This window comes from Coregonus clupeaformis, chromosome 7 (assembly GCF_020615455.1).
Source record: "Coregonus clupeaformis isolate EN_2021a chromosome 7, ASM2061545v1, whole genome shotgun sequence".
Classification (NCBI taxonomy): domain Eukaryota; kingdom Metazoa; phylum Chordata; class Actinopteri; order Salmoniformes; family Salmonidae; genus Coregonus; species Coregonus clupeaformis.
This window is the reverse complement of record NC_059198.1, coordinates 27,551,856-27,696,034: the sequence shown is the minus strand read 5'-3', so window position 1 is coordinate 27,696,034 and position 144,179 is coordinate 27,551,856. Positions and strand designations below refer to the sequence as shown.

Below are 144,179 nucleotides of genomic sequence, written 5' to 3'. Positions count from 1 at the left end.
GAACATTGTAGGCTAACCTATACAATAACAAGATAGCTATTGTTTATGTCAGGGCCATTGTTTGGACAGACTGTCGCAGTATGCAATCTCAGATAAGACATGTTTGTGGACAACTTGTGAGAAGCTGACGTGATTGCTGAAATAAAAACCTACTCGAGAGTAAGTATGGAGTGAACCCTCAAAAGCAGGAAGTGGGTGAAAGGTCATGGGGACAATGTGGGCACAGCAGCACATAATAGAAGACAGGGAGAGGGAGGTAGGGATTACAGCAAAGAAGAGGAAGAAAATAGCAATGTTTATCATGCGTACGCCCCTCTGCTACTATGGCATTAACATGTCGCATTTAGCATACTGCCTAAAGGGAATGATCATATTGACGCATACACACACACACACCATGAGCATCTATCGTATCTGCTGTCGGAATGCTGATTACATCTCACATTTGCTCATGCAAATGGGAGGAATAGGACTGTTAAACTCTCAAAGGATGGGGAGGAGACACTATTCTTTCCACCATGACTCCCACCTTCCTTCCTTCCTTCCTTCCTTCCTTCCTTCCTTCCTTCCTTCCTTCCTTCCTCCCTTCCTTCCTTCCCTCTCTTTCTCTCTTGCTCTCCCTCCCTCCCTCTCTCTCAATTCAATTTCAATTCAATTTAAGGGATTTATTGGCATGGGAAACATATGTTAACAAGTGAAGTACATAATAAACAAAAGTAAAAAATTAACAATAAAAATTAACAGTAAACATTACACTCACAAAAGTTCCAAAATAATAAAGACATTTCAAATGTCATATCATGTGCAAATACTTAAAGTACAAAAGGGAAAATGAATAAACATAAATATGGGTTGTATTTACAATGGTGTTTGTTCTTCACTGGTTGCCCTTTTCTTGTGGCAACAGGTCACAAATCTTGCTGCTGTGATGGCACACTGTGGTATTTCAACCAATAGATATGGGAGTTGATCAAAATTGGGTTTGTTTTCGAATTCTTTGTGGATCTGTGTAATCTGAGGGAAATATGTGTCTCTAATATGGTCATACATTTGGCAGGAGGTTAGGAATTGCAGCTCAGTTTCCACCTCATTTTGTGGGCAGTGCCTGTCTTCTCTTGAGAGCCAGGTCTGCCTACGGCGGCCTTTCTCAATAGCAAGGCTATGCTCACTGAGTCTGTACATAGTCAAAGCTTTCCTTAAGTTTGGGTCAGTCACAGTGGTCAGGTATTCTGCCATCTGCCATCTGCAGACCCCAGACCTCACAACCATAAAGGGCAATGGGTTCTATAACTGAGTCAAGTATTTTTAGCCAGATCCTAATTGGTATGTCGAATTTTATATTCCGTTTGATGGCATAGAAGGCCCTTCTTGCCTTGTCTCTCAGATCGTTCACAGCTTTGTGGAAGTTACCTGTGGCGCTGATGTTTAGGCCGAGGTATGTATAGTTTTTTGTGTGCTCTAGGGCAACGGTGTCTAGATGGAATTTGTATTTGTGGTCCTGGCAACTGGACCTTTTTTGGAACACCATTATTTTTGTCTTACTGAGATTTACTGTCAGGGCCCAGGTCTGACAGAATCTGTGCAGAATATCTAAGTGCTTCTGTAGGCCCTGCTTGGTTGGGGACAGAAGCACCAGATCATCAGCAAACAGTAGACATTTTACTTCAAATTCTAGAAGGGTGAGGCCGAGTGCTGCAGACTGTTCTAGTGCCCTCGCCAATTCGTTGAGATATACAGTGGGGAGAACAAGTATTTGATACAATGCCAATTTTGCAGGTTTTCCTACTTACAAAGCATGTCGAGGTCTGTAATTTTTTATCATAGGTACACTTCAACTGTGAGAGACGGAATCTAAAACAAAAATCCAGAAAATCAAATTGTATGATTTTTAAGTAATTAATTTGCATTTTATTGCATGACATATGTATTTGATCGCCTAACAACCAGTAAGAATTCCGGCTCTCACAGACCTGTTAGTTTTTCTTTAAGAAGCCCTCCTGTTCTCCACTCATTACCTGTATTAACTGCACCTGTTTGAACTCGTTACCTGTATAAAAGACACCTGTCCACACACTCAATCAAACAGACTCCAACCTCTCCACAATGGCCAAGACCAGAGAGCTGTGTAAGGACATCAGGGATAAAATTGTAGACCTGCACAAGGCTGGGATGGGCTACAGGACAATAGGCAAGCAGCTTGGTGAGAAGGCAACAACTGTTTGGCGCAATTATTAGAAAATGGAAGAAGTTCAAGATGACGGTCAATCACCCTCGGTTTTGGGCTCCATGCAAGATCTCACCTCGTGGGGCATCAATGATCATGAGGAAGGTGAGGGATCAGCCCAGAACTACACGGCAGGACCTGGTCAATGACCTGAAGAGAGCTGGGACCACAGTCTCAAAGAAAACCATTAGTAACACACTACGCCGTCATGGATTAAAATCCTGCAGCGCACGCAAGGTCCCCCTGCTCAAGCCAGCGCATGTCCAGGCCCGTCTGAAGTTTGCCAATGACCATCTGGATGATCCAGAGGAGGAATGGGAGAAGGTCATGTGGTCTGATGAGACAAAAATTGAGCTTTTTGGTCTAAACTCCACTTGCCGTGTTTGGAGGAAGAAGAAGGATGAGTACAACCCGAAGAACACCATCCCAACCGTGAAGCATGGAGGTGGAAACATCATTCTTTGGGGATGCTTTTCTGCAAAGGGGACAGGATGACTGCACCGTATTGAGGGGAGGATGGATGGGGCCATGTATCGCGAGATCTTGGCCAACAACCTCCTTCCCTCAGTAAGAGCATTGAAGATGGGTCGTGGCTGGGTCTTCCAGCATGACAACGACCCAAAACACACAGCCAGGGCAACTAAGGAGTGGCTCCGTAAGAAGCATCTCAAGGTCCTGGAGTGGCCTAGCCAGTCTCCAGACCTGAACCCAATATAAAATCTTTGGAGGGTGCTGAAAGTCCGTATTGCCCAGCGACAGCCCCGAAACCTGAAGGATCTGGAGAAGGTCTGTATGGAGGAGTGGGCCAAAATCCCTGCTGCAGTGTGTGCAAACCTGGTCAAGACCTACAGGAAATGTATGATCTCTGTAATTGCAAACAAAGGTTTCTGTACCAAATATTAAGTTCTGCTTTTCTGATGTATCAAATATTTATGTCATGCAATAAAATGCAAATTAATTACTTAAAAGTCATACAATGTGATTTTCTGGATTTTTGTTTTAGATTCCGTCTCTTACAGTTGAAGTGTACCTATGATAAAAATTACAGACCTCTACATGCTTTGTAAGTAGGAAAACCTGCAAAATCTGCAGTGTATCAAATACTTGTTCTCCCCACTGTATGTTGAAGAGGGTGGGGCTTAAGCTGCATCCCTGTCTCACTCCACAGCCCTGTGGAAAGAAATGTGTGTGTTTTTTTTGCCAATTTCTACCGCACACTTGTTGTTTGTGTACATGGATTTTATAATGTTGTATGTTTTTCCCCCAACACCACTTTCCATCAATTTCTATAGCAGGCCCTCATGCCAAATTGAATCAAAAGCTTTTTTGAAATCAACAAAGCATGAGAAGACTTTGCCTTTGTTTTGGTCTGTCGTACGGTAATTTGGTAGAAAGCCAATTTGACATTTGCTTAGTACATTGTTTTCACTGAGGACATGTATGAGTCTGCTGTTAATGATAATGCAGAGGATTTTCCCAAGGTTGCTGTTGACACATGTCCCACGGTAGTTATTGGGGTCAAATTTGTCTCCACTTTTGTGGATTGGGGTGATCAGTCCTTGGTTCCAAATATTGGGGAAGATGCCAGAGCTAAGGATGATGTTAAAGAGTTTAAGTATAGCCAATTGAAATTTGTGGTCTGTATATTTTATAATTTCATAGAGGATACCATCAACACCACAGGCCTTTTTGGGTTGGAGGGTTTGTATTTTGTCCTGTAGTTCATTCAATGTAATTGGAGAATCCAGTGGGTTCTGGTAGTCTTTAGTAGTTGATTCTAAGGTTTGTTTTTGATCATGTATATGTTTTTGCTGTTTGTTCTTTGTTATAGGGCCACATTTTTAAAAAATGTAAATGTAAAAATATTGGAGAAGTGGTGTACCCATGCATCTCCGTTTTGGATGTATAACTATTTGTGTTGTTGTTTGTTTAGTGTTTTCCAATTTTCCCAGAAGATGTTAGCCTATGGATTCTTTAATTACATTGAGCTGATTTCTGACGTGCTGTTCCTTCTTTTTCAGTAGTGTATTTCTGTATTGTTTGAGTGATTCACCATAGTGAAGGTTTTCTGGGTCTCTATGTTTTTGTTTGGATAGATTTCTTAGGTTTTTGCATTCTTCATCAAACCATTTGTCATTGTTGTTAATTTTCTTCGGTTTTCTGTTTGACATTTGTAGATTTGCTATGGAAGCCTAGGTCAAATATACTGTTTAGGTTTTCTACTGCCAAGTTTACACCATCACTATTACAGTGAAACGTTTTGTCCAGGAAGTTGTCTAAATTGGATTTGTTGTTGCCTAATTGTTTTTTGGTAGGTTTCCACACTACTTTCCTTCCATCTATAACATATCTTAATATTATTCAGTTCCTTTGGCTTTGATGCCTCATGATTTAGTATTGCTCTGTTCAAGTAGACTGTGATTTTGCTGTGGTCTGATAGTGGTGTCAGTGGGCTGACTGTGAACGCTCTGAGAGACTCTGGGTTGAGGTCAGTGATAAAGTAGTCTACAGTACTACTTCCAAGAGATGAGCTATAGGTGTACCTACCATAGGAGTCCCTTCGAAGCCTACCATTGACTATGTACTTACCCAGCGTGCGACAGAGCTGCATGAGTTGTGACCCGTTTTTGTTGGTTATGTTGTCGTAGTTGTGCCTAGGGGGGCATATGGGGGAGGGAATGCTGTCACCTCCAGGTATGTGTTTGTCCCCCTGTGTGCTGAGGGTGTCCGGTTCTTGTCCAGTTCTGGCATTTAGGTTGCCACAGACTAAATGAAATTATTGATTTCCCCCTCCAGGATGGATAAGCTGTCTTCATTAAAGTATGGGGATTCTAGTGGGGGGATATAGGTAGCACACAGGAGGACATTTTTCTCTGTTGAGATCATTTCCATTTGGATTTCTAGTCAAATGTCAAATGTTCCTGTTTTGATTAATTTAATAGAGTGAATTAGGTCTGCTCTATACCAAATTAGCATACCCCCTGAGTCCATTCCCTGTTTTCTGATTTCTTTGGTGATGTCCAGGTTCCTGCTCTTTAGGCCAAATGCAGATGACCTCAAGCCTTGGATATTCCAGGATGAGATAGTGAAGGCTTTGTGTTCAAGAAAGTGTCCTATGTTGTTAGTCGTGTGGTTTGGCCTCAGACCAGTAAGTGTGAGCAGAGCCTGCTGAGCATCTCTCCTTCTCTCTCTCATCCCCCCTCATTGTTACATAAGAGCAGCTCTGCTGCATCACTGCAGTGTGCGCCGTCTCTCATCACACAGACTGATCTGAGAACAGGCTCCGCAGAAATGTAGTGTTCCAGTGAAACAAAACAGACACAGGAACACAGGTAGAGAGAAATGTGCTTTCATAACGCCCTGGTTGGACAGACAACACTCCCTTTCATTCATTCCATTCATGCATGTGACTGACCCCTCACCCCCCTTGTCTGCTGAAACAATCTCACTCTGAACACCAGTCATGCTTCAGTATAGTAGCTGTAGTAGTTGTAGCAGCGGCATGTGGGTTTGGGAGAGTCAGGACAAGGACGGTACTTTACAGCTGGTTTTGCTGGTTCAGCATGTTACAGCATCCTCTTCTTATTAGCACTAAAACATTCATTAGTAGCCTACTGTAGTCTATATAACAAGTTATTTCTGGGTAGTGTGTCAATGTGTATCCTACTGCAAAGCCAGACATAGTAACAACCTTCCTAATATAGCAACATCAAATCTATCTGCCAATAAACACATGGAAACTGTGATCAAGTTCACCAATAATAATAATATGCCATTTAGCAGACGCTTTTATCCAAAGCGACTTACAGTCATGCGTGCATACATTTTTGTGTATGGGTGGTCCCGGGGATCAACCCACTACCTTGGCGTTACAAGCGCCGTGCTCTACCAGTTGAGCTACAGAGGACCACACCCAATCACAGGGAGTGTGATGGAAAAGGAGAGATTGGGTTGGTTGGCCTCTAAACTTGGCTCAGACTATGGGATGTAAAACTTGCCAGAGAACAAGGGAGGGTCTACTCTGCCAACAGTAGTGCTTTGTTGTTATAACTTGTGTGCCTGGAACTTCACTATTGTTTTAGTTTGAATGCATGGGAAAACTTACAGTAGGCCTACTGAGTAAAATGCAACATGTGAAACAAAATCATACAGAATGCTCTAAAAACAAATATCTCATTAGAGGTAAAACAGCATCAAATGTTCCATATTATCTGTACCTAAGATGCGGGGGAAATAGTTGCATTTGAGTGCAGAGTGGTGAGGAGGAGACTTCTGGCTATCGTTGTACATTGTGGACAGTGCTCTCTAGTGGACATTTCAGGCGTGGAGCCATTGCTTAGCAACATTATACAAATTTGGGCTATATAAATAATGGCAAACCTCCAGTGAGATACCTATTTCAACCCCTTTCTTTCTTTTGTTTATGTCTGTGTATTGTAGTGTACTGTATATGTTTTTGTTGTTTTTCCCCCTAGCAGGATGTATATCATTACTGTATCTTCAACATGGGCGGAATGAAGTCAAGTTTACTCTCCCTCAGGAAACAGCGGGAGTCTGGGAAATCCTGAGGCCAACGGCAACAATAGCGTAATCCTCTCTTTACATAGCGGGTTACTGTTTTTCTGTTATTTGTTCCTTTTACATGCACAAGTCTCCAGTGAATGTTTAACAAACATAGATCAAAAGAACATGGCACTGTTCTGGTACAGGGTTGTGGGCTCTGCTGCTCTCAAGTGTCTACTGAGTATTCTAACAGTAGCTGTACTCTTAACAGTAGCTGCCTGAGAAAGACTGTAAGAGGCCATCTGGGGGTAATGAGTCTGAGAGTGCTCTGAGCCAGAGAGAAGACTCAGTGGATAGTCTGCTTCAGAGTTGTACTGTATCAGGAGGTTTTCTTTGGCTTGCACCCACCCACTACTTCCTCTCATGCTGTGCAAGGAAAGGGAGCTGGAGGTTCATAACTGCCTGTTTATTAGGACTGAAAATATGCCTACATCTCCCAAAGAACAGGAAGGACATCTCTGACTCAGCACGCTTATTATTGAAGCAAATGGAACATTCTAAGAAAGATATGAGGCTACATATCACTTTTTCAGTTCTGTACAAACAGAAATGATCATGTTACTTTCAATGACAGTGAAGGTCTCGGGATAATCAATAATGAAGAAAGATCAAGATGGCTTCCAGAGTATTAGATGTTTTATTGACAAAGACAAGCAGAGACATAACATGCGTCGAAGCAAGCAGACATGACAGGGTGCCTGGGAGAAAACTCTAGTACAGATCTCAAGTAAATTTTCTCAAAGCCTTACTTCCTTGTTAATCTGTGTTTATACCTGGTTTTGCATCATAATGTGCCTTGCAATAATTGGTTACAGTAATCAAATTCAAAATACCACAACAGCTTGAGTGTAGAGTTTCAATAAACCGGTAGGTAGACCACATTTGACTAAGCTTCCAGGTGATGAGCTTAACCATTACATCAATGTTGTTGACATGAGATCACAGATACAAGTAGCTTGTTAGCGGCTGGCGTGTACAACATTTTAGTCATTTAGCAGACGCTCTTATCCAGAGCGACTTACAGTTAATGAGTGCATACATTTTCATACTGGCCCCCCGTGGGAAACGAACCCACAACCCTGGCGTTGCAAGCACCATGCTCTACCAACTGAGCTACAGGGCAGGGCCTTCTCGCTTGACCTTGGGAGGAAACCTTCCCTAACTTAGACTCAATGGATTCTTACAAATATTTAATTAGTTTCAGAAACCACCTGCAGGATGACCCCATATTCTATGATAACAGACAGAAAAAGTATTTTGTTTTTCGAAGGCCCTTTGGACATCACTGTCCACTTGAGCTTACAAACAAAACACACAGAGGCACATTTATATATGTTAAGAATGACAAATAATTGTGGTCTATTGCTATATGTCCATAGAGTACCACAGTATGAGTCATAATACCCATAAAACCTAGCGGTCAAACAGGGAAATGGTTCCAATCGTTTTTCCACCATTCATTTTTCCCATGGGGGATTTTAAAACACTTAAAATAAGGGCTGTGTTTCGTATAGGCTTACCCTGGCATGACGTTTTGATAACCGTGTAAATCTCTCTAGGACAAGGTGACTTTTATCAATATATTTGCCTGTATTTACCCCCCCAAAATGAAATGCTAAATAGCTGCTAATGTGGTTATCATAAAGAACTACAAATGTCATGATGATCAAATCAAATCAAATTTTATTGGCCACATGCGGCGAATACAACAGGTGCAGACATTACAGTGAAATGCTTACTTACAGCCCTTAACCAACAGTGCATTTATTTTTTATAAAAAAAGTAAAATAAAACAACAACAAAAAAGTGTTGAGAAAAAAAGAGCAGAAGTAAAATAAAATAACAGTAGGGAGGCTATATATACAGGGGGGTACCGGTGCAGAGTCAATGTGCGGGGGCACCGGCTAGTTGAGGTAGTTGAAGTAATATGTACATGTGGGTAGAGTTAAAGTGACTAGCAGCAGCGTAAAAAGATGGGGTGGGGGTGGGGGGCAGTGCAAATAGTCCGGCTAGCCATGATTAGCTGTTCAGGAGTCTTATGGCTTGGGGGTAGAAGCTGTTGAGAAGTATTTTGGACCTAGACTTGGCACTCCGGTACCTCTTGCCGTGCGGTAGCAGAGAGAACAGTCTTTGACTAGGGTGGCTGGAGTCTGACAATTTTGAGGGCCTTCCTCTGACACCGCCTGGTATAGAGGTCCTGGATGGCAGGACGCTTGGTCCCAGTGATGTACTGGGCCGTACGCACTACCCTCTGTAGTGCCTTGCGGTCAGAGGCCAAGCAGTTGCCATACCAGGCGGTGATGCAACCAGTCAGGATGCTCTCGATGGTGCAGCTGTAGAATCTTTTGAGGATCTGAGGACCCATGCCAAATCTTTTCAGTCTCCTGAGGGGGAATAGGCTTTGTCGTGCCCTCTTCACGACTGTCTTGGTGTGTTTGGACCATGATAGTTCGTTGGTGATGTGGACACCAAGGAACTTGAAGCTCTCAACCTGTTCCACTACAGCCCGTCGATGAGAATGGGGGCGTGCTCAGTCCTCTTTTTTTTCCTGTAGTCCACAATCATCTCATTTGTCTTGGTCACGTTGAGGGAGAGGTTGTTATCCTGGCACCACACGGCCAGGTCTCTGACCTCCTCCCTATAGGCTGTCTCATCGTTGTCGGTGATCAGGCCTACAACTGTGTCGTCGGCAAACTTAATGATGGTGTTGGAGTCGTGCCTGGCCATGCAGTCATGGTTGAACAGGGAGTACAGGAGGGGATTGAGCACGCACCCCTGAGGGGCCCCTGTGTTGGGGATCAGTGTGGCAGATGTGTTGTTACCTACCCTTACCACCTGGGAGCGGCCCGTCAGGAAGTCCAGGATCCAGTTGCAGAGGGAGGTGTTTAGTCCCAGGATCCTTAGCTTAGTGATGAGCTTTGAGGGCACTATGGTGTTGAATGCTGAGCTGTAGTCAATGAATAGCATTCTCACGTAGGTGTTCCTCTTGTCCAGGTGGGAAAGGGCAGTGTGGAGTGCAATAGAGATTGCATCATCTGTGGATCTGTTGGGGCGGTATGCAAATTGGAGTAGGTCTAGGGTTTCTGGGATAATGGTGTTTATGTGAGCCATGACCAGCCTTTCAAAGCACTTCATGGCTACAGACGTCAGTGCTACTGGTCGGTAGTCATTTAGGCAGGTTATCTTAGTGTCCTTGGGCACGGGGACTATGGTGGTCTGCTTGAAACATGTTGGTATTACAGACTCAGTCAGGGACATGTTGAAAATGTCAGTGAAGATACTTGCCAGTTGGTCAGCACATGCTCGGAGTACACGTCCTGGTAATCCGTCTGGCCCTGCGGCCTTGTGAATGTTGACCTGCTTAAAAGTCTTACTCACGTCGGCTACGGAGAGCGTGATCACATAGTCATCCGGAACAGCTGGTGCTCTCATGCATGCTTCAGTGTTGCTTGCCTCGAAGCGAGCATAGAAGTGGTTTAGCTCGTCTGGAAGTCTTGTGTCACTGGGCAGCTCGAGGCTGTGCTTCCCTTTGTAGTCTGTAATACTTTTCAAGCCCCGCCACATCTGATGAGCATCAGAGCCGGTGTAGTACGGTGATCCGGTGTAGCCGGTGATCTGGACGAGACTGACGAATCGAGGCAAAGGTAAGAATCTCTGAATTAACCATCTAATGTTAGCTAAATGTGGTAATGAAAAAATTATTTAAATTATATAAAATGTCTTTAAATGTACCTGTTCTCAAAGGTGCCAGCTAGAGATGACATGCAGGAGCTTGAAGCGATTTGTAGGCTTGCATGATGTTTACTTTGATGCTAATTGCTAATTAGCATTTTCACATCTGAGAGTAAATAGAGCAGAATATATTGATAAAAGTCACCTTATCCGAGAGAGATTTACAAACGTCAAAATGTCACGCCAGTGTAAGCCTATACAAAGCACAGCCCTTATAACCACCATTGTTCCTGTACTCAATAAAGCGAAGGTAACTGAACTAAATGATTATCGCCCCGTAGCACTCACTTCTGTCATCATGAAGTGCTTTGAGAGGCTAGTTAAGGAGCATATCACCTCCACCTTATCCAACACCCTAGAACCACTGCAATTTGCATACCACCCCAATAGATCCACGGATGATGCAATCGCCAACGCACTGCACACTGCCCTATCCCATCTGGACCAGAGGAATACCTATGTAAGAATGCTGTTCATTGACTACAGCTCAGCCTTCAACATCATAGTACCCTCCAATCTCATCATTAAGCTCGGCGCCCTGGGTCTGAACCCCACCCTGTGCAGCTGGGTCCTGGACTTCCTGACGGACTTCCCCAGGTGGTGAAGGTAGGCAACAACTGTTAGATTAATTTGGATTTTAAGAATAATGACTAAAGAATTTCACCCCAAACACAGTATAAATGTTAGAATTATCATGTAGTGTCAACCCACTAACAGAGGGGGCGTTACTAACCATTCAAGGGGGAAGGCGGGAACTGTTTAAGAAAGGTGGGAGGAGCATAGTGTCTTTGTTTGTCAAGGAGTATAAAAACAGGATATTTGTGTTTTTGAGCAGAGCTCTCCATGAATAAATTTACTGATAATTACTTGTGGATTGTGGACCTTGAATCATTGATGATTAAAACCAGAGCTTTACAACCTCTGGTAATGATTCAAGCTTAGGTCGAATTAGAGATAGAAATTCACATGACAACAACACCTCCACTACTCTGATCCTCAACACAGGGGCCCCACAAGGTGCGTGCTCAGACCCCTCCTGTACTCCCTGTTTACCCATGACTGCATGGCCACGCACACCTCCAACTCAATCATCATGTTTGCAGATGACACAACAGTGGTAGGCCTGATTACCAACATCGAAGAGACAACCTACAGGGAGAAGGTGAGGGCCCTGGCGGATTGGTGCTAGGAAAATAACCTCTCCCTCAACGTCAACAAAACGAAAGAGCTGATCATGGACTTCAGGAGACAGGGGCGACGGGGCCGCAGTGGAGAAGGTTAAAAGCTTCAAGTTCCTCTGCGTACACATCACTGACAATCTGAAATGGTCCACCCACACAGACAGTGTGGTGAAGAAGGCGCAACAGCGCCTCTTCAACCTCAGGAGGCTGAAGAAAATCGGCTTGGCCCCTAAGACCCTCACAAACTTTTACAGATGCACCATTGAGAGCATCCTGTCAGGCTGTATCATCACCTGGTACGGTAACTCCACCGTCCGCAACAGCAGGGCTCTCCAGAGGGTGGTGCGGTCAGCCAAACGCATCACCGGGAGCACACTGCCTGCCCTTCAGGACATCTACAGCACCTGGTGTCACAGGAAGGTCAGGAAAATCATCAAGGACCTCAGCCCACCCGAGTCATGGCCTGTTCACCCCGCTATCATCCAGAAGGCGAGGTCAGTACAGCTGCATCAAAGCTGGGACCGAGAGACTGAAAAACAGCTTCTATCTCAAGGCCATTTGACTGTTAAATAGCCATCTTTAGCCGGCCTCCACCCAGTACCCTGCCCTGAACTTAGTCACTGTCTCTAGCCGGTTACTCATCCCTGCACCTTAGAGGCTGCTGCCCTATGTACATGGAACACTGGTCACTTTAATAATGTTTACATACTGTTTTAACCATTTCATATGTACAGTGGGGAGAACAAGTATTTGATACACTGCCGATTTTGCAGGTTTTCCTACTTACAAAGCATGTAGAGGTCTGTAATTTTTATCATAGGTACACTTCAACTGTGAGAGACAAAAATCCAGAAAATCACATTGTATGATTTTTAAGTAATTAATTTGCATTTTATTGCATGACATAAGTATTTGATCACCTACCAACCAGTAAGAATTCCGGCTCTCACAGACCTGTTAGTTTTTCTTTAAGAAGCCCTCCTGTTCTCCACTCATTACCTGTATTAATTGCACCTGTTTGAACTCGTTACCTGTATAAAAGACACCTGTCCACACACTCAATCAAACAGACTCCAACCTCTCCACAATGGCCAAGACCAGAGAGCTGTGTAAGGACATCAGGGATAAAATTGTAGACCTGCACAAAGCTGGGATGGGCTACAGGACAATAGGCAAGCAGCTTGGTGAGAAGGCAACAACTGTTTGGCGCAATTATTAGAAAATGGAATAAGTTCAAGATGACGGTCAATCACCCTCGGTTTGGGGCTCCATGCAAGATCTCACCTCGTGGGGCATCAATGATCATGAGGAAGGTGATGGATCAGCCCAGAACTACACGGCAGGACCTGGTCAATGACCTGAAGAGAGCTGGGACCACAGTCTCAAAGAAAACCATTAGTAACACACAACGCCGTCATGGATTAAAATCCTGCAGCGCACGCAAGGTCCCCCTGCTCAAGCCAGCGCATGTCCAGGCCCGTCTGAAGTTTGCCAATGACCATCTGGATGATCCAGAGGAGGAATGGGAGAAGGTCATGTGGTCTGATGAGACCAAAATCGAGCTCCTTGGCATCAACTCAACTCGCCGTGTTTGGAGGAGGAGGAATGCTGCCTAAGTCCCCAAGAACACCATCCCCACCGTCAAAAATGGAGGTGGAAACATTATGCTTTGGGGGTGTTTTTCTGCTAAGGGGACAGGACAACTTCACCGCATCAAAGGGACGATGGACGGGGCCATGTACCGTAAATTCTTGGGTGAGAACCTCCTTCCCTCAGCCAGGGCATTGAAAATGGGTCGTGGATGGATATTCCAGCATGACAATGACCCAAAACACACGGCCAAGGCAACAAAGGAGTGGCTCAAGAAGAAGCACATTAAGGTCCTGGAGTGGCCTAGCCAATCTCCAGACCTTAATCCCATAGAAAATCTGTGGAGGGAGCTGAAGGTTCGAGTTGCCAAACGTCAGGCTCGAAACCTTAATGACTTGGAGAAGATCTGCAAAGAGGAGTGGGACAAAATCCCTCCTGAGATGTGTGCAAACTTGGTGGCCAACTACTAGAAACATCTGACCTCTGTGATTGCCAACAAGGGTTTTGCCACCAAGTACTAAGTCATGTTTTGCAGAGGGATCAAATACTTATTTCCCTCATTAAAATGCAAATCAATTTATAAAATTTTTGACATGCATTTTTCTGGATTTTGTTGTTGTTATTCTGTCTCTCACTGTTCAAATAAACCTACCATTAAAATGATAGACTGATCATGTCTTTGTCAGTGGGCAAACGTACAAAATCAGCAGGGGATCAAATACTCTTTTCCCTCACTGTACCCTTTAATAAAACATATAAGCCTTTCCTTACAGGAGCAATTTGTAAGTTCAGTTACTGGCCAGCAATGTGTGGAGGACCGAGGGAGAGTGTCTATGTGAGTGCAAAACCAAACATGAAATGTAATAGGCGAGTCAATCCACCAATAGAGTGCCTTTTGGGTTGTGCAATTTGGTTAAAGAAGATTTTTTATTTCACATGTTCAACTTCATAAAAAACATGTTTTCCCATCTCAAGAGGTTAAATTAAGAAACATGACTATAGTAAGTGCCAATTAAGTGCCAATTTAAGTAACAGGGTTGATCATAACAGGTTTAACAATTTCATCTTTAATCTGCCATAACTCCCCTTGTGACATACAGAGTAAATGGAAGCTTGTTGTGTAAACATTTCTAGCCTATATATCTATGGATAACAGGGTTGACAAGTTATACTCGAGTCGACACGCTCAGTTTTCCAACACATAACACCAGGAAAGTGCACCAAAAAAATAGTACAACCAGCTCACCTGCTTCTTACACTAAGATTAGATGCTCAATGTTTCTTTTACATAAAAAAAAAAAGGAATGGTTTAACCACATTAAAACAAGTGTTCAGTTCACGTAACAGGGTTGATCTTAAAATGAGGGACAAACATAAATTAATCATTAATCACATTAAATAAATAATAACCTTCAGAAATATCTGTCAAAGCAACAAAATAACTAGGGCTTTACAATGATGGTAGAAAATGTGGGTGTTAAGTGCATTAAAATCGTCCTAGAACTCAGTAAAGCATGACATAGGAAATGTCAAAATGCAGATTTGTGGTACTTTAGCCAGTCTTTATACATATAGAAATCAGATTTATTGAATTTTCCACATGGTTTATATTAAAGGGCACTTCATTTAATATAACAGGCTTTTAGAATTCCTTATTGGTGCAACATTTCTACTTAAAATATCAAAGTGACGCAAAAAGGCACTCCATTCATGGAACGACCGAGGCAGTCATTGGTATAACTCAAATACTTTTTCTCTTGTGTGTATTTAGATTCAGCCTGATTCTGTTTGTACTTTGTATCATTGCCACAGGGCAAGGGCCTATGTCAAGTTTCAGTGTGTTTGTATGGGAGAAAAGCCCAGGGATAAACTAATTCAAAAAGAAGCAATGATAAAGATCATCAGAAATATGCATGGAACACACATACAATGATTAGCCTCAGAAGATCAAGTTCTACATACTGATTTTCATATCAGAGAACAGACTGTGTTCCGAGTGCACACAGGGAGAAGGGTGAGAAACGGAATTGGGCAAGGGCCTAGGTCCCCAAGTGGTTTTCGAATGCCAGCCAGCAGGAGGCATCCCTACATGCTCTGGGTAGTGGGTAGTGGGTAGGCCTGTATCACAAGAGTATCAACATCTTAAACGCTGTCTTCTCTGTTTGATACTTCAAACTCCCCAGAACATAAGGTCAATATAAGGTCTGAAGAGGCCTATATGTCAACCTTGGTGAATGAATGTGAGACATTTAAGTGCAAACTATCACTAATTGATGCAATGTGATAATGGAGTGAGAGTGGAGTGGAAAAGAAGGCGGAAAAAACAGGGAAATGATGCATACATTCTTTATGAAACACCATTTTCCACCACCATTCAGCCACGGGTGTCCAACATCCTAAATTGTCAGAAAATACTAAACTTGTGGTGGAAGATGGTGTCAAAGTTATAGCAACTGTAGGCCTGTTTCAACTGTTTGTGATCAAATCAAACTCATCCAGACATAATAAAGTGCATGACTGAAGCTTCTCTGGATGCCTTCTTCTTCGATGAGGTTTACCGGCGGTTGGCATCCAATAAATGTTGCATTACCGCCTCCTACTAGACTTGAATATAACTCCCTTATACTTTGCTTACATTTTTTTTACAAAAAATTAAAACATACCCTACCATCTAACACTACACTCACAAAATTGTTTAAATACCATACCCCATTATTTCAATCTATTTAGTCCTACTTCAGGCCAACAGCCTGAAAGGATGGCACAACACCACTTAAAACAACGTGTAACTCAAGTCTCGCACACCCAAATACCTCTCTGTAGCTGCCACCACAACCTCAATTCTCTGCGACTTACATTCCATCCCTGCAGTACAGTTGATAACCATTGCTATAAATGCCAAAAATCCAATTTTACTGAAACATACACTACCGTTCAAATGTTTGGGGTCACTTAGAAATGTCCTTGTTTTCGAAAGAAAATAAATGTATTTGTCCATTAAAATAACATCAAATTGATCAGAAATACAGTGTAGACATTGTTAATGTTGTAAATGGCTATTGTAGCTGGAAACGTCTGATTTTTAATGGAATATCTACATAGGCGTACAGAGGCCATTATCAGCAACCATCAGTCCTGTGTTCCAATGGCACGTTGTGTTTGCTAATTCAAGTTGCAAAGAAAAAGCAATATCTCAGACTGGCCAATAAAAAGAAAAGATTAAGATGGGCAGTCTGAAATATGGCTTTTTCTTTGCAACTCTGCCTAGAAGGTCAGCATCCCGCAGTCGCCTCTTCACTGTTGACGTTGAGACTGGTGTTTTGCGGGTACTATTTAATGAAGTTGCCAGTTGAGGACCTGTGAGGCGGTTGTTTCTCAAACTAGACACTAATGTATTTGTCCTCTTGCTCAGTTGTGCACCGGGGCCTCCCACTCCTCTTTCTATTCTGGTTAGAGACAGTTTGCGCTGTTCTGTGAAGGGAGTAGTACACAGCATGGTACGAGATCTTCAGTTTCTTGGCAATTTCTCGCATGGAATAGCCTTCATTTCTCAGAACAAGAGTAGGCTGACAAGTTTCAGAAGAAAGTTATTTGTTTCTGGCCATTCTGAGCCTGTAATCGAACCCACAATCGCTGATGCTCCAGATACTCAACTAGTCTCAAGAAGGCCAGTTTTATTGCTTCTTTAATCAGCAAAACAGTTTTCAGCTGTGCTAACATAATTGCAAAAGGGTTGTCTAATGATCAATTAGCCTTTTAAAATGATTAACTGTCACACCCTGGCTCTGGGACTCTATATGTTGAGCCAGGGTGTGTTCCTTCTATGTGTTGTATTTCTATGTTGGGAGTTCTAGTTTGTTTATTTCTATGTTGGCCTGAGTGACTCCCAATCAGAGGCAACGAGTGTCAGCTGTGGCTGGTTGTCTCTGATTGGGAGCCATATTTAAACTGTCTGTTTTCCCTTTGTGTTTGTGGGATCTTGTTTCCGTTTGGTTTGTTCCGTTTGGGTTGTGTTTACCGTAGGACGTCACGTATCGTTTCTTGTTTTGTTCGTGCTTTAATTAAATAAAGTAAAGTATGTTTGCAAATAACGCTGCGCATTGGTCTACTCCATACGACGATCGTGACAGAAGATCCCACCAACACAGGACCAAGCAGCGTGTCCAGGAGCAGGCGGCCTGGACATGGGAGGAAGCACCGGGAAAGGAGATGGAGAGGTTGGCGATGGCCCAGGTGGGCAAAGTGTGGTCCTGGGAGGACATGCTCGGGGGAAAAGGGCCATGGGCTAGGATTAAGGCCCTGGCGAGAGAGGAGCAACGGCGTCAACAGTGTCATCGTCGGACGGACGAAAGGCAACCCCAAAAATTTTTTTAGGGGGGGGCACACGGCATGGGCGGCTGGGCAGCAGGAGGCTGCCACAGGGCGATTTGGGAGTTTTGGAGAGGAGGCCACCGGGTTTGGGGGGCCAGAAGGCAGGTTGGCGGAGCCTGGATGGAGAGCGGAACCAACTTCCCGTGCTCAGGCATGGCAGCATGGGACTGGGCAGGTTCCGCGGTATGCGGAGCGGCGTTCTGTGCCACGAGTGGTCCGGCATAGTCCGGTACGTCCTGTGCGAGCACCCCGCACGTGTCGTGCGAAGGTGGGTATGCAGCCAGGACGGAGTGTGCCGGCTCAGCGCTCGTGGTCTCCAATGCCTCTCCTCGGTCCCGGATATCCTGCGCCAGTGTCACGTGCTGTTATGCCAGTACGGGTACACAGCCCTGTGCGTCCTGTGCGGATGCCTCACACAGAGTGTGTGAAGATAGGCATTCAGCCAGGACGGGTTGTGGCCGCTCTTCACTCCAGGTCTCCTATCCGTCTCCACAGCCCGGCCCGGCCTGTTCCTGCCCCTCGCACCAAGCCTACGGTGTGCGTCGCCAGCCCGGCCCGGCCTGTTCCTGCCCCTCGCACCAAGCCTACGGTGCGCGTCGCCAGCCCGGCCCGGCCTGTTCCTGCCCCTCGCACCAAGCCTACGGTGCGCGTCGCCAGCCCGGCCCGGCCTGTTCCTGCCACTCGCACCAAGCCTACGGTGCGCGTCGCCAGCCCGGCCTGTTCCTGCCACTCGCACCAAGCCTACGGTGCGCGTCGCCAGCCCGGCCCTGCCTGTTCCTGCCACTCGCACCAAGCCTACGGTGCGCGTCGCCAGCCCGGCCCGGCCTGTTCCTGCCACTCGCACCAAGCCTACGGTGCGCGTCGCCAGCCCGGCCCGGCCTGTTCCTGCCACTCGCACCAAGCCTACGGTGCGCGTCGCCAGCCCGGCCCGGCCTGTTCCTGCCACTCGCACCAAGCCTACGGTGCGCGTCGCCAGCCCGGCCCGGCCTGTTCCTGCTACTCGCACCAAGCCAGGGGTGCGAGTCGTCAGCCTGGTAAAGCCCGTTGCTGCTCCACGCACCAAGCCAGGGGTGCGCATCGTCAGCCCGGTCCGGCCCGTTGCTGCTCCACGCACCAAGCCAGGGGTGCGCATCGTCAGCCCGGTCCGGCCCGTTGCTGCTCCACGCACCAAGCCAGGGGTGCGAGTCGTCAGCCTGGTAAGGCCCGTTCCTGCTCTACGCACCAAGCCAGGGATGCGTATCGTCAGCCCGGTCCGGTCCGTTCCTGCTCCACGCACCAAGCCAGGGGTGCGTATCGTCAGCCCGGTCCGGCCCGTTGCTGCTCCACGCACCAAGCCAGGGGTGCGCATCGTCAGCCCGGTCCGGTCCGTTCCTGCCTCACGCACCAAGCCAGGGGTGCGCGTCGTCAGTCCGGCACAACCCGTGCCTGGGTCACCGGTGCCTAATCAGGTACCGGTCAACTGCTCCACGACGGAGCTGAAGCTATCCGCTCCTACTACGTCCAGTTCAGCTCCAGCCAGCGGGGCCAGACCGGACCAGGGGCGCTATGGGGGGCTTATTGGAGGGTGGTGGGCAAGCCCGGAGCCAGAACCGCCGCCGAGGAGGAATGCCCACCCAGCCCTCCCCTGTTTTGTTCAAGTTGAGGCGCGGTCGCAGTCCGCGCCTTTAGGGGGGGGTACTGTCACACCCTGGCTCTGGGACTCTATATGTTGAGCCAGGGTGTGTTCATTCTATGTGTTGTATTTCTATGTTGGGAGTTCTAGTTTGTTTATTTCTATGTTGGCCTGAGTGACTCCCAATCAGAGGCAAAGAGTGTCAGCTGTGGCTGGTTGTCTCTGATTGGGAGCCATATTTAAACTGTCTGTTTTCCCTTTGTGTTTGTGGGATCTTGTTTCCGTTTGGTTTGTTCCGTTTGGGTTGTGTTTACCGTAGGACGTCACGTATCGTTTCTTGTTTTGTTCGTGCTTTAATTAAATAAAGTAAAGTATGTTTGCAAATAACGCTGCGCATTGGTCTACTCCATACGACGATCGTGACATTAACTTGGATTAGCAAACACAACGTGCCATTGGAACACAGGACTGATGGTTGCTGATAATGGGCCTCTGTACGCCTATGTAGATATACCATTAAAAATCAGCCGTTTCCAGCTACAATAGCCATTTAAAACATTAACAATGTCTACACTGTATTTCTGATAAATGTTATGTTATTTTAATGGAAAAATAAATTGCTTTTCTTTCGAAAACAAGGACATGTCTAAGTGACCCCAAACTTTTGAACAGTAGTGTATATCACTTGTTGGTTTATCCCTATGTACTGATAAAGATCTACTACTCACACCACTCCTCTCAGGATCCCTCCCCCTTGACCCATCTTCCTCTACTTTCTTCACCGCCTCAGCATATGACAACTTCTGCACTACTCTGACTCTGGCCACCTCAACCTGCCACTCTCGCATGGGACATTTCTGATCCCCAGCCCCATGGGCACCCCTTCAATTAACACATACCACTAGTTTCCCCAATGCTACACATTCCTTTGTCTCATGCCCTTCTGCACACTTCTCACACCTAGGAACCTCCCTCCTACACACTGCTGCCACATGCCCATAAGCTTGACACCTGTAACAACGTAATATATTCGGCACAAAAGCTTGTACAGGATAACTTATATATCCTAACATCACCTTGTCGGGCAAAGACTCAACATCAAAACTCAAAAGAACAGACAATGACTCTTCTGTTTCTCCACCCTGTCTGCGTTGCACCAAACGACAAGCATCACAAACACCGGGAATCTTCCCCTTCAGTTGGTCAGCTTTCACATTTACCGCTACCCCAGTAATCATTCCTTTCAATGGCTCCCTTTTCTTGAGAGCGAAACAATTCACATTTCTTGCCCCCATTTGTTTAACACAGACCGCCTACTCCCTCTGACCAGCAGAAACACATACAATTATCACTAGACCACTTCTGGTTACCCTCACCGATTCCACAGCAACCAACTCTGTTTTCACCCACCCTGAAAACACAAATGGATCAGCCAAAAGGCAAGGGTCCACGTTTTCCCAAAACTTCACTCCTACTGTCACAGACTCATCTTTATCCTGACCCTCGGTGCAAGCCTAGGGCTCCGAGAACTTCACCACACCTACCACCTCCAATACTTCGCCCTCATTCACTTCCATTTCTCCTGCTGTCTTCAACTCACTCTGCTTACACTTTCTACCATTCGTTAACAAACCATCTCCCTTTTCCCCACCATTTTTAATCGACTCAAGCTCACCCTTTTCCTCCCTCTCTCTCTTAGACCTCCTCTGCCTCTCTTTTTTCCTCCATTCCTCCTCTGTATTCCAAGTATACGTCTCCATATGATAATACTGCACTTCTCCTGACATACATCTTGTTCTTGCCTTGTCAAGGGATGCCATTTAACCTGCTGTCACAATCTCCATACAATCAGCACGAACCCCTCGGGATGTGGCGCTCAACAGTGCATCCCACTTGTAAACTCTTCTCCACTTTCTTGCGCCCTTGTTGAAAAACAACCTTCTCTGGATGTCCATCAAGCCTAAGTGTTTTGTTCTCTGATTCTGATGCTGTTCTAGTGTACGAGGTCTAAATGCTTGTTCTGTTTGATTAAACTGTAAAGTAAGTGCAAACTCATTGCCTCATCTAGGTTGCCTTGGGCAAAATACAGGTATTAACTTAGCCTAGCTCTTATAGAATTGTGGCCTACATTCAGATGCCATGCATTTCTATCATACCCTAATTCCAGTTTAATCAGTGTTCAAATCACACACACTAACTGATTGGATTTTCGGACAATTCAGCCACGGGTGTCAGAAAATACGAAAATGGTGGTGAAAAATTGTGTTTATGCATATTTCCCCCGTTTATTTCGCCTTCTCGCCAATATAGCGTCTAGGCTTGATGTGCATTCCCGGTAATGCACTCGTGTCCCCCGTGGACCGGCTCGTACATAAAGCATCCTTCATTCAGGCTGCAAAGGCATAATTTTCCTTTGCAGCCTGAATGAAGGATGCTTTATGTACAAGCCGGTCCACGGGGGACACGAGTGCATTACCGGGAATGCACATCAAGCCTAGACGATAGTGCAGAGGCTACCTTTATAGATTACTTAACATCTGGACAATATAGGCTATCAGGAGCCCCCATCTATATGGAGGACTAAAAGTGCCACAATTAAATAAATAAATACACCATTAAATAATTACTTAAATGTGTCATTAATTAATTAAAATTAGAATTAAATACATAAATGTGTTATTAAATGTGTCATTAATTAATTCAAATACCGATTCATTTTATGTAAAATACATATATAATTATTTCACTATTTACATTTACATTTCATGATCCTGCATTGCAGTGATTCATGAATTACTTAAAACTGTCAAACTGACCCATCAAAGTCAGTGGGCGGGGCTAACGCGAATCTAGTCTGATCCATTGCTTTGGTCTGAAGTAGAGTAGGCCAACCTGGATAGAGACAATGGAGGATCTCCGTGAACTTTCCAGGGAGTTGGTTAGAGACATTTTAAACTTAGCAGAGGATGTAGAAGCAGGACCTGCTGACCCAGAGCATGTAGCTAGTAAAGCAGAGGAACTTATTGAAGTTGTTGGAGTCATTTCCGCACTTTCCGACGAAGATATCGACCACAGAGTGATTGCAAATCTAGAAGAAGTTGTCCACCGCTTCTCTGGTACCAGGGCACTTCAGGCCCAACACACACAGGGACCGGGGCGTTTGGCGTTTGACATACCGAGCGTTTGACATACTGGAGTTCCCGCAGTTCAAATTGCAGCGATGTTCGGTGTGTCAAAGAGGACCATCAGGAGGCGCATGCAACAATACAGTTTAAGGTATTTACACTAAATTCATGAGTTTTCTGTTTATGAATTGCTGCTCTCATACACTCGGAAAGAATATGACGTTTAAGGTAACATTACTTGATGTTGTGTTTTTCTTGTTTGTACAGAAAGACAGATCTCTATTCAGCTGTGAATGATGAGGAGTTAGACCGTATTGTAAGTGAAATTCACAGAAGTCATCCAAACACCGGCTACAAGCTAATGCGTGGTCACCTGAATGCAAGAGGTGTGCATGTTCCAAGTGAGTAGATAATAATATGGGCATTATTTAAATGTATTTTTAATTTGGAGCTCTGCCCCTTTGAAAGGTGAAGGAAGCCCGCTTATGGAAAGACATCGCCTCTGAGATGTAGAATGTGTAGAAGAAATGTGAAGAGAAACACACATTTCAGGACGGCTGACTTGTATCATCAGGATAGACATGTCCTGTGATTTTTAGCCTCCTGTTTAATAGAGGTGGAACAATATCTGACAGTAATATTCTCAGCTGTCCGGATGTGCCCCTGCTGTAAAGGGTATAATATAATCATAGAAAAGCAAAATATCATAGGAGGCAAAAAATCTCAGGTCATCTCTGTTCGAGCATGTGGTATCTATCTATCTATCTATCTATCTATCTATCTATCTATCTATCTATCTATCTAATGTGTGTATATATATGTATATGTGTATATATATGTATATGTGTATATATACAGTGGGGAAAAAAAGTATTTAGTCAGAAACCAATTGTGCAAGTTCTCCCACTTAAAAAGATGAGAGAGGCCTGTAATTTTCATCATAGGTACACGTCAACTATGACAGACAAATTGAGAAAAAAAAATCCAGAAAATCACATTGTAGGATTTTTAATGAATTTATTTGCAAATTATGGTGGAAAATAAGTATTTGGTCACCTACAAACAAGCAAGATTTCTGGCTCTCACAGACCTGTAACTTCTTCTTTAAGAGGCTCCTCTGTCCTCCACTCGTTACCTGTATTAATGGCACTTGTTTGAACTTGTTATCAGTATAAAAGACACCTGTCCACAACCTCAAACAGTCACACTCCAAACTCCACTATGGCCAAGACCAAAGAGCTGTCAAAGGACACCAGAAACAAAATTGTAGACCTGCACCAGGCTGGGAAGACTGAATCTGCAATAGGTAAGCAGCTTGGTTTGAAGAAATCAACTGTGGGAGCAATTATTAGGAAATGGAAGACATACAAGACCACTGATAATCTCCCTCGATCTGGGGCTCCACGCAAGATCTCACCCCGTGGGGTCAAATTGATCACAAGAACGGTGAGCAAAAATCCCAGAACCACACGGGGGACCTAGTGAATGACCTGCAGAGAGCTGGGACCAAAGTAACAAAGCCTACCATCAGTAACACACTACGCCGCCAGGGACTCAAATCCTGCAGTGCAAGACGTGTCCCCCTGCTTAAGCCAGTACATGTCCAGGCCCGTCTGGAGTTTGCTAGAGTGCATTTGGATGATCCAGAAGAGGATTGGGAGAATGTCATATGGTCAGATGAAACCAAAATATAACTTTTTGGTAAAAACTCAACTCGTCGTGTTTGGAGGACAAAGAATGCTGAGTTGCATCCAAAGAACACCATACCTACTGTGAAGCATGGGGGTGGAAACATCATGCTTTGGGGCTGTTTTTTCTGCAAAGGGACCAGGACGACTGATCCGTGTAAAGGAAAGAATGAATGGGGCCATGTATCGTGAGATTTTGAGTGAAAACCTCCTTCCATCAGCAAGGGCATTGAAGATGAAACGTGGCTGGGTCTTTCAGCATGACAATGATCCCAAACACACCGCCCGGGCAACGAAGGAGTGGCTTCGTAAGAAGCATTTCAAGGTCCTGGAGTGGCCTAGCCAGTCTCCAGATCTCAACCCCATAGAAAATCTTTGGAGGGAGTTGAAAGTCCGTGTTGCCCAGCGACAGCCCCAAAACATCACTGCTCTAGAGGAGATCTGCATGGAGGAATGGGCCAAAATACCAGCAACAGTGTGTGAAAACCTTGTGAAGACTTACAGAAAACGTTTGACCTGTGTCATTGCCAACAAAGGGTATATAACAAAGTATTGACAAAACTTTTGTTATTGACCAAATACTTATTTTCCACCATAATTTGCAAATAAATTCATTAAAAATCCTATAATGTGATTTTCTGGATTTTTTTTCTCATTTTTTCTTTCATAGTTGACGTGTACCTATGATGAAAATTACAGGCCTCTCTCATATTTTTAAGTGGGAGAACTTGCACAATTGGTGGCTGACTAAATACTTTTTTGCCCCACTGTATGTATATATATGTGTGTATGTATATATATATATATAAATATATATATATATAAATATATGTATGTATGTATATATATGTATGTATATGTATGTATATATATATAAATATATATATGTATGTATGTATGTATATATGTATGTATATGTATGTATGTATGTGTGTATATGTACAATATCTGACAGTAAAGTACATTTTTGAAGCTGTGGTGGTTCTGTAATAGTTGACTGTTTTACACACATTATTTATTTTATTATGACACCACTATATCCTCAAAATAAGTAGCCAGTGAGTGTGTGGTTATTCATTTTAAATTCCTCCCCTCAGTCTCAAGACTGCAAGAGTCTTTACGCAGAGTCAATGCAGAGGGAGTCTACATGAGACGTCTGAGGCTGCGTGTATTAAGGCGACGGCAGTATTTTGTTCCTGGCCCAAACTCTTTGTGGCATATAGATGGCCACCATAAGCTTATCAGGTCAGTGATATTAGCAGATAAACAATGCATCTTTCTATATGTTTCATTACAATTGTTATACAATAAAGTTATATTTTTTCATGTGTTTGCAACAGGTGGAGATTTGTTGTCCACGGTGGGGTGGATGGATTCAGTCGTTTAGTGGTCTACCTGACTGTGGCCGGCAATAATAGAGCTCATACGGTCTTACAGAGCTTTATCGCCGCTGTTGAGCAGTATGGGCTGCCATCAAGGGTACGGTCTGACAAAGGGGGGAGAATGCAGATGTAGCAGAATTCATGATCAGAAGCAGAGGTACCGACAGGAATTCACACATCACAGGCAGAAGTGTCCACAATCAGCGGTAAAGAAATATGTTTGGCAACTAGGCTCACACAACTAACATACTAGTTGAATGTACTTTAGCATATGTCATAAATTAACAATTTCTCAATTTTATCCTAAACACAGAATAGAGAGGATGTGGAGAGATGTTTATGAACATGCCCTGGACCTCTTCTATCAGATCTTTACTTCATTGGAAGATCAGGAGACACTGAATCCAGACAATGAAGTCCATCTTTTCGCTCTGCACCGGATTTTCCTTCCACTGGTTCAGCAAAGCCTCGACTCTTTTCGAGATGCTTGGAACTTCCACGGTCTTAGAACTGAAAGGAATCAGTCACCACAGCAACTCTGGAGAAGTTACAGAGAGCAAGGCCCTGAGGAGGATCCTACTGAGGTTAACAATGAACTTTAAACACTTTCTTAAAATTGTTTCCCCAAAGGAATTATGGGAGAAAAAAATGGTGCTAAATGTGATACTTTAAATGAAACATTTACTATAGATTATTGTCTCTTTAAAATCTCCCGAGCTTTTAAAGATCAACCTGTGAGCTGTAGTTTCTACAGTGCATACTATGCAAAGCTGTATTATTTTAAAAAACTGAATAAGTAACATTTCATTTCTCACTGCCTTGGTGACCAAAAATAACAATCTTGTGTAAGGACATGTCAAACTAGTTTTAAGTACAAGACTGATTATGCTTGTCATCCATTCAGGTTCCTGAAGAATATGGGATCGATTGGAACGGACCTCACTGCCTTCATCGAGGCACTGTGTCAGTCCCCGAGGTTCAGCTGGCCCGTGAGCTCTCAGATGAAGAGGTTGCAATTTTGCCAGCTCCAGGAGTTTCTGTTACTGATGCACTTAGACTATATGTAGAGACTGTGGAAGTGTTATCAAGAATCTTAGACTGATGTCCAACCCATGTTTTTATTTGTTGTGTTAGAACAAGCAAGGAAAAACTGAAAGTTTACTTTCCTTTTAAAAAAAAAAAAAAAAAGCTGTTTCTTTGAAGCTTCCTGTCTCATTATGGTCCACAGAATGACTAACATGAATGCTGTACTGTTAGCACTGAAGGTGCAGAACAGTTTGATTTTAGTAAATGGAAGAAAAAAAAGTCAACTACTGCACAGTGTGTTAATGTTTTCAAAGACACTGAACTTGTGTCAATTCATCTGAACTGTGTATGCATTGACATTAGGGCTGGGCAATATGGAGAAAATCAAATATCAAATTTTTGACCTAACACCTTGATGTCGATATTGCAACGATATTGTAAGGTTGACAATTGGTGCATTCACAAAATATCTTCCACATTTAGATTTCGGATAAATAACTATCATATTGTGGATATAATGACTAAGTGGTAAAAGGCAAATAATAGAACAGCTAGAACAGTCTGGTAAGTTCAGAAAATGACATCACTTTACTGTAATGCAGCCTTTGAAACCAGGAAAAGACTAAACTTACCATGTAACGATATTACACTTCTTCAAAATCTAATGGTGCTTTTCCATTACATGGTACCTACTCGCCTCGCCTCGCCTTTTTGGTTTTCCATTACGAAAAAAAGTACCTGGTACCTGCTAACATATACTTTTTTAGCACCTGCTCAGTCGAGGTTCCAAGCGAGCTGAGGCGAGCCGAGAAGGTAACTTTTAGACATTTTGTCCTGCACCTCACACAGCGTCTCAACATTGGGGCTAGCAGGACCGAGTCTTCTCTTGATTTTTAGCCGTTGCAATGAAAGTTCTGTTTAACCGTGTAACTAAACCAACGTAGAGGTGAATAGCGCCACCCAGTGTATTGGAATGTGTTCAGTAGCTCTGCATCAATCCATTATCCGGAATTGATTTGTCTTGGCTTGATGCAGAGGGTAACCAATCAGGCGTTAGGTTCCGCCTACCAACTTTTGATGGGTCAGTTTGACAGTTTTAAGTAATTCAGGAAGCACTCCAACGCAGGACCATGAAATGTAAATGTAAATAGTGAAATTATTATATATGTATTTTACATAAAATGAATCGGTATTTGAATTAATTAATGACACATTTAATAACACATTTATGTATTTAATTCTAATTTTAATTAATTAATGACACATTTAAGTAATTATTTAATGGTGTATTTATTTATTTAATTGTGGCACTTTTAGTCCTCCATACATCTAACCCACTCTCAGTCTCATTAAATGTCCTATGTTCAAAATGCTATTACATAAAATACAATAACTTCAACATTATGTTACTACTGGGCAATACATGATGATCATTCCACATAATGTCCTAGTAATGGCAATGTTGACATATGCATAATACATTTAATTTTAGGCCATTAGTCTGCATAAGAAAAGCTTTATTTCTCATCTTTGTTACATTATTATTGAGTATTGAGTGTCATAGGTGTCTACAAAAGTGTGACACTTCCAAAAAGTGCAACAATGTGCCTAAAACAGAAAAAATAGATGTCATCATCATCATACCCAGAGCAGTAGCTGGCTGGACAAATGGTGCTTTAAAGACGACTAGAAAAAAACGATGTCAAATCATGACGTCGGTGAATTTCAAGTCGGAAAGTCGAAGCTCTAGAAAGATGCCCGAGTTTCCGACTTGGAATTCCGAGTTGGATGACCGTTCAAAACGATTTTTCCCAGTCGGAGTTCACAGCTGTCTTGACCAAAATGAAGTCGGATGTCGGAGATTTCTAAGTTTCCAGTTCCCAGTTACAATACCTCTCGCTAAGCACTGTTAAGTCAAATACCTCTAATGCTGCGTTCAAAACAACTGGGAACTCGGAAATGTCTGACTTCTGACTTCAGTGCGTTCAAGACAACTGGGAACTCAGAAAAAACGAGCTCCGACTGGGAAAGATCTTTTGAATGGTTATCCAACTCAGAATTCCATGTCGAGAACTTGGGCCTCTTGGTGCTTTCAAGACAACTGGGAACAAAAAAATAATGAGGTCAAATAATGACGTCAGTGATCTTCAGGTCGGAAAGTCAGAGCTGTAGAAAGAGTTTCCGATTTCGAATTCCGAGTTGGATGACCGTTCAAAAAGATTTTTCCCAGTCGGAGCTCGTTTTTTCAGAGTTCCCAGTTGTCTTGAACGCACTGAAGTCAGAAGTTGGAGATTTGGTGAGGGCACTAGAAAAGTCTGCAGCACCCAGCCTCACCCTACTGGACTCGGAAATCAAATGTCTACTGTTTGCAGATAATCTGCTACTTCTTTCCCTAACTAAGGAGGGCCGACAGCAGCACCTATATATTCTGCACAGATTCTGTCAGACTTGGGCCCTGACAGTGAATCTCAGTAAGACAGAAATAATGGTGTTCCAAAAAAGGTCCAGTAGCCAGGACAACAAATACAAATTCTATCCACAATTGCCCTAGAGCAGTGGTTCCCAACCAGGGGTACTAGGACCCCTGGGGGTAACTGACCTATCCACAGGGGGTACTTGAGAATACTCATGAGACCATAGGCCTACTGGTAAAATGCAATTCCCCTCTATGGTTATGAGGTCTGGGTTCCACTCACCAACCAATAATTCACAAAATGAGACAAACACCCAATTGAGACTTTGCATGCAGCATTCTGAAAAAAGATACTTTGTGTACAACGCAAAATCACAAACAATGCATGCAGAGCCGAATTAGAACTATACCCGCTAGTTATCAAAATCCAGAAAAGAGCTGTTAAGTTCTACGAAGCAATGCCCACACATTTCACCACAAAGCCCTCATCTACAAAGAGATGAACCTACAGAAGAGTCCCCTCAGCCAGCTGGTTCTGGGGCTCTGTTCACAAACACAAATAGACCCCACAGAACCCCAGGACAGCAACACAATTAGACCCAAACAAATTGTGAGAAAGCAAAAAGATAACTATTTGACACACTGGAAAGAACAACCAAAAAATGGAGCAAATTGGAACTCTATCTGGCCCTAAACAGAGAGTACACAGTGGTAGAATCCCTGACCACTGTGACTGACCCAAAATTAAGAAAATCCTTGAATATGTACAGACACAGTGAGCATAGCCTTGCTATTGAGAGAGCCCGCCATAGGCAGACTTGGCTCGAGAGAGAAGAAGGGCTGTGTGCCCACTGCCCACAATTTTTTGGGGTGAAAACTGAGCTGCACTTCCTAACCTCCTGCCAAATGTATGACCACATTAGATACATATTTGCCACAGATCACACAGACCCACAAAGAGTTCGAAAACAAATCAAGCATTGATAAACTCCCATATCTGTTAGGCGAAATACAGCAGTGTGCAATCAAAGCAGCAAGATTCCATCCTTGTCGGCTGGCTAAGGAGTATCAGTGTCTCTGAGGGGTCTTTGGCCTGGTTTGCTAACTAACTCTCTCAAAGAGTGCAGTGTATAAAGTCAGAACATCTGCAATCCCAGCCACTGCCTGTCACCAAGGGAGTACCCCAAGGCTCGATCCTAGGCCCTACACTCTTCTCAATTTACATCAACAATATAGCTCAGGCAGTAGGAAGCTCACTCATCCATTTATATGCAGATGATACAGTCTTATACTCATCTGGCCCCTTCCCAGATTTTGTGCTAAACGCTCTACAACAAAGCTTTCTTAGTGTCCAACAAGCTTTCTCTGCCCTTAACCTTGTTCTGAACACCTCCAAAACAAAGGTCATGTGGTTTGGTAAGAATGCCCCTCTCCCAACCGGTGTGATTACTACCTCTGAGGGTTTAGAGCTTGAAGTAGTCACCTCATACAAGTATTTGGGAGTATGGCTAGACAGTACACTGCCCTTCTCTCAGCACATATTAAAGCTGCAGGCGTAAGGTTAAATCTAGACTTGGTTTCCTCTATCGTAATCGCTTCTCTTTCACCACAGCTGCCAAACTAACCCTGATTCAGATGACCATCCTACCCATGCTAGATTACGGAGACGTAAATGTATAGATCGGCAGGTAAGGGTGCTCTCGAGCGGCTAGATGTTCTTTACCATTCGGCCATCAGATTTGCCACCAATGCTCCTTATAGGACACATCACTGCACTCTATACTCCTCTGTAAACTGGTCATCTCTGTATACCCGTCGCAAGACCCACTGGTTGATGGTTATTTACAAAACCGTCTTAGGCCTCACTCCCCCCTATCTGAGATACCTGCTGCAGCCCTCTTCCTCCACGTTCTCCCGAGTGGCGCAGTGGTAGCTGTGCCACTAGAGATCCTGGTTCGAATCCAGGCTCTGTCGTAGCCGGCCGCGACCGGGAGACCCATGGGGCGGCGCACAATTGGCCCAGCGTCGTCCAGGGTAGGGGAGGGAATGGCCGGCAGGGATGTAGCTCAGTTGGTAGAGCATGGCGTTTGCAACGCCAGGGTTGTGGGTTCGATTCCCACGGGGGCCAGTATGAAAAATAAAAAATAATGTATGCACTCACTTAACTGTAAGTCGCTCTGGATAAGAGCGTCTGCTAAATGACTAAAATGTAATGTAAATGTAACATACAACACCCGTTCTGCCAGTCACATTCTGTTAAAGGTCCCCGAAGCACACACATCCCTGGGTCGCTCCTCTTTCCAGTTCGCTGAAGCTAGCGACTGGAACGAGCTGCAAAAAACACTCAAATTGGGCAGTTTTATCTCCATCTCTTCATTCAAAGACTAAATCATGGACACTCTTACTGGCTGCTTCGCGTGATGTATTGTTGTCTCTACCTTTGTGCTGTTGTCTGTGCCCAATAATGTTTGTACCATGTCTTGTGCTGCTGCCATGTTGTGTTGCTACCATGTTGTTTTCATGTTGGGTTGCTACCTTGCTGTGTTGTCGTGTGTTGCTGCCATGCTATGTATGTGTTGTCTCTCTTGTTGTGATATGTATTTGGTCCTATATTTATATTTATATATAAGTCCCCGCAGGAAGCCTTTTGCCTTTTGGTAGGCGGTCAATGTAAATAAGAATTTGTTCTTATTTAGATTGTAGGTAGGTATTGTAGTTAGGTCTTATAGGTAGTTTACTCAGGTAGTTATTGTAGGTTATTGTAGGTAATTATTGTAGGTAAGTATTGTATTCGGCGGACCCCGGCGAAGCACGAGGCTAGCTTACCCATTACTTGGACCAACAAAGCTAGCTAGCTAGCTAGCGGGTAGCTACTGGTAACTTTTAGCAACTGTGGTTAGTTGTTTCCAATGTTATTTCACGCTTAAGAGTACCTGTGATTGAGCCAGCTAGCTGCCACCATTCAGCTGTTTTTCTAACCTCATTATCCGAGGCATTAACGTTGGGTGGTTGGTAGCTGCTGTACTTAATTACAGCTACTGATTGCAGTCTGCCAGTTTGGCTTTATACATAGCTTGGGCTTTGTCGAGTAAGGCTTAAACTATGTATTTAGATTGTAGTTAGGTATTATAGGTAGGCATCGTGGGCTGTATATTATTAAGTAGTATAGGTAGGCATCGTGGGCTGTTGTGGGTAGTTGTTGTGTAGTTATTGTAGGTTACTTTTGTATTCGGGCGGTGCTGGTGTAGCACGGTTAGCTAGCTAACTCACCTCCTGGATTAGCTGGCGAGTAGCTATTAGCAACGGTAGCAACTATAAACAATATCCTTTTAGCCAGCTACATTCGTTCGCAGCGATGCCGTTTTTCAAACAAAGTCAACACAGCAGCCATTGCTAGCTAGCCAACACTACCAGCTGGCTGTACTGTAGTAGCTAAATACAATATCTTTGTGCTAGCTACCCAACGTTTAATCATTGCTGCGTTATGAAAGGTAAGCTTGGCTTCTTATATGGTGTTGAGTAAAGCTTAAACCATGTATTTAGATTGTAGGTAGGTATTGTAGTTAGGTATTATAGGTAGTTTACTCAGGTAGTTATTGTAGGTTATTGTAGGTAAGTATTGTATTCGGCGGACCCCGGCGAAGCACGAGGCTAGCTTACCCACTACTTGGACCAACAAAGCTAGCTAGCTAGCTAGCGGGTAGCTACTGGTAACTTTTAGCAACTGTGGTTAGTTGTTTCCAATGTTATTTCATGCTTAAGAGTACCTGTGATTGAGCCAGCTAGCTGCCACCATTCAGCTGTTTTTCTAACCTCATTATCCGAGGCATTAACGTTAGGTGGTTGGTAGCTGCTGTACTTAATTACAGCTACTGATAACAGTCTGCTGTAGTTTACAACAATTCTAATTTCTAAAGTGGAAGTTGGGAGAGTTTTATTCGGGTGGTTCAGTGAAACAATTATAGTTTCTGAGGTGGAAGTTGGGAGAGTTATATTTTTTTTTGGTGAGGGAGGCCTGCTCTCTCCTTTCCCAGATGTTTAGTTCATTTCATTCCGATCTTCTCTGCATTATTGTAGCCATCTGCTGCAGCCTGTCAACTATGCCTCTGCCTATCCCTGTTCTCTCCTCTTCGCACAGGCTACACAAACGCCTCACACCGCGTGGCTGCTGCCTCTCTAACCTGGTGGTCCCTGCACGCACCACACACCTGGAGTTCCAGGTCTCAGGCAGCCTCTGGAACTGCCGTTCTGCCGCCAACAAGGCTGACTTCATCCCAGCCTATGCTACCCTCCAGTCCCTCGACTTCCTGGCGCTGACGGAAACATGGATTACCACTGAAAACACTGCTACTCCTACTGCTCTCTCCTCGTCTGACCATGTGTTCTCGCATACCCCGAGAGCATCTGGTCAGAGGGGTGGTGGCACAGGAATCCTCATCTCTCCCAAGTGGTCATTCTCAATTTTTCCCCTAACCCATCTGTCTATCTCCTCATTTGAATTCCACGCTGTCACAGTCACTAGCCCATTTAAGCTTAATATCCTTGTCATCTATCGCCCTCCAGGTTCCCTTGGAGAGTTCATCAATGAGCTTGACGCCTTGATAAGTTCCTTTCCTGAGGATGGCTCACCCTTCACAGTTTTGGGGGATTTCAACCTCCCTACGTCTACATTTGACTCATTTCTCTCTGCCTCCTTCTTTCCACTCCTCTCCTCTTTTGACCTCACCCTCTCACCGTCCCCCCTACTCACAAGGCAGGCAATACGCTTGACTTCATCTTTACTAGATGTTGCTCTTCTACTAATCTCACTGCAACTCCCCTCCATGTCTCCGACCACTACTTTGTATCCTTTTCTCTCTCGCTCTCCTCCAACACTACTCACTCTGCCCCTACACAGATGGTAACGCGCTGCCACAACCTTCGCTCTCTCTCTCCCACTACTCTCTCCTCTTCCATCCTATCATCTCTTCCCTCTGCTCAATCCTTCTCCCTTCAATCTCCTGATTCTGCCTCCTCAACCCTCCTCTCCTCCCTTTATGCATCCTTTGACTCCCTGTGTCCCCTATCCTCCCGGCCGGCTCGGTCCTCCCCTCCAGCTCCGTGGCTTGATGACTCATTGCGAGCTCACAGAACAGAGCTCCGGGCAGCGGAGCGGAAATGGAAGAAAACTAAACTCCCTGCCGACCTGGCATCTTTTCACTCCCTCCTCTCTACATTTTCTTCATCTGTTTCTGCTGCTAAGGCCACTTTCTACCACTCTAAATTCCAAGCATCTGCCTCTAACCCTAGGAAGCTCTTTGCCACATTCTCCTCACTGCTGAATCCTCCCCCCTCCTCCCTCTCTGTGGATGACTTCGTCAACCACTTTGAAAAGAAGGTTGACGACATCCGATCCTCGTTTGTTAAGTCTAATGACACTGCTGGTCCTGCTCACACTGCCCTACCCTATGCTTTGACTTCTTTCTCCCCTCTCTCTCCAGATAAAATCTTGCGACTAGTGACTGCAGGCCGCCCAACAACCTGCCCGCTTGACCCCATCCCCTCCTCTCTTCTCCAGACCATCTCCGGTGACCTTCTCCCCTACCTCACCTCGCTGATCAACTCATCCTTGACCGCTGGCCATGTCCCTTCCGTCTTCAAGAGAGCGAGAGTTGCACCCCTTCTCAAAAAACCAACACTCGATCCAACTGATGTCAACAACTACAGACCAGTATCCCTTCTTTCTTTTCTTTCCAAAACTATTGAGCGTGCCGTCTTTAGCCAACTCTCTTGCTATCTCTCTCAGAATGACCTTCTTGATCCAAACCAGTCAGGTTTCAGGACTGGTCATTCAACTGAGACTGCTCTTCTCTGTGTCACGGAGGCTCTCCGCACTGCTAAAGCTAACTCTCTCTCCTCTGCTCTTGTCCTTCTAGACCTGTCTGCTGCTTTTGATACTGTGAACCATCAGATCCTCCTCTCCACCCTCTCCGAGCTGGGCATCTCCGTCCTACCTGACCGGTCGCTCCTACCAAGTGGCGTGGCGAGAAGCTGTCTCCGCACCACGTGCTCTCACCACTGGTGTCCCCCAGGGCTCAGTTCTAGGCCCTCTCCTTTTCTCCCTATACACCAAGTCACTTGGCTCTGTCATATCCTCACATGGCCTCTCCTATCATTGCTACGCTGACGATACACAACTAATTTTCTCCTTTCCCCCTTCTGATAACCAGGTGGCGAATCGCATCTCTGCATGTCTGGCCGACATATCAGTATGGATGACGGATCACCACCTCAAGCTGAACCCTGGCAAGACGGAGCTGCTCTTCCTCCCAGGGAAGGACTGCCCGTTCCATGATCTCGCCATCACGGTTGACAACTCCGTTGTGTCCTCCTCCCAGAGTGCGAAGAGCCTTGGCGTGACCCTGGACAACACCCTGTCGTTCTCCGCTAACATCAAGGCGGTGACCCGATCCTGCAGGTTCATGCTCTACAACATTCGGAGAGTACGACCCTGCCTTACACAGGAAGCGGCACAGGTCCTAATCCAGGCACTTGTCATCTCCCGTCTGGATTACTGCAACTCGCTGTTGGCTGGGCTCCCTGCCTGTGCCATTAAACCCCTACAACTCATCCAGAATGCCGCAGCCCGTCTGGTGTTCAACCTTCCCAAGTTCTCTCACGTCACCCCCTCCTCCGCACACTCCACTGGCTTCCAGTTGAAGCTCGCATCCGTTACAAGACCATGGTGCTTGCCTATGGAGCAGTGAGGGGAACGGCACCTCCGTACCTTCAGGCTCTGATCAGTCCCTACACCCAAACGAGGGCATTGCGTTCATCCACCTCTGGCCTGCTGGCTCCCCTTCCTCTGCGGAAGCATAGTTCCCGCTCAGCCCAGTCAAAACTGTTCGCTGCTCTGGCACCCCAATGGTGGAACAAGCTTCCTCACGACGCCAGGACAGCGGAGTCACTCACCACCTTCCGGAGACATTTGAAACCCCACCTCTTTAAGGAATACCTGGGATAGGATGAAGTAATCCTTCTAGCATTTTGTAAAGTGGTGAATGCACCAATTTGTAAGTCGCTCTGGATAAGAGCGTCTGCTAAATGACTTAAATGTAAATGTAAATGTTCTTAACTGACTTGCCTAGTTAAATAAAGGTTAAATAATGTAAAATTTAAAAGGCTTGTGGCCCATTGCCATGGGAAAAGGGCAACCAGTGGAGCACAAACAACATTGTAAATAGCATTTCACTTGCTTTAGCAATGCAAACACATGTTTCCCATGCCAATAAAGCCCATTTCAATTGAATTGTTTTCTGAGAATTGATTTCCTAGTTTTGAACGCTGCATCTTTGTAAAGCTTTCGTCTTCTGACCTGAAGATCACTGACGTCATGAATTGACTTCGTTTTTTCCCGAGTTCCCAGTTGTCTTGAAAGCACCACAAGAGGCGGGTGTTGAGTAGATTTCATGATAAACAGAGTAGCTAACGTTTGCTATCTAACTTGGCGGCCATCAATTGATTTCCCTACGGCCAAGCTTGGGGTATAGCTATCATCATTATTACCTAATTCTTGTGTGGAAGAGACAACAACGCATCAGGTAAATCTGTAGAGATAGTAGGAAACAATACTTGAGAGACATTATCAGCTAGCTAACGTAACGTTGGCGTAGTTAGCTATTCTCCCTTTAGTTTTAAACTGATGTTACTCAATGTGAGATAGCTAGCTACATGTTACTTCACTGTTTTTTTTTATGTGTTCCATTTTCACTGATGGAAATAATATATCTAGCTAGATAGCTAACTAGGTAGTTGAACTAGCTAGCAACTACTGACTAGCTAGGCAGACAGTTGTATAACGATAGCTAGCTGATGTAAACATCCTGTCAATCGAGGCTTCGCTCACGTCAACAAGTCCTAAATGCAGTAACGACGAGCTAGCTTAGTAAGCTAGCCATTTATTTTTGATAGAAGCTGTGTGGATGCCAAGATAGCTAGCTACATTACGTAAAGACAATGTTTGTCAGGTGGGTTGAGCGGATCATCTATGTAAATATAGCAGATCGGTAGCGAGAGGATTCAGCAAGGATGGATGAAGCTTTCTAGAAAGTTGCCTCTAACTAGAGATAACTATGCTGGTGTTGTATAAGTCATCCCCCCTGATTCAGTTCCACATTAACACAATAGTGTAGCTTTTCTTTTTTCTTTTAAGTTAAGTTATTGAAAAGTATGATGGCTCATTCATATCCTACTTCAACATAAATTGGCAATGGCACTATTTTTGTAACATCACCATCATTAATCCTCAATTACTTTGTTGCTCACTAATTGGACATCAGGGTAATGTTATAACAAATGTAGGCCTGTTTCAACTGTTTGTGATCAAATCCAACTCATCCAGACATTAAGTGCATGACTGAAGCTTCTCTGGATGCCTTCTTCTTCGATGAGGTTTACCGGCGGTTGGCATCCAATAAATGTTGCATTACCGCCTCCTACTAGACTTGAATATAACTCCCTTATACCTCAAGCCTAAGTGTTCTGTAGTCTGATTCTGAATTTCTGATGCTGTTCAAATGTACGAGGCCTAATGCTTGTTCTGTTTGATTAAACTGTAAAGTAAGCACAAACTCCTGGCCTCATCTAGGTTGCCTTGGGCAAAATATGGGTATTAACTTAGCCTAGCTCTTATAGAATTGTGGCCTACATTCAGATGCCATGCATTTGTACATTGTTATTTCTATCATACCCTGGACATTCCTGTAATTTCCCCAGTTTAATCAGTCATCACATCACACTCACTAACTAGTTGGATAGCTCTCCTCTGCCTTAGATTACCCAGTCATTTGACAGGCTTATTTTTATTGCACTGTCTGGCCAGTTGGTTTTGGAGCAGGTGGGCCAGCCTCCTAATCATCTTATGTTCAAATTAGAGACACCTGACATGCATGGTGATCTCACACAGGCCTGGTCAGCTGACCTGGGAAAGTGAAGCCTAGTAGGCCGAAGTATGGATGGCAGGTCTGGACAGCTGGTGGCATAGCAGTCCTGCTCCCTAGGCTTGTTTGTTTTCAGACTCAGTTCCAGAGGCACGTGTAGTAGTCAGGTGAGGTTTATGTTGTTGTAGAGTCTGTTAGGGAAAGTGTTAGGCTAATCTGTAGCCAAGTTAATTGCGCTGCATTGCTGACATATCTAGTTTTACAGGCCTTTTAACTGTGCCAATAATATCAGCTCCTCTTGTGTCATTTGGCCAGTCAATCTCCTTTATGCTGAAGTGAATTGTAGTAAGGAGGACTATAGAGTTACATTTCTCATTGACATAGACTAAGTTGGCAATGTGCTTGTTTTATTTATAGGCTAGTGAGATTAGCTTGGGTTAGTGCTTGTGTTGTCAGGTGAATGAATTGAAGCCATAGAAATGTCATGATGCAATCGACTGTGATTAATGTGCATGCATGTGTTTGTATTTTATAATTATGATGTTGGAGGCTAAATGTTAATGCATCAATGTTTGAGTGAAGCAGGCTGTCTATAATTAACCTAGCACTTGTTAATGGCTACACACTGTCACACTGTTAGTGTTTTTCATTCGCCTGAGAAAGTAGCAATTTCCAAGTAGGACCACATGCAAGATATGCTTGTCATCTTTTCTCTTCCCTTTTTCTTGTAGACCGTTGGACCTGACAGAAGAGCTCTCTGTAGGTGGAACCTCCCCACTGTCATCAGCAGGTAATCATTAATAATGTCCCTACTCTTCGCCCTGCTGCCATAGGTTCTGTTTTTCTGTAAATATTGGTGGCTTTTAGAGGTCATTTCTGTTTGTCAGACCGCCAACTCATTCCTAAACTCCCTAATGTTTACTGTTGTGAGTGTGTTAGGATAATAAACATTATAAATGTTTATCATCTAACACACATTTAGGTGAAGGGTGGTTTGAAAGCAAATGCCATTGTTTTTGTCTTAAATCCCTGTAAATGTAATATTATTGTAGCCTCAGAGGCAGTAGCCTTAGCTTAAACTCAGCGTTATCCAGCTATGCTGTTGAATGCTGTCTGCATCCGTCATATTTAGCATACAAATTCACTTCATTGAAAAGATCTAGGGTCTACCATGACGAGTGAATACTGAGATTTTTTTTTTAGGATAAATTAATTTACTTGAATGCATCAGCAGCTGAAGTGCGAGGCAGCTGCTGTATCATGTTGCAGTGTGTGGGTATTGAACTGACTGTCAGTGAACTGATAGGCCTGTGTGTGTTCTTCCCACAGAGTGGCTGAGTGAGTCCAAGGCCCGTGGTGAGTGGAGCTCCTACCCCAGGCCCCCCATCCAAAGGTCCAGCCAGCATGTCCAGCGACCCCCCTCCTCCCTACCCTGGAGGTCCCAGCGCCCCTCTTATCGAGGAGAAGAATGGACAGCCAGTCGTTCCGGGTACAATTATTCTCTGTCTCTTAATGTGTATGCTGTGGGGGAAAAAACGTTAGTTTGGGACAAGACTACAAAAACACATTTTAAGAGACTATTTTAAGAATGGACAGAAGTCCAGGGTAGGAACCATTCACAGGCATGCCTGTGAACTTCAAAATACCATCTGGTGTCTTTGACTGGTCTGCTGCTTTGTATTTGCACTGTAGCTGACTAGCTGTAGGGTAACTGGTGTGAATTTGCATAATTGCCTCTAAATGCTTCCCATATCAGCTCTTGTGTGGCTGGTTAGAGAAAGGCAAAGAGAAACATCACCAGGGAAACTTTGAAAGTAGGCCCTGTCTGTAAACAAATCTTTCTTTGTCTGGGCTCCCCCTTCACCCCAGGTTTCCTGACAACAAAATACTTTTTTGACCAGCCAAAGGAATGCGATCAACAAAGTGTATTTGTTACAAACTGAGTAACAAATCCTTGAGAATTGGAGAGCTATGAAAAAGCACTAGTGTGGCTATTCTGGCATCAGTAACAGATGATGATGCATGTCCTCAATAATGGGCGAATGCCTTACTTGATTTAAGCCCAACATAAGTAATGTTGCTTCAATCAATCATTGGTGTGAAAGCTCACAAATAAATCCTTCTTGTTTGTCTGTGTTTTCTCTCCCAGGCTCGGCGGACCCTGTAACGACGGGTCCTCCTCAGGGGCACCCCCTGCCTCCAGACTATGGCCCTCCACCCTATGAGGCCACGCTACAGCCAGGCTTCCTGCCACCACATGTCCCAGGAGATATGCCCATGCCACATGGTAGGCAGACACTGGTCTACAGAGGAGAATGAAATAAGATGGGCGAATCTAAATGCATACTCATGATGTTTGGCATAGCACCTGCATACAGAACATAAACAGTACATACCTCCTTGCGTTTTTTACCCTACAGGTGGCTTCTACCCTCCGCCGGGTCACTTCGGCCATGCCATGCCGGGGCAGTTTGGCCCTGGGCCCATTCAATTTGGGCCTGTGGCAGGTCAGACGGCTCACACGGTGCTGGCACCCCCGGGGACAGCTACCACAGTGACCGTGCTACAGGGGGAGATGTTCCAGTCAGCACCCGTACAGACTGTGTGTCACCACTGCCAGCTGCCCATCGTCACCCGCATCAACCACAGCGTGGGCCTCATGAACGCGGTCTTCTGTCTCTTCTGCTTCTTTGTTGGGTAAGAGGAGGAATCGGTGGACTACATTGGATAGAGGTTATGTAAGGGATAATCAACGAGTGGCTATACGTTCTATGGAAAAGAACGAACGATGTGGAAGGTGTTCCATGACGCACTAGCGGAGTGGAACTGACCTTCCACGGAGTTACATTATTTTCCAGAGAACACATAGAGCCACGAGTTGATTATCCCCTTTATACCATGGCTATAATTTAACACATTTGCCGCTAGAAATGTGTTCAACATCCACTGAAGTAGCTAGCAAGTTTACTAGATACAGTGCCTTCAGAAAGTATTCTTACCCCTTGACTTATTCAACATTTTGTTGTTACAGCCTGAATTCAAAATGGATTAAATGTGTTATTTTTTTCACATCTACACATAATGCCCCATAATAACAAAGTGAAAACATGTTTTTAGAAATGTTAGCAGATTTATTGAAAATGAAATACAGAAATATTTCATATACATAAGTAATCACACCCCTGAGTCAATACTTTGTAGAAGCACCTTTGGCAGCGATTACAGCTGTGAGTCTTTCTGGGTAAGTCTCTAAGAGCTTTCCACACCTGGATTGCACGACATTTGCCCATTTTATTATTTTCAAAATTCTTCAAGCTCTGTCAAATTGGTTGTTCTTCAAGTACATTTAAGTCAAAACTGTAACTCAGCCACTCAAAAAAATTCACTGTCTTCTTGGTTAGCAACTCCAGTGTAGATTTGCCTTTTGTTTTAGGTTATTGTCCTGCTGAAAGGTGAATTCATCTCCCACTGTCTGGTGGAAAGCAGACTGAATCAGGTTTTCCTCTGGGATTTTGCCAGTGCTTAGCTCCATTCTGTTTATTTTTTATCCTGAAACTCCCCAGACCTTAACGATTACAAGAATACTCATAACATGATGCAGCCACCACTATGCTTGAAAATATGGAGAGTGGTACTCAGTAATGTGTTCTATTGGATTTGCCCCAAACAAAACACTTTGTATTCAAGAAAAAAAGTTTACTTGTTTTGCCACATTTTTTGCAGAATTACTTTAATGCCTTGTTGCAAACAGGATGCATGCTTTGGAATATTTATATTCTGTACAGGCTTCCTCCTTTTCACTCTGTCAATTAGGTTAGTATTGTGGAGTAACTGCAATGTTGTTGATCCATCCTTAGTTTTCTCCTATCACAGCCATTCAACTCTGTAACTGTTTTAATGTCACCATTGGCTTCATGGTGAAATCCCTGAGCGGTTTCCTTCCTCTCCAGCAACTGAGTTAGGAAGGACACCTGTATCTTTGTAGTGACTGGGTGTATTGATACACCATCCAAAGTGTAATTAATAAATTCACCATGCTCAAAGGGATATTCAATGGCTTCTTTTTTTTTTTTTACCCATATACCAATAGGTGCCCTTCTTTGAGAGGCATTGGAAAACCTCCCTGGTCTTTGGTTGAACCTGTGTTTTGAAATTCACGGCTCGACTGAGGGGACCTTACAATTATCTGTAGCTCAGCTGATAGAGCACGGCGCTTGTAACGCCAAGGTAGTGGTTTCGATCCCCGGGACCACCCATACACAAAAAAATAAAAATGTATGCACGCATGACTGTAAGTCGCTTTGGATAAAAGCGTCTGCTAAATGGCTTATTATTATTTATCTGAATGTGTGGGGTATAAAGATGAGGTAGTCATTCAAAAATCATGTTAAACACTATATTATTTCACACAGTGAGTCCATGCAACTTTTTATGTGACGTGTTAAGAAATATTTTACTCTTGAACTTTATTTAGTCTAGCCAAGACAAAGGGGTTGAATATTTATTGACTCAGCTTTAAATTGTTTATTAATTAGTAAAAATTTCAAAAAAACATAATTCCACTTCGACATTATGGGGTATTGTGTGTTTGTGTAGGCCAGTGACACAAAAATCTCAATTGAATCCATTTTAAATTCAGGCTGTAACACAACCAAATGTGGAAAAAGTAAAGGGGTGTAAATACTTTCTGAAGACATTGTAGCTACAGTAGTTGCTTTGGTAACCAAACAGACTTGCTAGTTTAGCTAACCAAACCATCAGTCCTGCTTGCTATTATGAAAATCGAATGCACCAATGCCAATAATGTTTTCAATTAAACTTTTGCTTTCAAAAGCAGCTCGAACATAGAATTCTACTGTGCGCCATAGGGAAATAATGTAAGCTCTAGAATGCCCTTCAAGCCAATCAGAAACGAGTATTCAACAATGCCTTAGTATAAACACAGAGTAATATACTACGGCAGGAAATATTTGATTTCAGGCCAAACACCACAGAATGAAATGAAGTGTAGCAGCGGGTTGTTAGCTATAATAAGACTATTGATTTTGGTCTGTTTTCTCTGGTGGTTTATGTTTCATCATTCTTTCTCTCTCCTATACCACAGGTGTGATCTGGGCTGCTGCTTGATTCCCTGTCTGATCGATGATCTCAAGGATGTGATACACACCTGCCCCTACTGCAAGGGCTACATCTACACATACAAGCGTATCTGCTAACCACCAACAGACAGACACGTGTATATATATATATTATGCACACATTAACTCACAGCTCCTCATGGTGGTAGTTGCAGCCTCTGTTCTTTCTCCAACATTTGCTCAGTGTGTCGTGCTTCATTTAGCCCTCCTAACTGTACCTTCACTTTCTAATGTACTTACTCTATATCAGAGTAGGCTGGTGGGAGGAGCGGTAAGAGGACAGGCTCATTGTAATGGCTGGAATGGAATCCATGGAACGTCCAACACGTTGTGTCCATGTGTTCGATTTGTTTGGTACTATTCCATTGATTCCATTCCAGCCATTACAATGAGCCTGTCCTCCTATAGCTCCTCCCACCAGCCTCCTCTACTATATATATATATATATATATTTTTTTTTCCAGACTCGCTTACATAGCTATGTACAGGCATTTAGATAAGTGCTAGATAGACACATCACACAGGACTGAACCTGATCTAAAAACAGAAACCTAGAACAGTTGAGAAAAGATGAGTTGCAGACATGGTACATCTTGCATACTTTAGAAAAATGTATTTGGTTACAGGAAGGCTTGGAATTGGATATTTTTAGGAGCGAAATGGAGGAGTAGAGAGGAAGCTCACACTTTGGGCAAGCTGTAAAAATTTGTCACTTTAATTTAATCAAAATCCTCAGCAATTGCAGGGTCAGTATTTTTTGTTTTTGTAATTATTTAATCTATTTTAATATGTTAATATTGAAGACAACGAAGGTTATGTCCACGTCTGAGACCTACTTTATGTTTATGTTCTAATCACCCTGTTTGTCCTACAACCTAAATAATGTATATCCCTTTTAAATGTTACAAGTAAATAACCATGTATCAGATTTGTCCTGACAAACTCGAGTCGGTAAAACTGAGTTTGTTAATTTATTTAGTTTGTTTGTTTTGCTCACCTGGGAGTGGTTAAGTGAGAGAAGTATCTGTTACTATCTTTTTTAATCCTCTCTGTGATTTAGATAGTCACTCGATGTCCAGGGATTTTTTGCTAGAGCTGTTACACAATAATACCATTCATGTCCATATTAATGTATTCAATTTTGATAATGAAGCAAATGTTTGCTTGCATAATGGTATTGCGAATACGCACGTTACCAGGTGAAATGTCATACATTCATAAAACCATAATTGCCATGACTTTACTGTAGTTTTTATTTATTTAAGCGGTTTGGGCTGTCATTCAGTTAACTACTTTATAGCCTTGCTTATCATTAAGACACAACTGGAAATGAGACTAGCTAGTTTTTGTAAGACTTTTGTCAGTAACTTGGACTATATGTCATATTAAGGATAATTTATATTTGGCTTTGTGTCAAATGAAGTGTCGGCGTGAACCTGATCTTTACTCATAATCCTGTACTTTCTTTCCACAATCACATCTGTCACTCTGATGTAGGGCTACATTGAGCTTCAACATTCATGCAGTCACTGAGCATGACCGTGCACATGTCAGAGGCTGAGATTTTCTAGTTGATCTATCAGTCCACAGTGATAAACAGGTTTCCTTGTATTTTTCAGCGAAGCCGACCTGGCTGGCAGAGTCCAATCTGCTCTGCTGGAGGGGCTCATTAGAATGATGAAGCGCTCTGCATATTATCACCGTAATCTTGTGCACTCGTCCTCTCTCAGGCCATATGTCCAGTCTGTGTCAAGCTGTACTGCTTGCCCACATACCGCTCTGTCCTGTCCAATCCTAAACAGATGATCCTTTCCCCGATCATGGCTGTCGGCTGATGTTCAGAGGGAATAATTAAAGTAGAGCGCATACAGTTTTTTTTCCCTCATCAGTGTTTTACTACTTTTTTTGATGGGTTACATAACTTATTTAATGATAAACAATGTCCTTCACATTCAACCTCATCTCAAATACTTTCGTTCATATTTAGCATTTCTGTGCATAAACCTGCTACATCATCTGTTCAAGCAAAGTGAAGGTCTCAAAGCTACATTCTGCTCTTTCTCTTTAGTGTTCCTTGTCTAGGTTTGATCACTATTGCTCTGATGCATGTTAGTCTGATATGCCATAGATACAGGTGTACAAAAGCAAGTTTGTCACCAAGTCTTGGCTGAAATACTGTAATCTCGAATGCAGATTCAAGTGATGTTTTCACCTGCTTCATATTATCGTGTTAGATCCAGTCCAAGTACACCAATGTATGTCTGCTTCATTTGAGTCTCATCTGTAGGATCTCTCGTCTACTCTCAATACTGACAATAACCAGCATGATTATATACAGTAAACACTGACGACAAGTGGAGTATGTCTGCATGTACATGCATTCTTATGGATACGTTTCACAGGCTGGTCTCGAACTTTGTACGCTCTTGAATCTTCTACTTGCAGTGTGAAGTGGCTTGAAGCTGTGTAAGAACATGTAGTAAAACCAGAGTTTAAGAATTGCATTTGACTTTGAACACAATGAATGCCTTTGTTGTTGGTAGCTAGTTTGGTCTGTGTTGCCCCCTCAAAAAATAAAGAATTGTATAATGTACATCTAAATGATGAGTTGGGTCATTGCTGTTGCATACAGTGCAGTTATTTTAACAAAACAAACCAGTATTTGTGATTTTTAAAATTGTATTAGTCATTTGTCAGATAGTTATACTCTTTCAATTCAAAAACAGTCCTTTTTATTTTTTATAGTATGTGAAACAAATCTAGGAGAAATAAAATAATGACCAATAATGGATTCTGGCCATTTGGCAACTCCTCAAACACATGATGTATCTAAAGCTATAATTTGGAAGTGCAATTGACTTCAGAATGTATTCATAGGAAACAACCCAGAGAAGTTAAAAACTAATCACAATGCTAATCAAAGCAAGGACATACTCTTGTGTATAAAGCACATTTGGTAGAAGTGTATATTACATCAACTCTTGCTACTTTTTCCCCAACACGCTCGGCGCCAGAGGTGTGGTCAACTAGTAGCCATGTGGTCCAGTCTGTTTGTGCTATTAGCAAACTCCTCTCTGTTTATTCAATGTTATGCCAAAGCTGTCTGGCATGACAACAGAAGAGTTGGCTACAGCACATACACTATAAAACCAGGCTAGCTGACTCAACTAGTGTTCTCAGGTAGAGATCCAATTGAACACCAGTTTAGTCTCTCCAGCGATGTCCACACTCATAATTGCAGCATTTGTAGAAGGTTGTCATCGGTTCATCTGCAGATCTTGTCTGAATCTGCATGAAGAATGCTCGGGGGTGCTCACACTTGGGACATTTTTCTAAAGAACACAAACACGAGGGTTACAGTAAATACATACTTGGCTATAAGTAAGAGTGAATATTGCCCATTAGGACCACCTGTCCTCTATAGGTCTGGTGGTGGACACAGGACAGAAGAGGTGGGGCAAATCCAATCCAGCTATGCCATCTGCCGGCCTTTGTGCTACAATCCAGCCAGCCAGTGTTCTATCATCTTAGGCAAGGGTGACCACAGAATGATTTAAATGTTAGCTAAATTATGCAGGTGATTTGGTAACTTACCTGGCGTGGAATCCACATTTTCCCAGGCTGCAGCTCCACCAAGCACATCATCAACCTCTTTCAGTTTGGGATACTTCCTGTTGTTTACCTATGGGAAAGATGGACATATTGATGTATCAATACGTTTTAAAATGATACATTGTAAGAGATAACACATGACAGATATCAATTACTTGGCTATAAGTCTAGGAATTAAGTAAAAGTCAATTTTACCTTCCTAGTTATGTTATGCACGTACGGACATGTGTTGCAGGCGAATCGATAGCATTTCTGTCCTTCCTCTACAATCAACACATTCCCACATGTTGGACAAAACAGAAGCATATTCTCTTCACTAAATTCGTCAGCACAATCACTCTTACAATGTAGCTAAGTTGATACATCTATTTCAATCATTTAGCTAAATGACGAAATTCCTGACAACGTTGTGCGAAACGTTGGTTACATCTAAAAAGGTTCGGGTAAGAAACAACATTTGATTTTGAGAAATATGCTCTTTCTTTATGGTTCTTTGTTAAAATAATTCTAATTTATATTTAAAGTAAACCATATTGTATTATATTAGCAAAAAAGCCCTAGAAATGGAGCAATGATGTTAGAAATAGCAGTATTCCTAGTCGGAACCTCCACTTGGGCTAGTTTGACTCCGGTATGTTGTAGCTGACGTACATGCCAGTAGCTAAATGTTTTAGCATGGATTACAGAGCTTCAGACTTAACCAAGTAGCCTTTTTTATTTTTAAGCTACAGTTTATGTATGTTTTAGTAATCATGTAATATATATTTTACTGTACACTTTGAGTATAAGGTGTGACAATCTTGCATGAAATAGCTAGTTAGCTAACATAAACTGGTCAGCAACTTTAGCTACGAACTCCTATTCACAGTGTAAATGATGGGGGAGGAGACCCAGTCCCTTCACCTGGATAAGGGACTGTCTGTAAAGGAAGAGGAGTTAGGACAGGCAGAGGGAAAAATGAGCCAAGTGGAGGATGAACAACCAGAGGTTGAAGAGGAAGATGAGGAGGAGGATGAAGAAGCATTGCCACACTCTGAATTCCTGGACATCTTTGAAGAAGGACTGGCTCGGCTTGTACAGGACCCTCTACTTTGTGACCTTCCCATTCAGGTTGGTGACCTAATCCATACTGGTGAAATGTATTTATTTGATGATGTAAAGTCCTCCAGCCTAACCAATTTCTCACTACTTTCTGTCGCTTTCCTGCAGGTGACTCTGGAGGAGGTGAATTCCCAGGTTGCCCTGGAGTATGGCCAGGCCATGACTGTCCGTGTATGCAAAGCAGATGGCGAAGTAATGCGTGAGTTTCTGGCTGATCTTTCTAAGTAGAATACCTTTTTTTCCCCTCTTTGAGCAGGTCAAATGATTTATACTAATGTGTGTGTAAGTGAAATTCCAATGTGTGTTGTTCAGCCATAGTGGTGGTGCAGAATGCTATGGTGCTGGATTTGAAGAAAGCCATCCAGAGGTTTATGGAGCTTAAACAGCAACGGGAGGGAGGGGTGAAGCATGTCAGCTGGTAACACACACACACACACACACACACACACACACACACACACACACACACACACACACACACACACACAGTCTTGTACAACTAACCTTGTGGGGACACACAATTCAGTCCCATTCAAAATCCTATTTTCACATACCCTCACCCTAACCTTAACCCGAAAACCTAACCCTAAAACTAACCCTAGCTCCTAACCCTAACACTAATTATAACCTTAACCCTAACCCCCCTAGAAATAGTATTTCACCTTGTGGGGACTAACAAAATGTCCCCAGTTGGTCAAATGTTTTGTTTGTTTACTATTCTTGTGGGGACTTCTGGTCCCCACAAGTATAGTTACACACACACACACACACACAGAGAGTTTTTCTTTTCTTGTGCAGGAGATACGTATGGAGAACCTTTCATCTCGTATTTCAAGGAGAGAAGCTTGATGATGACAAAATGAAACTAAAGGAGTAAGTTTCAATCAAACACCATTGTGATTATATTACATAATGTGCTGCTTTTGTTAACTGAAAACAACATTTCTTGTGTTGTTTTCTTGTCAGTTATGGGATCAGAAACAGAGATGAGGTGACATTCATGAAGAGACTGAGGAAGAAGTGAAACGGAGGTACAGTAGACTTCTGAATTATGATCTCATTCTGAAAGATGTTCACAGGCTGATAGTATGCAAAGTGTTACCATATAATCATGACTGTAACTAATAAAGTGTTATGGCCGTGTGAATGAGAGAAACGTTATTGGAAAGGACCACTGTCTTATGTTCCTGTGGCATTTTCCATTATAATAAGATAATGCACATTTTGAAAGGACTCAACATTTGTATTTCTTGCACTCCCAATGGGAGTATAACACTTGCAACCCTTTTAAATAAATATTGTATGTTTCTAATATTATTGATAATACATTGAGTTGAACAATGAATGACACTGCTCTATGCACTTCTTACTTAGATCTCACTACCGTGGGGAGTCCTGCCTACTGTCAGTTGCCTGCACTGTCCCCGTTGCTTCAGACCTCTATGTTTCAACCTGGAGATGTACAGCAACTATATTCATACACTGACATGATTCAGTTGATGTCTAAAAGGTTTTTCAATTGACATCTCAAAAGTTTTTACATGTTGTAGATATGATTGTGTGGAATGTTTTGTACGTCTCAATTTTGTATTGTTTGGACATATTCTCTGTCATTTTGTACAGTAAAATTGTGCCACTTCAAATATGAATAAAGGCTTCAGTGCTACCAAAACGCCCCTGAAATATCACCTAAATATAGTGAATATGTTTTAGAATTTTATCTCGCTTGAAATCATTTAACCGAAGCTGGCTGTGCAGCCTGGTCTCACAGCGTGAGAGTAGAACCACAATATTTAAATATCTCCTGTAGTCCTTGTTTAAACCAAAACAAAATATTACACTATTTCCTGGAGTACATAGAGGAGCATCACATTTTCCACAGCACAAGCTGGGAGCAACCATTGAAACCCGGTAAAAATATGTATTGTCTCTTTACAGTAATCATTTAATTTGCAGCAGCTAAGATCGATAAGAGAAAATGTGAAATCTATTTCTTATCTTTGCAATCTTGGGTTTTAGCAATGTTGGTCACAATCTATCTGACTTGTACAAACATATTAGAACATGATCTCCTCACATTAGTTTGTCTTGGTATGAAATATGTTTAGATGTGCACGGTTGATGCTTACATTGATACATAAAGTTAGTGCTATTGGCTTGTCATCCAAGTGTTGGATAACAGGAATAGAGATACATTCATATCAATTATATAACTTCATTACCCAATCATCTGAACTTGCTTGGAAAAATGTAATTGTTGGCCCAACACTATATAGTTCAAGCTTCAGCAAGGTTCTGGGCGACTGGCATGTGTTTCAGACTGGACTTCTTGATTGGTGGCATTGACTGGTGGCATATTATTATTATTATTATTATTATTATTATTATGTGGCAGGTGGTAAGTCAAAGAATTATGAAATGTTCCACCTTTGTGATGTCTGATCTGATGCTGGTGGGTTTTTTTCAGCTCCCAGGATGTCTGGCTCTTCTGAGCACAGGGAGCTGGAAAGGATCTCCATGGAGATGAACCAACTGTCATTCAGGAGGCAGCAGCTTAACGACCGCAGGAACATGCTGACCATCCTGCAGGAGTTCAGGAACCGCTCCAACCCCAATAGCACAGGTAAAGAGGAAATTCACTGTCTAGAACTGCTATTATTGAGTAAATGCACATGGCAGGCATGGATGTACTGTGTGATGTGGCCTCTAGCTATGATCCAGCAGGGCTGATGTGTTCTATCACCTACTCCCTCTGAGACTTGTATTACCTCTCTGTGTCCAGCAGAGGGCTCCAAGCAGCAGATTGAGATTCAATGCATCGACCAGGAACTGCAGGAGCTGTCTGAGAAGAAGAGAGAGCTGCAGGAAAGCCAAGATAACATTCTCCATTCCAAGGACCAAAGAAAAGGTGTGTCTACTCTACCTACGTTATGGTGATACAGTCCTCACACAGCACTCTCTTAATACTCAGACTCTGATCATGATTGTCTCCCTTTGCAGAGTGCATCATCAGTCAGGGGGGCTTGTCTGTTCTCCCTGTCACCTCTGTTGTCTTTGTTGAAGCTCCACCCTGTATACCAGGTGAGTCACTTGGACTGAGAGTCAAATGAGGTCTGAACTTTGTGGGTTATTTCAAGCGGTACCCCCATTTTGCTACAATTATTTTCCTGGCCTGCTTAGATCAGAGGCTAGTCCTATAGATGAGTGATGTCATATGGTCACACCTACACTCCCTCCATAGCTCCGGAGGTGATCCTGGACATCCAGAAACTTCCTCCCTTCTCATCTCAGACCCAGTGCCCAGAGTGTCGACAGTTCATCACCACAGAGATTGTCACTTCAGTTGGCAATGTGGCCTGTCTAGTCTGTGTCACAATGTCTATACTTGGGTGAGTTGACCTATATTGTCTTACTGCTGTGTTACTAACAATCGTCTGCCATCTTTGAATGCAGGATGTCGACAATGCTGTGTTTTCAACTCTATGCTTCATCTAGAGTTGGTAGGATATTTCGGTTAACAAAGAATAGGAGGACTGCTTAGGTCTCACCTAAGTAGAGGTGCCAACAAGTGCTCTTCAGAGACTACATTCCAGTTATTTGTTTCCTGCAGTACTATGCAAATTTCAGTTTGGACAAAAGCCAGTGCCTTTAGGCTAGTGTCATGTCTGATAATCACATCACCTGATGGAATCCAAAGTTTGAAACTGTCGTTTCTGGTCTCTTCTCATTCAGCTGTGTGGCTGGTTGCTGCCTTATCCCTTTCTGCATTGATAACTTCAAAGATGTCACGCATAGATGTCCTAAGTGTCGAAGTTCAATAATCACCATCACAAAGCTCTGAGGTAAGGGCCCACATGTACACAGAGACTGATAAACAGGTCTCAGACTGGGATTGGAGATCTCCCCATGTGATAATGAGGCATCTACCATGGATCTGAGGTGACCCATTTAGGGTTCAGGAGACACCCTTTCCCATCATGCAGATATAGGACAGCAGTGGATGGGGGGGAAATGGACAATGGATGTTGAATTGAGCCAAGCCATAGTGAAACATGTTCTGCTGAGTGAGAAGTGATCATAAATTCCCAACAACTGTACTGTTTGTTGGTCAGTGTCACTCCCATCACTCCTGTGATGATGATGCATCCATACTGTGACAACTGTGGCTGGATCCTGTACATTTTAAGTTAGTATGTATTGCATTGTTCTTAGAATAAAATGTCTTCATCAATGCAATTTATTAGAGAACAACTGCATTAAAATGTTTTTGTTGTTGTATTTTTATTGTGCTGCAAAAAGCCTGTGTGAATTGTAAAACATCAGAGGAAAATAGTGTTTCAAGGTATGTGAACTCTAAAGCTGTATGTGCCTAGTGGTGGCTGTGTTAGGAACTCCTTGATAAACGAAATGTCACATGATTTTATTTACTAAACACAACTGAATGATTTTCACACACAATGTACATTACCATTTTTATTGACACAAAGGCTATATATACATAATGGGTATACAGTAGTACGCACACTGTATACACCAAACAGTCTTAATACAAAAGAGCTCAGATGTGCTACATTTGTATAAAATAAAATGCATGACATAAAATATATACACAATGTGCAAAATGTATGGCATACTAACTATGTATCACTATTGCGGGGGGGGCTATACTAGTATAGTACAAATTAAATTACTTCTGGTTCCAGCACATTCTCCCTTTCTTTAGTTTGGACACATGATCAATGGGTGACAGACGTTGAATAGTAAAATGAGGCACCGATGCTCAGACAAAAACAAAGTTGTGCACAAAAACAATGTTTTTTTGATTAGCTACCCATTTTTTATCCACTCAGTGTAAACTGCTTTGCAATTTAAGTGCTTTTGTCAGTTTTTCTAACAGAAATGTGTGAAATTGAGGCTCTTAAAGGCCCAGTGCATTCAAAAACATTTTGATTTTCCTGTGTTATATACACTGAGTGTACAAAACATTAGGAACAGCTTCCTAATATTGAGTTGCACCCCCTTTTTCCCTCAGAACAGCCTAAATTTGTCGGCGCATGGACTACAAGGTGTCGAAGTGTTCCACAGGGATGCTGGCCCATGTTGACTCCAATGCTTGCTTCTCACAGTTGTGTCAAGTTGGCTGGATGTCCTTTGTAGACATTCTTGATACACACAGGAAACTGTTGAGCATGAAAAACCCAGCAGCGTTGGAGTTAACACACTCAAACCAGTGCGCCTGGCACCTACTAGCATACCTCGTTCAAAGGCACTTAAATCTTTTGTCGTGCCCATTCACCTTCTGAATGGCACACATACACAATCCATGTCTCAATTGACTCAAGGATTACAAATCCTTCTTTAACCTGTCTCCTCCCCTTCATCTACACTGATTGAAGTGGATTTAACAGGTGACATCAATAAGGGATCATAGTTTTCACCTGGAAAGAGCAGGTGTTTTGTACACTCAGTGTATGTGTCAACACTGAGGTTGGAATAATACTGTGAAAATGATAATAATGCCATTGTAGTCTAAGAGCTGTTTAAAAAGACCGCCTGAAATTTCAGCCTGTTTACGTGGGATGGAGTTTTGGTTTGCCTGGTGACATCACCTGGTGGTAAATTAGTTAATAGACCAATAAGAAAGAGTTCCAAACCTCTCTGCCAATAACAGCTAGTTTTCAGTTTCCCCCTCCCTACTCAGACCACTCCCAGACAGTCCTAGCAAAATTATTGCTAGAGAAATTGCTCTTTGCTAAGAAGCTTTTTTGGGATAATTTTAAGTGAAAACAATCATAGTAAGGTACTTAATTGTTACTCCGAAATGATTTGATATTGAGGTAAAAACGGCTGCATTGGACCTTTAAGTAATTTTCTTTGGTAGGGGACAGACAGGTAGGCTGTAATTTATTAAAACCATTGAAATTACATACTTCTTTAGCACCGTCTGCAATGTATTTCCAAGGAATTCTTATGCTGTCGTTGGTGCTTCAAACTTATCATGCTGAATAGTGTTTTAAAGCTTCTTCCATGTTTTGGGGCTCTACTAAATTGCTGAAATGTTTCTGTGTTTCTAAAGGCAGTTATCCTTTGTGTAGCTCAGACTGCTTGATTAAGAGGACTGCCACCTTTTGCAAAGTCAACCCGTCTGTAAACTCCTCTGGCTTAACCCATTTCAACCATTGGTTTCAACACTCTTCAAATGCTTTCACATTTTATCTTTGGCCAGTATATATCACTGTAATGTAATTTTTAACTACAGGTGTACGATTGCAATAATAATGTATGATTTTGACCTAAAAAAGACTTCAACTGGGAGTGAGGAGTGAAACCAAAGGCTATTCCAACAGTGTGGAGATCATTTTAATACTCATCTATTGGTAATAATGGTACCTATGGATCACGCACTGCTTTGTTTTGAAATGTGTTTTGAAAAGTTGCCTCTATTTATGTGATGATGTGAGTGACTGAAATCCCGACCCTACATAACCTGCTGGACTAAGGCTTCATGAATAGAGGCACATCAGGCCTACTACAACACAATTATACAATAATTATGCTTACATGAACATTTGAGTGTCAAAGACACCTGAACCTGCAGGACTATGGCCACAAATATTGCTAAGCTGATCACAAAAGCACAAGACAGCCTTGAACCACCTCTGCTGATTCACTGTGACGCACTGGCTTGTCAAACTGAATGATGTCAATTTGTCTGTGCTCAGTATATCAGCCAACTAAGACAGTATATTGAAGAGAGCAATGGAAATGCTGAGGGGAATTTACTGGCTATATTTCTGGCAGTTCCTAGAGTCAAAACAAGCAAAAGCGATATGCAACACAGATGTGCAGTGCACAGACACACACCAGCTCTCACTCATGTGCACTGCACACCACACATAAACAAGCAAAATTCAGCTGATCTGTACATTGGGATAGATCCACTCCAGACTTGACAATAGGGTTGAGAGAGAAAACATTTTCAAAGGCTCTTTTGTCAATCCTATAAAGGACATACGCCTAGACCTGGCTAGGTACAGCAGTGCTGTGGGATGCTGTGCCACCTATTGTGACCCCATGGACACTAAGGCAAAGCACGTTGCAGCTTGGTAAACAAACTCACATTGGCCCTACGCTCCCCACACAAGAATAGAGTAAGAACAACAGCTGCCAGAAATGTGACGCCTCTCAACTTCTAATTCAGATGAATTCAAGAGTTCTCAGGCCGACAGTTCTCTTATTGTCAACCAATGACACTAAATGTGGGTTTTGTGCTCTCACTGTTTTCTCTTACATGATATAAGGCTGCTTACTGTTAACACTTCACTTTAAGTAGTCATCACTCTGTGTACTCTGTGGAAATTCTTTGGTTGAATTAAGTGAAAGCAATGCCTTGATAATAGCAAGATATTTGCCAAAAGGTCTTATAAATAAGGCACAATGCAATATGTGCAGTCTTTTAGCATCTGTGTCCCATTTCCTCCTATGATGGGAATCGCATGGGGGCACTGAGTAAAGCAAAGGCAGTTATTTCAAAGCCATAATGCTAAGCTAATACCACATTCCAATAGGTCATACATACACAGGACTGTAATACAGCTGCCTTAGTGATGTATGCAGCAGAGCAGACAGACTCCTGCTACTGTAGACATAGGCTTATAATATCTACAATCTCTCTGCGCTGTCTGTCAAATTTATCAAATTTAAAGTCAGTCAGTAACCATGCCACTGTGGTGCAGTCAGAACCAGGCGTGAAATTCTCTGTAACACCTGGGTCAACATCTGTTTCCACTAGCAAGTTCTCATCCTGAGCCAGGATCACATTTCCTGGTCCCACTCCTTATCTACTGTAACGCCATTTCAGTAGAGACCACCCTTCCTCAGACCAGGTCCTCTTCTGAAAGAGACCACAGGGGGAGATCAACCTAATCATACCACTGATCTATACCACGGTCAGCCCAGCGGGTGCTTTGCCTTCCTTAGAATGAGTGGCTGTTATGAGGGCCGATACCTCAGAGGGAAACAGCTATATTGTATATCCAATGAGGAAGGCGGGTCCATGCCTCTAGCACTCTGAGCTGCTCAGAGCAGTGAGATCCACCACCACTGCTGCTGTAGCCCTGCACAGAACTGCCCACAGAGACTCAAGGCCAGCAGCACTGCACTCTCCTCCCCCACCTCCACTGGAGGAGGACTGGGCTCTCCGTCTCACTTATCAGTATGTGTGTGTCTCTCCCTGACAGCCCTCTGTCTGAACAGGCCTGTTTGGGGGCAGGGGGTCACATTGACGCCCCTTAGTCCCAGTGTAGCTGCAGGTCATGGGAGTCCAGGAAGTCAGAGGAGAAGACCCCAGACGGGGGAAGGCCCAGTGGGTTGAGCCCCCCCGTCGGCCCGGGCATGGTCAGGTCCAGCCACTCCATGTTGTCCAAGTTGGTGTGGTCCAGGTGGTAGCTGGAGGGGGGTGCACTGATGTTGTTGAACCCGGTGGTGTCTGTGTCCATGTCCATGGGGGAGTGGGGGGAGTGCTCCAGCAGCTGGCTGTGCAGCTCCTCCATCAGCCTCAGTGTCCGGGGCTCAGTCTCCCTAGCCAGCGTGCCATCCAGGAAGGCCTCCAACTGGTTGTCTGTGGCCAGGGCTGTCAGGCTGGGTGGGGCCGGGGGGTTCAGGGTGGGGACGGGCCGGGCCACCTGGATCTGGGGCGGGGGGCGGGATAGCACCGTGTTGAAGGGCAGGGTGGTTACACTGGCGGTCACAGGAAGCAGCTTGTCTGGAAAGGAAGGGTCCTGTCTGATGAAGGGGGAGATCTCTGTAGAAGAAGGAACATGGGCGATAATGGATTAATGGACAGGGAGGGACTGATTCAGCTGTCTCAATGGAGAAGAGGAGACCCCAACTATAGTCAAGTATTTTTCTCACCTCCACTCTCGATCAACACGTCAAACAGGTCGTCCATGTGCTGGCTGGTTGCAGTGGGAACCTGCATAGACAATAAAGACCAGTCAATACCTGCCTTAACGCCTAACAGACCTAGCAGGTCAGTCCAGTGTGTTTTAGTAGTGTTATACAAGCTGTATTACCTGTGCAGCAGTCTGCATTCTGCGTGTCTGTTTAACGGCCTCTTCGTAGCGTGGCGGGTCCTTACTCTTTGGGACGTGGTTTGAGAAGTTGGGCTGGCAGGGAGAGGGGGACTGATAAACAGAAAAAACAATGAGCTCTAACCCCTATAAGCTGTAAACAATGCGGTTCACATATTCAACACAACTAAATGAATACATGTAGATAAGATGTGTATACGTAATACAGTATTTAAACAATACCTTCTTTGTTGGACCATTGGGGACTGCTTGGTTGGACGAGGCCCTGGAAGGGGACCTGCTCCCTGGGGAGGTGTTTAGGAAACACTGGGAGATCTCTGTCTGACCAGGGCCTGCTCTGAACTGGAACCCAGAGCCTGAGGTGGTGGTGCACAGTGGGACTGTCGTCTGTAGAGGAATGATGAACAGTGGTTAACCCTGTGGTACACGCTCCCTCTGGGACAGATACATACTGGTCAGCTGTAGTAGTAAACACTCCCCTTAGAAGGCACACAGTGGTTAGACAGGGTAGACACTTTCTCTGGGAGGAATAAAAAGTGTTTATGTATTATTATGTGGTAGTACACATTCTTTAGGAACACAATAAAAGGCATGGGCAGTGCAGTGCTAAAAGAGTTGTGTTTCTGGGTGTGAGAGCACTCTTCAATGAGTGTTGTGCTGCAGTTGCTGTTGCTAATTCTGTCTGGCTGTTGGTTCGGCCCAGTGCAGCTCTGCAGACCTGGGTTCAAATAGTATTTGACATCTTTCAATTAAGTACTGTTTGCTTAAGCTTGCATTTGAGTGACCGATGGATGGGGTGTGCACTTTTGGGACTATCCAATTGGTTTAATTATGCCGGACAAGCCCAGTCAAACACAGCTTAAGTATTTGAAGGAAAACAAATGCTATTTGAACCCAGGTCTGGTCCTATAGACTAGAGCAGACAACATAGTCTACTGTGCTGTCTGCCTGGCCGTCAGTCAGCACCTGCTCCAGTAACCGGAGCATAGACGGCCTCCGGCCCTCCTTCTGATGTGACTAGGAGAGGAATTCATCACCCTGGCCAGGCCTGCTATTACCTTGGCAACACACTAGATAAATCACCCAGAGAAGAGCATATTAAAGAAGTTGGAGAGAGAGACTCTCTGCTTTCAAAACACGGCTAATGCCCTAAGAAATGTGATTAGGCCGGCCCATCACAATAGAATGTAATTTATAAAGTGCTCTGGAAATGGTGTTATCCCAGAAAAAGGGCACAAAAACAGGATGTGCAATTAATTCAGCGGAACAATTCATCCACAGACAGCTATTTATTTAGTTTATTTAGTTTGGTGCAGCACACAGCCCATGGAGAGTACTATAACCCAATACACAGAGACACTACAATACAGGTGGGTAAAATGGTGGCTGCTGACAGTAGCTTGGGGAATATCCCACTCTAAATATGGGATTGGAGTAAAGTAAACCATATATTCTCACCTGTGCCATGGGTTGGGTCTGGGTGGTGTGTTGTTGTTGCTGGGGTGCTGAGGCCTCTGTTTTCTGGATGAGGCCTGGATCTGCAGTGTTAACTGTGGTCTGCAGGACCGGCTCTCTGACCTGCAGCTTAATGCTGTTGTTCGGTAGCTGGATGGTGGCAGTGCTGGTGGGCAGGGAGACAGGCAGCAGGATCTGTGTTCCAGGCTGGCCAGACAGCGGGGTCTGAGGCTGGGGCTGTCTGATGACCTGAGGCACCTGCTGGTGGCTGATGAAGAACTGAGGCAGGAGGGACGTCTGCACCTGGCCTGAGCTGGGCTCCTCCTGTTTCACCACTGCGAGTGGGCTATGCGCAGAGGCGGAGCAGTTTGAGGCGGCCCTGCCCTCTTCTTTGACCTGGGCCAGGGCCATGGGGGCTGGAGGGCTGGGCTGACCCCTCTTCTCCACCTCTAGCTGCATCTTCAGCTCCTCCACCAGCCTCTGCTCCTGCTCCAGCTTCCACATCAGCTCCTCGATCTGACGCTCCTTCTCGTGCAATCGCTGGTCCTTCTCTGAGGTTCTGGTCTCCATGGGGCTGTCCTCCAGGGGGCCTTGGTGGGGAGACGACCCAGAGGGAGTGGGCCGAGCTGGGGAAAGAGCTCCTGGCATCCCAGCCTCCTCCATGCCCAGGCTGGAGACCTCTGAGGGCGCGGGGGACACAGGGGGTGTGGAGCTCATGCTCTCCGGCTGTGGGGCCCCTGTGTGGCCTGTCAGCTCCATGGCAGTGGCAGCCTGGCTGCTGGGGCTCTCTTGATAAGGCTTTAATCTCTCTATCAGGTCAGTCTTGGTGCCAGACACCGGAAGACCTCGCAGTTTCAGCTCCATCTTCAGCTCAGCTACCTACGGACCAGGGATAATGAACAGTCATGAGTCATCATCATAAAAGACAAGCCCTCTCAATAAATCTCCATACAACATGTCACTGCCTAGGTGATGTGCTGTGCTCTGCCCTGTAATGTATCTATGTTTGAGTAAAATAAGCTACTGTATGTTTTTACGGAGCAGGAGTGAGCTTCACCTTCATTTCATCCAGGTTGGCAGGTAGGACACCAGGCTTGCGGTTTGTAAGAGTCTGGTTAGACCGTGCAGGGGCAGCGCTGGGTAGAGAGACCATGATGGGACTGGACAGACTGCTGCCACTCAGAGACACATTGGAGCAGCTGTTCTGACCCTCCATCGACCTGTAGGAACACAGACAAAAGGAGGAGGGTTTAGTGTTTAGTGTTCGGATGGGAGAAAGAGTTTCCTGTATGTCCCATCATTCACATTTAACAGTCTCCATCCGGGACAATGAAGACAGGAATACTATATCTAAGCCAAACAGAAGCTGTGCAGGAAACGGATGTGGCAGATTACATCACTATTACCCAGGTGTGGACTTATTCTGTTAGGATTGTTTGGTAAATAAAATGACATTGTTCAAAGGAAACAATGTTTGTCTTCCAGGTGTAGCTATGATGTACTGACTGCCCTCAACACAAAGCTATCAGTCAATAAAACTACAACTAGAATGTGAGGGCTAGCCACATTACTTGGCCTACGGTATGCAAGCTGTGGTAACACATTACATTCCAATGTCCTTTTTACAGTGGGCCATACTTGAGTGGGGCAGGCAGGATGGCCTGGTAATTATAGTGCTGCTGCTGCTGGCTCAGTATCTGCAGCTGGAGGAACTGCTGCTGCTGATGCAGTAGCCTAGTGTAGGCTGAGTCCATGGGGGCCTCGTTGGGCTCCTGTTTCTGGTCCGGGGGGATGTACTGGTGGTACTTGAGCTTCTTCACCCGCGGCTTGGGGTCCTTATTCTTTTTACTGCGGCTCTTGTCATTGGGTGTCTTTGGCTGGCTTTGCTGCACAGGGAAAAGAGGAACGGTTACAACCTACTGAATACTATCTGGGAGGAGCATTGAAACGTTTTCACTGAAAACCTCAATGGTCCATCTCACAGAGTGGTTTGTGGACATTTTTGGTGATCTAAAGCCTGTTCTGACTGTTATGGATAACGTCTAAACATCTTGCCAGTATTGTGAGGCTTGTACATGAAATTGTGCCCATTTCATACTGTAGTATCAAATTAATAGGTGGGACATTGTGATAACGCCCAGTGAGAAAGACAGGATGGGGAAATGGAATGTGGAAAGGGATGTGAGGTGACCCTTATTGTTCAGTAACTAAATTACAGGATACACATTAAATGGCTTGGTATTTGGGAGGTAGATTCAAGCCATAGAAATATCATTCAAGTTGGTTTATGTAAACACACAGCCTCAAATGTATTCCTCCCTGTTCTTCAACACGGGAGGGGCAGAGCTCAGAAAATATGAATTTGCTTTGAGTGTAAAGGATTATGACAAATGCCCAAGTTATTGCTTTACTCCCGTCTTTTGCTTCCATCCTTTATGCCCTGAAGGCTAAGAGTAAGCCTGTCACTTAACCTTAATTGAAGACTGAGAGCGGCTGGCTGTTTAAGTTAATGGATTTGTGAAAAACTCCTCCAGGCCTTGTTGTGCTTTGAACCGCATTTGACTTGGTTGAACCATCACTTTCGACTCGTCTCTGCCTGCACTGACAGGCTCTTTCACTGTGACCGAACACAGCCCCAGTGTTTGTCCTCCTCTGACATCTTATCTCTGATTACAGTTCCAAAGGAAGCAGCATGAAAACCACAACAGATCAGAGAGAGAGAGAGTCAAATATCAGAGGTGACATTCACGTTTACAGGGTATATTTAGTGTTTGTAGGAAAAGCTTGCTCAGCTAGCTGGGATCCAAAAGGAACCAACATATCTTAATTGCTGAAATAAATAGCTTTCTGTGCCAAGAGAAAGAAAAGTTTGGTTATAGCTTGTAATGTGCTCAGCTAAATGCTATAAATAAATGTATATTTAATCGTTGCATTGAATGTACAGTGAGGGAAAAAAGTATTTGATCCCCTGCTGATTTTGTACGTTTTCCCACTGACAAAGAAATGATCAGTCTATAATTTTAATGGTAGGTTTATTTGAACAGCGAGAGACAGAATAACAACAAAATAATCTAGAAAATGTCAAAAATGTTATAAATTGATTTGCATTTTAATGAGGGAAATAAGTATTTGACCCCCTCTCAATCAGAAATATTTCTGGCTCCCAGGTGTCTTTTATACAGGTAACGAGCTGAGATTAGGAGCACACTCTTAAAGGGAATGCTCCTAATCTCAGTTTGTTACCTGTATAAAAGACACCTGTCCACAGAAGCAATCAATCAATCAGATTCCAAACTCTCCACCATGGCCAATACCAAAGAGCTCTCCAAGGATGTCAGGGACAAGATTGTAGACCTACACAAGGCTGGAATGGGCTACAAGACCATCGCCAAGCAGCTTGGTGAGAAGGTGACAACAGTTGGTGCGATTATTCGCAAATGGAAGAAACACAAAATAACTGTCAATCTCCCTCGGCCTGGGGCTCCATGCAAGATCTCATCTCGTGGAGTTACAATGATCATGAGAACGGTGAGGAATCAGCCCAGAACTACACAGGAGGATCTTGTCAATGATCTCAAGGCAGCTGGGACCATAGTCACCAAGAAAACAATTGGTAACACACTACGCCGTGAAGGACTGAAATCCTGCAGCACCCGCAAGGTCCCCCTGCTCAAGAAAGCACAAATACAGGCCTGTCTGAAGTTTGCCAATGAACATCTGAATGATTCAGAGGAGAACTGGGTGAAAGTGTTGTGGTCAGATGAGACCAAAATCGAGGTCTTTGGCATTAACTCAACTCGCCGTGTTTGGAGGAGGAGGAATGCTGCCTATGACCCCAAGGACACCATCCCCACCGTCAAACATGGAGGTGGAAACATTATGCTTTGGGGGTGTTTTTCTGCTAAGGGGACAGGACAACTTCACTGCATCAAAGGGACGATGAACGGGGCCATATATCGTCAAATCTTGGGTGAGAACCTCCTTCCCTCAGCCAGGGCATTGAAAATGGGTCGTGGATGGGTATTCCAGCATGACAATGACCCAAAACACATGGCCAAGGCAACAAAGGAGTGGCTCAAGAATAAGCACATTAAGGTCCTGGAGTGGCCTAGCCAGTCTCCAGACCTTAATCCCATAGAAAATCTGTGGAGGGAGCTGAAGGTTCGAGTTGCCAAACGTCAGCCTCGAAACCTTAATGACTTGGAGAAGATCTGCAAAGAGGAGTGGGACAAAATCCCTCCTGAGATGTGTGCAAACCTGGTGGCCAACTACAAGAAACGTCTGACCTCTGTGATTGCCAACAAGGGTTTTGCCACCAAGTACTAAGTCATGTTTTGCAGAGGGGTCAAAAACTCATTTCAATTAATACAATTTTTGACATGCGTTTTTCTGGATTTTTTTGTTGTTATTCTGTCTCTCTTACTGTTCAAATAAACCTACCATTAAAATTATAGACTGATCATGTCTTTGTCAGTGGGCAAACTTACAAAATCAGCAGGGGATCAAATACTTTTTTCCCTCACTGTACATCTTTGCACATTTCCATGATTTACCATACCTTTGCCACAAGGTTCAAGTACTCTCCATCATTATGTGATATGACATCACTTTCTTTAAAGTTTGTGGCTCACCTTTACTAACATAGGCCCCGGCTTTGGAGGGGCAACAGTGGTGATTGGCTGAGGCGTGGTCACCAGATGATTGTTCTGATGCTCATTGGTGGAGACTTGAGAGAAGTTGAGGAAGTCTGTTGTGGACTGGGAGGTAGGTGGGCAGTGCTGAGATAAAGAGACAGATAGAAACCACATGGCCCGTTCAGTAAGGAGGGGAACAGAGGCCTGTAAATCCCCCTCCCACAGTAAGCCACAAGCGCAGAGCAACTGGAAAAAGACTAACAAAATATGAATGCCTTCTAATACAGAAAAAAACAGAGGCAAATAATATTTTCTAGCAAATTAAATTTGATATACAACAGGCAGGTGCACTGGGAGACTATTATTCAGGCCCAAAATGTAGAAACATACAATATTTACGCTGTTAGTAATACCATAACACAATTTAAGATGGGTATTTATAGGTGGTGAGGTATAGCGATGGGACCTACCTGCATGGTGATGGAGCTGGTCGGTTGGGAGGTTGAGGGAGCAGCAGGGGCCTCTGTCTCCCTAGGGGTCCTGGGGGAGGGTGAGGGGGCAGAGGAGCTCTGGGACTCCTGGCTGGCCGGCTGCTCTGGGGACAGGGCGTCGCTGCTGTCCTCGTCAAAGTTGTACACATCCAGTGTTGACGTCTTGGGGAAGTCATTCTCCACCTCACCATCTGCGCGATCTGCAACGTAACATGTGTACAAAAATGTATGCACGCATGACTGTAAGTCGCTTTGGATAAAAGCGTCTGCTAAATGGCATATTATTATTATTATTATTATTATGTGCAAAAGCACAGCTTATTAATTACAAGTAGACCAATGGAGAGAGGTTTGTACTAAGTTGTTTCTTATGGTAGTCACTGGAAATGTCTCAATGCTGTGTTAGTCGTAATAGGCACTTTCAGAAATCTAGACTATACAAAATATCCAGGGAGTGGGAGTTGAATGAGTTACTTCGCCCTTAGCCTAATAATGTATAAACTCAAGAGTGTTCTCTACCGGTGACAGCGTCCTTGACGAGGCTGGGTTCCACAGGCAGAATGTTCTTGACCACCAGCTCCATGGGGCCGGGTCGCTGGGCCAGCTTCTCATTGAGGTCATCAGCCAGCCTGGCTCTCTTCAGCATCATCTGAGTGGCCTGCAGTGAGGCCTCCGCATGGGTCTCTGTGGGACAGACAGCAACTCATCAGTAACTGCTAGTCTACCTAGAACTCACAACAGTACTGTTCTACTACTGTGTGTCTCACAATGGAGACTGTTTAAGGTGGTATGTCCTCATACGTCAAAGACAATCAATCAGACAACTGATTGTAGCATCTAAAGTTGTGAATATTTAACATCCTATGGATTGTATCCAATAGGGAGGGATACAATTTCACAGGATCCTCCTCTTCCATCATCATCTCTCTTCTGAGAGCTAACTTGGCCAGCTAAACGTACATTGACGTTATGTTGGTAGCTGAGTATGCTCTGTATTATCTGTCTTCTCTACAGCCTATCATAAAGCATACAGTACGTGGTAGTGTAGTTACCTTGCAGGATGTGCATGCGGACCAGCTCTGAACGTTCAGGTCTACTGCGGATTTTGTGCTTCAAGAAGTTCTCAGTCTGTAAAAAACAACACAAAAATACATTTAATCGAGATGATATAGAACGGCATATGCATGTTATAGTGTGTGTTTATCTCAATGAAGTACAATGAACACTAGTGTTAGTGAGATGAGTTTGTGAGGTCTTACCCTGGACCTCTGCAGGCTGCGGATCTGCTCATGGAAGGCAGCAGGGCATTTCAGTGCTATGGGAGGGAAGATGAACATCATATACAGTGAGCTCCAAAAGTATTGGGACAGTGACAATGTTTTGTTTTGGCTCTGTATGAAATGATACAATGACTATGAGGTTAAAGTGCAGACTGTCAGCTTTCATTTGAGGGTATTTTCATCCATATCGGGTGAACCGTTTAGACATTACAGCAGTTTTTGTACATAGTCCCCCCATTTTAGGGGACCAAAAGTATTGGGACAAATTCACTTATGTGTATTAAAGTAGTCAAAAGTTTAGTATTTGGTCCCATATTCGTAGCACGCAATGATAACATCAGGCTTGTGACTCCACAACTTGTTGGATGCATTTGCTTTTTGTTTTGGTTGTGTTTCAGATTATTTTGTGCCCAATAGAAATGATTAGTAAATAAGAATATAATATGTTTCTAAACACTTCTACATTAATGTGGATGCTACCATGATTATGGATAATCCTGAATGAATCGTGAGTAATGATGAGTGAGAAAGGTACAGACGCACAAATATCATACCCCCAAGATATGCTAACTTCTCACCATTACAATAACAGGGGGGGATGATATGCCTTTGTAACCTTTTCACTCATCATTATTCATGATTCATTCAGGATTATCCGTAATCATGGTAGCATCCACATTAATGTAGAAGCATTTAGAAACATATTATATTCTTATTTACAATAAAAGTGACTGCAAAATGACAATTCATTATTTACCATTCATTTCTATTGGGCACAAAATAATCTGAAACACAACCCACAACCAAAACAAACAGCAAATGCATCCAACACGTTCGTAGAGTCACAAGCTTCATGTAGTCATTGCGTGCTAGGAATATGGGACCAAATACAAAACTTTTGACTACTTTAATACACATATAAGTGAATTTGTCCCAATACTTTTGGTCCCCTAAAATGTGGGGGACTATGTACAAAAAGTGCTGTAATTCCTAAACGGTTCACCCGATATGGATGAAAAAACCCTCAAATTGAAGCTGACAATCTGCACTTGTTTCATTTCAAATCCAAAGAGCTGGAGTACAGAGCCAAAACAACTACAAATGTGTCACTGTCCAAATACTTGTGGAGCTCACTGTAACTACCCATAACTTCTAATGGGTAAAACGTCAACTCGTCATCCTGAAAGTTCATATTTGAGACATGATGTAGTTGTACTTGAGATGACAAGCTGATGACAATAAGGGAGAGACAATAATGCGTGATATTTCTTTGGAAGAGAGGATAGCCTTGATACTACACAATAGCTGACGGGAGTAGGACAGGATGTCTCTGAATGCTCCACTCATCCAACTAGTGAGACAGTCAGGCTGAGACTTTGATCTCATCAGACACACTTATCCTGCTTTTGGCACGGCACGGCTACACCCATTAGTCACCTCTAGCTAACACAAGCACTGTTTGCTTTCAGCACATACACACTGAGGTCTGAACACACACTGACCAGGGGTTCTTCTCAGTCATAGGGTGTGCGTCAAACTCAGAGGAGCAGAGCTAAGCATTCCTGAGCGTCACCCAAGCCCTGGCCTGCATACCTATTATAAGTCCTCTGTGTGGGAGAACCAGAGCGATTCACCCAGTGTCGCTATTTGGGAGGTTCCTGTGCGGCTTGCGCTAGGGCCACAGTGATGGTTACTGACCTCCAGTGCAGGCCCAGTCGCTGACTCATACAGTGCTGACTATGGAACCTAATAAGAGGAGCTTAGAGTCCACATGGAGGAGGCCTCTTAGGGCTGGACAAGACAAGACAGAACACACTCCCAGCACTGAGAGGGATCTGGTCTGGGGCTCCTGCGGCTCTAGCCACAAATCACTTAGCTACACCACTGTTCTCCCTCTCTCTGTCTGCTGTCTGCTTTCTTATCAGTGTGTCTGCTCTAGTCTGCTCTCTTTTATTACATACAACCCACTCCCAGAGAGACTGATCCAGTAAGGGCAGCAAGAGGAATGATTCTTCTCCACTTTGCTGACTGAGAGCCGGGTGTGGAAGTTTTCAGTATGCCTTTTGGTTTCTGGTATGCCACTGGCCACCGATATATGCCTCACTGTGGGTTAAGACCTTGGACCATTCCGAGTATTTATTTATTCTACAAACATCATGACAAGGTTTGTGGTGGAGGGTGGTCAAGACATCAGTGGTGGCAGAATTCCACTCCTGTATGGTTGTCATAATAGTATAAAATCAGACAACATGTAGTTCAATGTATGGTATTCATTGAGGTAATAAATATATCACATATCCTGAGAGCATTCTGGAACCAAGACCCACTTTAATTACTATGGTGTGGGTGCAGTTATAATTTTCCTACATGCCAGACCATTAACCTTAACTCTGGTAGAAGTGAGTTACAGTATATTAAATCCTTCGTGGTTTGAGAGTGGCGGTGCCCAATGCCCAGTGGCCATACTCACGTGGCATGATGCCCTGCTCCACTAGCTGCTCACGGGTGCGTCTCTGCTGCAGGCGGCGCTGGAGGACTGTGGGAGAGAAGCAGAGATAGGTTAGAGGTCAACCTATACACAACTAGCCTGGTCCCAGATCTGTTTGTGCCGCCACGCCAATGACCATAGGCGTTAGCAAGACAGCATAAACATATCTGGGACCAGGTTCAGACGACCCTCCATTTACACATTAGAGCTGGGACGATGAACTGAAAATTATCAATAACGATCACTTATCGCAGGGATCTTGCTGATATCGTTTATTACGATAAGTAGCCTATACTAGAGAAATATGAAGTTTGAAATGAAATAAGTTTGCTAATATGGATGATTGTTAATGGGACAACTCATGGCTACAACCATCAAACTAGTAGTAGTAGTTTAAAGGATAAAAAAAAGGGGTGCTGCACCATATTGCGATAAATTGGCAGACTTTTATAACATGAATGTTCGACTGGTGCACATTCATATTACAGAATTCTGGCAATTTATCGCAATATGGATTTTTGTCTGCCCAGTTCTACTACACACCCAACCCACAGATAAAGGCAGTAGGTTACTTAAGACAGAAACGATAGGAGGGAGGTTGGTCGTGGGAGGATGGGTGGGCATATAACGCGAAGGTCTAGCAACCCAAACGTTGCGTGTTCGAATCACATGATGAACAACTTTGACATTTTAGCTAATTAGCAACTTTGTAACTACTTACTACTTTTTAACAACTTAAGCTAGCATGTTAGCTAACCCTAACCTTAACTCCTAACCTTAACCCCTAACCCTAACTCCTAACCTTAACCCCTAACCCCTAGCCTAGCTAACGTTAACCACCGAGCTAACCTAGCTAACTTTAGCCACAACAAATTGAAATTCCTTATGAAGAACATCGTGTACTGGACTCGATTCGTTATGAAGAAGAAAATCGTGTAGTGGACATGAAAAATTTGACCAGTCACGAATTTGTGTTGACACACCACGTCACAGCCCAGCCAGAACAAAACAGGAAGTCCTGTTCCTCCACATAAGACATCCTATAGAGACATCTTATAGACTTCCTGCATAGTTAACCTACCAGACTACTGGCAATAACACTCTTCTTGACACGGTGAGTTTACTTTAGAGAGATTACATGGGCTTTACATATTAATATACAAGCTCTCTTCAAATAAAGTGAAGACAATGAAATATTGAGGACGGACTGGGATGCAAATGCAGAGGTAACTTTACATAGATGTTCAACTTGAAATACAATCATAGATAGACACAGGCAAGGGATGAGTCTTTCTCAAGTACCACTGTAGAAAAAACAAACCCTGAAGACTAATTACAGTGCAATGTTCATATATCCAAGTCACCTCCGAGTTGGAGATGATGTCATCCTAGGGCTGAGTGAACTCTGTCTCATTTGTAAGTGCCGCTTCATAAAAAGTGAGATGTGTAGTCTTGTTTTGGAGGGATAAGCACTGATCCATTAAGCCGCTGGAACTTAAAAAGACAAGAAGGACTCGGTGCAGAAGAAGTGAAAAATGTTGAGTCTTATGCAGGAGGCTCCAAATCCTTGGATGGCACTCAATGTTATTTTTCCATCATAATAAACTGCAGTGCGGGCCAAGTTTAAACATGCATAAACAGGCGAGCGTGGACGTGTTATTTCAGTGGAATAACAGTGGAAGGTGACAGTTGATAGTGATGAACGACGCGGCACTGTGAGGAACGTGGGGACCTTATCGGCACCAAGGCGCTGTGTTCATAATGAGGTCGGACTGCTGCTGGAGTAGACTTTTTAACTACTTAAGCTAGCATGTTAGCTAACCCTAACCTTAACTCCTAACCTTAACCCCTAACCCTAACTCCTAACCTTAACCCCTAACCCCTAGCCTAGCTAACGTTAACCACCGAGCTAACCTAGCTAACTTTAGCCACAACAAATTGAAATTCCTTATGAAGAACATAAACTGCAGTGCGGGCCAAGTTTAAACATGCATAAACAGGCGAGCGTGGACGTGTTATTTCAGTGGAATAACAGTGGAAGGTGACGGTTGATAGTGACGAACGACGCGGCACTGTGAGGAACGTGGGGACCTTATCGGCACCAAGGCGCTGTGTTCATAATGAGGTCGGACTGCTGCTGGAGTAGACTGCTCATTGGCTCTAGCCAGATGGTCTACGCACATTCACACACACTAAACACACACACACTACATACTACTCTGCTCTAGTCCCCTGGGACAGTCACTGCGTCTGACCAGGCCAACATGACTCACTCCAACTAAAATAAACTGGGCAGCTGTGAGAACAAGGCCTGGGAACCATGGAGTCTGGAGGTGGCGTGGGGGTGGGGCCCGGGACTGGAACCCAAAGCATTGTACAGAGTGGGGGACCCGCTCCCACTGGTGGACAGAGGAGTACAGAGTGTCCCAGGGACCCGAGGCGGGGGAGCAACTGAGTCCATTCTCAGAGCCCCCCGAAACAAGCCCACTGCGCCTCCAGGGCTCAGAACACTGTGTGCCTGCTCCTGCTGCCTATACATGGTTCCCATTACACATTCACAACAGGGTCAGGTTAGTGTTTTTTGTCATGAATCTTGTTCTGGAGGAAGCTCTGCAGTGGTCACTTGCTGGAACAGCCACAAAGTAAATAAAATCTGATTTTAACCCTAACTTTAACCACACTGCGAATGTTTGTTTTCATAAATTCTTACAAAATCTTGACTTTGCAGCTCACCTATCTAAGGGGAAATCGCTGCCTCCAGGACAAGACTCATGACAATACACGTCAACCTGCACACCAGGGGGGTGCCTACACGGCCCCAGAAAGATCATTCTGGAAGATGGCCTCTTGGCCTCCCGAGTGGTGCAGTGGTCTAAGGCACTGCATCGCAGTGCTAGCTGTGCCACTAGAGATCCTGGTAGAATCCAGGCTCTGTCGTAGCCGGCCGCGACCGGGAGACCCATGGGGTGGCGCACAATTGGTCCAGGGTAGGGGAGGGAATGGCCGGCAGAGATGTAGCTCAATTGGTAGAGCATGGCGTTGTGGGTTCGATTCCAACGGGGGGCCAGTATGAAAAAATAAAAAAATAAAAATAATGTATGCACTCACTAAACTGTAAGTCGCTCTGGACTGTCACCTAAATGACAAAAAAAAAAGATTGGAGAGAATTACCATTGGTCAGTTTCAATATTCATATTATCCACTCTGACTCGACTGGAAAAGAATGCTAAAGGCCAATTGACGATTTATGAGAACAATAGTGCCATATCAAGTTGTTATTCTTGACATCAGCGTGGCAGTACAGCCCATGCCTGAGGTGCTCCTTACATTTGTTTGACTGATGTCAATAGTGCTGTTCTCAGTGAACCCTGGCTAACCTCTGTGATGCAAGTCTGCTGCACTCCCCTGCTCTCCAGCACAGCATAAACAGAGGTACTTCACAAACCTCAGTGTACATAGGCTTTACTAAAATCCCTGTCTCCTGATTCTATCTCTAATCCCCTGCCCATGTTCGTCTCAACAAAACTCATCTCTGGACAAAGTCTACCGTTAGATCTTTTGGCCTGACTTTTTCCTAGAAACACTGTGCATACATATAAAAGATAATCTGTTTTGTTATGGCTACACTGTTATAGCAACAGTCTGACACTGACAAAAGCTATGTTGCCATTACTGCTGGAAATATACAGTGTTCTCCTTGCAGCTCAGCTGTGCTCCATGCCCTTGCAAATACTAATTGACTTGATGAGTCAGTTTGTTGTTTGATGTATTTTTGAAGATAGATAAGTAATAGCACATTGGTCCCGAGTGGCACAGTGGTCTAAGGCACTGCATCGCAGTGCTAGCTGTGCCACTAGAGATCCTGGTTCGAATCCAGTCTCTGTCATAGCCGGCCGCGACCGGGAGACCCATGGGGCGGCGCACAATTGGCCCAGCGTCGTCCAGGGTAGGGGAGGGAATGGCCGGCAGGGATGTAGAGCATGGTGTTTGCAACGCCAGGGTTGTGGGTTTGATTACCACGGGGGGCCAGTATGAAAAATATAAAATAATGTATGCACTAACTGTAAGTCGCTCTGGATAAGAGCGTCTGCTAAATGACTAAAATGTAAAAATGCAATAAATTCAAAACAGATCCATCCAACTCATCCAAGCATGATTCTACATCTATGACCTGAGGGGACTTACATTAAAGAGTCATATCACCTTTTCTTTACAAACCAAGTTGTTCTTCGAAACACCTTATACTATCAGGAGTTGCCCTGTAAAGGTATGCAGATCACAAACAGAATGTGGAGCTACAGCATTTCCAGGTTTAGAATTTCACTGGGGACTTTTCCTCTGAGCCAATATATTGTACAGTAGAATGCTGTTCAGGAAAAGGTACTAACTAAATGGTGACATCATGCTTAGCTGATAGCCTGAGGGTAACACTGGACTCATCATAAGAAGTGAACACACAGTCCGGGGTTTAAGGATCCTAATAATATGATAAGCTATACCTCCCCAGTCCCCTCCCTTCATTCTGGCCTCATCTCCTCCCTTGTTTTAACTTTGTTTGTTTCTAATAGAGAACAACAACTCTTTACACTATTGTGATGCTGTTAATCTAGTCTCAAACTGACACTGGACATAATTTAATGGCTATTTGTTCTGTAATGCCCTATCATTTCCTGGTGGGGCTCTATGTCTCTGTCCCAGCTCATCGTCAAGGTGTTGTCATCAATTAATCAGTACAGATTACTCTGACATCACTGCCGTCGGTCATGTTCAATAGGCCTATAAGTAGCTGTATATTTCATTCAAGGTAATCAAGTTGACTGAAAAGCAGACCTAAACCCATAAAGCCATACACATTTTACAGTAACTCCATTATTTTACTGAGAATAAAGTTTAAAAGTCCTAAACAGACAACATTTCTGGAGACAACCGTAGAGGAAACCAAAATGGATACTGATTTATGTTGATACTGGGCTTCATGCCAACAACGTAGTGATGCTACCTAGCAGTCAGCGAGAGAGTGAAGAGGAGAGACGGGGAAAGAGTGAAGAGGAGCGACAGAGAGAGAAAGAGGAAGAAAGAGAGGGAGTGAAAAGGTAAGCGATAGAAAGAGAGAGTGAAAGAATGAGGAGGGAGAAAAGGAAAGACCGATAGAGACGGGGGCACCTGAGTTAAATTTACCCCTGCAGACGGCGGGGGTCTCCACGTCGAGGCACGCCATAGAGGAGGAGAGAGCCGGGTCACTTAGCGGCCGGGTCTGGAGTCCCATGGAGTGATCAGGGCAGTGAGGAACAAGGACCAGCATGAGGGTTTGGTAATGAGGGAAAACACCCAGCTAGGAGCATATGATATGAGAACTGTTTCTCACAGTCTGGTACGTACAGTCCTTCCCTCGCTCTCTAGTCTCTCCAATCTCTGTCTGCCTGTCTTTGTGTTGGTCTCAGCGGAGCTAGTGTGCGCTCACTCATGCTCTGGCTGGGCTCAGCCAGTGAGCGTCAGGAGGAGGAGGGAACACAGACAGACCAGCCACTGTTAACCCTCGCTGGGTCACTCTGCTCGCAGTGCTCTGCTCTTTCAACACTAGCCTCATTAGAACTAAATACAATGAGTCAAGCAACTTTAATCACTAAAACAACACAGAGAACAATACAACCTTTTGACCAAACCAACCGCTGTCCTAAAAGTCTACAAAAGTAAGTAATATATTCAACCAAATGATGAAATAGGCTAACTACATGCATGTATTGAAATTCTTACTTTAACTTTTAAAGTCTCACTGAACTGAAGGACTACTTGTGCCTTTCTTGGCCCAAAAACATTGAGTATTTGTGACTTTTGAGTGAGAGAATGAAAAGCTCCATGAGAAAACGAGCCAGGAGTTGTTTTTCATAACATGTTGTGTCACTGGATAAAAATGACTAAAACAAACATGCTGATGCCCCTGGGACATCAATGTTTATCTTTGTCACTTTTCCCAGTTTTAATCTGTGTATTTCTGATATTTAGCATATTCTTGTTATTGCTATCATTTTCATTTCATTATTTCCACTAGAACACTACACTCAAAGCACAAACATGACATTAATACAATCTTATCTACTGTTTTCATTTTTGTAGACCTGACCGTAGCTGTTGCTGGCTAATATTGACGTAATGGAAAATAATCAATATTTTCTATGGGATTTCAAATAAAATAGATTAAATGTAAACATTAGAAATGAGGGGTGGTTGCATTCAACCCTGTCTCCTTCACAATGTTGTCTAGGAGAAAATATATCAATCTGGTCTCTGTCTGCCAGAACAAATAACAGCAAATAGAAATATCACCCACCCAGAGGAGACTTCTAAAGGGACAACAGGGATGAAAGAACACTGAAGAGTGATAACAGATGAATAGGTGGTCATTTCAAGCCATTTAGCATTCACATACAGGAAGTATGAGTCATACGCTTGAAGTCCGGATGTGTGTATCCCTCCCTACTCCCTAACACTGCAGGTTAAAGGGCAGAGGGCAGCCACCATGAACTGGCATGCTGCTTCTATTTCCATTCCAATCCATTTCGTCCTGATATATTTCACCCATGTCAATGTTCAAGAACGACTTGGGAACAGTCATTATTAACGTGTTAACCTTACAATACTATAAAATGACACAAACTCATATAATAACACTAATAAAGATCACTTACAAACCCGAAAGGAAATGACTGGCAGGTACCATGTGTTCAAATGGATTAGGAATGCTGCCTAAATGAAAGCAAGCTCCTTTATAGAGCTGGTCCTGTTCCTGATTCTAGCCCCTGTTGTGCAGGTGAATCCACCACAGGGGTCTTCCTCTTAGGAAGAAAGACAGGATGCAGTCTGTGCTCCAGACGCCCCAGATGCTCCCTGTGACGTGCCTGACAGTGTCAGCTCCTGCTGGGGCCCAGGGAGGGAGAAAGAGCCCTGGTGGGGAGGGATTAATGGAGCTCAGACCTGGCCTGCGATTGGATCAATGTGTCTGCAGCCCAGAGCAAGAAGAAAGTGGCAATCAATACAGAGAGTGGCACAAGATGGAGTACCAAGCAGAGACACTAGCCTATGAGAGCTCCCCACTAAAGTGGTGTGTTGCTGTTGCAATGTCATGGGCCTCCACAAGAGCATACTGTATGGAGTAAACACTTACAGTGCCTTCGGAAAGTATTTAGACCCCTGTACCTTTTTCATATTTTGTTAGGTTACAGCCTTATTCTAAAATTGATTAAATAGTTTTTTCCCCTCATCAATCTACACACAATACCCCATAATGACAAAGCAAAAACAGGTTTTTAGAAATTTTTGCTAATTTGTTAAAAATAAAAAACAGAAATATAACATTTACATAAGTATTCAGACCCTTTACTCAGTACTTTGTTGAAGCACCTTTGGCAGCAATTACAGCCTCGAGTCTTCTTGGGTATGACGCTACAAGCTTGGCACACCTGTATTTGGGGTGTTTCTCCCATTCTTCTCTGCAGATGCTCTCAAGCTCTGTCAGGTTGGATGGGGAGCGTTGCTGCACAGCTATTTTCAGGTCTCTCTAGAGATGTTCGATCGAGTTCAAATCCGGGCTCTGGCTGGGCCACTGAAGGACATTCAGAGACTTGTCCCGAAGCCACTCCTGCATTGTTTTGGCTGTGTGCTTAGGGTCGTTGTCCTGTTGGAAGGTGAACCTTCGCCCCAGTCTGAAGTCCTGAGCGCTCTGGAGCAGGTTTTCATCAAGGATCTCTCTGTACTGTTCATCTTTGCCTCGATCCTGACTAGTCTCCCAGTCCCTGCCGCTGAAAAACACCCCCACAGCATGATGCTGCCACCACCATGCTACGCTGTAGGGATGGTGCCAGGTTTCCTCCAGATGTGATGCTTGACATTCAGGCCAAAGTGTTGAATCTTGGTTTCATCAGACCAGAGAATCTTGTTTCTCATGGTCTGAGAGTCTGTAGATGCCTTTTGGCAAACTCCAAGCGGGCTGTCGTGCCTTTTACTGAGGAGTGGCTTCCGTCTGGCCACTCTACCATAAAGGCCTGATTGGTGGAGTGCTGCAGAGATGGTTGTCCTTCTGGAAGGTTCTCCCATCTCCACAGAGGAACTCTAGAGCTCTGTCAGAGTGACCATCGGGTTCTTGGTCACCTCCCAGACCAAGGCCCTTCTCCCCCTATTGCTCAGTTTGGCCGGGCGGCCAGCTCTAGGAAGAGTCTTGGTGGTTCCAAACTTCTTCCATTTAAGAATGATGGTGACCACAGTGTTCTTGGGGACCTTCAATGCTGCAGAAATGTTTTGGTACCCTTCCCCAGATCTGTGCCTCGACACAATCCTGTCTCGGAGCTCTATGGACAATTCCTTCAACCTCATGGCTTGGTTTTTGGTCTGACATGCACTGTCAACTGTGGGACCTTATATAGACAGGTGTGTGCCTTTCCAAATCATGTCCAATCAATTGAATTTACCACAGGTGGACTCCAATCAAGTTGTAGAAACATCTCAAGGATGATCAATGGAAACAGGATGGACCTGAGCTCAATTTCGAGTCTCATAGCAAAGGGTTTCGCTTTGTCATTATGGGGTATTGTGTGTAGATTTTCTTTTCATATAATCCATTTTGGAATAAGGCTGTAATGTAACAAAATGTGGAAAAAGGCAAGGGGTCTGAATACTTTCCAAAGGCACTGTAAATCATGGATAGTATGGAGTCCAATGTGCATCACGTGAGCTGCAATGGAAATGATTAATCAGACATTAACCAGAAGAGAAAACAAACAGCTAACTTCCTCTATTATTCTGGTGATAAAAGACATCATAGTCTGAGTCGAGTCACAGTCGGAATTCTGAGGAAGGGGCTGGTGAGGGGAGGGTAGTAAGGGTCAGTACATGAGAGATTAAACTTGGCCAGACGCATGTATTTTGAAAAAAAAAAATATATATCCACTACATCATCACATCATCAACAAGCCGTAGGGTACAACACACTTGAGTTTTCCCAGTGTCTGTTACTTGGGCAGTAAGGTCGGGGTGACCAGTGGTCTCCACCCCATGCCCTCCATCCCTGACTGTGCCCTCTCTAGGGACTGGGAAAATGTCAGGGTGCCACTCAGGGTGGAATATTTCCAGACTGGAGTTCTGGCTGTGGTTGTGAGAACCAGAGGGAGAGCGAGATAACAGAGGAGATCTCAAGATGCTGAAGGTCCATAATTTCAAGGAAAATACACTGTGAGATATTAGTAAGGTATTCATCATTAGTGAATAGTTCAAATTGAGGTTCAACACATTCATTGACTTTTGTTGAAGTCTGTTAATCAGAATCAGCATCGAATTGATCATATTTAACTCTTTAATAATGGCCACCTAAAAAGCTGCTTTTCTGAGAGCAACCAACAAACAACACACTTAGTGGCCCAAGACTTTTGGGAACCGTTCACGCTGTGATTATGTGTTGGCTTCCAGATGCAATTCCAGTCTAATTCCCCACTTCTCTCCACAAACAAATCTCTCTGGACTGGAGAGGAGTTTGTTTTCTCACTGCCAGGGCAGGCTTGCTCTCTGATGGATGACGTAGAAACCAGAGTCTCTGGGTGAATTTCAATCGTATTTCCTTGATTCGTCAGAGCCTCAGATCTGCTCCAATGCATTTTGAGAAGGATTCACCCTCTGTGTTTTCACCACTCATCCTCCTGATACTAGGTATGCATTTAAAGTGGAAATTACAAACTTTAGAAGACTTTTTAAACCTCGAATACACTACAAGTTTGCGTTTCCTGCTGTGCAGGAAATTTCCTGCAACAAACAGGGTGATCAAAGTAAGATTCTACATTTGTATATGGCACTATATAGGCTAGGCAATAGGGTGCCATTTCAGATGCATGCCCTAGTTGATTGACCTAGGTGACTGACTGGTCTACTACTCACCATTCTTACGCTCTTTGAGAGGCGGCAGGCTGGGGCTGGGCTGCAGAGTCAGCTCCTCCAGCTCGTGGGTCACTGCCTCGCGCCGGAGACTGGGCACCAGCAGCGCCAGCTGCAGGCTGAAGTCCCCCTCCACTCCCAGACTCCCCTGGGGCTCCATGCTGCAGCCTCAGGACTCAGGAGGAGGAGCTAGGCCGGGTCTCCTGGAAACCAGCAGGCAGATAGAGCTGCTGTTGTCGATTGTTGCTGGGGAGATGGGAACATTGTGTCATTTTATAACAGTTTTATAACAATTATGCCATCAGGCTGACAGTTGATTGCATAGAGATCACTATGGAACTGAAGCAGAAGGGAGCTTGACAATAAAGTTAAAGATTCATGTGCCATGTTAACATTTCATCTGATGCTGATCAATCACGAAAATTAGGCTAAAAGCCTAATTACTTATTTTAACAGATTAATGTACCAGATGTAAAAGGTTAGCATTTCTACAGAACCTTCAAACATCCCAGCTCCAGCCATGGGACAGATAGATGTAAAACTATATGTTGAATACATGTCTTTATTTGTCTGTTATCCCAGAGTAAGAGAGGGATAATGAGTGTGTAGACAGTGTTGTAGATAGTGTAGACAGGGCACAAGTCTCCACAGCTGGGGCGCGTTCAGCAGGACGTTCAGATAGAAATATGCTATGTAGAACAACATTCGAGAACGTTTCGCAACTGAACGTGGCCCTGTTCTATGTCTGCCAGTGACAGATGCTGAATGTGCAACGTGAGGCAGACTGTGGTGCAGATCCAGATCCAGACTGCTTAGAAATTGAACCATCATCGGTCTGTTTCAGGAGAACAACCTACAGAGGGGATTCAGGTATACACAACTTTACCCTTCAAGTGCCAGAGAGTAATATAAAATGGCCTTACCCTATAGCTACCATAGCAACCACAGCTACTACAGCTACTACAGCTACTACTACTAGCTACTACAGCTACTATAGCTACTATAGCTACTATAGCTATAGTAGCTACTATAGCTACTATAACTACTACAGCTACTATAGCTACTACAGCTACCATAGCTACTACATCTACTATATCTACTACATCTACTACAGCTACTATAGCTACTACAGCTACTACAGCTACTATAGCTACTACAGCTCCTCTAGCTACTACATCTACTATATCTACTATAGCTACTACAGCTACTATAGCTACTACAGCTACTACAGCTACTATAGCTACTATAGCTACCATAGCTACCATAGCTCCTCTAGCTACTACAGCTACTACAGCTACTACAGCTACTATAGCTACTATAGCTACTAGAGCTACTAGAGCTACTATAGCTACCATAGCTCCTCTAGCTACTACAGCTACTACAGCTACTACAGCTACTATAGCTACCATAGCTCCTCTAGCTACTACAGCTACTACAGCTACTACAGCTACTATAGCTACTATAGCTACTATAGCTACTATAGCTATAGTAGCTACTATAGCTACTACCGCTACTATAGCTACTACAGCTACCATAGCTACTACAGCTCCTCTAGCTACTACATCTACTATATCTACTATAGCTACTACAGCTACTATAGCTCTACAGCTACTACAGCTACTATAGCTACTATAGCTACTACAGCTACTACAGCTACTACAGCTACTATAGCTACTATAGCTACCATAGAAAATCTAGCTACTACAGCTACTACAGCTACTATAGCTACTATAGCTACTACAGCTCCTCTAGCTACTACATCTACTATATCTACTATAGCTACTACAGCTACTATAGCTATTACAGCTACTACAGCTACTATAGCTACCATAGCTCCTCTGGCTACTATAGCTACTATAGCTACTATAGCTACTACAGCTACTATAGCTACTACAGCTACTACAGCTACTATAGCTACTATAGCTACCCTCTAGCTACTACAGCTACTACAGCTACTACAGCTACTACAGCTACTACAGCTACTACAGCTACTACAGCTACTACAGCTACTATAGCTACTACAGCTACTATAGCTACTACAGCTACTACAGCTACTATAGCTACTATAGCTACCATAGCTCCTCTAGCTACTACATCTACTATATCTACTATAGCTACTACAGCTACTATAGCTATTACAGCTACTACAGCTACTATAGCTACTATAGCTACTACAGCTCCTCTAGCTACTACATCTACTATATCTACTACATCTACTATATCTCTATAGCTACTATAGCTACTACAGCTACTATAGCTACTACAGCTACTACAGCTACTATAGCTACTATAGCTACTACAGCTACTACAGCTACTATAGCTACTACAGCTACCATAGCTACTACATCTACTATATCTACTATAGCTACTACAGCTACTATAGCTACTACAGCTACTATAGCTACTACAGCTACCGTAGCTACTACAGCTCCTCTAGCTACTACATCTACTATATCTACTATAGCTACTACAGCTACTATAGCTACTACAGCTACTACAGCTACTATAGCTACCATAGCTCCTCTAGCTACTACAGCTACTACAGCTACTACAGCTACTATAGCTACTATAGCTACTACAGCTACTATAGCTACTACAGCTACTATAGCTACTATAGCTACCATAGCTCCTCTAGCTACTACAGCTACTACAGCTACTACAGCTACTATAGCTACTATAGCTACTACAGCTACTATAGCTACTACAGCTACTATAGCTACTATAGCTACCATAGCTCCTCTAGCTACTACAGCTACTACAGCTACTACAGCTACTATAGCTACTATAGCTACTACAGCTACTATAGCTACTATAGCTATAGTAGCTACTATAGCTACTATAGCTACTACAGCTACCATAGCTACTACAGCTCCTCTAGCTACTACATCTACTATATCTACTATAGCTACTACAGCTACTATAGCTCTAAAGCTTCTACAGCTACTATAGCTACTATAGCTACTATAGCTACTACAGCTACTATAGCTACTATAGCTACTATAGCTACTACAGCTCCTCTAGCTACTACATCTACTATATCTACTATAGCTACTACAGCTACTATAGCTATTACAGCTACTACAGCTACTATAGCTACTATAGCTACCATAGCTCCTCTGGCTACTATGGCTACTATAGCTACTACAGCTACTATAGCTACTATAGCTACCATAGCTCCTCTAGCTACTACAGCTACTACAGCTACTACAGCTACTACAGCTACTATAGCTTCTACAGCTACTACAGCTACTACAGCTACTATAGCTACTATAGCTACTACAGCTACTACAGCTACTATAGCTACTATAGCTACTACAGCTACTATAGCTACTACAGCTACTATAGCTACTATAGCTACCATAGCTCCTCTAGCTACTACAGCTACTACAGCTACTATAGCTACTATAGCTACCATAGCTCCTCTAGCTACTACATCTACTATATCTACTATAGCTACTACAGCTACTATAGCTATTACAGCTACTACAGCTACTACAGCTACTATAGCTACTATAGCTACCATAGCTCCTCTAGCTACTACAGCTACTACAGCTACTATAGCTACCATAGCTACTCTAGCTACTACAGCTACTACAGCTACTACAGCTACTACCGCTACTACCGCTACTATAGCTACTACAGCTACTACAGCTACTATAGCTACCATAGCTCCTCTAGCTACTACAGCTACTACAGCTACTACAGCTACTATAGCTACTACAGCTACTACAGCTACTATAGCTACTACAGCTACTATAGCTACTATAGCTACCATAGCTCCTCTAGCTACTACAGCTACTACAGCTACTATAGCTACTATAGCTACTACAGCTACTATAGCTACTATAGCTATAGTAGCTACTATAGCTACTATAGCTACTACAGCTACCATAGCTACTACAGCTCCTCTAGCTACTACATCTACTATATCTACTATAGCTACTACAGCTACTATAGCTCTACAGCTACTACAGCTACTATAGCTACTATAGCTACTACAGCTACTACAGCTACTATAGCTACTATAGCTACTATAGCTACTATAGCTACTACAGCTCCTCTAGCTACTACATCTACTATATCTACTATAGCTACTACAGCTACTATAGCTATTACAGCTACTACAGCTACTATAGCTACTATAGCTACCATAGCTCCTCTGGCTACTATGGCTACTATAGCTACTACAGCTACTATAGCTACTATAGCTACCATAGCTCCTCTAGCTACTACAGCTACTACAGCTACTACAGCTACTATAGCTACTACAGCTACTATAGCTACTACAGCTACTACAGCTACTATAGCTACTATAGCTACTATAGCTACTACAGCTACTACAGCTACTATAGCTACTACAGCTACTATAGCTACTACAGCTACTATAGCTACTATAGCTACCATAGCTCCTCTAGCTACTACAGCTACTACAGCTACTATAGCTACTATAGCTACCATAGCTCCTCTAGCTACTACATCTACTATATATACTATAGCTACTACAGCTACTATAGCTATTACAGCTACTACAGCTACTATAGCTACTATAGCTACCATAGCTCCTCTAGCTACTACAGCTACTACAGCTACTATAGCTACCATAGCTACTCTAGCTACTACAGCTACTACAGCTACTACAGCTACTACAGCTACTACCGCTACTATAGCTACTACAGCTACTACAGCTACTATAGCTATAGTAGCTACTATAGCTACTATAGCTACTACCGCTACTATAGCTACTACAGATACCATAGCTACTACAGCTCCTCTAGCTACTACATCTACTATATCTACTATAGCTACTACAGCTACTACATCTACTACAGCTACTACAGCTACTATAGCTACCATAGCTCATCTAGCTACTACAGCTACTACAGCTACTACAGCTCCTCTAGCTACTACATCTACTATGTCTACTATAGCTACTACAGCTACTATAGCTATTACAGCTACTATAGCTACTACAGCTACTATAGCTACTATAGCTACCATAGCTCCTCTGGCTACTATAGCTACTATAGCTACTATAGCTACTACAGCTACTATAGCTACTACAGCTACTATAGCTACTATAGCTACTATAGCTACCATAGCTCCTCTAGCTACTAGAGCTACTACAGCTACTACAGCTACTATAGCTACTACAGCTACTATAGCTACTACAGCTACTATAGCTACTACAGCTACTACAGCTACCATAGCTCCTCTAGCTACTACAGTTACTACAGCTACTACAGCTACTATAGCTACTATAGCTACCATAGCTCCTCTAGCTACTACATCTACTATATCTACTATAGCTACTACAGCTACTATAGCTATTACAGCTACTATAGCTACTCCAGCTACTATAGCTACTATAGCTACCATAGCTCCTCTAGCTACTACATCTACTATATCTACTATAGCTACTACAGCTACTATAGCTATTACAGCTACTATAGCTACTACAGCTACTATAGCTACTATAGCTACCATAGCTCCTCTGGCTACTATAGCTACTACAGCTACTACAGCTACTATAGCTACTACAGCTACTACAGCTACTATAGCTACTATAGCTACCATAGCTCCTCTAGCTACTATAGCTACTATAGCTCCTCTAGCTACTATAGCTACTATAGCTACTATAGCTACTATAGCTACCATAGCTCCTCTGGCTACTATAGCTACTATAGCTACTATAGCTACTACAGCTACTACAGCTACTACAGCTACTATAGCTACTATAGCTACCATAGCTCCTCTAGCTACTATAGCTCCTCTAGCTACTATAGCTACTATAGCTACTATAGCTACCATAGCTCCTCTAGCTACTACAGCTACTACAGCTACTATAGCTACTATAGCTACTACCGTGTCTTGCTTCTGAAACCTGTCATCCAAAAGCAGAGACACAAGACGTCTGAGCTGCTAGGCACCTTTGATCTCTAAAACAAACTCCAGCTGTGTTAAAACTAAGACTGATCTTTGTTTGTTCTTCTTCATGCATTCCGGTTTCAGTGCTGAAGATAGTCTTGGTAGATTCCCACTGGGAGCTGGCAGACCGGGAGAGGTATGAAAGGTGGCTACAGACAATGACAGCATTCTGGTCACAGTCCTCCCATCTCAGCGTGTATTCATCACAGCTCCTCATGAGTAAGCAAAGAAGTCAACTGCTAAGCACATCTCAGCATTAGCCTAGGTCATTGTGGTTCTTCTCTTGAATTCCCACCACTAGTACAGAATATATTTTTCGAATGTCAGAACATGTGGTTTTAAGGGTAGAGAGTGCAAGCGAAGAGAGAATGTGAATATGTATGTCAGCTTGACGTGTAAACTGATGCTTGGAGATACATATTGATGCTTGAAAGTATGCTTTTTTTATTTTGATGAGGGGGAAAATATATAAAAAAAATCAAAATCATTCTAATAATTTAAATGAGTGATATCCTGAATGGGATGTCAAAACCAGTTATTTCTAGCACCTGGTACCAGTCAGATATGCCTCTTCCCCTATCACCCATTTTAATGTCCTATTTCAGATAGTGATGCCATAAAACATATCAGAAACACTTTCCTCATATAATAGTAAATTCCATCGCAGCGTACACAAAGCCTACAGTTTGCTGATTGATTTATGAAATACAATGGGTCAAATCACAGAGATAACAAAATGCAGAAATGATGTGCCACGGAGCCAAACATATCACCCTTCCATCCCCTCCGTCCCAACCCAGAGTCTACTCTCTCTCTATAATGTGCTGCAGCCTCCCAGAGGATGGAGCGGCACCAGTCCCATTTCTCCTGTCTGTCTCCAGGGTGTTATTCTGGGTAAAAAGAGAACCAGCTGTGTTGCAGGATGACTCTGGGTAAAGACACAGTCCAAAATGGAAATAGTGTTATCTATCTACAACACACATATACATCTCCATAGTCCTTTGGTATGAGTAGCAGTGCCAGAAATCGTCAAAATAGAAGATGGACAAAGATAGAGAGCACAGACCTCATTGTGTAAAACTATCACGAGGCACATTATCAAGATGGGGAAAACAAATCAGACAGCTGCCACTTAACTCAGTTGATATACGGTACAACGAGGAGAGGCTTTATTTGCAGCTAGGAGAGGGTTTGTAATGTGATCCCTGGACTCTTTGCCAAGACTAATGTCAGCTTCAGTGTGCTGTTGAGCTTCGATCCATACTCTGATCCCAATGCTTCTTAGTTTACATTCTAAGTCAGCTGAAGTACATGCATTCGTGTTGTTTACAGCCAGGGCTGTGCAGGATATGAAGGACTGCCTCTCTCTTCACTTGAGATTCTCCGGCTGGCCAAATAAACCAGTCTTATGCATGTAAATAAAGATAAAATGTCTCCAAACTCAGGCTGAGTTCCATTATTAACACTATACAGTCTTTTATATCCTCCATGCAAAGAGTTTATCACTTGCAATGCATTGGCCTTCCTGGCTGTATTCAGTTAGCCAAGTATGCACCAGTCCAAAAACCTCAGGGCACCAGTCCAAAAACCTCAGGTGCACCTTTGGCTAGGATGGAAGTGTACTAGATTAATCCTCTTGGTACATGGTCTGTGGTACTCTGTAGGTCTGTTAAATATGGTTTAGCTCTCAAGTCAGTACTGTCCGGGGCGGCAGGTAGCGTAGTGGGTAAGAGCGTTGTGCCAGTAACCGAAAGGTTGCTGGTTCTAATCCCCGAGCCGACTAGGTGAAAAATCTGTCGATGTGCCCTTAAGCAAGGCACTTAACCCTAATTGCTCCTGTAAGTCGCTCTGGATAAGAGCGTCTGCTAAATGACTAAAATGTTCCTTAGAAAGCCTGTTCTTGGCCAAAGACAGACCAGGAACCATGCCATAACTATGGGGTGTTTTGGCTCCTCGAACAACCAGATGTAGATCATATCAATTGGAATAGCCTGAGTTTTTGTTTGGAGAAACTTGAAAACCTTACAAGAGTTGTTTACTGGATTCCTTTCAATGAAAAATCTGTCATTAGTCATTTCTACCAAAATGTACTCATCACTCATCATGAAATAAGATGAACATGAGAAAAGAAGAGAGAAGAATGTAGCTCTACAACTGACCTGCCACATCCTTTCCAGACAATTGCCAGAACAAACATGACATTTCCAGTGGATGCCATACTGATGGGTCTAACCTTTCTGTTAGGAAGCTACTTCAACACAACACAACACTCGATCACTGAGATGGCTGTGCAGAAATGTACCTTTCCTGCATACCAATAACGGCTCATTAAACTTACAGTATGTACCCCATTACGTTTTTCCTGTTTTTGGCTGATGCCATATGTTGTCATGATGAGAAAACACTTCCACTATGACTTATGTTGATCTCATTGGACCGTTGACCCTATGTCCTAAATTATCTTTCACAATGAACATTCCCACTTCCTTTCCCCCAAAGAGAATGCCTTTGAACATCAAAGCCTTTTTAGTATCAAATCCCGAGTGTTGAGTCCAAAAAAGTGTGTAACTACAGACTTACATCTAGTGAAGCGTTCTCAGGTTACAGTACAAAGAACCACATCAAGATGAAACCCGATTCAGCAATTAATTAAGTCACTTTAGCTTACAACGCATAAGAAGAACCACAGTATAAGTAGCCAGCAATAACATGGTTGACAAACCCTTATAAGACACTTAAGCTGATTTAAGGCACCACTAGCAGGCTATGGTTTCTCGTTACAGAGACCAAACACTGAAGCAATCCTCTGTCTTCCCCCGAAGATACATGACGTGTGCTTTAACCAAGTTCAGATGCACTGTGGGAGATAGAATCTGCTGCTCATGCCTCTGCATCACAGTGGTGTTTGCTATGAAACAAAGACTTGCTTTAAGCCTTTGTAGGATTTTTAGTGAGTGAGAGAGGTTGAGAGAGAGAGAGAGAGAGAGAGAGGTTGAGAGAGAGAGAGAGAGAGAGAGAGAGCGTGTGTGTAGAGACTGGCTAAACACACCCACACTTTCAAGGTGATCTGTCTACAGCAGGGTTCTTCAATTCCGGTCCTGGAGGGCCGAAACACCTCTGTTTTTCATCCTCTCCTTCTAATCAGGGGCTAATTCAGACCTGGGACACCAGGTGAGTGCAATTAACTACCAGGTAGAAATAAAAAACAGAAGTGTTTCGGCCCTCCAGGACCGGACTTGAAGAACCCTGGTCTACATGTACCCACATGTGAATAGAGTTAGTAGGTCTTGCCACAGCTCTAAGCCCATTTCTGGTCAACTCTCTGCCAAAAATGTCAAACTGGAAGAAAAAGACTTGGTTTTGGCTACATAAACCACCTGGCATGTTGATACAACCAAGATAAATGCCTAGTTGGATCAAGGCCTGACTGCCTAGCTAGAACACAATGAGCATAAAGCATCAGCGTTGAGGGTTTGTGGTTATAAAACATTGAGATTACAAGCTCTTAGCCTAGTGTTATTCATTATTGAGAGAGGTCTGTGTAGTTGGCACAGTTTGACCCTGTCTATCAGTCCGGGAACTAGGTGTATCGCCTTCCACCTGGTTTTAGATGTTATCTAAGAGGCCAAGCCAAGGATCTGACACTGGAGGAATATTATCTCAGAGGAAATAGACTTGCTAGCCTAGCCATTGGATCTCACTGGCAATGTCTTAACTGATAAAGGTGATTACAGTGCCTCGACAGTGGACATACAACTCTGTAAATCCAGACACATTTATTATTGACGGACGCATAAGGATAAATAAAGATTGTACTACCACGGGGAGCATGCTGATACAATACAGTAACTTTGGCTCTTGGTTTTCACAGAGGAATCTCCTCTACACCCACTACCTTCCCATTCCTGCTGCTCTGCTCCTCATCTGCTGCTAGGCTCTCTGCAGCGCAGTGCAGACGGTGGGAAAGCCAGAGGGAAATCCCTGTAGGCCTCTAACTTCTCTTTGAAGGCCATGAAGGCCATGAGGCACACAGGCAGCTGTCAAGAAGAGGCTACGGAAAGACATCCCTCTGGCAGTGTGGGTCACATCATCTTTAACACACACACATGGATGCATGCACACACACTTACATACTTACACACACACACACACGCACACGCACGTGCGCACAAGCAGATCTCACACACACACACACACACACACACACACACACACATAACCAGGCACCAGGGACGGCCTGTTCAATAGGGCGATATGGGCGACGCACTGCCAAACGGGAAAAGGAAGGGATTTTTTTTCTAATCAATTATATCACGGCAACAGTAGTTATCAGTGTTGTAATCTATACGTCTGATCTGCCACAGTGCCACACTGCCACTAAATGTCGAATCAGGCTAAAGTCGTGCTTCAAATGGCTCCACCCCCTTTTGGGGCGATTTCAGTCAGATTGAAAATCGCCCAGAACTTCTGTCATAGACTCCCATGTAAAATCTATTTTTTTCAAATTTCAGAGCCTTCAATACAATCTCAATGGGTGTCTGTGGGCTTGCACTTACGCGCTTTCGTCATACGTTACGTAACCATGAACGTAACTGAGAAAAGAGTGGATTGTTTGAAAGAAATTCCTTTTTGTCGGCGAACAAATGAAGATAAATTGGCAACGAAACAATTAGGACCTCCCAGACCAAATTTAATAATTCAACAGGTTTCTACTAAAGGCGGAAAGTCCTACACCCGAGGATTTTCCAAAAATTGGTACGAACGAAAAAAAGACATTGCCACTCACTCAACTGGATGACGAGGGATACAGGCTAGCTGTCCGCCGCCACAACGATGAGGTTAGTGTTGATAATCACAAGTTTACTGGATGTGGATATGGTGTAATAAAGGCAGTTTATTCAGAGGTAAATATATCTGGAATCGCGTTCACGGACCCGTTCGTCAAACTCTTAGGGAGCTATAAATTAAGCCCCATTACTTACCATATCAGATAAGAGAAATTGCTGCAGCTACATATATTTTACATCCTGGCCCTACATAGTTCACTATTTGCATCACTTACCAAAATATTACATGTGGTCATATATGCTTGGAAAGTGGAGATGCCATAGAACGTCAAAAAAGTAAACATTGCTGGAGACACATTGCCGTTTTGGAGAAGACATCGCGTTTGCTAGCGAAGAGATTTGTTGTGGCAAATGAACTTGGGCTGGGAATTGCCAGGAACCTCACGATAAGATATATGCATCAGCATTGCGAGTCTCATGATTCTATACGTATTGCGATTCGATACTGTGATTTTATTGCGCACCATATGTCTGTTGCAGAGGGATCAGAAAGCCATGAGAACGAGTTTTGATCAGTCATGGAAATAAAAGTGCTGAAAACAAATTGGCTCCCAATGTGAAAAGATTGAGAACAAGCTATGAAGGAACAATAATGGTGTTTTGGTGCAGGTACAGCCAACTAGCGCTAAAATATTGCGATATTGTCAATACAGTATATCGTAAAGTATCACTATGTAACTCGATTTCTTTCACCCCAATCCCTCAAATTAACGGTAAATAACTGAATTGTTTGCCCCACATTTAGCTAAAATGATTAGCTAGCCAGCTAAAATGTTTTAGTTAGTTAGCAGTCGCATCTACAATAGTTTACTGTCAATAACATGTCTCCAAAAATGACGTGGTGTCTCCAATTGTGTTGACATTTTACAATTGCAATGCGCATCCATGAGTATCCACTTTCTGTAGCTCAGCTGGTAGAGCATGGTGCTTGTAATGCCAAGGTAGTGGGTTCGATCCCCGGGACCACCCATACACAAAAATGTATGCACGCATGACTGTAAGTCGCTTTGGATAAAAGCGTCTGCTAAATGGCTTATTATTATTATTATTATTATTATTATTATTATTATTATCTGAAGAGAGCCCCGAAACATTGTGTGCAGACATTTTATGCAATAAATGAAGTAGGTTCAATCTAGTAGTTCTGATCTTCTGATTGGTCCTGATGAGTTGGGCGAGGTCCCCTGCAGGCTACTGTCACTGTTGCATTGGCTCTGAGTCGGGTTCTCTGTCTTCAAATGTTCAGCCTAAGAGAGGGGATTTTTGTGTGTGTGTGTGTGTGTTTAACAGTGATGATGTGTGTGTGTGTGTGTGTGTTTAACAGTGATGATGTGTGTGTGTGTGTGTTTGTGTGTGTGTGTGTCCTCAGAGCAAGAACTCGTGAGTTGGAAGAACTGAGAGGCCTATGGCGTGGGTGTTGTCCTTGGCCACCTGCTGACAAGGCTGACAAGATAGGACCCTTTTGTCCATTGTTATTGGATAGGAACAGAACTTATAACCAGCTCCTGACCTAAATAGATCTTAGCACAACATTTTACTCAACATATCATATTCCATATTCACTATAACAAATATATTTACTACGACATTAGCAAGAACCGCCACATCCTCAGCCGGCTAATCCAGTGTGTGAAGTTTTGCGGAGTGTTTGAGTTAGCTTTGCGAGGCAAAGATGAAACTGAGGGCTCCACCAACCCTGGTAAGCCAACACTTTTGAGATCAGTCAATAAATGCTTCTGGTATTGACTTATATGCTGCCCCTGTCTTCATGTTGTTGCTGGACATATCTTTTTTTAAATGTGTGTAGGTCACCTAAATCATCAGAAAAATTGCCCCTCCTGAGAATTTTTTCAGGAGCCGCCACTGCCAGGCACGCACACAGGGAGGGGCAAACATTACACACGGAACACTGTAATGTACCTCAGCTGGATTGCTGCTGTCACATTTATATTTATTGCAAATGATGATAATGAGATACTGGACCCAATGCCTGGACATGCCTGGACATGCAATCAGTCAATACATTACTACTATTGGTGAGAAAGACGGCAACAAACACTCCTGACTATTAAATACACATCACTGTGTATTTAATCTGCCAAATATTTTAGTGTAAGGACTGAAGTGGGCCACTGTTCTTCATTCAATATTTCTATTCAATAATTTTTTTCATAGAACAAACCACAGAGCATCAGTAGATGGCGCTGCAGCGTATTAGCTGGAGTGAGTCACTTCGAATTCCTCACTGATGTTGTTGGAAGCCAATTACATGTCATTTTCAAGAATGTTCTGTTCCTAACCCTGGCAGTGCCTTTATTTTATTTTTATTCAAAATGACTGATCCCTAAGGGAAAGCAAACTTCAGCCATGTGTCACTATTGTTATTTCGGTAATTTAGTATAATGTTTTCTAACCCAACCTCTATGTTGATGTTTGGGTTTAACTTGATCTTGAAAAGGCATTAAGGAAAGTATATTATCAATTACAATGAACGTATATTCATTTATAAGAAGCCCTTTAAAGTAAATTGAAAGTCAATGTTCATCCTCCATTGATGATTTACAGCACAGTGGTAGAGGAGGAAAATATTTCTACTGGGTGAGACAACCTTGAGATGTTATCTGGGCTTACCTGTGACTGGACGTGTGACTGGACGAGAGGGAACAAGGAGAGGACACTGCCTGGCAGTGCTGCTGTACAACTCAATAAGTCATTGCGCTGCTTTCTAAACTGGAACACAAAGAAAATAGATTTTTAGCATTGAATCCCTTTTCCCAATCACTTTCTGTGGTAGAGGCACAGTGGCTGTGAAATGAGACTACCATCACTTCAACATCTTCTCTAAAATGGAGAATGTAGATTAACAAGATCGAGACTTGTTCGTCAACTTGAAAGTTTGCATCTCATTGAAGAGGGTTGCTGTGGCGACGGTAATTGGTGAGCAGAGTGCAGTGTTGGTCGGGGCTAAACAATAACAGGACAGGTATTTATAGACCAGCGGCTCTTCACTGAAGTGGCAGCTTTAAGATATGGAAAACAGGCACACTGAAGCAATAGGGTCCAGCTGCGACTTCATCTCTCAGAGCAGTCATCCCTCAGGGTCTCGATGCTGCCACCTACTGATATGCAGTAGCGGTGCAGTAGCGACCGTGATATAGAGGCCTAAAGGCCGAGACAATAAGAAGACACAGTGGCAGAATAAATTCAACCACACCTTTGTTTTATCACAAAACCGGACAGCAACCTCTGTCCAGTGAAGTCCACAACGCATATTGCATGTAACAGACAGTTACAGTGCCTTGCAAAAGTATTCATCCCCCTTGGCGTTTTTCCTATTTTGTTGCATTACAACCTGTCATTTAAATTGATTTTTATTTGGATTGCATGTAATGGACATACACAAAATAGTCCAAATTGGTGAAGTGAAATGAAAAAAACTACTTGTTTCAAAGAATTAAAAAAATTAAATAACGGAAAAGTGGTGCGTGCATATGTATTCACCCCCTTTGCTATGAAGCCCCTAAATAAGATCTGGTGCAACCAATTACCTTCAGAAGTCACATAAGTTAAATCAAGTCCACCTGTGTGCAATCTAAGTGTCACATGATCTCAGTATATATACACCTGTTCTGAAAGGCCCCAGAGTCTGCAACACCACTAAGCAAGGGGCACCACCAAGCAAGCGGCACCATGAAGACCAAGGAGCTCTCCAAACAGGTCAGGGACAAAGTTGTGGAGAAGTACAGATCAGGGTTGGGTTATAAAAAAATATCCAAAACTTTGAACATCCCACGGAGCACCATTAAATCCATTATTAAAAAATGGAAAGAATATGGCACCACAACAAACCTGCCAAGAGAGGGCCGCCCACCAAAACTCACGGACCAGGCAAGGAGGGAATTAATCCGAGAGGCAACAAAGAGACCAAAGATAACCCTGAAGGAGCTGCAAAGCTCCACAGCGGAGATTGGAGCTTCTGTCCATAGGACAACTTTAAGCCGTACACTCCACAGAGCTGGGCTTTACGGAAGAGTGGCCAGAAAAAAGCCATCACTTAAAGACAAAAATAAGCAAATACGTTTGGTGTTTGCCAAAAGGCATTTAGGAGACTCCCCAAACATATGGAAGAAGGTACTCTGGTCAGATGAGACTAAAATTAAGCTGTCTGGCCATCAAGGAAAATGCTATGTCTGGCGCAAACCCAACACCTCTCATCACCCCGAGAACACCATCCTGTGGTGGCAGCATCATGCTGTGGGGATGTTTTTCATCGGCAGGGACTGGGAAACTGGTCAGAATTGAAGGAATGTTGAATGGCGCTAAATACAGGGAAATTCTTGAGAGAAACCTGTTTCAGTCTTCCAGAGATTTCAGACTGGGACGGAGGTTGACCTTCCAGCAGGACAATGACCCTAAGCGTACTGCTAAAGCAACACTTGAGTGGTTTAAGGGGAAACATTTAAATGTCTTGGAATGGCCTAGTCAAAGCCCAGACCTCAATCCAATTGAGAATCTGTGGTATGATTTAAAGACAAATGTACACCAGCGGAACCCATCCAACTTGAAGGAGCTGGAGCAGTTTTGCCTTGAAGAATGGGCAAAAATCCCAGTGGCTAGATGTGCCAAGCTTATAGAGACATACCCCAAGAGACTTGCAAAGTATTAACTTTGGGGGGTGAATAGTTATGCACGCTCAAGTTTTCTGTTTTTTTGTCTTATTTCTTGTTGGTTTCACAATAAAAAACATTTAGCATCTTCAAAGTGGTAGGCATGTTGTGTAAATCAAACGATACAAACCCCCCCAAAATCCATTTTAATTCCAGGTTGTAAGGCAACAAAATAGGAAAAATGCTAAGGGGGGTGAATACTTTTGCAAGCCACTGTACATGACCTAAAGCGTGGTCAAGCAAGTAAATGTTTCCACTAAACAACTATTGATTTAGAACCACAGAGAGTTACCGCAAGTCGCAAAGAACAGGAGCTGCCTCCACTATTCCAGCACCATTTCAACTTCAACATTTCAACATCATGAAATCACCTCTGCTTAGTCTAATACAGTGACAACTAAAAGATACCAAGAACGATTTAGTCGTTGTAATGTAAGCTAAAAATGACTTGGTTGTCCATGGTTCTGATTTGGTGTTGAATGGAGCTGAAGGATGGGACTAATAACAACTAACAACAAGTAATAACAACACGATAACTAATGTAAAGCATACTGTGTCCATAATAAGTATATTGGTTATAGGTTGAGAGCTTTTGTGAAAGAGCACAGTTAGAAAGACATGGCATATAGAAGCAAACCGGATGGACATCATGAAAATGGTCGGAGAGGTTGAGGGTAGAGGAAGTTCAGGAGTAAAAACAAACAAAACAGAATTATTGTAAAATTGACTGTCCATAAAATGTATATAGTATGTATAAGCTGGAAGTAGAGGCCTAAGAGTTGTTGTTCAGTAGTTTACTCCAATTAGTGTTTTCGAAAGAAAATAAAAATTTTTGACCATTAAAATAACATCAAATTTATCAGAAATACAGTGTATACATTGTTAATGTTGTAAATGGCTATTGTAGCTGGAAACTGCTGATTTTTTATGGAATATCTACATAGGCGTACAGAGGCCCATTATCAGCAACCATCAGTCCTGTGTTCCAATGGCACGTTGTGTTTGTTAATCCAAGTTTATCATTTTAAAAGGCTAATTGATCATTAGAAAACCCTTTTGCAATTATGTTAGCACAGCTGAAAACTGTTGTGCTGATTAAAGAAGCAATAAAACAGGTCCTCAACTGGCAGCTTCATTAAATAGTACCCGCAAAACACCAGTCTCAACGTCAACAGTGAAGAGGCGACTCCGGGATGCTGACCTTCTAGGCAGAGTTGCAAAGAAAAACCCATATCTCAGACTGCCCATCTTAATCTTTTCTTTTTATTGGCCAGTCTGAGATATTGGTTTTTCTTTGCAACTCTGCCTAGAAGGTCAGCATCCCGGAGTTGCCTCTTCACTTTTAACGTTGAGACTGGTGTTTTGCGGGTACTATTTAATGAAGCTGCCAGTTGAGGACCTGTGAGGCATCTGTTTCTCAAACTAGACACTCTAATGTATTTGTCCTCTTGCTCAGTTGTGCACCGGGGCCTCCTACTCCTCTTTCTATTCTGGTTAGAGCCAGTTTGCGCTGTTCTGTGAAGGGAGTAGTACGCAGCGTTGTACGAGATCTTCAGTTTCTTGGCAATTTCTCGCATGGAATAGCCTTCATTTCTCAGAACAAGAATAGACTGACGAGTTTCAGAAGAAAGTTATTTGTTTCTGACCATTTTGAGCCTGTAATCGAAACCACAATTGCTGATGCTCCAGATACTCAACTAGTCTCAAGAAGGCCAGTTTTATTGCTTCTTTAATCAAAAATAAAATAAAAAACATTGGAAGTGATTGGAAGTGATGCAGACAATTACATTGATGGAAGATACAATCTATCTGCAATATTAAAGCTGATCTACCCCCCAAAAAAATAAAACATAAAAAAATAAAAAAGATACCAACAAATATTTAGTCCAATCAATGTAAGCAAAATATGATGTGGCTGTCCATGGTTCTGATTTATGTGTGCGTGTGTGTGTGCATGCACATTCGTGCAAGTAGAAAACATGCTGACTCACCCTGCCATCCTCCTCGCTTTCATGTTGACGAAACGGTCTATCACTCTGTCATACAGTGCACACTTTTATGTTTTGTTGTCATAGGCTACCTGGCTAAATTGCTTGCTTGCTAGCCTAACTTCCATTCATTGGCAATGCTAGCTAGTTAATATTAGCCTTCTACATCTAGCTACATATTGAACTTCCATCCTCTCAGGCCAGGGGCACAACAATGTATGAATTAATGGTTGGATCAGAATCGCCATTATAATAATTTGCCATTACGGAGAATTAAGTAAAAAAATTCAGTAAAAAAAGTCGAATTCCCTATCTCAATCCATGGCTAATTTAGGAAAGGGACCATTTTAGCTAGCTAGCTAGCCACCAGAGGACAACAACACAACGAGATACAACAATTCAAGTTTTTCTATCAACGACGTATGCTCTAAATGGGATTTGATAGGAGTGACACCAAATTCCAAGCTGGCTTCCCTTGACACTTTTTTGTGGTGTGCCAGGACCATTAACAGTTGAGCTCGCTCAGTTTAGCTCAATGCTGATTGGCACATTTTTTATACTTTTTTTATCAAGGGAGGCCAAAATGCTCGCTGGCTTCCCTTGCCTTCAATGCTACGGGTGGCAACAATGTCATACTCATTTGGACCAGACAGCATCAGATAGATGGCCTACACATAGACAGACAGAGGGGCGCTGTTTCGCTTGCTCGGATGCTTTCTCCTGTGAGATACATTCAGCCTCTTCCGAATTGAAGGAAAATTATGAAACACAGAGAGACAAAATATTATTATTATTATTATTATTATTTATATTTTTTTGGGGGAAGCCTGGCTTGAATACACGCCACTGCTGATATGTCATCTCTCAGTGCAGGGCATCTCAGGAAAAGTAGGGGTTTCGAAAGGTGTGGGCGTTTAGAAAGGAACCATATTAGAAGTGGAGGTTTCAAATGGAACCATATAAGGAGAAGTGGGGGTTTTGAAATAAGTATTTTAACACTAGAAGCGCTGGAATTCGATAACTACTAGAACCACCATGACTTGATATAAACCCACAACCCTGGCGGTGCAAGAGCCATGCTCTACCAACTAAGCCACACAGATTACATTTATTCTTAAACTAAATTGCCATTTTAATCAAGATAATGTGGTTTCCTGAAAGTGCAATAATCCTGAATTATGACCTTTAGTTAATTTATGTTCCTGTAATCAGCATACCCAGGGTGCCTGTCCGTCCCACTGAGTAACTTACGGGCTCACAAACACAATCACGAACACAATAGACCATGGATCCATGAGGACACTTTTAGCCCCCAGAATAGGGCGGAATGCTTACTACGATGACACGCAATGCTTAGTCATGTGCATTATGTGGCTCACTTCCTGCCCTAGGTGGTGACATGGTACATCCTAATTCAGAGGACTGCAAGTGAACTTGGGGTGGCCTCATGCTCACTAGGGGTTTAACCTTGTGGTACACGAGGAACCTATGAAATAGATACAGTGATGGAAAAAAGTATTTGATCCCCTGCTGATTTTGTAGGTTTGCCCACTGACAAAGACATGATAAGTCTATAATTTTAATGGTAGGTTTATTTGAACAGTGAGAGACAGAATAACAACAAAAAAATCCAGAAAAACGCATGTCAAAAATGTTATAAATTGATTTGCATTTTAATGAGGGAAATAAGTATTTGACCCCTCTGCAAAACATGACTTAGTACTTGGTGGCAAAACCCTTGTTGGCAATCACAGAGGTTAGACGTTTCTTGTAGTTGGCCACCAGGTTTGCACACATCTCAGGAGGGATTTTGTTCCACTCCGCTTTGCAGATCTTCTCCAAGTCATTAAGGTTTTGAGGCTGACGTTTGGCAACTCAAACCTTCAGCTCCCTCCACAGATTTTCTATGGGATTAAGGTCTGGAGACTGGCTAGGCCACTCCAGGACCTTAATGTGCTTCTTCTTGAGCCACTCCTTTGTTGCATTGGCCGTGTGTTTTGGGTCATTGTCATGCTGGAATACCCATCCACGACCCATTTTCAATGCCCTGGCTGAGGGAAGGAGGTTCTCACCCAAGATTTGACGGTACATGGCCCCGTCCATCGTCCCTTTGATGCAGTGAAGTTGTCCTGTCCCCTTAGCAGAAAAACACCCCCAAAGCATAATGTTTCCACCTCCATGTTTGACGGTGGAGATGGTGTTCTTGGGGTCATAGGCAGCATTCCTCCTCCTCCAAACACGGCGAGTTGAGTTGATGCCAAAGAGCTCGATTTTGGTCTCATCTGACCACAACACTTTCACCCAGTTCTCCTCTGAATCAGATGTTCATTGACAAACTTCAGAAGTCCCTGTATATGTGCTTTCTTGAGCAGGGGGACCTTGCGGGCGCTGCAGGATTTCAGTCCTTCACTGCGTAGTGTGTTACCAATTGTTTTCTTGGTGACTATGGTCCCAGCTGCCTTGAGATCATTGACAAGATCCTCCCGTGTAGTTCTGGGCTGATACTTCACCGTTCTCATGATCATTGCAACTCCACGAGGTGAGATCTTGCATGGAGCCCCAGGCCTAGGGAGATTGACAGTTATTTTGTGTTTCTTCCATTTGCGAATAATCGCACCAACTGTTGTCACCTTTTCACCAAGCTGCTTGGCGATGGTCTTGTAGCCCATTCCAGCCTTGTGTTGGTCTACAATCTTGTCCCTGACATCCTTGGAGAGCTCTTTGGTCTTGGCCATGGTGGAGAGTTTGGAATCTGATTGATTGATTGCTTCTGTGGACAGGTGTCTTTTATACAGGTAACAAGATGAGATTAGGAGCACTCCCTTTAAGAGTGTGCTCCTAATCTCAGCTCGTTACCTGTATAAAAGACACCTGGGAGCCAGCAATCTTTCTGATTGAGAGGGGGTCAAATACTTATTTCCCTCATTAAAATGCAAATCAATTTATAACATTTTTGACATGCGTTTTTCTGGATTTTTTTGTTGTTATTCTGTCTCTCACTGTTCAAATAAACCTACCATTAAAATTATAGACTGATAATTTCTTTGTCAGTGGGCAAACGTACAAAATCAGCAGGGGATCAAATACTTTTTTCCCTCACTGTATCTATTTTATAGGTTCCTCGTGTACCACAAGGTTAAACCCCTAGTGAGCATGAGGCCACCCCAAGTTCACTTGCAGTCCTCTGAATTAGGATGTACCATGTCACCACCTAGGGCAGGAAGTGAGCCACATAGTGCACATGACTAAGCATTGCGTGTCATCGTAGTAATAAGCATTCCACCCTATCCTGGGGGCTAAAAGTGTCCTCATGGATCCATGGTCTATTGTGTTCGTGATTGTGTTTGGTGTAGATGCAATTTGATGCCAAGTAACTAAGCCATGTCAAATCCGATCACAATGCATGGACTAATTTGAGACTTGTTGGGACACATCTGTAGAAAAAAACTTACAGAAATGTGAGGCAAAGCCTGTGATCTGATTGCTATCTGGGTCATTCATGAGAAGAAACAGACAGTGGTGAGATAAAAAAAAAATGTATAAGTTCTATCAGGAAATAGTAAGACTTAAAAGCAGTTCAGCACAACAGGAGTTAAAACAGAAGAAGTTTAAATGAAAAATCCTCAGTGGTGACGGAAAGAGGATTGTGAGGAATGGGACAAAACTAACTAAAATGTATGTGGAATAGAGATAAAAAATGGTATGTTACCACACTACATATTTATAACTTTGAACCACAATAAATACTCACTCACTCACCACCAGTAAGCCAGAGGAGGTCAACCGTATGGCTAAAAATAGCTGATAGTACTCGCCAGAATAAGCTGCTGGAAATAAGATGGGGAAAAAAAGCCTCCTTTTCCATGTGTGTCTCAGACCATATGGGTCTCACCACACTCAGAACTGCACAAAAGAAAACAGTGTGAGACTGACTACTGCAGCACTGCAGAAAGAGGAGGGGGACTTCCTCATCCTTAACCCTTCTTCCTCCCCCTCCCCGCACCCCAAAAATCCCCTATTTCAAACACTAACTTTCCCATAAGTCTAATAAATTCTCCAGTGGCTATGACTGAGAACTTCACACATGGCGTCTGACCCTCATACTTCCCCTCCGGGACGGGCCCCTGTAGGGCCCAGAGCCCAGGCAGAGGAGCGGGCCGCTGCACTCAGCATGGGGTCAGTGGAGGAGGGGACAACTGGACCGGTCGACCGCAGACAGAAATAGCCTGCCGCTTGGCTGTTGGCATGTTGGGACTCATGGCGTGGGCGTGGGAGGAGGGAGGGAGTATCTGTTTTGGTCTACAACCACAGTGGACAGTGGGGGAGTGCTGCTCTGCTTTCCAGGTGGCAAGTTTCCATTCAAACAATGTTACTGGGAGAGTTTGAGGTCTTCATTTAGTCCAACTGAAATAACCTATGCTAGAATAATGAGGCATATACTACTGCAGTGGCACAGATAGACACACACAACACAATGACCTGTGGTCCAATATTACCAAATGGGGATGTAGCCTATACCTCTTGATATTTTATTATTTCATAATTCTCCCCAAGTATATACAGTGCCTTCAGATGTTACGTAAAAATGATATTTCAGTTTTTAACGGAAATATCACTTTTAATAGATTGTAATAGATTTGAAGAAAAAAAATGAAAAAGCTGTTTTGGCTTTGCCATTATGGGGTATTGTGTGTAGATTGATGTGGGGAAAAAAACGATTTAATCGATTTAAACGATTTAATGTAATGTAACAAAATGTTGAAAAAGTTAAGGGATCTGAATACTTTCCAAATGCACTGTATATACAGTACCAGTCAAAAGTTTGTACAACCTAACTAATTCAAGGATTTTTCTAAATGTTTACTATTTTCTACATTGTAGAATAATAGTGAAAACATCAAAACTTTGAAATAACACATATGGAATCATGCATTAACCCAAAAAGTGTTAAACTGATCAAAATATATTTTAGATTCTTCAAAGTAGCCACCCTTTGCCTTGATAGCTTTGCACACTCTTGGCATTCTGTCACGTTCTCTGATGCGGATGTGGTGCGAATCAATAGCAGGACACAGGAGCTAAGTCAATCCAGACTTTACTAGAAATATCAAAATACAACACGGGTCAAACAGCCCGGAGGCGAAATACGCCACAGTGCGTAAAGCACTCCAAAACCGAAACTACGCACAAAAACAATAGTGCGTCGGTAAACAAAGAGCGACTGGCAAACAGTACTGCATCAAACGACAGGAAAACAATTACACACAACACATGACAGAAACCACGAGAACTTATAGGACACATAATCAACACTAAACATGAACAGGTGTACTAAACAGACCAAACCAATCAAACATCGAAAACAAAGAACGGTGGCAGCTAGTACTCCGGAGACGACGACCGCCCGAACAAGGAGGAGGAGCAGCCTCGGTCGAAACCGTGACAGTACCCCCCCCCCTTGACGCGCGGCTCCAGCCGTGCGCCGACCCCGGCCTCGAGGACGACCAGGAGGACGCGGAGCAGGGCGCGTGGGATGACCACGATGGAACTCAGTCAGAAGAGACGGATCTAAGATGTCCCTCCTCGGCACCCAGCACCGCTCCTCCGGGCCGTACCCCTCCCACTCCACGAGATATTGGAGACCCCCCATCCGACGTCTCGAATCCAAGATGGACCGCACAGTGTACGCCGGTGCCCCCTCGATGTCCAATGGGGGCGGAGGAGTCTCTCTGATCTCATCTTCCTGGAGTGGACCAGCTACCACCGGCTTGAGAAGAGACACATGGAACGAGGGGTTAATATTCTTATACTCAATAGGCAGTTGTAATCTGTAACACACCTCGTTCAATCTTCTCAGGACTTTAAACGGCCCCACAAACCGCCGACCCAGCTTCCGGCAGGGCAGGCGGAGGGGCAGGTTTCTGGTAGAGCGCCAGACTCGATCACCAGGTGCGTACACCGGCCCCTCACTGCGGTGGAGATCGGCGCTCGCCTTTTGACAACGGATGGCCCGCTGCAGATGGACGTGTGCAGCGTTCCACGTCTCCTCCGAGCGCCGCACCCACTCATCCACCGCAGGAGCCTCGATCTGGCTCTGCTGCCATGGTGCCAGAACCGGCTGGTAACCTAACACACATTGGAAAGGGATTAGGTTAGTCGAGGAGTGGCGTAGGGAATTCTGGGCCATTTCTGCCCAAGGAACATACCGTGCCCACTCCTCCGGCCGGCCCCGGCAGTATGATCTAAGAAACCTACCCACATCCTGGTTCACGCGTTCCACCTGCCCATTACTCTCAGGATGGTAACCCGAGGTAAGGCTCACCGAGACCCCCAAACGCTCCATAAATGCTCTCCAGACTCTGGAGGTGAACTGGGGACCTCGATCAGACACAATATCCTCGGGTACCCCGTAGTGCCGGAAAACGTGGGTGAATAGCGCTTCGGCGGTCTGTAGGGCAGTAGGAAGGCCCGGCATAGGGAGCAAACGACAGGCCTTAGAGAACCGGTCCACAACGACCAGTATAGTGGTATTCCCCTGCGAGGGGGGAAGGTCAGTGATGAAGTCCACCGAGAGGTGAGACCATGGTCGTTGTGGAACGGGCAGGGGTTGTAACTTACCCCTAGGCAGATGTCTAGGCGCCTTACACTGGGCGCACACCGAGCAGGAGGAGACATAAACCCTCACATCCCTGGCTAACATGGGCCACCAGTACTTAGCACTAAGACAGTGCACTGTCCGGCCAAAACCAGGATGTCCAGAGGAGGGTGACGTGTGAGCCCAATAAATGAGTCGATCCCGAACCTCGAGCGGAACGTACGTCCGACCCACAGGACACTGTGGAGGGCTAGGGTCGGTGCACGCAACGCCCGCTCGATTTCAGCATCGACCTCCCCATACAACCGGTGCCACTAGACAAGACTCCGGTAGTATGGAAGTGGGCTCAACGGACCTCTCCTCTGTATCATACCGCCGGGACAGGGCGTCTGCCTTACCGTTCTGGGACCCAGGGATGTACGTGATTTTAAATACGAACCTGGCTAGAAACATGTTCCACCGAGCCTGGCGAGGGTTCAGTCTCCTAGCTGCCCGGATGTACTCCAGGTTCCGATGGTCAGTCAAAATGAGGAAAGGGTGTTGAGCCCCCTCAAGCCAATGCCTCCACACCTTTAGGGCCTGTACCACGGCTAACAGCTCCCTGTCCCCTACGTCATAATTTCGCTCCGCCGGGCTGAGCCTTTTAGAGTAAAAAGCACAGGGGCGGAGTTTAGGTGGCGTGCCGGACCGTTGAGATAGAACAGCCCCTATACCGGCCTCAGACGCGTCCACCTCTACCTGAAATGGTAAGGCGGGATCCGGATGCGCCAGCACCGGAGCCGAAGTAAACAGGCCCTTCAGTTTCCCAAAAGCCCTGTCCGCCTCAGCTGACCACTGCAAGCGCACCGGACCCCCTTTTAGAAGAGACGTGATGGGAGCAGCCACCTGTCCAAAACCCCGGATAAACCTCCGGTAGTAATTCGCAAAGCCCAAGAACTGCTGCACCTCTTTAACAGTGGTTGGGGTTTGCCAATTACGCACGGCTGACACACGGTCCACCTCCATCTTCACCCCTGACGCGGACAACCGATAACCCAAAAAGGAGACCGACTCCTGGAAAAACAGACATTTCTCTGCCTTGACATACAGGTCGTGCTCCAACAGCCTCCTCAACACTCGACGCACCAGGGCTACATGCTCGGCTCGGGTAGGAGAGTACACCAGAATGTCATCAATGTACACGACCAAACCTTGCCCCTGCATGTCCCGGAAGATCTCATCCACGAATGATTGGAAGACCGAAGGAGCGTTCATCAACCCGTATGGCATGACGAGATACTCGTAATGACCCGAGGTGGTACTAAAGGCTGTTTTCCATTCATCGCCCTCCCTAATGCGCACCAAGTTATATGCGCTCCTGAGATCCAGTTTTGTGAAGAAACGCGCTCCGTGCAATGACTCCGTCATAGTCGCAATCAGAGGGAGTGGATAACTGTATTTCACAGTAATCTGATTGAGACCACGGTAATCAATGCACGGGCGCAACCCTCCATCCTTTTTCTTCACAAAAAATAAGCTCGAGGACGCAGGGGAAGTGGAGGGCCGTATGTATCCCTGTCTCAAAGATTCGGCTATGTAAGTCTCCATAGCCTTTCTCTCCTCTTGAGACAAAGGATACACGTGGCTCCGTGGGAGCGCTGCTCCTGCCTGGAGGTCTATCGCACAATCCCCCTGTCTGTGAGGAGGCAACCGCGTCGCCCTCGCCTTACTGAACACAAGTGCCAAATCCCCATATTCAGGTGGAATGTGCAATGCGGGCACTTGGTTTGGACTTTCCACCGAGGTCGCCCCCACGGAAACACCCAGACATCGCCCCTCACACTGAGCAGACCACTCCTTAAGAGCTCTCTGTTGCCACGAAATGGCAGGGTTATGGGTACTTAACCAGGGAATTCCCAGCACCACCGGGTACGCAGGAGAGTCGATCAGATATAGCTGAATAGTCTCCTCATGACCCCCCTGCGTACACATCCTAAGTGGCGCTGTGACTTCCCTAATCAACCCTGACCCCAATGGGCGGCTATCTAAAGCATGAACGGGAAAGGAATCGTCGACAGGCAGGAGGGGAATCCCTAAATCTAAACAAAACTTCCGGTCAACAAAATTCCCAGCTGCGCCTGAATCTACTAGCGCCTTATGCTGGGAATGAGGTGCAACCTGTGGAAAACTAACAGGTATACAAAAGTGCACAACAGAGAGCTCTGGGTAAGTGGGGCGTCTACTCACCTGGGAATGCTCCCCAGTGCGTGGCCTGTCGTCTCCTCCTCCTGGAGACCCTCCCCAGCACCTGGCCGCAGTGTGCCCTCCACGGCCGCAGTTGGTGCAGGGGACAGCCCCCCTCGGGCTCCTTCTCCTCCTTTCTCTAGCGCCAGCACCCCCGAGCTCCATGGGGCTCGGCTCGGAGGTGCTGGAGGATGGAATGGACGGACCCCACTCGGAACGTCCACGGGTGGCCAGCAGGGTGTCCAGACGGATGGACATGTCGACCAACTGGTCGAAGGTGAGATTGGTGTCCCTGCAGGCCAACTCACGTTGAACGTCCTCCCGTAGGCTATATCGAAAATGATCGATGAGGGCCCGTTCATTCCACCCTGCATCTGCCGCTAGAGTCCGGAACTCCAGTGCGAACGCCTGTGCGCTCCTCCTCCCCTGTCGGAGGTAGAATAGACGCTCCCCCGCCGCTTTGCCCTCTGGTGGATGGTCGAACACGGCCTTAAAGCGACAGGAGAACTCCGCGTAGGAGATGGTGGTGGCGTCTATCCTCCTCCACTCGGCGTTGGCCCATTCCAACGCCTTGCCCGTGAGACAGGAGATGAGGGCGGAAACGCTCTCGTGTCCCGAGGGCACCTGCAGGAGGAACCCCTGACACCCGGCAGCTGTGCCGTCATACGCCCTCGGGAGTGAGAGCCGAATCCCACTGGGTTCCGGGCCTGGGACTGGCGGACCGACCGATGGTGGTGGTAAGGTAGGTGGAGGTGTGGGTACTCCTCTGGACTCCAATTGGTGCAGGGTGTTGATGACGTCCTGCAGAGCGGTCCCCAGTTGTCGGATCTGGTCATCCTGGCCGCGGATATGCTCCTCAAGCGACCCAGGTGCTGCAGCTGCTCCTGCTGATTCCATCTTATGGTGTGTAATTCTGTCACGTTCTCTGATGCGGATGTGGTGCGAATCAATAGCAGGACACAGGAGCTAAGTCAATCCAGACTTTACTAGAAATACCAAAATACAACACGGGTCAAACAGCCCGGAGGCGAAATACGCCACAGTGCGTAAAACACTCCAAAACCGAAACTACGCACAAAAACAATAGTGCGTCGTTAACAAAGAGCGACTGGCAAACAGTACTGCATCAAACGACAGGAAAACAATTACACACAACACATGACAGACACCACGAGAACTTATAGGACACCTAATCAACACTAAACATGAACAGGTGTACTAAACAGACCAAACATCGAAAACAAAGAACGGTGGCAGCTAGTACTCCGGAGACGACGACCGCCGAAGCCTGCCCGAACAAGGAGGAGGAGCAGCCTCGGCCGAAACCGTGACACATTCTCTCAACCAGATTCACCTGGAATGCTTTTCCAACAGTCTTGAAGGAGTTCCCACATATGCTGAGCACTTGTTGGCTGCTTTTCCTTCACTCTGCGGTCCAACTCATCCCAAGACATCTCAATTGGGTTGAGGTCGGGTCATCTAATGCAGCACTCCATCACTCTCCTTCTTGGTCAAATAGCCCTTACACAGCCTGGAGGTGTGTTTGGGTCATTGTCCTGTTGAAAAACAAATTATAGTACCACTAAGCGCAAACCAGATGGGATGGTGTATCGCTGCAGAATGCTGTGGTAGCCATGTTGGTTAAATGTGCCTTGAATTCTAAATAAATCACAGACAGTGTCACCAGCAAAGCTCCCCCACACCATCACACCTCCTCCTCCATGCTTCAGGGTGGGAACCTCACATGCAGAGATAATCCGTTCTCCTACTCTGCGTCTCACAAAAACACGTAGGTTGGAACCATAAATCTCAAATCTGGACTCATCAGACCAAAGGACAGATTTCCACCGATCTAATGTCCATTGCTCGTGATTCTTGGCCCAACCAAGGCTCTTCTTCTTATTGGTGTCCTTTAGTAGTGGTTTCTTTGCAGCAATTCAACCATGAAGGCCTGATACACGCAGTCTCCTCTGAACAGTTGATGTTGAGATGTGTCTGTGACTTGAACTGTGTGAAGCATTTATTTGGGCTGCAATCTGATGTGCAGTTAACTTTAATTAACTTATCCTCTGCAGCACAGGTAACTCTGGGTCTTCCTGTCCTGTGGCGGTCCTCATGAGAGCCAGTTTCATCATAGCATTTGATGGTTTTTGCAACTGCACTTGAAGAAACTTTCAAAGTTCTTGAAATGTTCCGTATTGACTGACCTTCATGTCTTAAAGTAATGATGGACTGCCTTTTCTCTTTGCTTATTTGATCTGTTCTTGCCATAATATGGACTTGGTCTTTCACCAAATGGGGCTATCTTCTGTATACCAACCCTACCTTGTCACAACACAACTGATTGGCTCAAACGCATTAAGAAGGAAAGAAATTCCACAACTTTTAACAAGGCACACCTGTTAATTGAAATGCATTCCAGGTGACTACATCATGAAGCTGGTTGAGATAATGCCAAGAGTGTGCAAAGCTGTCATCAAGGCCAGGTTGGATACTTTGAAGAATCTCAAATATAACATATATATTTTGATTTGTTTAACACTTTTTTTGGTTACTACATGATTCCATATGTGTTATTTCATAGTTTTGATGTCTTCACTATTATTCTACGATGTAGAAAATAGTACAAATAAAGAAAAACCCTTGAATGAGGAGGTGTGTCAAAATTTTTGACTGGTACTATATACAGTGAGCAAAAAAAGTATTTGATCCCCTGCTGATTTTGTTCGTTGGCCCACTGACAGAGACATGATCAGTCTATAATTTTAATGGTAGGTTTATTTGAACAGTGAGAGACAGAATAACAATAACAAAATCCAGAAAAACGCATGTCAAAAATGTTATAAATTGATTTGCATTTTAATGAGGGAAATAAGTATTTGACCCCTCTGCAAAACATGACTTAGTACTTAGCAATCACAGAGGTCAGACGTTTCATGTAGTTGGCCACCATGTTTGCACACATCTCAAGAGGGATTTTGTCCCACTCCTCTTTGCAGATATTCTCCAAGTCATTAAGGTTTCGAGCCTGACGTTTGGCAACTCGAACCTTCAGCTCCCTCCACAGATTTTCTATGGGATTAAGGTCTGGAGACTGGCTAGGCCACTCCAGGACCTTAATGTGCTTATTCTTGAGCCACTCCTTTGTTGCCTTGGCCGTGTGTTTTGGGTCATTGTCATGCTGGAATACCCATCCACGACCCATTTTCAATGCCCTGGCTGAGGGAAGGAGGTTCTCACCCAAGATTTGACGGTACATGGCCCCGTCCATCGTCCCTTTGATGCGGTGAAGTTGTCCTGTCCCCTTAGCAGAAAAACACCCCCAAAGCATAATGTTTCCGCCTCCATGTTTGACATTTTACATTTTACGTCATTTAGCAGACGCTCTTATCCAGAGCGACTTACAGTTAGTGCATACATTATTCTTTTTTTTATTTTCATACTGGCCCCTCGTGGGAAACAAACCCACAACCCTGGTGTTGCAAACGCCATGCTCTACCAACTGAGCTACCTCCCTGCCGGCCATTCCCTCCCCTACCCTGGACGACGCTGGGCCAATTGTGCGCCGCCCCATTGGTCTCCCGGTTGCGGCCGGCTACAGCAGAGCCTGGATTCGAACCAGGATCTCTAGTGGCACAGCTAGCACTGCGATGCAGTGCCTTAGACCACTGCGCCACTGGGGAGACGGTGGGGATGGTGTTCTTGGGGTGATAGGCAGCATTCCTCCTCCTCCAAACACGGCGAGTTGAGTTGATGCCAAAGAGCTCAATTTTGGTCTCATCTGACCACAACACTTTCACCCAGTTCTCCTCTGAATCATTCAGATGTTCATTGGCAAACTTCAGACGGGCCTGTATATGTGCTTTCTTGAGCAGGGGGACCTTGCGGGCGCTGCAGGATTTCAGTCCTTCACGGCGTAGTGTGTTACCAATTGTTTTCTTGGTGACTATGGTCCCAGCTGCCTTGAGATCATTGACAAGATCCTCCTGTGTAGTTCTGGGCTGATTCCTCACCGTTCTCATGATCATTGCAACTCCACAAGGTGAGATCTTGCATGGAGCCCCAGGCCTAGGGAGATTGACAGTTATTTTGTGTTTCTTCCATTTGCGAATAATCGCACCAACTGTTGTCACCTTCTCACCAAGCTGATTGGCGATGGTCTTGTAGCCCATTCCAGCCTTGTGTAGGTCTACAATCTTGTCCCTGACATCCTTGGAGAGCTCTTTGGTCTTGGCCATGGTGGAGAGTTTGGAATCTGATTGATTGATTGCTTCTGTGGACAGGTGTCTTTTATACAGGTAACAAACTGAGATTAGGAGCACTCCCTTTAAGAGTGTGCTCCTAATCTCAGCTCGTTACCTGTATAAAAGACACCTGGGAGCCAGAAATCTTTCTGATTGAGAGGGGGTCAAATACTTATTTCCCTCATTAAAATGCAAATCAATTTTTTCTGGATTTTTTTTATTTATTCTGTCTCTCACTGTTTAAATAAACCTACCATTAAAATTATAGACTGATAATTTATTTGTCAGTGGGCAAACGTACAAAATCAGCAGGGGATCAAAAACATTTTTCCCTCACTGTATATATTTTTAACGTTTAAAAGTAGCAATAGAGACAAGATGCTAGAGTAAAAACATTTTCTCTCTCTTGTTTTTCTTTGAGATATTTCTTACAAGCCTAAAGAGGCCATGGAGAGCAGAGACCCATCACCAGGGGCCTTAATGTGTTTGTGAGTGGACAGAGTGCTGCTGACCCTAAGTGTCCTTTGTGTAACACAATCACCCGCCTGCAACCCCGCTGACTCAGTGGGAAATGCTTTCGATTCCCTGCTCATCACTAGGACTCACTGCCCTTAGATTTACATGCTGTTCATGTTACTGATATTGATGCTGTGCCATGGAAATGTAATGCCGGGATTCAGGTCTAACTGCATAGGGAATTGGGATGATGTCAACCTGGAACATTTCACTGGAAGGTAGTAGCTCATGAGGTGTGAACATGTTGTTCAAACAAATTCACTAAAACCGACATCCCATTAATCCCAAATATAAATGAGGAACAAATGTTTATGTCATGACTATCTGAATCATGTTCACACAGAAAACATGTCGCTCTTGTAGTATTCATATTACATTCAAGTCTGTTCGCATGGGCCCAGCAAGGTGCTATATACACTTACGATTCCCCAGAAAAGATTAGTAATAACACAATGCAAATAGTCTGGGTAGCCATGATTAGCTGTTCAGGAGTCTTATGGCTTGGGGGTAGAAGCTGTTAAGAAGCCTTTTGGACCTAGAGATCGGCAGTTACATGTATTTGAAATACGCATTTTTATTACTTCTCAGTATTTTGTCATTTGAATTACACTAAGCTGAATGTATTTTGTAATTGTTTAAAAATACGAAAAACATTTTGTGGCCCCCCTTTTAACCTGCATCGGTATCAGAAGTCTGATGGCACTATGGTATGATATAGCGCCTGCTAAATTAACTAAATATACACTTTCCATGACATAGACTGACCAGGTGAATCCAGGTGAAAGCTATGATCCCTTATTGATGTCACCTGTTAAATCCACTTCAATCAGTGTAGATGAAGGGGAGGAGACAGGTTAAATAAGGAATTTTAAACCTTGAGACAATTGAGACATGGATTGTGTATGTGTGCCATTCAGAGGGTGAATGGGCAAGATAAAATATTTAAGTGCTTTTGAACGGGGTATGGTAGCAGGTGCCAGGTGTAAGTGTGAGTGTGTCAAGAACTACAACGCTGCTGGATTTTTCTTGCTCAACAGTTTCCCGTGTGTATCAAGAATGGTCCACTACCTAAAGGACATTCAGTCAACTTGACACAACTGTGGGAAGCATTGGAGTCAACATGGGCCATCATCCCTATGGAACTCTTTCAACACCTTGTAGAGTCCATGCCCCGACAAATGTAGGATGTTCTGCGGCCAAAAGGGAGTGCAACTCAATATTAGGAAGGTGTTCCTAATGTTTTGTCCACTCAGTGTATGTCTATGGTGTATTTAGGCACCTGAGCTGAGCCATAAGGGAACTCTCTCTCTCCCCCCCGCCACTTTTGATCTGTAATCACCCACTAATTAATTTGTCATTTTTTCAGATTAAAAGTGTTAGAGCTAATGTATCAATATTTATCTTTAAAAATGTGTTATGACATAGCCAATGAATATATTGCACAACTTTGGATTTCCGCCCGTCTCATAATCGAATGGTTTAAACTGTTTGGAAGTTTGACCGGACTCGGAGTGAGCTTATCTTCTTCTACCACTTTGACCATGCAGTGTGGGTAGTAAAAGTGATTATGAATCGTTATGAAATGATCAACTTTACCCTGTATATCTAAAAATGACCATATATATTAATTGTTTCAAGCAAAACTACCAAAACTATTGCCGATGGTGAACCTGAAGAATCAAAATAAAATCTAACGAACAGATTGTAGCCTACCTATAGCCCTCTTCACGACTGTGTTGGTATGTTTGGACTGTGATAGATCCTTAGTGATGTGGACACAGAGAGCTTCAAGTTCCTCGGTGTAACACATCACTAAGGATCTATCATGGTCCAAACACACCAACACAGTCGTGAAAAGGGCACGACAATGCTTCTTCCCCCTCAGGTGGCTGAAAATATTTGGCATGGGACCTCAGATCCTCAAAAAGTTATACAGCTGCACAATTGAGAGCATCTTGACTGGCTGCATCACCGCTTGGTATGGCAACTGCTTGGCATCGGACTGTAAGTCGCTGCAGAGGGTAGTGCGTATGGCCCAGTACATCACTGGGGTCGAGCTCCCTGTCATCCAGGACCTCTATACCAGGCGGTGTCAGAAGGCCCAAATAATTATCAAAGTTTCCAGTCACCCAAGCCACAGACTGTTCTCTCTGTTCCCGCACGGCAAGCCGTACCAATGCACCAAGTCTGGAACCAACAGGACCCTGAACAGTTTCTACCCCGAAGCCATAATACTTCTAAACAAGACTGCTAAATAGCTAATCAAATGGCTACCCAGACTGCATTTACCCTTTTTGCACTCTCTTGCATTGACTATATGCACACACACTGGACTCAACCCACACACTCACACATACTTACACTGACACCCCAACACACACACACACACATAACATGCACACACATACATACTGACGTCACACACACACACACACACACACACACACACACACACACACGCACACACTTTCACCACATACACTGCTGCTACTGTCTACTATCTTTCCTGTTGCATAGTCACTTTACCCCTACCTATATGTACATCGCTACCTCAATTACCTCGTACCCCTGCACATCGACTTGGTACTGGTACTCCCTGTATATAGCCATGTTATTTTTACTCTTTATTTTTATTCGTTATTCACTGTGTCAATATTTATTTTATTTTTGTAATTATTTTTATCTTACCTTTTACTCTGCATTGTTGGGAAGGACCCGTAAGTAAGCATTTCACTGTTAGTCTACACCTGTTGTCTACGAAGCATGTGACAAATAAAATGTCATTTGATTTGATGAGAGTTGTGTCTCCGGTGGTAGTCTACTTTTATTCCAGTAAAACTCAATTTTCAACAGGGCATTTGATCAAAATAACCTAGCAAGTTACATTGTTTACCACTCAACTAATAAAGCCTAATATTGTGCAAGCCATTTTACATAAATCTGAACGCTTAAGGTGATGCGCAGATGTGCCAGATCAGGAATAGACCTCTTGTTGGTGAGTGCGAAGCTGTGCACAGTGCACAGTTTGACTAGGCTACTGATATTGCCTGGGGTTGTTCGGCATACAAATTACTTGTAGATCAATGACCGTCAACATGTCACGATCGTCATTCATAGAGGAGGACCAAGGCGCAGCGTTGAATGCGAACATTTTATTTATTAGAATGATCACACGATCAAAACAACAAAAACGTGACGTCCCTGGTTACATAAACAAACCAACACGGAACAAGAAACCACAAATAATGAATGCCTAACGGCTACCTAAGTATGACTCCCAATCAGAGACAACGAGCTACAGCCGTCTCTGATTGGGAGCCACCCTGGCCAACATAGATATACAACAACTAGAACATAAACACATGAAAACTCACACCCTGGCTCAACATACTAGAGTCCCCGGAGCCAGGGCGTGACAGTACCCCGCTAAAGGCGCGGACTCCGACCGCGCCAACCAAATACAACAGGGAGGGACCGGGTGGGCACTCCGCCTCGGCGGCGGATCCGGCTCCGGACATGACCCCCACTCCTTCTCTAACCCCCCAAAGTACCCCTGGTCCGGGTCTGGCCCTGCTGACCAGAGCTGAACTGAACACTGGTGGAGCGGATTGCTCTAGCTCCGGCGTGACGCAGCACCTGACCGGTGCGGACCCGCCACCGGTGGAACAGGCACGGGCCGTGCCGGACTGACGACGCACACCACTGGCTTGGTGTGGGGAGCTGGAGCCGGCCGAGCCGGGCTGACAAACGCACCACTGACTTGGTGCGGGGAGCAGGAGCGGGCCGGACCGGGCTTGACGAGCGCACCACTGACTTGGTGCGGGGGAGCAGGAACGGACGTGCCGGGCTGACGACGCGCACCACTGACTTGGTGCGGGAGCAGGAACGGGCCGGACAGGGCTGACGCAAACGCACCACTGACTTGGTGCGGGGAGCAGGAATGGGCCGGACTGGGCTGGCGACGCGCACCACCGACTTGGTGCGGGGAGCAGGAGCGGGCCGGACCGGTTGACGGGCGCACCACTGACTTGGTGCGGGGAGCAGGAACGGTCCGTGCCGGGCTGACGAAACGCACCACTGACTTGGTGCGGGGAGCAGGAATGGGCCGGGCCGAGCTGGCGATGCGCACCGTAGACTTGGTGCGAGTGGCAGGAACAGGCCGGACCGTACTGGGAACACACACCACTGGCCCTACGTGGGGATCAGGAACAGGCCGGACCGGACTGGCAACACACGCCAGTACCTCTCGCCGTGCCTCTACATCTTCCACCCCCTCTTCGACCAGTGGCCCCCGTAACCTGGCGGCCTCCTCTGCCAATCCGCTGGGCCGCTCTGCCGCGGTCTCCTGCTGGCCCGTCGTCCACGGCGTTAGCCCCCCCCAAAAAAATGTTCTGGGCGTCTCCCCTACCCGTGGACCAGGTCTCCATGTCCCTCACCAGCCTTTCGCCCTTCTGCCACAATGTCAAGCCCTTCTCTTCCTCACTCGGCTTGACCCAGTCGAGGAGGCGAAGGAGATCTGTTAGGGATCTCCCTGGCGATGGCTCCTGGACACGCTGCTTGGTCACATCTTGGTGGTTTCTTCTGTCACGATCGTCATTCATAGAGGAGGACCAAGGCGCAGCGTTGAATGCGAACATTTTATTTATTAGAATGATCACACGATCAAAACAACGAAAACGTGACGTCCCTGGTTACATAAACAAACCAACACGGAACAAGAAACCACAAATAATGAATGCCTAACGGCTACCTAAGTATGACTCCCAATCAGAGACAACGAGCTACAGCCGTCTCTGATTGGGAGCCACCCTGGCCAACATAGATATACAACAACTAGAACATAAACACATGAAAACTCACACCCTGGCTCAACATACTAGAGTCCCCGGAGCCAGGGCGTGACACAACATAATGACATGCTTAGTTAGACACTGAAGGAGAGGTATTTTCAGAAGGTAGAAAGAAAGTAATATGAGCAACAACCAAAAATGTGAACTGTCGATTTGTAAAGTTTGAATCAATTTTCGGACCGATGCATGCTACATTTGGATCGGGGACCCGCAGACCAATGCACTCATATCTACAACAATTGAATCAGGGACTGATGTTTATTGGTGAATCATTACATCCCTAATTGCAAGCATTTTCAAAAGTTTGAGGTGGGTTTTTGAAGTGTTTTTCTGCAATTTATGCTTTAGCCACAAATACGAGTATAGGATGATTCAACAACATTATTTGGGTATGAGTTAACAGAATATTAACTTTTAAAAGTTAGATTTTCACTGGACAGTTACTTTAAATTCCAATTCAATTAGTGAATTTGAATTGGCCACACACCACAGAAAGCAGAATTTGAATTGATTTTGAATTAAAGGAAATATAATTTAATTCAGTGAAATTAATTGAAATTCTAATGGTTAATTTATTCCATAAATCATTATGAACATGTTTATTTTGATATCATGTATGGTTGCCAATATTATGTTTAATATGTTCTTGAAACATTTCATTTAAAAAACTAATTATTCTAAAACGAGTTTTAAATAATTATAGTGGTCTGGAGATATTGTAAGATCATTTTGTAGGTTTTCTATAATAATGTATAATTCAGTTACATGTTATTAAATATTAAACAAAAAATACATATCCTAGAATGCATTACATCAAACACTCCAGAATGGATGGAACAACCTAACATCTCATTACAAAAATACAAACAAAATACTGTTTGACATCTTTGAGTTATAATCAAGCTAATATTTGGAATGGCATCTGTACTCTTTAGTATGCGATGGCAGATGCTTTTGGCAAAATATTTGGTAAAGGAATGATCACAGATCTGAGTAATATGTAACAATGTTTACTTTACATTGTAATTACACTGTATCTGCCTATGTAACTACATGTCAATTGTAAAAAGTGGGGCCATAGAGACCTGACCCAACCTCAGAAGCTCTCGCTGCAAACTTAACTTCTCACCAGCCCTACAAAAATACTGCAACATGAACTACTGAATGAGTGTGAGAACATTGATGCTGTCCAGGCTAGCTATTTCAATAAACAGACTTTAAATATACAACTTTGCCCTTTTGTAGACCCTTGTAAAACTGTATTGTAAACACAACGCTTCATCCATTAGTTGCAATGGGCCCACTTCAATGTACCTTGCCAGATACACTAACATTGACAGAAAACGGTAGCAAAGGAAAAAAGGAGTGTGCAATTTTCCAGGTGGTCTGCCCTTCAAGAGTTTGTAATTGATTTGACAATTTACATTGTATAGCATTGCATCTGCAACAGTGCAACAGAGATTAAATAAATGATGAAAGGAAGTTTATGACAGTGGACAGTCATGTAACATACATGTATTCCATCTCTCCCAAATTCAACATAAAATGCAGAAGACACAGCAACTCTCTAGGAAAAACATCTCTCTCTCTCTCTCTCTCTCTCTCTCTCTCTCTCTCTCTCTCTCTCTCTCTCTCTCTCTCTCTCTCTCTCTCTCTCTCTCTCTCTCTCTCTCCCCTGCATTCATTGGCTGTCAAGTCCCCAGAGCTGATTGACTTCCTGCCTCCACTTTGGGAAACAGTTAAGTTACCCTGATTACAAACATTTCCTTCCTCCATCCCTCACAGTGCTGCTGACTCAGATGGATACATTATTTACTCAGGCCCCACACCCACAGTCACATCCATGTGCATCATACTGTGGTGAAAGGGTGCTGGGTGGGAGAGCAATCTGGCTCAATCTAGAAACATTTTTCCCTTGAGAGACGCTTATGGTTACTATTGGTTTGTTTGGAGTGTGGGATTTCAAAACGAATTAAGTGTGAAAAGACTTCAAATATATGTTGTGTTTGTTGACAGTGTTAAGTGGCATATAGACCCACAGTTTCAACAGAGCATATGGGAGCATATTGATGTCATGAACTCTCATGCTGACCTCTGTGATCCTGAACAAGATCAACAGGTGTCTCAAAACATAATACACATTCAAGACCTTGTGCAGCACATCTTTTCAGCATTTCGAGTTAATCCTTAAAGTGTCAATCAGCAGTAGAAACAATAAAGAGCGAGACACTGAGCTGCCATGGCTATCTGTGAAATCTTGATTTGATTTGACAATAACAAAGCGGTTCCCCAACCCTGGTTCGGTAAAAAGCTAAGGGATGGGGCTAGAGAAATGTAACCGCTCTCAAATTCAAATACAGAGCTATGGATGCAAGGACTGACCATCCATGATATCAAAATGATAGTTTTATAGTGTTTGTTTACATTTTCTTTGTTTACAAATGAAGTAAAACAAGCTTATATTTTGGGTTCTGATGGGGTAGCATTAATACGTTATATTCTTCTAGAATCAATGGGTACATATAATTAATTTATAAGGCAAAAATGGATGTAGAGACTGCTGATTGCCCCCTTTAACATTTAAAAGACCTCCTCACATAAGAACACTATATTTGATCTAATCTATCTCAAATCACCCCACTGTGAGCAGTACTTAATTGGTGACAAATGCACGTGTGGGGCTATTGTCAAGTAGATAGACAATATTTCAAAATGTCAGGTGTGTTAGGTTACCTATTAAATTATCAGAAAAGTTGCATGGTATTGTGTTGCTGAAAACTGCTCACGCACATTCGTTTTTCTACATAAAATCAACATACAAAACCTGCCATATATCAGGAGAATAGCCTGTCCAGATTTGCCATTAAGTTTTTGCCAAATCTAGCCCCGCGACATTGTATCCACCGTTCATCACTTATTACTGCACTGTTACAATGCATCACCAAAGCAACCGGTGGCAGTGGTGCATCTTGAAACAGCTACGAAAAACAGTGACAGTAGAATTATTGAAACATTGACAGGCAAAGCTTACCGATTTTCCTTGGTGTTCGTTGGTATGTGGCTCGAAGGAACGGAATAGTCGCTTGTTTGTGAGACTGAATAAATAAATATATATTTGTTTTTCTTCGGTGAAAGTGAAGTTGTTGGTCTTGGAAAAAGATGGCTGCTCCTTTGCTGGAGTCGATGATGTAATCAGAATTTTAACCCTTTGATGTGTTGAATCGAAGTGTTCAATCAATCCAGCTCCAGAAAATGCCTCATACTGAATTCAAAAATACCCTTCATAATTGTCTTAAAATCACTGCATAAATTGTAAATGTTTTATATAAAGTCAGGTCCATAATTATTGGCACCCTTGAAAAAGATGAGCTAAAAATACTGTATAAAATTAATAATACAAATACTGAGCGATATTGTATGCTCAAATTTTTTGGGACCGCTGTTGTCAATAAGCAGAAAATATCCCATTCCTACTTTAAAATATGATGATGGATATTTGTTGTTATGGGGCTATTTTGCTTCCACTGGTCCTGGCTGTGGCCCTTGTTAAGGTCATCAGCATCATGAACTTTACTCTGTACCAGGACATTTTTAGCCAAAGACCTGGTTGCCTCTGCCAGGAGGCTGAAACTTGGCTGCAAGTGGATCTTCCAGCAACACAATAACCCCAAGCACACATCAAATTCCAAAAAGAAATAGTTAATTGACCATTAAATTAACATTTTTCAAGTCTCTGGACTTGAACCCCATTGAAAACCTGTGGTTTGAATTGAAGAGGGCATTCCATAACCACAGACAAAGGATATCAAGGATATGGAAATATTCTGTATGGAGGAATGGTCTAAGATCCCTCTCAATGAGTTCTCCAATCTCATAAAACATTTTAGAAAAAAGGCTCATTGACGTTATCCTCACAAGGTGAGGTACTGAAAGGTATTGAAAACAGGGGTGGCAATAATTTTGACCCCTATCTTTGAGATTTAAAAAAAAATTACTTGTTAAACCAAATTTCTTTCTCTGAGCAATTGTATTAGTATAAAAATAATATAATTTCCCAATTTTTGGGAGCGTACAATACATCTCAGTCTTTTTTGCTCATCTTTATCAAGGCTGCCAATACTTTTGAAACCTGACTGTATAGGCCCCATGAAGCTCAGTTGGTAGAGCATGGCGCTTGCAACGCCAGGGTTGTGGGTTCGATTCCCACGGTGGGGCAGTATGAAAAAAATGTATGCACTCACTAACTGTAAGTCGCTCTGGATAAGAGCGTCTGCTAAATGACGTGAATTGATATCAGAATTTGAACAGACAATGATATGTTTATTTATCAGTCCTTGATTGAGAGGCAGCTCTTGTTTCCAGTTTGGCACAGCCTTTATCTTATGTGCAATGTAATTCTTATAAAACACTAATCTAGTAGCTCCCATTAATTAATAGTATGTAAACAACTATTTTTGATCAAATAACTGGAATAAATCAGTATTTGATCCACTATTTATTGATGACAATATTGTTGCATCACTAATTTCAGACCATTGAGGCCCTACTCAGAAGTTTAGAGGGAATCAAATACTATACTGCCATCTAGTGTGAGTTACCAGGTTGCTAATGTAAAATAAAGTGCTACTGGAATATAGCATAGTGCTCAGAGCATGATGGGGAAAGAACCGTATGTGTGACACACCATGTCATGAATTTGGTGCCTTAAGACTGTGTTAGTCCAATGTGCTAAAGCCCAGGCATAAGGTGGAGCTAATACAAATGTTCAGGTCTCAGGCACAGTCACTCATCACTCGAGAGTTGTTCAACGAACCATCACCTCTACATAGAACATAACATTGGACATATATTTCTAGAGCAATCAAAGATGAGATTCCACTCTCTATACACCATATAATTCCCATGACAAATGTAAAAGACATAGTGCTTGTAGATTGCGTGTAGTGTGGAGTGCATGTGCTGTTCATATTCATCTTGAAGAGATAGCGGTTGATTATTTTTTCCTCACACACGAGAACACACATGATTGCATGCTGTAGTATGAGTCATGACAGGAGTTGCTCTCGTTTTCCCATGTTTTTGTTCCCTGTGCCACTGCTATTCCTATGCTACTGCTGGAACACATGTCCTGCAAAGCAAAGCCCACACTTTTGTCAATGTGGTGTGAGTCTTAATCATCGGTGGATGAGGCTGCCCCTCACTGAGGGACCAAATGCCAACCCTATCACTAGTAGGAGGAGTGGTCATGGGTGAAGTGGCTCATCTCTGTGGTCTGTCTTTTCCAGCCTTGTAGCCTTTCATTCCCTCGCTGACACAGATGGTGGGAGAGGAACTGGGAGGCAGAGGAGGAACCATAGAGTGGGACTGTGTGTCACACCACAGGAGGCTAGGAGGTATAGGGACCGTCATCAGAGCACTGGTGGGTGGACAAGTGGAGCCTGCTGTTATCAAGACTACACTTAGTGTTGCGTCATTAATAGTAGCTTACATAGGATGGAGACATCATTTACTTGATGTAAACCCAGACAATAATGTGCCACTATGTATATGCTTTGTGCTCTCTGGTGCATGAGATGTAATGCAGGACATTTTTTACAGAATCAGAAGAAAACAATACATTGTCATTTTGAGATTTATTCTCACTAAGTCACAAGGGGGCAGTATGGTATTGCTAAAGAGACAACTAGGGATTTATTTGACGTTACATTTGATCTGGGACACTGCAAAGTTAATAGTTTTGATGTTGTTCCGTTAACTGACCTGAATAGAATGATTACTTAAAAATGCATTTTTTAATTCACATTTTGTTTGTTCTCTCCGTCTTAAAAATTCGGGCATTTATGCGGAGAGAGGAATGAGTCGATTAATGTCCTGTGCTATTATTTTTGGGTGTTATTTAGACACAATCTTTTTTTCAGTCAACAGTAGCCTACATAATACATCCCCAGCTCTGACTCAGTGTCACTCCTACAATCAAGATGAGGTTTTACAAAGCTGGGATGTCACCTCCCTTGAGTAAACACAGCGCCGCAGGCTGCAGCTGAGCTCCCGACACCATCCCTGCCCCCAGAATCTGTTACCATAACAGACAGTCACACCTCAGTGCCCAGCAAAGTGACTCAAAGGCAAACAAGGCCGCAGCCCACAAACAAGGGCTCACGGATGATGCTCACTGTTGTGTGGAGATGTTTTGTGACTCATAGCAGAAATGCCCATGACTACATTAATTGCATTCACAAGTTGAAAAGGCATCCCAAACTCATGTTTAATTCATAATTCGAAATGGCATTCCAAACTCATGTTTATGAGAATGGTAAAGAGGACTAATGCTTTCAGGAAGGACATAAATGACTGCACAGTAAGAATCTCTGGTTACGTAACTCCTGTAAAATAGCTATTGGCAGATTCGAAACATTGATCCATGTCAGTCTCAAGACTGCCTCGTGTCAACATATAGTAGCAATATTCAGTAGAGGTAGGAAAGGTAAGGAAACTGACATATTCTGAGGCTCGTCAAATACTGGGGGTGCAGGCCAAGTCTAAACATCTGAAATGCATTTCAATTAAGTTGAATAATAACCAATAAATGAGGAAAAGGTTTCAACAAATGAAGGAAACTAATGGAGAAAACTAAAAAGCCCTGATTGCCATGATTGCATTAATGTCCACTGTGGTTGTGATAAATTCACAACAAATAGTAATCTAGTTACTAGTAAGTGACTCAACAAGTGCATTCAAATAAAATGTCAAACCCATTATGGAGGTATTGTTGCTGAAGTGCAGGAGTAGAGGCTGAACACTAAGGCTTTCTTAAGTCAATGGGTCCTCCATCATGTGCAGTGTGAGAATCATGTCATTTACAGAACATTTTATGAAATAATGGTCAAACTGACCTCAAAAGCTCCTTGGCTTTCTAAGGTGTTTACCAAGTATGTTAAAAGATTCCACCGAGTGCAGATCACTTTAGCAATAAAATAAAACAAGCTCTTCTCTCCCTTTTTTTGGTGTATGTGTTTAACAATATCTCTAAGTCTTCTCATGATCTCAATTAAAGACCAGTACAGCAATATACTGTAATTACAATGTAATTACTTACATTTACATTTTTACATTTACATTTTAGTCATTTAGCAGACGCTCTTATCCAGAGCGACTTACAGGAGCAATTAGGGTTAAGTGCCTTGCTCAAGGGCACATTAACGTCATTTAGCAGACGCTCTTAGCCAGAGCGACTCACAAATTGGTGCGTTCACCCTATAGCCAGTGGGATAACCACTTTACAATTATGTTAAAGTTAGGTGGTACAAATTGAGGGTTTGCGGCAGGGTTCTTTGGCTACTGTTCAATGGATGCTGCTGTGGCAGACTCAGTAGTACCTGTGGCTGGACATTCAGTGGACTATTTATCATCACTTCAGTATCAGACTAATTTCTAATGGCAGTTAATTGGGTGGCTATTCTAATGATCTGGGTTAATGGCAGTACAGGGGTTATGTTAGTAATACCAAGGCAATTATACATGCCATTTACAATTTGGCCAAACTTGAAAAGCTATAACCCTGTGAAGATTAACTTCGAATTGTACTTTGTCGGCATACACTGAGTGTAAAAACATTAAGGACACCTGCTCTTTCCATGACATAGACTGACCAGGTGAATCCAGGTGAAAGCTATGATCCCTTATTAATGTCACTTGTTAAATCCACTTAAATAACTGTAGATGAAGGGGAGGAGACAGGTTAAAGAAGGAATTTTAAGCCTTGAGACAATTGAGACATGGATTGTGTATGTGTGCCACTCAGAGGGTGAATGGGCAAGACAAAAGATTTAAGTGCCTTTGAACGGGGTATGGTAGTAGGTGTCAGGTGAACCAGCTTGTGTCAAGAACTGCAACGCTGCTGGATTTTTCACGCTCAACAGTTTCCCGTGTGTATCAAGAATGGTCCACCATCCAAAGGACATCCAGCCAACTTGACACAACTGTGGGAAGCATTGGAGTCAACATCCCTGTGGAACGCTTTCGACACCTTGTAGAGTCCATGCCCAGACTAATTGAGGCTGTTTTGAGGGCAAAATGGGGGGAGGGGGGAGGTGTCCTCAATGTTTTGTACACTCAGTGTATAGGCCAGTATATTCACATTTTGCATTCAAACTTTGCCTTCAAATATCTACACAGGAGAGAGCATCCCAACAAAATACTACTTTTAGCCAGAATTTATGGCTGTGGTACCAGCTGATGTTGCTGCAACTATAACAAGGTTGTCAGTTTCAATTCAGCCCAACCAAACGACTTGAGCAATAAAACCTGGAAAACATTGTGCACAGGAAAAACAACAGCGGAGATTTATGACTTGGGAAAGTACATTTGCAGAGAGAAAGTAAATAGGAGCAAAACAAATAGACATCCTTGCTGTGGTGAAAAACTGCCATGACAGAAGCTCAGGTAAAAAAAGTAGCTACATTTGTTGGAAAATGAAATAGGGAGGTATGCCAGCCTTGAGAAAGATGGGGGATGTTTGAGCAGCCTGTCAGACAGTGACAGGAGCTGTGCTTTGAAATGTAGTGGTAGTGTCACCAGCTCATTAAATGAATCTAACATATCCAACAAGATATGGAAGCAAAATTTGAAAAGGAGAGTAAACTTGTGTTTGATGATCCCTGACAAAAAACTGAAGTCGCAACTTGACTTGAAACAGTGGAGGTGCTTATAAAAAGCGAATCGACTCGAAGCCAAAACCAAACAGTTTGGTTTCCAACTGCAGGGAGGAATCACAGAAAGGGACATTGTCAAATTGCCGATGCATGAGGTCTATGCCATACACCCACAGGGATCCAGCTCATACTGACTGTACACAGATATCTGTTTGCAGTATGTGCCTATTCATACATGCAAGCTATTCCGAGGCAGTTGTGCAAGAAAAAAAGGTCAACTCTAGCCCTGGTTTCATTTGGAAGAATAAGTCAGCCTACTATCTTCTGTGTCTGAGTCGGCTGCCAGGCTGCCAAATTCTGATAGAGTACAGGCTTGAGGGATACGTTTTGCTCCAGTAAAATGTGTGGGCCGTAAATAGATGGCCTGATCGAAGAGTTTGTGTTTCGTGTTACAGTGCACTGGAGACCCAAGCCCCTGCAATACAGCAGCCACAGCCCTCACTGATGTCCTCATTAGCAGGCTGGGTCTAAACTCATCCCAGATAACATGAGATGGGATTCCTGTAGGACGCTTATCAGGGTCACATTATCATGCAGTACTTTTATGTGCTTATCACTAGTTATTTACATTTTAGTCATTTAGCAGACGCTCTTACCCAGAGCGACTTACAGTTAGTGAGTACATACATTATATTTTTTATACTGGCCCACCGTGGGAATCAAACCCACAACCCTGGCGTTGCAAACACCATGCTCTACCAACATCCCTGCCGGCCATTCCCTCCCCTACCCTGGACCAATTGTGCGCCGCCCCATGGGTCTCCCGGTCACAGCAGAGCCTGGATTTGAACCAGGATCTCTAGTGGCACAGCTAAGACCTTAGACCACTGCGCCACTCGGGAGAGTATGTAGACTGCTATAGAGGGTATCACTGACAAAGCATATTGCATGTTGCAGATATTGTGTCATGAGTCGGTCATGGTCACGTGATGAGGTAGCCCCACCTACGATCTTCAAAACCAGTGTCTGCCCTCTGCCCAAGAGGGAATTTCCTTTTGGTCTAATACGTTGGTTGCTCACGTTGGAGACCTGGATTCATATCCCGCGTTTTACACCGGTTATACCTTTTTCCACCCATATGTTAAACATATTTAATCAGTACTTAATGCAAACTGAATCCTCTGTGTTGGCATGATGTTTTGGGAGGGTTATAAAGCAGTGGCATTTCTTCTTCGTCAGAACATGTTGACAATACCTCTTCACTGTCTCCACATATGAGCTGCTAACGGTAGAGGCAGTGTAGTGGAAACCAAAACCATGGCTTACAGTGAATCCTCCAATTCTATCAGGTCTGGTCTTTGGTTTTCTTGTCTGACATGCTATATGTGCTTAGTGAGAAACATGAGCACAGTACCTTCCACATACACATTATTTTGTCCACTGGGTGGAAACTGTGGTTCTAACAGGGTTTGAATACTGAAATGAATATTGACTCAAAACTAGCTTGGACAGAGATTAATTATTTCTCTTTGGTCGTAGCGTATAAAGGGATCTGGGTGTGGGCCTCAGTACCAAAGGTCTGGACCTTGGTCTTGCCAACCAATATCTTTGTGTCTCAACTAATGGTCTGACAAGGCCAAGGTCTTGGTAGTTTCCCAATAAATGACTGAAAATGATCTCTTGTCAGAGTTCTGTGGCTCAGAAGGAGTGACAGAGCACTACATTTAAGGAATTTATATTCTGTGTCTCATTCAGGTTGACGTTCTCTTTCCCCTTCATGTATGCACAAAACAATGTGCCAGTGCATTTGTAGAGCGTAACCTTACTTTCTGGGGCATAGAAAATCTAAACAAAAACCAGCAGCAATAAGCCTGGCAGAGCTCACCAGCCCACCACACCTGGGAGCAGCGTAGAGGATGGGCATTCACACGTCGTTGTCACACTGAGTCACATTTGTTTGGGAAGCCTTTCAACGTTCGCAGCAGCACAGCACTGTGTAGTATCTCCACTTTGTCAGGTCCACTGAGTTCTTCCCCTCAGCACTGTTAATACTCTCAGCGCTAATGGTTCTCTCTCTCTCTCTCTCTCTCTCTCTCTCTCTCTCTCTCTCTCTCTCTCTCTCTCTCTCTCTCTCTCTCTTTTCTCTCTCTCTCTCTCTCTGACATAATGTTATGCAAATGCACTGCCAACAAAGAGATTGTCTTTTTTTTCAAGAGGTAAATTGTGATTGACGGCTAAAATAAGCACCTGCAGCTGTCATTCTGGTAAATAGAAAAAGCCTATCGACAGGGAAACAAACGCTGGGTAAATCAGCAAATGGCAAATGGGGCTTCTTAGAGGGAAGATATCTCAGGGATGTAAGGGATTGGAGCTTAAATATTTATTTACAAAGACCTGCTCCAGTTTCTCAGCTGTACTTTCAAAGCTTTTGAGAAAAGCTATGTTTTAATCAGATGACTTCCCTCCTGACTGTATTATAAACCAACTCCAATTCTGTAGAGCGTTTAGCGATATCGAGTACATCACAGCAGTTTTTCCCTTTCATTCATTTCCAATATTTTTGATGATGTTTGATGATTTCCTGTCATCAATGAATGAGCTGCTCATTTCAATCATAAAATCCCTGTAGGTCTGGCGCAATATTGATCCAGCTGATTGATCTCTTAATTTCTGAATAATAGATTCTATCATTATTTGCTCTGAAGCAGTCACACCCAAAGACCCGATCAGACTTCCAGCTGTTGAGAGGGACTTGCTGTCTGCCCATCATACTCTAACAAAACCACCCCATTTCCCTCACTACAGGGTGTGCAGGTAGGTGAGGAAAAGTTGCAGAAGTATTTGTTTGGCTGAACTTCAGGATTCTACTGGGGAGAGAGAAAGAGGATGAGGAGGATAGAGAAAGGTGAAACGAAACAGGCAGACTGGATGCACCGCAGCCACACCACTTAAAAAAAAAACTGGAGAGGCAAGTTGAGACAGGTTTATGTTTACTCCCAATAGACAGACAGGGGGTTCATTAGCTCCTCTAAAGCCTCACACTGTTACGGTAGAAGTGAACTCTCATCCTGGTCCGAATGAGTCTTGTGGTCCACCAGAGACCCATCTGCTCTGTGGCTCTATGAAGCAGATCGACTTGTCAGGTTCCTTGCATCCCTCCAATTCTGCCGTACGGTGCACATATTAGGACATACATTCTACATCAGACATCCAAGGATGTAGCATGTGTTTGTTGTCAGTTGTCTGATGTAGCTCCTAACATGTTCACCATACAGGGAGGTTGTGAGCTGCATGGGCCCCAGATAACTATCTGAATGGCTTCTGCTGAGTGTCTGCTGTCACGCATCATTGCCCCACAGCATTCTCCACGGCGCAAACTGACCTTGATGTCACAAAGATTGGTAAGTGTAGCAATTTATAGGGCTTTTGTCGACCTTGTTTTCGCAACTTTTAAGTTTCAAAACACAGTAGTTGATTGATGGAATCTGCTTTACTGTATGTTATCGTTTGTATGTGTTTGTTTTGTATTGCTTTACTGCCTGGTTTCCCAAACGTATTTGATCTGCATATCACATGTATGTCTGTGCAGTGGCTTGTATTCATGGGTGCCAAGGGAAGTCAGGCTTCCCCCAAAAAATTGACCAAGAAAAAACAGGATAAAAAACATATAAAATAATTTGTCTTTCGTCTCTCTGGGTTTCGTAATTTTCTTTAAATTCGCAAGAGGCTGATGATGTATCTCACTGGAGAAAGCATCCGAGAGAGCAAAACAGCACCCCTCTGTCTCTGTATGTGAAGCCCATCTATCTGATGCTGTCTGGTCAAAATGAGTATGATATTGTTGCAGCCCGTACCATTGAATGCAAGGGAAGCCAGCGAGCATTTGGCCTCCCTTGATATATTTTTTTATAGCCAATCAGCGTTGAGCTAAACTGAGTGAGCTCAACTGTGTATGGTCCTTGCGCACCAAGAAAAAGTGTCAAGGGAAACTAGTTTGGATTTGGCTTCACACCAATCACATCACATCAAGCCAAATGTCATTGACAGAAAAAACTTGAATTGTTGCATCTCGTTGTGTTGTTGTCCACTGGTGGCTAGCTAGCTAGCTAAACTTGTCCCTTTCCTAAATTAGCCATAGACGGAGATACGGATTTGGACTTGTGGTTTTACTTAATTCGCCGTACTGGCCAACAATTATAACGGCAAATATTTTTTTAAATACTAAAATAATATTTTTCGTGATTACGATCTTGTCTCATCGCTGCAACTCCCCAATGGGAGAGGTGAAGGTCGAGTCATGCGTCCTCCGAAACATGACCCGCCAAACCGCGCTTCTTAACATCCGCTCGCTTAACTCGAACCCCAGGCTGTAGTGACGCCCAGTGCCTTAGACCGCTGCGCAACTTGGGAGGCCTATAACGGTGATGCTGATCCAATCATAGATTCATACATTGTCCCTGGCCTGAGAGGATGGAAGTTCAATATGTAGCTAGATATAGTAGGCTAATGTTAATTAGCTGGCTAATTGTTGCCCATGAAAGGAAGTTAGGCTAGTGAGCAAGCATTTTAGCCAGGTAGCCTAGGACAACAAAAACTAAAAGCGTGTATGAATGCGTCATAGACCGTTTCTGCAACATAAAAGAGAGGAGGATGGCGAGTCAGTAGGGTGAGTCAACATGTTTTTTCACACACACACACACACACACACACACACACACACACACACACACACACACACACACACACACACACACACACACATCAGTACCATGGACAGCCACATGATATTTAGCTTACGTTGATTGGACTAAATTGTTTTTGGTATCTTAGTTGTCACTATATTAGACTAAGCAGAGGTGATTTGATAATGTTGACATGGTGCTGGAACAGTAGAGGCAGCTCCAATTTCTTTGCGACTTGCTGTAACTCTCAGGCCTTTTACCTCTTGGTAGGCCGTCATTGTAAATAAGAATTTGTTCTTAATTGACTTGCCTAGTTTAGTAAAGGTTAAATAACATGTTTATTAAATTCTAAACTGAAATATTCCATTTACATAAGCATTCAGACCCTTTACTAAGTACTTTGTTGAAGTACACTACCAGTCAAAAGTTTGGACACAACTACTCATTCAAGGGTTTTTTCTTTATATTTACAATTTGTTACATTGTAGAATAATAGTGAAGACATCAAAACTATGAAATAGCACATATGGAATCATGTAGTAACCAAAAAGTGTTAAACAAATCTAAATATATTTTATATTTGAGATTCTTCAAATAGCCACCCTTTGCCTTGATGACAGCTTTGCACTCTGTTGGCATTCTCTCAACCAGCTTCATGAGGTAGTCACCTGGAATGCATTTCAATTAACAGGTGTGCCTTCTTAAAAGTTAATTTATGGAATTTCTTTCCTTCATGTGTTTGAGCCAATCAGTTGTGTTGTGACAAGGTAGGTGGGGTATACAGATGATAGCCCTATTTGGTAAAAGACCAAGTCCATATTATGGCAAGAACAGCTCAAATAAGCAAAGAGAAATGACAGTCCATCATTACTTTAAGACATGAAGGTCAGTCAATACTGAACATTTCAAGAACTTAGAACGTTTCTTAAAGTGTAGTCGCAAAAACCATCAAGCGCTATGATGAAACTGGCTCTCATGAGGACCGCCACAGGAATGGAAGACCCAGAGTTACCTCTGCTGCAGAGAATAAGTTCATTAGAGTTACCAGCCTCAGAAATTGCAGCCCAAATAAATGCTTCATAGAGTTCAAGTAACAGACACATCTCAACATCAACTGTTCAGAGGGGACTGTGTGAATCAGGCCTTCATGGTCGAATTGCTGCAAAGAAACCACTACTAGGACATCAATAAGAAGAAGAGACCTGCTTGGGCCAAGAAACACGAGCAATGGACATTAGACCGGTGGAAATGTGTCCTTTGGTCTGGAGTCCAAATTGGAGATTTGTGGTTCAAACCGCTGTGTCTTTGTGAGACGTGGTGTGGGTGAACGGATGATCACCACGTGTAGTTCCCACCGTAAAGCATGGAGGAGGAGGTGTTATGGTGTGGGGGTGCTTTGCTGGTGACACTGTCTGTGATTTTATTTAGAATTCAAGGCACACTTAACCAGCATGGCTACCACAGCATTCTGCAGCGATACGCCATCCCATCTGGTTTGGGCAACCCAATTGAGATGGTTTGGGATGAGTCGGACGGCAGAGTGAACGAAAAGCAGCCAACAAGTGCTCAGCATATGTGGGAACTCCTTCAAGACTGTTGGAAAAGCATTCCAGGTGAAGCTGGTTGAGAGAATGCCGAGAGTGTGCAAAGCTGTCATCAAGGCAAAGTGTGGCTATTTGAAGAATAATTTTTGATTTGTTTAACACTTACTACATGATTCCATATGTGTTATTTCATAGTTTTGATGTCTTCACTATTATTCTACAATGTAGAAAATAGAAAAATAAAGAAAAACCCTTGAATGAGTAGGTGTGTCCAAACCTTTGACTGGTACTGTACTTTTGGCAGCGATTACAGCCTTGAGTCTTCTTGTGTATGACGCTACAAGCTTGGCACAACTGTATTTGGGGAGTTTCTCCTATTCTTCTCTGCAGATTCTCTCAAGCTCTGTCAGGTTGGATGGTGAGTGTCGCTGCACAGCTATTTTCAGGTCTCTCCAGAGATGTTCGGTCGGGATCAAGTCTGGGCTCTGGCTGGGCCACTCAAGGACAATCAGAGACTTGTCCCGAAGCCACTCCTGTGTTGTCTTGGCTGTGTGCTTAGGGTCGTTGTCCTGTTGGCCCGGTCTGAGGTCCTGAGCGTTCTGGAGCAGGTTTTCATCAAGGATCACTCTGTACTTTGCTCCATTCATCTTTCCCTCGATCCTGACTAGTCTCCCAGTCCCTGCCGCTGAAAAACATCCCCACAGCATAATGCTGCCACCACCATGCTTCATTGTAGGGATGGTATTGGCCAGGCGATGAGCGGTGCCTGGTTTCCTCCAGATGTGACACTTGGCATTCAGGCCAAAGAGTTCAATCTTGGTTTCATCAGACCAGAGAATCTTGTTTCTCATGGTCTGCCTTTTGGCAAACTCCAAGCAGGCTGTCATGTGCCTTTTACTGAGGAGTGGATTCCGTCTGGCCACTCTACCATAAAGGCCAGATTGTTGTCCTTCTAGAAGGTTCTCCCATCTCCACAGAGGACCTCTGGAGCTCTGTCAGAGTGACCATCGGGTTCTTGGTCACCTCCCTGACCAAGGCTCCGATGGCTCAGTTTGGCCTGGCGGCCAGCTCTAGGAAAAGTCTTGGTGGTTCCAAACTTCCTCCGTTTAAGAATGATGGAGGCCACTGTGTTCTTGGGGATTTTCAATGCTGCAGACATTTTTTACCCTTCCCCAGATCTGTGCCTCAACACAATCCTGTCTCGGAGCTCTATGGACAATTCCTTTGACCCCATGTCTTTGTTTTTGCTCTGACATGCACTGTCAACTGTGGGACCTTATATAAACCTTATATGTGTCCCTTTCCAAATCATGTCCAATCAAGTTGTAGAAACATCTCAAGGATGATCAATGGAAACAGGATGCACCTGAGCTCAATTTCGAGTCTCAGAGCAAAGGGTCTGAATATGTATGTAAATAAGGTATTTCAGTTTTTTATTTTTAATACATTTGCAAACATTTCTAAAAACCAGTTTTTGCTTTGTCATTATGGGGTATTGTGTGTAGATTGCTGAGATTCTTTTTTTGTAATCAATTTTAGAATAAGGCTGTAACGTAACAAAATGTGGAAAAAGTGAATGGGTCTGAATACTTTCCGAATGCACTATATATGTCACAGTGGCAAGGCATATGAACTAACAGGTTATAGAGCAAACAACGCAATTATCACAACACATAGGTTATAATATGGCTTTTTTTCCCAGCTTAGCTTCCCCAGTGATTTTACCACACACCGCTACTGTGTCAGTGCACTGTATCTCTTGACTACTTTACAAAGAAAAACCGAACTTATTCAATGCTGTCAATATATTCAGTCTGGTTGTTTCAAGCCTTTATTCTGAGTTGTGACTTTGTATTAGAGCAAGAGTGTCATGATCGTCATAATGAGCGGACCAAGGCGCAGCGTGATATGCGTACATACTTTTTAATAGTGTACTGGCAACACGATACAAAACAACCAAGTCCTCGGTCATACACAACCCTACACGGAACAAGATCCCACAAAACACAAGTGCACAACAGGCTGCCTAAGTATGGTTCCCAATCAGAGACAACAAGCAACAGCTGATTCTCGTTGCCTCTGATTGAGAACCACCCCGGCCAACCTAGAAAACACATGAACTAGAAACTGAACATACAGCACAAAACATAGACCCTACACACCCTGGCTCAACATATAAGAGTCCCCGGAGCCAGGGCGTGACAGTACCCCCCCAAAGGCGCGGACTGCGACCGCGACAACATAAACCCAACAGGGGAGGGGCTGGGTGGGCATTCCACCTCGGAGGCGGATCCGGCTCCGGGCGTGACCACCACCCTCTAACAACCCCCCCGTAGCGCCCCTGGTCTGGTTCCGCTGGCTGGAGCTGGACTGGACATCGGTGGAGCGGATTGTTTAGGCTCCGGTGTGGAGCAGCTGACCGGTACCTGACCAGGCACCGGTGACACAGGCACGGGCTGTGCCAGACTGACGACGCGCACCACAAGCTTGGTGCGAGAGGCAGGAACAGGCCGGGCCGGGCTGGCGACGCGCACCACAGGCTTGGCGCGAGGGGCAGGAACAGGCCGGGCCGGGCTGGCGACGCGCACCACAGTCTTGGTGCGAGAGGCAGGAACAGGCCGGGCCGGGCTGGCGACGCGGACCACAGGCTTGGTGCGGGGAACAGGAACAGGCTGGACCGGGCTGTGGTGATGGACTGGAGGTCTGGAGCGAAGAGCTGACACAACCCGTCCTGGCTGAATGCCTATTTTAACACACTCTGTGTGAGGCATCAGCACAGGACGTACAGGGCTATGTACTCGTACTGGCACTACAGCACGTGGCACTGGCGCAGGATATCCGGGACCGAGGAGGGGTACTGGAGGCCACGAGCGTTGAGCCGGCACACTCCGTCCTGGCTGCATGCCCACCTTAGCACGACACGCGTGCGTGGTGCTAGCACAGGACGTACAGGACTGTGCCGACCACTTCGCGGCACAGTACGCAGCTCCGCATACCCGGAACCTGCCCAGTCTCACGCTGCCTAGCCTGAGTACGGGGAGTTGGCTCTGCTCTACCTCTAGGCTCCGCCAACCTCCCTTCCAGCCCCCCAAACCCGGTGGCCTCCTCTCCTAATCCATAAACTCGCCCTGTAGCTGCCTCCAGCCGCCCCGTCGTCCATGCCGTGTGCCCCCCAAATTTTTTTTATTGGGGGTGCCTCTCGCCTGTCCGACGACGGCCCGGTTGGCGCCGCTTCTCCTCTCCTGCCTGGGTCTCCCCCTTCATCGCCCTCCGGTAACGGACGGCCTCCTCCTCCGTTATCTGCCCCCAACCGAGGAGGACATCCACTAACGTTACCTCCGGCGTTTGCTCCTGGACACGCTGCTTGGTCCTGTATTGGTGGGATCTTCTGTCACGATCGTTATAATGAGCGGACCAAGGCGCAGCGTGATATGCGTACATACTTTTTAACAGTGTACTGGCAACACGATACAAAATACAAAACAACCAAACGAAACGTGAAGTCCTCGGTCATACACAACCCTACATGGAACAAGATCCCACAAAACACAAGTGCACAACAGGCTGCCTAAGTATGGTTCCCAATCAGAGACAACAAGCAACAGCTGATTCTCGTTGCCTCTGATTGAGAACCACCCCGGCCAACCTAGAAAACACATGAACTAGAAACTGAACATAGAGCACAAAACATAGACCCTACACACCCTGGCTCAACATATAAGAGTCCCCAGAGCCAGGGCGTGACAAAGAGGGAAAGGAAAGGGGAAAGGGGGATACCTAGTCAGTTAATAATAATAATATGCCATTTAGCAGACGCTTTTATCCAAAGCGACTTACAGTCGTGCGTGCATACATTTTTGTGTATGGGTGGTCCCGGGGATCAACCCCACTACCTTGGCGTTACAAGCGCCGTGCTCTACCAGCTGAGCTACAGAGGACCATAGAGCACAAAACAACTGAATGCATTCAACTGAAATGTGTCTTCCGCATTTAACCTAATGTAAGGGATCGGGGGTTGGCTGGGTCTAGACAGAGTCTGACACTTCCCCGATCTACAGAGAGGGGGAGTCATCAGACTCGATCTGGTTCACCTGAGTTCTGAGCACACCTGTCCGTAATTAGGGTAGGATATAAGGTGTGCTCAGAGGTTCAGTCGGTGCGAGGTATTGTTCCTTTGTGACTTGCTAAGCGTTTTGTTCCGAGAGAGAGATTGTTGTTTTGATTAACCGTGTATCCGACCTGTGCCTTGTTTGACTCCCCGAATTGCTTAATCCTCTGCTTGTCTACCCCAGTGATTACCGTGCTCTGATCCTGTGCCTGTGCCCTCGACTACGACTAAGCCCGCTCCTTTGGTACCTCTGCCTGTCTATGCCTTGCCCGGTTTTGACCACAGCCCGCCCGACCACGATTAAAGCTATACCCTTGTCTGTACTCTAATAAAGCATCGCTATTCTGCGATTGGATCTTACCACTCTGTCCGAGTATTCATTACAGAATACCTCGCCATTACCATGGATCCAGCCGGAATTACAGAGGCGATGGGAGATACAGGAGAAACGGATGGATGAACTCCTACAGCTACTCCACGCTGGTGCGGCTGAAGGCACCACACCGAGCACGGTCAGTCCTCGTCATGCACCTCCGATTTCTCTACCTACAAGGTACGACGGGAACCTGGCAAATGTCAGGGGTTTTCTACTCCAGATGTCCCTGTATCTGTCATTTAATCGTACTATGTTTTCCGATGACCGTAGCAGGGTGGATTTCGTGGATTTCTCTGCTAACGGGAAGAGCACTGGATTGGGCTACTGCGCTTGGGCAGCTGAGGTCCCCGAGCTGAATGCGGAAGTTCAGTTCAAGAGACTGTTTCAAGAGGTGTTCGACCACCCAGTATCTGGGCGTAGTGTGGGAGACCAACTGTGCGAACTTCAGCAGGGCTGTCGCACAGTAGCCGACTACGCTTTAGAGTTCCGTACTATAGCAGCCGGTAGTGGATGGAGCGAGACTGCTTTGCTCACAGTTTTCCGAAGAGGGCTGCGCAAAGACGTACAGACTGAGTTGGCTTGTCGAGGAGATATCACTGCGCTACATGAGTTTATCAAAATAGCCATCGCTATTGATAATCTTATAGTGCAACACAAGGCATCCACTGTTCGGGGAGCCCTCGATCACTGGTCCTATACAATCGACAGAGCGGAGGAGAGAATCTGAGGAGGAACCTATGCAACTGGGACGGTCACCTCTACAAGGGTCGGGTGAGACAACAACGTCGGGCAAGACGGACTATGCCTGTATTGTGGTCAGTCGGGTCATTTCGTTCGTCAATGTCCGGTATGACCTAACCATACCCCAGGATATCGCCGAACTGCCAAACCGGTGAGTGAGACTCCCTTTTGAACATTACATCTAGACAAATGTATGTACCGTTACCTTATCTGTCGGAGAGAAAGTGCGCAGGTTGGAAGGACTTATTGATTCGGAGCGGCGGCCAGCTTTCTGGATATGGGTCTTGCTGAGGAGTTGGGGGTTCAACTTATCCCAATTCAACCTCCCCTGCGAGTCAACGCTGCAGACGGTGAGCCCATGGGCACTGGGTTCATTACGCACCGTGCACCGGGAGATCAGGTTACAAGTGGGCTCTCTGCACCATGAGAGCATCATTCTGTTCGTCATCTCCAGCTCACGGGAGCCGCTAGTCCTCGGCCACCCCTGGCTCGTTACCCATGATCCGGTCATATCCTGGAAGTCTGGCGATATCACGGCTTGGAGTGAGGTATGTAGGGCTGAGTGCCTCATTTTACCTTGCAAAACGTCTACTGTGGAGGATGCGAAGGGTGCGGTGTCTACTGTTGTTCCTACAGAGTACCAGGATTACGCGCCGGTGTTCTCCAAGGAGAGGGCTACCGTGTTACCACCGCGATCGGGCCTGGGATTGTGCAATTGATCTCGCTATCCGGGCTACACCTCTCATGACGAATCTACCCTTTGTCACAGCCGAACGGGAATCAATGAGCAAGTATATTGACGAGGCACTTCAGCAAGGGGCCATTCGCCCATCTACGTCTCCAGCTGCATCCAGTTTTTTCTTTGTTAAGAAAAGGATGGCGGACTGCGTCCCTTGTATAGACTATCGAGGTTTGAACGATATCACCATTAAAAATCGTTACCCCTTCCTTTGATTCCAGCAGCCCTCGAGCAGGTGGGGCAGGCCTCCATCTACAGTAAACTGGACCTCAGGAGTGCGTAAAATCTGGTGCGCATTAAGAGAGGGGGATGAATGGAAGACCGCCTTCATCACCCATCGAGGACATTATGAATATTGTGTCATGCCCTATGGACTTACTAACGCGCCCTCGGTGTTCCAGGCGTTCATGAATTACATTTTAGGGACTTGATTGATCGTTTCGTCATAGTGTACATTGATGACATCCTAATTTACTCTAACTCTCTGAGTGAACATGTGTCCCATGTACGACAGGTTCTGGACCGACTCCGCCAACACTCTCTGTTCGTGAAGGCCGAGAAGAGTGAGTTCCATGTCACGACGATTTCCTTCCTTGGGGCCATACTCACTCCCGACGGGGTAAGACTGGATGAATCCAAGGTACAAGCTGTACGAGACTGGCCTCAACCCCAGACGGTGAAAGAGCTTCAGAGATTCTTGGGGTTTGCCAATTACTATAGACGGTTTGTGCGTAATTTCAGCACCACCGCTGCTCCCCTGTCGGCGATGACCAGCCACAAGGGGCGTGGTCTGAAATGGACGGAGAGGGCAGTGCGGGCTTTTGAGACATTGAAACAACGATTTACCACTGTCCCCATTTTATGTCAGCCGGATCCTACCTTGCCGTTCATCGTGGAGGTGGACGCCTCGGAGGTTGGAGTTGAAGCCGTGCTATCCCAGCGCCAAGGTGAGCCTCCCAAATCACGAACCTGTGCTTTTTTTTCGAAGAAGCTGAATCTGGCCGAGCAGAACTACGACGTGGGAAATCGTGAATTACTGGCGGTGAAGTTAGCGCTGGAGGAGTGGAGACATTGGCTGGAGGGAGCAGCTCATCCGTTCCAACTGCTTACGGACCACCGCAATCTGGAGCATCTTCACAGTGCTAAACGACTGAACTCCCGACAGGCAAGGTGGTCTTTGTTCTTCAACCGTTTTCAATTCACTGTCTCTTATATTCCCGGGTCCAAGAATTGTAAGGCGGACGCGCTTTCCGACGGTTCGAGCCGCGGACAGACCGGTTGAACCAGAACCTATCCTCCCCATGAGTTGCCGTGCTGGTCCTGTGAGGTGGGCTATCGATGACACGATTCAGGAGAGCCTACAAGCGGAACCAGCCCCTCCAGAAACCCCCGGTGACGAAGGTGTTTGTACCAGCTCCGCTTCGACCTCAACTGATGGAATGGTGCCACACGTCGCTAGGATCTGGTCATCCCGGAATCACTCGAACTATCCGACTCATCAGTCGAAAATACTGGTGGGATTCCCTCACAGATGACGTCCCGAGACTACGTATTATCCTGCCCAGTATGTGCTCAGTCCAAGGCGCCTCGAGCACTACCGGAGGGTAAGCTGATGCCATTGCCAACTCCTCAACGACCCTGGTCGCACATTGCGATGGACTTTGTTAACGACCTACCAGAATCAGAGGGCCATACTGTAATTCTCGTGGTCATCGATCGATTCTCAAAGATGTGTGGGTTAGTACCCATGACCCAGTTTACCTAACGCCACTCAGATGGCGGAGACTATATTTAACCAGGTGTTCCGGCAGTTTGGTGTTCCAGAGGATATTGTTTCCGACCGGGGACCCCAGTTCGTATCCCCGGGTTTGGAAGGCCTTCTCAACGCTTGGGCATCTCGGTGAGCCTCACCTCGGATATCATCCCCCAGGCCAATGGGCAGACAGAACGGCTCAACCAGGAAATTGGGAAGTATCTACGGCAACAATGTTCGCGGCAGCCGCAAGAGTGGAGCCGATTCCTGCCTTGGGTAGAGTATGCTCAGAACTCACTCATTCACACCTCCCTACGTCTAACGCCCTTTCAGTGTGTTTTAGGTATCAACCACCCCTGTTCCCGTGGGATACCGCACCCGGGATGGTACCCGGTGGACGAGTGGTTCGGCCGGAGTGCGCAGGTCTGGGAGACGGCCCATCAACATCTCAGTCAAGCCTCACAGCAGCAAAAGACCTATGCCGACCGTCGCCGGAGACCTACTCCCACTTATCAAACCGGGCAACGAGTGTGGCTGTCTACCCGAGACCTGCGGTTCGACGGAGCTGCAAGAAGCTCCAACCCAGGTACATTGGTCCCTTCAAAGTACAGAGACGTATTAACCCTGTCACCTACCGTCTGTTACTCCCTCGACAATACAGGATAAACCCAACGTTCCACGTCTCCCTGTTGAAACCTGTCCATTATAGCCCGATGTATCCACCCATCGCTCAACAACCTACTACACCACCTTTGGAGGATGAACAGGACACCACCTATACAGTCCACGAGATACTGGAGTCAAGACGGAGACGCAGGGGGCATCGAATATCTCGTGGACTGGGAGGGATATGGACCGGAGGAACGGTCCCTGGGTTCCTGCTAAGGACATACTAGACCCCGCTCTCAAGGCCACTTTTCACGCTGAACACCCAGATCATCCCGGACCCCGACCCAGAGGAAGACCACCCGGTAGAGGTAGAAGGCCGTCAGAGCCGGCCCTGGGGAGGGGGGATACTGTAAGGGATCGGGGGTTGGCTGGGTCTAGACAGAGTCTGACACTTCCCGATCTACAGAGAGGGGGGAGTCATCAGACTCGATCTGGTTCACCTGAGTTCTGAGCACACCTGTCCGTAATTAGGGTAGGATATAAGGTGTGCTCAGAGGTTCAGTCGGTCGCAGGTATTGTTCCTTTGTGACTTGCTAAGCGTTTTGTTCCGAGAGAGAGTTTGTTGTTTTGATTAACCGTGTATCCGACCTGTGCCTTGTTTGACTCCCCGAATTGCTTAATCCTCTGCTTGTCTACCCCAGTGATTACCGTGCTCTGATCCTGTGCCTGTGCCCTCGACTACGACTAAGCCCGCTCCTTTGGTACCTCTGCCTGTCTATGCCTTGCCCGGTTTTGACCACAGCCCGCCCGACCACGATTAAGCTATACCCTTGTCTGTACTCTAATAAAGCATCGCTATTCTGCGATTGGATCTTACCACTCTGTCCGAGTATTCATTACACCTAACCCCTTTGATAACACATGCATTCATCATGACTGGCACTGAAAAGCTCACAAATCACAACAAAGGCCTATTGTACTTGAATAAATCAATGTATTTTTAATAATATGGACGATGGAAAATAAGTCCCATTAGTTTATCAGCCAGACCCTCATTTGACCCCTTGACAAAGAGTGTTGCCTGCTGACCATGGTAACATGCCACACTCAGGCGTTTGCTTCAGTCTGGTTCTCTGGAGTCAGGGCAATGAGAGTCCCACTTCCCTCTCACAGCACAGCAGACACTCAACTATAGTCCTGTGCATGCTGAGGACAACAACTCCACAGCACATCGGTAGCTGCACCATCACAATGTAATAACAACAATGAGCTTCTTGAATGAAAGCATCCAAATAGCCTAGGTAAAAGTATTAATTAATTACTGAAGACAACGTGTTTTGATACTCCTTCTGAATCTAGTTCTACTACTGTAGCATTATTGTCCCACTGTGTCACACGTTTACGAGGTATTATTCACAAGCTCCATACTTATAAAAGATGTGCACACAAACTCAACACAGATAAGACAACACATATTCCCATGCATCCCTCCTGTTTGGAAACAGAATCTAAATGGAATCCTCCCAGCTGCCACTTTGAAAATGTTGTGGCTCGGTCTGCTTTAAGACTTTGCTCAAATATTTTTCACATCCTCTCCTCATAGTGATGATACTACATGCAAATGACAGTGAATCCTAAAGTTGTCCACAACAACAACAGAAACACTAGCTATATGGAGTCTGAAATCGGTCCATTGTGAATAACCATCAGATCATTTGTGTGCATGGAATAAACCTTGCTGTATCTTCTTCTCTTGGCTTGTTTGAACTGTAATACCCGAAAGAGACAACAGCACACAGAGGGAATTAAATGAGCCGTTTCAAAGAAAATGTAGGTCAGTTTGACAAACTGTGACTATGATAATGACAAAGCTATGATTTTTCATTTCAACCATGGCCCTGTATTCGTGTCGTTTTAGTGAAAAGGCTACTTGAGGAGCTATTCTAGGCTTCATCAAACACAAACCCAAGACAGGGTGAAATAAGATGTTATGCAGAGAAAAACAACAGCATTATTTCTTTTCAAAGTTATGCTCATCGTTAGACTTCCTCCACCCAAATGCTGTTTGGATTTATTTGACAAATGCAACACAGGAACGTCAAACATCAGCCTTGATTCCATACATTTGAATGGGAGTGAGAAGCAGTTTTAAAACACTGACAGTTGTGTACTTCATTGCTATACTACAATCTTGATTTAGAACTCTTGCTACTTTTTATTGGCATGTGTTTGTGGAAATTATCAACGTGATGCAGTGCGGTAGAGAATCAGGTCATGAAACAACTTTCACAATACACACCATCCTACTGGCAGGCCTTCGTCACTCATGGTCATCCATGGCTGTTTTTCATCTGTTACCATGACAACGTCCCTCTGCACTAGCCGTCCCTGCTTTCTGAATGTGCAGAACAAGGAGACCGAGGCAGAATTCGTCAGACCATCAGCAGCTGCCTTCAATGCTGCTGATCACAAACCCCAGTGATTTGACAATATCATGGAAAGAAGTGCAGTAGTTGAAAGCTTGAGATTGTGACTCATCATTATGGAATATGAACTTTAATCATCTGTCGACTGGTCAGTTTTGGTCCACAAACTAGATTATACATTTTTATGTTGGAAATGGAGTGTAAAAAATGTAATAGGACTAACAGATCTAACAAAAATGTGGTATTCGTAGCCTCTGATTAAATGTTTACAAAATTATTTGAACATGGTCATGGAATAACCACTGTAGCATCAATGGAAAAACATTGGTGTCCTGATGAGAAACACAGTTAACATTACCAGCACAATGCCACATTACCAGCACAGTGCCATGCCATTAGATACACAAAATCTCCCATTGAGGCTCTCTACTGAGGTTTCACATCTCTTTTTGTGCAACATTACAATATACAGCAATAATGAAAATGACAGTGTCATGGTCTAGCTTATACAAGAGTAATGCTCACAATGTTGTATGTTGTATGTCTGTATATGTCATGTTGCTATGAAATCAATATCTGCCAACACAAATGACTCAAAATTGTACCAACTAATGAAAAATAAAACACCTATTATACAAAATAGATTAGATGACTCGTCATCAAAAGGAATATGGCCGTGGAAAGAATTCTACACTTTCCAGATTCTACAGGAACAACGTTCAGAAAGGCATCTGTCATGCAAAATAGACATTATATTCTAACCAGATTGCTTATCTTAAAAAAGAAAACCCAAAACAATGGCACGGACAGGTGCAAACAATGGCTGGAATGAAAAAGGCCCCTCTGAAAATCAATATTCCTGGCTATGATCAAAACAAAGTTGGAATAGCAAATGAAATTAACAACAGGTCAGCCAATCACTAACCCCCCTGGACTTATCATCCCTCCCAGCCTTCCTACCTGCCCTGCAGCCTCTCCCGGATATCAAACCCTGGGAGGTGTATGACAAGCTGCATGTGATCAAAGCCAACAAAGCCCCCGGCCCCGACGGTGTGCCACAGCGGATCCTATGAGAATTTGCCTGCGAGTTGAGTGAACACATCTGTGACATCCTCAATATTGCATTCCATCAAGGTGAATTCCCCTCCCAGTGGAAAGAAGCCACTGTTGTGCCCATCCCAGAGACCCAGCATCCTTCACTCAACCAACTACGGCCAATATCCCTGACACCACAACTATCAAAAGTTGCTGAGAGCTTCGCTGCCAACTGGATGAAGGAAGACATAACACCCAACATAGACCCCAGAAAGATCATCTACCCACGCCTCCTGGACTGTTTATACAAGCAATCAGACATCCCATCCACCATAACCACATTCATCACCACTGACTTCTCCAAGGCCTTTGACAAAATCGACCACACAATCGCCGTTGAACGCCTAATCCAACTGAGTGTCAGACCTGCCCTCATAGCATGGCTCTGCAGTTTGTGACAGGCCACAAACAACAGGTAAACTACCAAGACAGCCTCTCAGACTGGCAGGAGCTGACAGGAGGTATGGCTCAAGGAACTCTTCTGGGCCCTCTCATCTTCCTTGCGGTCATTGACAGCGCAGCCCGGGATGTCGACAGTAGGTGGAAATATGTTGACGATCTAAATGTGGTCCACGCGTGTACAACAGGAAACATCAGCACACCACAGCCGGACCCTGAACAACTTTGACACGTGGGTTCAGGCAAGCAGAATGTCACTGAACCCTGCCAAGTGCAAAGTCCTATCAATGACCTTCACAGGAAATCCACCTGTCCAATGCCCTCTCTGGATCAAGGGCCAGGATCTCAAAGTGTGTGATAGTGTGAAGATTTTAGGGGTAATGGTACAGAAGGACTTGGGGCGAGCAGGTTGCTATTATGGTAACCAAGAGCAACAGAAAACGTTTTCTCCCTCGCCGCCTTAAAAGGTTCCATGTGCCATTGGAAGACCTAGTGAGCATTTACTCCGGCTACATATGCCCCACCTTGGAGGATGCCGCTCCTGCTTGGCACAGCTCACTGACCCAGGCCCAGTCTGATGACCTGGAGCGTATTCAGAAGAGAGCCACACCATCCTAGGAGGATACTCCAGTTATACTGAGACACTTCAGACCCTGTCCCTACCCCAGCTTCATGGAAGACGGACACAACTCTGCACTGACTTCGCTGTCAGCCTCCTAAAATATCAATTCAGAGACTGACTACCCCTTGACCGAATCACAGTGACAGGCAGGAACACCCGCAGCCAAAACAAACTGACTATACCAAAGTAAAGTATCGACTTTTAGCTGTAGTCTCAGGCCAGTCTCACACTATGGGCCAAGTGAGACTAAGAGTTAGATCAACTGTAAGGGAAGTCATTGAGAGAAGAGCAGAATGATGACAGGTGCTCCACTCATAACAGACCTCAAAGGTTTGTTCTGGTTGTGTATTAATATTCAAGATGAACAGTGTTTAACTCAGGTTGAATTCTGTCTGGAGCTCATTACTCTGGTCCATGGATAGAGAACACCATAGGGAAAAGGAGGAAACTTAAAACACGGGTGATTCTGACACACAAATATGTTTGGACGTATTACACCCAAGTGAACAAGGAATGTGTATAAGACATGTCACACCGTGTCCAAAGGCACTCCCAATCCACCAGTGATTGTCATTCTTAAATCAGAGTCACCGCTCATTTACATCAAATAAAATGATCAACCAAATCACTGAGTTACTAGAGATGTTGCTCTTCATCCACAATCTGTAAAGTCTCCCAGCTCCCTCTCTTAGTTAAAGGTTTACAGATGAAGAGATGCATCCTGGCACAGAGGAGCCAACCGTGTTGCTGGAATACATAGCCCCTGAATTAGCCCTGTGGCTACATATTAGTGTGTCCACATGAGGTTTCTGCTTGTTAGTCTGCTTCAGTATACAGTAAGTAGCACTGTGGGCTGAGACCATCTCCAAGACAGACTGTGCCATATAATGAGCTCTCTATGTATTAGGACTATTTGCCATGATCTTTGGGAATGTTTTTGGCTTATTACAGTGGATCCCAAGTTGCAACCTTGAAGCACAAGTGTCACCATATGCAGTAACAGTGCTTGAATCTACAGAAAAAAATGTCACAGAATAATCTTCACACACACATTTGATATTTTCCACAGTGGGTTCACACACAGAGCTCAAATAACAGCTTGTCGGTGTATCAGCACATGGATATTGGTTTGAAACCCTGTTAATTTGCTTTTCAATCCAGATTGCCTCATTGCTTAATAGTGTGTAATTAAAGTGCACTTGCAGTATGGCAGATATTGTAGAGGGAAAAAAGAGGGAAAAGTTCCTCTTTGAGCAATCTTCTGGGTTTGATGAGACAGATTTACTGTGAAAAGTAAATGTTGTCAAAAGAATGTGAAGTAGGACACATTTCAGATGCTCTGCTTGTTTCCCCAGTTGATGTACGCAATACTAGCATGTCCCCTTCATAATACATTACAACTGTTTGGTCAAGTGGTTGACAGATAATGCATGATGACGATCGTCTCTCAAGATACACTATTGTCATTAAACTAGTATTAATAGCTTGCATTTCTTATTGAATAAACAGGTTTATATAAAAGAGGCAGGTTTGGTGTTCCATTGATTGTTTCCTGTTATGGTCAATCCTCTTAAAGATATCTTCGAGGTCTTGGAAAACTGGGGCATCAAGCGAGCCAATGTTTCTGTCTGCTTGTAAACGGATTGGGTTTCTCAACAAGCATCTGTACAAGACTCTTTCAGGCATTTGGCTCACAGAAATGGAGCAGAAAAAAATTACATCTGAAGAGTTGTTCGTTCTCTGCGTGTGGCAAATGGAGTATAAAGCAAACAAATTGTTAAGAACGGAACAATGTCTGACTCGTGTTGTCATGATGTTGATGTTGTCATTCGGACAACTTGGATTATTTGATGACTATCTGAGAAAAGGTCAAACTACAAATATTCAACCTTTGGACAGAAACATTAACAATTCTGAAAAAGAGAGGCCTTATTAAATTCATTATTATAGCATCGTAGAGAAATGAAAGAAACAGGGAATAGGAAACGGAGTTGATCTGATGAACGTACAGTAGGTGAAAGAGGATCCAGACCCCTACAGCATGATCAGTAGCACCCGCCTCCAGGGCAAATAGATCAGGGAGAATAAGCCTCCCACAACAGCTTCATACACCATTTTGTTTAAGCCATAAGAATATATTATTTTATTGCCTTGTTATTAAATTTGAAGGTTAGAGTTAGGAAATTAGTAAGATGGCTCTAAAGTTTCTGAATGGCTTGCTTCCTGTTTCAATATCTCAGCAATAGAGATGTGAAGCGAGGAAGAACAACATTAAAATGTCACAAGCACATATTTTATATTCAAAATTCACAGGCAACTATGTATAGTCTGTCATTGAAAAGGATGTGTCTGCACCTCAAAGGAAGGCAAATCCATCAACGTCCTCCTGCATTAATAAAATCTGTCACGAGGTATGAATTCCGGGCCTGGTTTCGGAGGCTGAATTGGAAGTGCCGCCACCCAGTCCTGATCTCTGAATACTGCAGACTGCCAGACAAGACAGGTCCATTGTCCCAGTGTTAGAAGCCTGAAAGGTCAGCTAATGCAGACAGCAGAATGAGAAGAAGAAATGGAGCTTCATAGTGTGTCCAAGATGAGGCAGTAATTCTTCAAAGTGAAAATACCAAGGCACATAAGCCAGGATGAATAGAGACAGCATTTCATGCCTTTACACTGTAGTTGCTCTAAAACTTGGTGAACCGCACTGAGATGGTAGGAGGAATAGAAACTCAGCATGGGGCCATGCAAACAGTTAACACACCATAAGGAAAAGTGTAGAGGAACAACTGACAAAGACCAAAGAAATGAAGGAGAGAGAGACAGAGAGAAAGAGAGAGAGAACGAAATACAAAATCCTTGATTGAAGTGCCTGTCAGTATTGGATTCTGGCACCTGGGAAGCATTGTCCTGGGGATAAGGTAGGATTAACACTCAAGCCCATCAGTACCTTTGCTGCTTCGCCTGGAGGTCTGGCTGAGGAAGCTCACTGTGGTTCAGGCTGCGTTGCGGATGCACACGTACAGATGGAACCCGGTCCAAATCCCTTTGGGCATACTGATTCTGCTCAAGTCAGCACAGCAAGAAAACATTCACTCATTACAAACTTTGCCAGAGAAATTCCTACTGAGACAGGAATTACTGTTGATTGGATACATGTCAATACCGGGGGTTTTCACAGTGTGGAAGTTGTTTTGCTGACAGCATGTCATTAATTAATTCACATGAGCATTAATAGATTTGATACTCCTGTGTAGTGGTTTAGTACCAAACTCATGTTAGAGTCAAATACAATTGATTGCGTGCAATTGTTTGATAGAGTTTTAGTACTTCTACACAGCACCTCAGTTGTCCATGAAATAAGGTCCGCACATTGTTATCATGCCAACTGAGATTAGAAAATTACCTTCACACTGTAAATTGCGGTTGATATTGACATTCTATGACTAAATTGACAGAACCATTTGAAAATCACAATCACATTTGAAAGGGAGCTGTGATTGAGCTGTGAAGTCAACCTGATCTAATCTCCACCCAGATGGCCTAAATTA

At 44.2% G+C, this 144,179-nt stretch overlaps 5 protein-coding genes and 1 long non-coding RNA gene across 9 annotated transcripts; 4 read left to right on the top strand and 2 right to left on the bottom strand.

Annotated features, from left to right (window-relative positions):
- Positions 1-36,317: 36,317 nt before the first annotated feature.
- Positions 36,318-44,201, top strand: LOC121569105 (cell death-inducing p53-target protein 1). 2 transcript variants are annotated; one of them, XM_041879745.2, is made up of 6 exons: positions 36,318-36,487; positions 38,557-38,615; positions 39,155-39,314; positions 39,975-40,112; positions 40,246-40,522; positions 42,930-44,201. In XM_041879745.2, exons 3-6 carry the CDS (start codon positions 39,230-39,232, stop codon positions 43,039-43,041), a joined length of 612 nt encoding a protein of 203 aa, XP_041735679.1. In that variant the 5' UTR covers positions 36,318-36,487; positions 38,557-38,615; positions 39,155-39,229; the 3' UTR covers positions 43,042-44,201. The 2 variants fall into 2 exon arrangements, with proteins under 2 accessions (XP_041735679.1, XP_041735680.1); XM_041879746.2 differs by lacking the exon at positions 36,318-36,487 and adding an exon at positions 36,535-37,992.
- Positions 44,202-45,678: 1,477 nt separating this feature from the next.
- Positions 45,679-47,027, bottom strand: LOC121569108 (DNA-directed RNA polymerase III subunit RPC10). Its single transcript, XM_041879751.2, has 3 exons — positions 46,771-47,027; positions 46,558-46,645; positions 45,679-46,295 (listed from the first exon to the last, which is right to left on the bottom strand). The coding sequence occupies exons 1-3, from the start codon at positions 46,879-46,881 to the stop codon at positions 46,168-46,170; spliced, it is 327 nt and encodes a 108-aa protein (XP_041735685.1). The 5' UTR covers positions 46,882-47,027; the 3' UTR covers positions 45,679-46,167.
- A 178-nt stretch (positions 47,028-47,205) lies between these two features.
- LOC121569107 (U11/U12 small nuclear ribonucleoprotein 25 kDa protein-like) lies at positions 47,206-50,033 on the top strand. Its single transcript, XM_041879749.2, has 6 exons — positions 47,206-47,685; positions 47,785-47,875; positions 47,989-48,094; positions 48,475-48,549; positions 48,643-48,707; positions 49,051-50,033. Exons 1-5 carry the CDS (start codon positions 47,449-47,451, stop codon positions 48,698-48,700), a joined length of 567 nt encoding a protein of 188 aa, XP_041735683.1. The 5' UTR covers positions 47,206-47,448; the 3' UTR covers positions 48,701-48,707; positions 49,051-50,033.
- LOC121569106 lies at positions 49,102-52,332 on the top strand. Of its 2 annotated transcripts, none has more exons than XM_041879748.2 (6): positions 49,102-49,186; positions 50,144-50,299; positions 50,462-50,584; positions 50,677-50,757; positions 50,918-51,065; positions 51,409-52,332. In XM_041879748.2, the coding sequence occupies exons 2-6, from the start codon at positions 50,152-50,154 to the stop codon at positions 51,515-51,517; spliced, it is 609 nt and encodes a 202-aa protein (XP_041735682.1). In that variant the 5' UTR covers positions 49,102-49,186; positions 50,144-50,151; the 3' UTR covers positions 51,518-52,332. The 2 variants fall into 2 exon arrangements, with proteins under 2 accessions (XP_041735682.1, XP_041735681.1); XM_041879747.2 differs by having other exon boundaries at positions 50,459-50,584.
- Positions 52,333-53,365: 1,033 nt separating this feature from the next.
- On the bottom strand, positions 53,366-116,041 carry LOC121569109 (myocardin-related transcription factor B-like). Of its 2 annotated transcripts, XM_041879752.2 has the most exons (16): positions 115,918-116,041; positions 90,435-90,533; positions 77,035-77,277; positions 67,099-67,164; positions 64,608-64,663; positions 64,401-64,476; positions 63,868-64,032; positions 63,328-63,548; positions 62,855-63,001; positions 59,862-60,109; positions 59,281-59,443; positions 58,227-59,102; positions 56,991-57,155; positions 56,751-56,861; positions 56,590-56,650; positions 53,366-56,479 (listed from the first exon to the last, which is right to left on the bottom strand). In XM_041879752.2, the coding sequence occupies exons 3-16, from the start codon at positions 77,189-77,191 to the stop codon at positions 55,968-55,970; spliced, it is 3,024 nt and encodes a 1,007-aa protein (XP_041735686.2). In that variant the 5' UTR covers positions 77,192-77,277; positions 90,435-90,533; positions 115,918-116,041; the 3' UTR covers positions 53,366-55,967. The 2 variants fall into 2 exon arrangements, with proteins under 2 accessions (XP_041735686.2, XP_045077213.1); XM_045221278.1 differs by lacking the exons at positions 77,035-77,277; positions 90,435-90,533; positions 115,918-116,041 and adding an exon at positions 72,295-72,545.
- Positions 72,684-84,577, top strand: LOC121569110. The gene is made up of 3 exons (XR_006001330.1): positions 72,684-72,806; positions 77,784-77,901; positions 83,041-84,577. It is a non-coding gene; the product is annotated as an uncharacterized LOC121569110 (long non-coding RNA).
- Positions 116,042-144,179: the final 28,138 nt, after the last annotated feature.

What these genes read in the sequence shown, in the direction of transcription:
- LOC121569108 (XM_041879751.2), bottom strand. Translation starts at nt 46,881, where the DNA reads ATGCTTCTGTTTTGTCCAACATGTGGGAATGTGTTGATTGTAGAGGAA. An exon ending in TGCATAACATAACTAGGAAG is followed by an intron (nt 46,646 to 46,770) that starts GTAAAATTGACT and finishes TCTTTCCCATAG; the next exon opens with GTAAACAACAGGAAGTATCC. An exon ending in AAATGTGGATTCCACGCCAG is followed by an intron (nt 46,296 to 46,557) that starts GTAAGTTACCAA and finishes TGTGTTCTTTAG; the next exon opens with AAAAATGTCCCAAGTGTGAG.
- LOC121569107 (XM_041879749.2), top strand. Translation starts at nt 47,449, where the DNA reads ATGATGGGGGAGGAGACCCAGTCCCTTCACCTGGATAAGGGACTGTCT. An exon ending in GGGGTGAAGCATGTCAGCTG is followed by an intron (nt 48,095 to 48,474) that starts GTAACACACACA and finishes TTTCTTGTGCAG; the next exon opens with GAGATACGTATGGAGAACCT. An exon ending in GACAAAATGAAACTAAAGGA is followed by an intron (nt 48,550 to 48,642) that starts GTAAGTTTCAAT and finishes TTTTCTTGTCAG; the next exon opens with TTATGGGATCAGAAACAGAG.
- LOC121569106 (XM_041879747.2), top strand. Translation starts at nt 50,152, where the DNA reads ATGTCTGGCTCTTCTGAGCACAGGGAGCTGGAAAGGATCTCCATGGAG. An exon ending in CTCCAACCCCAATAGCACAG is followed by an intron (nt 50,300 to 50,458) that starts GTAAAGAGGAAA and finishes CTCTGTGTCCAG; the next exon opens with CAGAGGGCTCCAAGCAGCAG. An exon ending in GTCACAATGTCTATACTTGG is followed by an intron (nt 51,066 to 51,408) that starts GTGAGTTGACCT and finishes CTTCTCATTCAG; the next exon opens with CTGTGTGGCTGGTTGCTGCC.
- LOC121569105 (XM_041879745.2), top strand. Translation starts at nt 39,230, where the DNA reads ATGTCCAGCGACCCCCCTCCTCCCTACCCTGGAGGTCCCAGCGCCCCT. An exon ending in TGGACAGCCAGTCGTTCCGG is followed by an intron (nt 39,315 to 39,974) that starts GTACAATTATTC and finishes TTTCTCTCCCAG; the next exon opens with GCTCGGCGGACCCTGTAACG. An exon ending in CTCTTCTGCTTCTTTGTTGG is followed by an intron (nt 40,523 to 42,929) that starts GTAAGAGGAGGA and finishes CCTATACCACAG; the next exon opens with GTGTGATCTGGGCTGCTGCT.
- LOC121569109 (XM_041879752.2), bottom strand. Translation starts at nt 77,191, where the DNA reads ATGGAGCCCCAGGGGAGTCTGGGAGTGGAGGGGGACTTCAGCCTGCAG. An exon ending in CCGCATGCACATCCTGCAAG is followed by an intron (nt 64,033 to 64,400) that starts GTAACTACACTA and finishes TCTGTCCCACAG; the next exon opens with AGACCCATGCGGAGGCCTCA. An exon ending in CGTCAAGGACGCTGTCACCG is followed by an intron (nt 63,549 to 63,867) that starts GTAGAGAACACT and finishes GTTACGTTGCAG; the next exon opens with ATCGCGCAGATGGTGAGGTG.